The 143,262-nt window shown below is 45.0% G+C and overlaps 2 protein-coding genes, 1 long non-coding RNA gene and 1 pseudogene across 31 annotated transcripts in view; 1 reads left to right on the top strand and 3 right to left on the bottom strand.

Annotated features, from left to right (window-relative positions):
* The window catches only part of LOC149121851 (uncharacterized), a 10,578-nt gene extending 5,034 nt beyond the window's left edge, over positions 1-5,544 (bottom strand). For both annotated transcript variants that reach the window (XR_016223390.1, XR_016223389.1), the window contains exon 1: positions 5,337-5,544. This is a non-coding gene — a long non-coding RNA (uncharacterized LOC149121851). The remainder of the gene's footprint in view (positions 1-5,336) is intronic.
* A 20,858-nt stretch (positions 5,545-26,402) lies between these two features.
* CROT (carnitine O-octanoyltransferase) lies at positions 26,403-68,362 on the top strand. Of its 23 annotated transcripts, none has more exons than XM_089315860.1 (19): positions 26,403-26,431; positions 26,963-27,056; positions 29,610-29,743; positions 32,855-32,979; positions 35,719-35,900; positions 36,058-36,182; positions 42,663-42,771; positions 49,390-49,483; positions 49,597-49,722; positions 51,667-51,768; positions 54,640-54,723; positions 54,802-54,909; positions 55,132-55,262; positions 63,333-63,456; positions 64,248-64,326; positions 64,414-64,507; positions 64,626-64,745; positions 64,962-65,019; positions 67,516-68,362. In XM_089315860.1, exons 3-19 carry the CDS (start codon positions 29,629-29,631, stop codon positions 67,600-67,602), a joined length of 1,863 nt encoding a protein of 620 aa, XP_089171986.1. In that variant the 5' UTR covers positions 26,403-26,431; positions 26,963-27,056; positions 29,610-29,628; the 3' UTR covers positions 67,603-68,362. The 23 variants fall into 23 exon arrangements, 22 of the variants coding, with proteins under 22 accessions (XP_089171986.1, XP_089171989.1, XP_089171990.1 ...); XM_089315863.1 differs by having other exon boundaries at positions 26,403-26,520; XM_089315864.1 differs by having other exon boundaries at positions 26,403-26,520; positions 28,570-29,743.
* Positions 60,639-61,500, bottom strand: LOC127489129 (glucosamine 6-phosphate N-acetyltransferase pseudogene; annotated as a pseudogene).
* A 2,404-nt stretch (positions 68,363-70,766) lies between the features above and the next one.
* ABCB4 (ATP binding cassette subfamily B member 4) lies at positions 70,767-140,622 on the bottom strand. 6 transcript variants are annotated; one of them, XM_089315855.1, is made up of 28 exons: positions 140,501-140,622; positions 139,652-139,737; positions 137,164-137,218; positions 135,183-135,333; positions 128,426-128,483; positions 126,841-127,032; positions 124,977-125,148; positions 123,451-123,575; positions 120,485-120,656; positions 119,448-119,561; positions 118,169-118,279; positions 117,851-117,976; positions 114,900-115,103; positions 114,389-114,559; positions 105,680-105,841; positions 99,931-100,107; positions 95,578-95,724; positions 93,973-94,077; positions 90,840-90,917; positions 89,566-89,649; positions 88,720-88,923; positions 84,309-84,409; positions 81,610-81,750; positions 78,642-78,798; positions 77,410-77,607; positions 75,893-76,099; positions 71,518-71,664; positions 70,767-71,029 (listed from the first exon to the last, which is right to left on the bottom strand). In XM_089315855.1, exons 2-28 carry the CDS (start codon positions 139,729-139,731, stop codon positions 70,826-70,828), a joined length of 3,843 nt encoding a protein of 1,280 aa, XP_089171981.1. In that variant the 5' UTR covers positions 139,732-139,737; positions 140,501-140,622; the 3' UTR covers positions 70,767-70,825. The 6 variants fall into 6 exon arrangements, with proteins under 6 accessions (XP_089171981.1, XP_069915959.1, XP_089171982.1 ...); XM_070059858.2 differs by lacking the exon at positions 140,501-140,622 and adding an exon at positions 139,893-140,049; XM_089315856.1 differs by lacking the exons at positions 99,931-100,107; positions 140,501-140,622 and adding an exon at positions 139,893-140,025.
* Between the last annotated feature and the right edge of the window lie 2,640 nt (positions 140,623-143,262).

Here is a 143,262-nt window from a genome sequence, read left to right as displayed (position 1 = left end):
GCCGGCGGTGTGCCGCTCCCCTGCGGAAGTGGGGAATGTGGCCAGGGGGAACTGCCCTTCCACGGAGATGGAAGGGATAGTAGCCAACCCGGGAAGAACCAGCAGCAAACCTGGGAAGGGCCGAGCAGACGAAAGAACAGCGCAGGGTCCTGTGTCATTCCTCCACGAAGAGGGGGAGCGACATAATGGTGCCGTGACTCGGATATGAAGCCTAGGCAGGGTTTAGTGTTGCTCCTCCACGAAGAGGGGGAGCGACACATATTTTCCTTCAAAATATAGTTTAGTCATAAAAGCTGTTGCTGGATTTGGAAAAAGGGAAAACACCAACATCATTTCCATAAAATGCATGCTCACCAATTCAAAGGGAGCAAGACATAAAAGAAATGTCAATCATTATTAGTTTCTATAAAACCAGTTTATGTATAAGGAGTCAAACAGCATGGTTATACAGTAACTAGTGACAAAAGCTGCCACTGATGACAATGACCTGGTGCTCCCTGGGCTTTCAAATCAACAAAGACATAGCCTGGTTTGTTTGGTTTCCTTTTGCTTTGTTTTCCCACAGCCTTGCTGAATACAGAAAGCATACATTTATCAGCTATTTAAAGTATAATTTGGGACATGCTCAAGCTGACTTGCCCCAAATGGTAGAGTTAGAAACATACCAGGGGATTCCAATTCAATCCCATCAAGGTGGCATGTACCAATGCCATCTCACTAGTCCAAGTGATCAATTTCAGTTCACAATTGATCATAATGAAAGGACTAAGAGTCAAAGGGAGCACATAAACAAGTCTAGTACCTGCTAACACTAACCGATAGAATAAATAAAGGGGAGAGTGATCCAACATGGGAAGTGAGATACTCAGCAGACTCATAGAATGGCAGATGTCCTAAATAGCACTCTGGCCTCAGAATCAGCCCTAAAGGCATTCGGATCTGGCTGAAAAGCCCATGAGAGTATTTCAGGCATGGAAAGCCAAGACACTCTGGCAAAAAGATCTCTGTGAGTGAGATCCCAGTGGAAAGAACAGGTCTTCAAAGAAGGAGGTACCTTTCTCTGAAGGGAGGAGAGAACCTCCACTTTGACTATGACCTTGTCTAAACAAGATAAGAGTTGGAGAACTCAGAGGGCTTCCATAGCCTTGGAAACTCATAACTGGAGCATAGGGAGATTACTGATGCCATAGACAGGAGTGTCAATTGGTAAAGTCAACAACAGGAGTCACTGTGCACTTACTCCTCATGTAGGATCTCTGTCCTTAATGTGCTGTACATTGAGATTTAATGCTATAACGAGTACTCAAACGGTATATTTCACTTTGTGTTTCTATGGGGGTGCAAACTGTTGAAATCTTTACTTAATGCATGCTAAACTGATCTTCTGTAAAAAAAAAAAAAAAAAGAAAGAAAGAAAGAAATTATCAACTCCCAACTTGACTCTCAGTGGGATTAAACATGACAATAGGTCTGATCTGATTTCATCATCATTTAAAAAAATCATCTATTATTTTTCACTTTATGTTTCTGTGTGGGAGCAAACTGTTGAAATCCTTACTTAAGGTATACTAAGCTGATCTTCTGTATATTAAGATAATTGAAAATGAATCTTGATGTGAATGGAAGGGGAGAGGGAGTGGGAAAGGGGAGGGTTGTGGGTGGGAGGGACGGTATGGGGGGAAGCCATTGTAATCCATAAGTCGTACTTTGGAAATTCATATTCATTAAATAAAAGTTAAAAAAAATTGGGCAACACAAAAAAAATAAAGTATAAAATTTTATATGTTTTGATGTGTGTCTATACTGCAACACTGCACTGCAGTTCAGATAACGAACATATTCATCCCCCATGCACTTCGTTTTCCTCGTGTTGCTTTGTCCCCTGCCTCTCAGACCTACTGATCTCTGCCCTTTTCCTCCCAGTTGCTGAATTTCTACAGATTAGCTTGCATTTTCCAGTTTTATTTATATTGAATAATATAGCATTACTGTTTTGTATAAATGTTTATTTTTTATCTACTTAAAATGCAAGTGACAGAATGAGAGAGACCAGAGAGAGATCTTCCATTAATTGGTTCACTCCCTAAATGCCTGCAACAGAGTTGGGCCAGGGCAAAACCAGGAGTCTCAGATTCCATCCGGGTCTCACAAGTGAGTGGAAAAGGTCCAAGCACTTGAGCCATCACCCACTGCCTCCCAGGATGTATTAGTAGGAATTGGAATTGGAAGCAGAGATGTAGGATGAGGGCATTGCAAGCCATGGCTTAACCCACAGCACCCCACACTGATCCCATTCCTCTTGTTTTAGTCTGACTGCTTGCATTTGGCATCATTATTTTAAGATTCACACATGTTATTGTGGATATCAATAACTCATTTCTTTATATTGTCAAATAGTGTTCTATTATGTGAGTATACTTCAAATTTTCTTGGCCTTAAAGTCTTTAAATTTTGCAAGCATCCACTGAGAAATTTCTAAAGATATGTTTTTTTATTCGAAAGGCAGAGTTACCAAGAGAGAAGGAGAGACAGAGATCTTCCATCTACTTGTTCACTCCCCAGATGGTTGCAATGGCTGGGGTTAGGCCAGGCCAAAGCCAGGAGCCAAGAACTTCATCTGGGTATCCCATGTGGATACAGGAACCCAAGCACTTGAGCCATCTTCTGCTGCTGGGAATTGGATCAGAAGCAGAGCAGCTTAGAGTTGAACCAGTGCTCATATGGGATGCTAGCAACACAGGCCGCTGCTTAACCCATTGTGCCCCAGCGCTGGCCCCTCCAGGGAGGAATTTCAATGTGCCTGAAGTAAAACAGCTTACAATACAGTGGAACGCTGTCTGTCCTGTGAAGAAGGACTCACTCAGTCCTCAGAAGAATCCATCAGTCAGCATTGCCGTGCTGGATTTGTAGTACTGATACTTACTCCTTAATAAATTCTTTGGTTCTTTTATTGAGAACATGAATGTGACTACTTTTATTCCATTAATGATGAAACTTAACCAATTTTAAAGACACATTAACTACCTAAAAATCAACAGCTTCAAAGGTACTTGAATCAGGCCGGCGCCGCGGCTCACTAGGCTAATCCTCCGCCTAGCGGCGCCGGCACACCGGGTTCTAGTCCCGGTCGGGGCGCCGGATTCTGTCCCGGTTGCCCCTCTTCCAGGCCAGCCCTCTGCTGTGGCCCGGGAGTGCAGTGGAGGATGGCCCAGGTGCTTGGGCCCTGCACCCCATGGGAGACCAGGAGAAGCACCTGGCTCCTGGCTCCTGCCACCGGATCAGCGCGGTGCGCCGGCCGCAGTGCGCTGGCTGCGGCGGCCATTGGAGGGTGAACCAACGGCAAAGGAAGACCTTTCTCTCTGTCTCTCTCTCTCTCACTGTCCACTCTGCCTGTCCAAAAAAAAAAAAAAAAAAAAGGTACTTGAATCAAGAATTCTAAAAATGCTCAAGTAGGGTAAGGATTCAGTGTAGCAGTTAAGACACTGCTTGAGCTACCCACATCCCACGTTGGAGTGCCTTCCTTCAAGTCCTGGCTCTGCCTCTGATTCCAGCTTCCTGCTACTGTGCATCCTGGGAGGCAGCAGGTGATGGCTCAAGTGCGTTGGGTCGCTGCCACCCATGGGAGACCCGGATTGCATTCCCACCTCCCGCCTTTGGTCTGGCCCAGCCCTGGCTGTTATAGGCACCTGGGAGGTGAACAAACAGATGGAAAGTCTTTCTGTCCCTTCCTCTCTGCCTTTCAAAACAAAACAACAACAACAAAAGAGAAATGTGTGTGTTTTCTTTTCTTTTCTTTTTTTTTTTTTTTTTTGACAGGCAGAGTGGACAGTGAGAGAGAGAGACAGAGAGAAAGGTCTTCCTTTGCCGTTGGTTCACCCTCCAATGGCTGCTGCAGCCGGCGCGCTGCGGCCGGCGCACCGAGCTGATCCAATGGCAGGAGCCAGCTACTTCTCCTGGTCTCCCATGGGGTGAAGGGCCCAAGCACTTGGGCCATCCTCCACTGCACTCCCTGGCCACAGCAGAGAGCTGGCCTGGAAGAGGGGGAACCGGGAAAGAATCCGGTGCCCCGACCGGGACTAGAACCCAGTGTGCCGGTGCCGCAAGGCAGAGGATTAGCCTAGTGAGCTGCGGCGCCAGCAGTGTTTTATTTTCTTAACCTGTGATCAAACTAAGTAAAATTTTCCCTAAAGGATTGACAACAGAAAACCAGTAATATCAACTGTGATAAAAGACTTCTACTGGGGCCAGTGCTGTGGCACAGTAGGTTAAAGCCCTGGCCTGGAGCGCAGGCATCCCATATGAGCGCTGGTTCTAGTCCCAGCTGCTCCTCTTCCTATCCCGCTCTCTGCTATGGCCTGGGAAAGCAGTAGAAGATGGCCCAAGTGCTTGGGCCCCTGCACCTGCATGGGAGACCTGGAAGAAGCTCCTGGCTCCTAGCTTTGGATCCGCACAGCTCCGGCCGTTGCGGCCATCTGGGGAGTGAACCAGCGGATGGAAGACCTCTCTCTGTCTCTCTCTCTCTCTCTCTCTCTTTCTTTAAAAAAAAAAAAAAAAGAGACTTCTGCTAATGGCACTCAGATTGCCTTTCTCTTCTAGCGTATCTCACACTGCAGATGGAAAAGGATAGGCCAGTCAGGGCCAACACCAAGATAAACAGCAGCCTTACAGTCTTCTATTAATGTCATATCATTGCTTTTAGAGCAAGGCAATAACAATTTTCATGTCCCAGGAAAATAAAAATTTATCAATGAGATTTTTATAAGGTAAACTTAGAAGGGTAAAGTGCAATTTTGAAATTTTTCAAAATTCTTTTCATTATAGAACATCTTTTATTTAAAATATTTTATATAAACACATATTCACACCCTATTTCTAAATAAAAGATTTATGTAAACATTTTTTTAAATTTGTTATTTATTTGAAAGAGTTACAGAGAGGCAGAGGCAGGGAGAGAGAGGTCTTCCATTTCCCTTCAGCGGCAGGTAGACAGGAGCTGCTGGCATCCATCCATCATCTTCAATTTTCTATCTCTTTCTTATTATTTTCTCTCAGACTTGCATTTCTTTCCTCCCCCTCTTCTCTGACTGCTTTTTGCCTGCCTCTACCTGTAGGTGACACCAACAAACTTGAAATGTGATTTAGGTCCGCTCACATCTGAGGACCCAGACGCAGATGTCGTCATGCTATCAGAAATCACGCTGGTAAAACAGATTTGCAAAATCAGGCACAGCACCCAGAAGCAGGCAGAAATAGACTATTCAAGTAGCCAGCCATCCACCCCAATATTTACTATGAGCGTCATCTACAGAGATTAGTGCTACCAGTCTCCTCCTTACTTTCTCAGTCCAGTGTCTGACGTTGCATGAGGCTACACTTGCCTCTGGAGCTGTAGAACGGAACTCTCTCTCACATAATTCAGCAGGCCACTGACGATGATTGCTTTGAATGTTGTCCTGTAACTAGACCATGATGACAGTCTAGATTTGTATTTATGTGAATATTTCTCTGTGTTCTTCCAGAATAGAAAATATTTCAAGGTTTCATTGTGAACTGGCTCACTTCAAAATAAAATGTTCTTGTTAATCATTGAGGGAGAATCATTAATTATGACTGCCCTTTGGAACATAAATGGCAATTTAGGTTCAACACTCTGTTTCCATTGAAATAGGATTTCTAGACATTTCCAGAAGTGTGTTTGGGAAAATGGCCTGACTGCCTTTATCTTAAAGTTCCCTTTAGAGATGAAAATTTGTTCCAACAAGATTCTAAGGGTTCAGTAAAACTATTCGTGAATAATTGGGTTTAGAAACATCCTTTTATGTTTTAGAAACTTCTATTAATTGAATGGCTATCTCTGCTCCTAGAATATTAAAAATTGCATTTAAATGTAAAAATCATCTTTTAAAAAGCAACATAGTTGCTTCTTTCCTAATTTTTATGGACCTCCTTCTATTTTATTATCCTAAGGTTTTTCTCTTGTCCACAAAAGGAGAATTTTCTATTAATGCATGCTCCTGTAAAGAAGATTGTTTATAAATAAAAGTTTTAAAATTAACCAGTTTAAATTTTCAATTTTTTATCCTGTATTTTTAAGACTCAAAGACAAGAACAGTGGCAGGTGTTTGGCAGAGCAGTTGAAGATGTGCTTGGGATGCTGACAACCCATATAAGGCTTCCTAGGTCCCAGTCCCCGCCTCATGTCCAATCCAGCTTCCCTCTGATGAACACCTGGAGGCAGCAGGTGATGGCTCAAATACTTGGGTCCCTGCCATCCATGTCGAAAACCTGGATTGAATTCCAAGCCTCTGGCTTTGTCTTGGACCAGCCCCAAGTGTCGTGAGCATTTCAGGAGTGAACTAGCAGATGGAGGGTCTGTCTATCTCTCTACTTTTCAAATAAATAAGGTAAATAAACAAATGCTAATTTTTAAGAAAAACAAGAGAGGCCAGCATTGTGGTTAGTGGGTTAAGCTACCGTCTGTGACACCCGCATCCCATATGGGTGCCAGTTCATGTCCTGGCTGCTCCACTTCCAATCCAGCTCATTGCTTATGGCCTGGAAAGAACAGCTTGGGCCACTGCTACCCACACGGGAGACCCACTGCTCCGCTTCCTGTGCCGGCATCCCATAAGGACTCCAGTTCACGTCCTGGCTGCTCCACTTCCTGCTCCTGGCTTTTGCCTGGCCCAGCCCTGGCTGTTGCAGTCATCTGGGAGCAAACCAGCATATGGAAGATTTCTCTCTCTCTCTCTGTAACTCTGAATGTCAAATAAATAAATCTTTTTTGGGGAAAAAAAAAGAATGTCCTAAGGAAAAGAAATAAATCTTGCAGATGATTACATTTAATATTGATTCTTTTTCATTAACATTTTATGTAGAATTCATATATTACAGAATTTGCCCTCTTAATCACATAATTTATTAGTTTGTAAATTTTTATTTTTAATTTTATTATTTGAAAAACAGAGAGAGACAGGCAGGCAGAGAGAAAGAGAGATCTCCCATTCACTGAATCACTTCCCAAATACCCAAATAGCTGGGGCTGCGCCAGACCAAACCCAGGAGGCAAGAATTCAACCTGGGTCTCCCACATGGGTGCCTGCCTCCAGGGATGTTCATTAGCAGAAGATGGAATCAGGAGTGGAGTCAGGATGCAAACCTAGGATGAGGGCGTCCCAGGCAGCATCTTCACCGCCATGCCAAACACCTGCCCACACTTTAGAGTTCAAGAAGAGAATCACGAGGTTGTGCAACAACCATGACTAATTCCAGAATGTTTTCTTCATTCCAGATAGAAGCCATGTGCCCATTAGCAGTCACTGCTTTACACTCCCTCCTCCTTTTGTCCCTCCGGGTCTGTCTCTTGTAGGCTTTTCACAGAAATGGATTGTTAAAATACATGACTTTTGTGTTTGGCTTTTCTCACTTGGCATACTGTTTTCAAGGTTTGTTATCTTACAGCATGTGTGAAGACTGTGTTCCTTTTAATGACTGACTTGTCCATTGTGTGGATGTAGCATCTGTTGATGGACATTCGAGTCCTACCTTTTGCACACTGTGAGTAGTGCTGTGATAGACATTTGTGCATAGCTTCAGGGCCTTTAGAGCGGCGATTCAGTTCAAATGAGACTTTAAGAGGGGTCCTAATCCATCTAACTGTATCCTTACAGAAAGAAGTGATTAGGACCCAATGGCAGCAGGGATGCACACACAGGGAAGCGACACCCGCGAGCCACAAAGCCAGGCCTTAGGGAAAGCCAGCCTACAGACAACTTCATCTTGGACTCAGCCTCCAGAGCTGTGAATAGGTTTTATTGTCTAAGCCACTTTGCTAAGGTGGCCTAAGAAAACCAACACACTTGAGTAGGATGTGTATCCTAGTCACTCAGACAGCATTACAATAGTGGGAATATCTAATTCTATCTAGGAACTACATCAAATCTGCTCTTTGTATTAATGAAAATTGAGGAGAATTCCATCATCATAATTATAATGCATTTGCTCTGACCCTGAGACCCTAATGTATTAATAAATTCCTTTAAATAAAAACCACTCTTGGGACTATCAAAGTATACATTTATTCTTCTCAGTGCTAATGACCCTTTCTGTCAATTTGCTCCTTTTTTTTTTTTTTTTTTTTTTTTTTTTTTTTTTTGTGGCCAGGGATTTGGAAAGTGACCAAAATTTCTCTTTGACTTCAAAATTTTCCCTTTGGACTTTGGATATTTTTTGAAATTTGGAAGCTTCTGACGTGGATGTGCACCGTATGAGTTGGAACAAACTCCATCCAAGTAAATAACTTCGATTTGCGAAAATAATCCACAGTAAGTAAATAAAACAAATTTGACAAACTGTCTTGAGTTCTGTGAATCCCATGGGAGTGTTCACATGGCCCACTCCTGTCAACCTGACTTCATGGCTGCTCTGAGGAAGGAGACAGGTCTTCTGGTGTGGAGAGAGTAGTCAAAGATACACTTCAGAGGCTGGCGCTGTGGCACAGCAGGTAAAGCTGCCGCCTCCTGTGTTGGCATCCCATATGGGCTCCAGTTCAAGCCCCTTCTGCTCTGCTTCTGATCCAGCTCTCTGCTATGGCCTGGGAAAGCAGTGGAAGATGGCCCAAGTCCTTGGCCCAGATCTTGGCATCCAGTTAACAGAAGGTGGCTGTCCACAGACTCTCATATGTGGGATGCTGCTGTTCTTTTGTCTTCTCTTTATTCTTTCCATTCACTCTGGCTGCATGCCATCAAGCCTGAATTGTCCATGTGGCTTATCATATATCTTGTGTTTTTTTTTTTTTTTTTTTTTTTTTTTTTGAGATTTATTTATTTGAGAGGTTGAGTTACAGACAGAGAGAGACAAAAAGAAAGGTCTTTTATCTGTTGGTTCACTCTCCAGGTGGCTGCAACAGCCAGAGCTGAGCCAATCCAAAGCCAGGAGCCAGGAGCTTCTCCTAGGTTCACCCTTACAGGTGCAGGGTCATTCTCTGATGCTTTCTCAGGTACATTAGTAAGGAGCTGAATTAGAAGAGAAGCAGCAAGGACACGAACCAGCACCCATATGGGATACCAGCACCACAGGCGAAGGCTTAGCCTACTATGCCATAAAGCGCCAGCTCCCTACCATAGATCTTTATTAAAATGTTAATGTATGCAAAAGATTGTGAACTTCATGTGTGTAAAGTGCGTCATAGACTGTGACAAATGGAGACTTAGGAATTGAATTTAACAAGGTTACAGCAATAGTTGCAGGTGTAGGAGGGGAAGGGAGAGGATTTGGAGGAATAATATTCTGTTTCTTGCTCAAGATTGCATCTGCTCTGTTTCATTTGGTCACACAGAGCATTGACATGGGGGAATTATGACATTTGTAAAGCTGATTTGATACCAAAATACTCTACTGCTGCAGCATATTCTCTTCTCAAATATGTCTCAGAGGCTACGTCTCTGTCAATTACAACTCGGTGTAGACCGTCCCTCCCCTATGGGTGTGTAAATCATACTGCTACTATTGTGATTTGACTATGAATTTGGGAGTTGGACAGATCAAGGCTGACTCACTTACTAATGATGTGGCCTTGGGCACATAATTGATCTATTTGTATTGATTTCCTATTGTTGCTATAATGCCACAAGCTTAGAAGCTTAAAACAGCACGGATTTTTTTTTTTCTTTCAGTCTTATAGATCAGAAGTTCAGGCTGGCGCCGCTGCTCACTAGGCTAATCCTCCGCCTAGCGGCGCCGGCACACTGGGTTCTAGTCCCGGTCAGGGCGCCGGATTCTGTCCCGGTTGCCCCTCTTCCAGGCCAGCTCTCTGCTGTGGCCAGGGAGTGCAGTGGAGGATGGCCCAAGTGCTTGGGCCCTGCACCCCATGGGAGACCAGGAAAAGCACCTGGCTCCTGCCACCGGATCAGCGCGGTGCGCCGGCCGCGGTGGCCATTGGAGGGTGAACCAACGGCAAAGGAAGACCTTTCTCTCTGTTTCTCTCTCTCTCACTGTCCACTCTGCCTGTCAAAAAAAATAAAATAAAATAAAAATAAAATAAAGAAGTTCAAAAGTGGGGCTCAGTGGGAGTAAAGCTAAGGTGTCAGCAGGGTGGGCCCTCCAGGGAGCTCCAGGGGGATTTGTTCCATGCCTTTCCAGCTTCTGGAGGCACCTCCATTGCGTGGCTCACTGCCCCCTTCTGTCTTCAGAGTCAGCTCTTGCACCGCTCTGACCTCTGTTTGCACCTCTACATTCTCTCCTCCCACCTGCCCGCTTCTCTCTGATGAGGGCGCTTGTGACTGCACTAGGCCCCCTGGAGACTCCTGGAGAATCTCCCATCTCAAGATCCCTCACTTGATTACAACTGCAAAGTCCCTTCTGCCATGGGGAGTACTGTACTCCCATCCCAAACCTGCACCAGCCTTGGGCGATATTGTTTAAGGTATGCCTGAACTGTATAGGTCTAAGTAGCATCTTACACTTTTTTTTTACTATCCAAAACATGTTGAATGCTGGGAAGAACAGAATGAAGTTACCTATCCAAGATAAATTTCTTTTTTGTGAATTCTTGGCTCAAAATCTTCCAATCATGTGTTGACAAAGCTTGACTGAAAAACAGCACTTTCACAGCCCAGCCTCCTCTGCCCCCAGACACACGCTCGGGTCAGAATAGTCGCTTAAAGCAGCAGTATGGGTTATGAGAGATTCCTCGTGTTGATTTGGGCAAGGTTAAGGAGTCTCCTATCTGAACTTGTTCCTTTCCAAGAAACACTTCCTTTGTTTCTTGGGCCCTTAGCCACATGAAAATTCTTTTTTAAAAAATGATTTATTTGTTTAAAAGGCATAGTTACAAAGAGAGATAGAGCTTCCATCTGCTGATTAACTCCCCCAAGTGGCCGCACCACCCAGGACTAGGCCAGGAGCTTCATCTGGGTCTGCTACGTGGGGGCCAGGAGCCCCTGCTGCTTTCCTGGGCACATGAGCGGGGAGCTGGGTTGGAAATGGAGCAGCCAGGACCCAAACTAGTGCCTATTTGAGATGCAGTGGCTTAAGCGGCTGTGCCACGCTAGCCCCCTGACACACAGAAGTTCTGAGAGTTCTCTCAAAGCATCTGAGCAAGGTCTCCCCTCTATCTGGCAATTCTTTTTTTTTTTTTTTTTTTTTTTTTTTTTTTTTTTTTTTTTTTGACAGGCAGAGTGGACAGTGAGAGAGAGAGACAGAGAGAGAAAGGTCTTCCTTTGCCGTTGGTTCACCCTCCAATGGCTGCCGCTGCAGCCGGCGCACCGTGCTGATCCTGGCAGGAGCCAGGAGCCAGGTGCTTTTTCCTGGTCTCCCATGGGGTGCAGGGCCCAAGCACCTGGGCCATCCTCCACTGCACTCCCTGGCCATAGCAGAGAGCTGGCCTGGAAGAGGGGCAACCGGGACAGAATCCGGCGCCCCAACCGGGACTAGAACCCGGTGTGCCGGCGCCGCAAGGTGGAGGATTAGCCTATTGAGCCACGGCGCCGGCTAATCTGGCAATTCTTGTTCCTGCTTCCTGTCTCAGCATCATGTCCCCGTTGGAGAGTCTTCCTTTACCATGCAGTGTAACTTAAATGAGGAGAATGCAGTATCTTACTTCACTTAATGGAGTTCAACGCACATCTGCATTCATATTTACTTGACGACTGTCTCCCTGCTGAGCTCCATGAGACTGGAAGCCTATTGGTCTCTCTCTCTCTCTCTCTCTCTCTCTCTCTCTCTCTCTCTCTCACACACACACACACACACACACACCCCGCTGACTCCCAGCCGTGTGTCCAGGCTCACGACTGTCCACAACACATGCTGTTGGGAGACTGGGAGGGACAAAAACGGAGGAAGCGGAAATGTGACAAATCACGTCTTTAACGAGGACACAGGCTTTAACTTGCATATGTGAGCCTTTATCAAGGATTATTAACATTCCTAGTGGTTGACTATCATATCCAAAACCTGGGCTTCATCTGCCATCCACACAATCCAGTCCATGGATTTCACATTCTCAGAAAACGCTCCGGCTCCCGTAGGCGTCTCCTTTGATACAAGCTACTCACGTTTCAGTGTTCCCAAGGGCTCTCGTGCGTGCACCTGGTGCACCTGGTGCGTGGTGCCAGAAGCAGGTTTCAGGCTGTAGTCATGGCTGTCCCAATACCCATTCTCACTGTTTACCATGAGCAGAGCCTGTTGCTTGGGCCAAGGCTGCTAACAGATGCGTAGTACAAAGCACAAACAGAATTATTGCCTATCTGGGTTGAGTACTGTATAACTTAAGAAGTACTTAGGGAAGAAGACTGCTTCCAAAGTCAGCCTGCTAGTGGGTGACCTCGCAGCAAATCTCGTAGCTGTTTGTCACTGCACCAATAAAATGAGGAAATGTATACCACAGTAACCTGTTATTTCATAGCAGTATTACCTCAACTGATACTTGATAATTTCCACAGTACCTTTTAATTAGGAAATTGGAAGAGGTAGTCAATAAGGTTTCCTGTATTGCTAGCATTTTATAAATAGCACCTGCAGTTCCTGTGAGCCCCTCACTTTTCTTTAGATGCAAGCTGCTTCCTAGCTTGTTCAAGGGATCCCATTTCACTGTAGATGAGACACAGAACACAGCCACATGTCGCTTTAAATATCAGCGATTGTCCCAAGAATGCCCAGGCTTGCACCTGGCATCTCTGGTTTGGGGCCTCAGGACTTGCGCGTGTGGCTCCTGCAGCCCCGCTGGTGATGGAGCCCTTGAGTCCTGCAAGCCGCCTCTATTTCCCTGTTCCTCCTTCCCAGGCAGACTTGTTAGTACTGCCACGGTGCTTCCACTGTGCCAAGCTTCCGCCTCTCTCTGCCTGACAAGCTGCTCAGAACCCTCCCATCAGGGCTGGGCGCTGCGGGGTCTATCGATTTAGCTTTCGCTGTTCTTACTTAGGAGTCTTTAGTATGAGCTCAGCAGACCCCCAGGTCCTGAGGTTTCCTCTTTGTCTTTGCATTCAGTTTGCTTGGATGGTGGGGAAGGACTGACTTGGTGAAAAGCAGAGTCCTGGGCGCCACTCCTCCCTCCGATACAGGAAGCCTGGGCTGAGGTTGGGAATCTGTAGTTAATGCAAGCATCACGGGTGTTCTGATGAAAGTGGCAGTCGCTGCTTTGAGAAATAGTTACTGTTGTTGTTTTAAGGTTTACTTATTTATTTAGAAAGTCAGAATTACAGGGAGAGAGGGAGAAAGAGAAAGAAATCTTCCATCCACCGGTTCACTCCTTAGAAAGCTTCATCTGGGTCTTCCTCATGGAGGACAGAGGCCCAAACACTTGGGCCGTCTTCTGCTACTTTACCAGGCTACTCGCAGGGAGCTGAGCAGCGGAGACACGAACTGGTGCCATATGGGATGCTGGCATGGCAGGCCGTGGCTTCACTCACTGCATCCACAATGCTTGCCTCTTATTGGGGTTTTTAATAAGTTTCAGGGGCTCATGAAGCTCTAGAAGATGTTTCCAACATTTTGTGTCTCTATGAATCAGCAGATGGAAGACTTTCTCTCTGTCTCTCCCTCTCTCTGGCTGTAACTCTACCTCTCAAATAAATAAATTCTCAAAAAAAGTCACACAGTACCTCATAAACATGTGCAATGAATTTGTGTCAATTAAAAATAATATTATACTTAAGGGAAATAAGAAAAGTCATAGAAAACTATAAAATAGAAGGAAAAAATTACCTCATAGCCCCAAAGTAACCATCATTAATGTTTTCTTGTATATTTTTAAAAAAGATTTATTTATTTATTTGAAAGGCAGAGTTACAGAGAGAGGAGAGGCAGCTAGAGGGGGAGGGAGGGAGGGAGGGAGGGAGGGAGAGAGAGAGAGAGAGAGAGAGATCTTCCATTCACTAGTTCACTTCCCAAATGGCTGCAATGGCCAGGGCTGGGCCAGGCCAAAGCCAGGAACCAAGAGCTTCATCTGGGTCTCCCAAGTGGGTATAGGAGTCCAAGTACTTGGGCCATCTTCTGCTTTCCCTGCACATTAGCAGGGAGCTGAACTGGAAGTAGAGCACCCAGGGCTCAAACCAGTGCCCTTATGGGATGCTGGTATTGCAGGCAGTGGTTTAGCCACTACACCATGACACTGGGCCCAAATGCCTGCTCTTATAGGGTACTTTTTGTTCACACATAAAAATTCAAGCCGAACCTATTTTGATTTGTCACTGTCTTAGAGACATACAGCATGCATCTAATAAAATGTATGTGGCCTATGTTGAGATAGGGATAGCATTTAGAAGAACTGTGTAAGTAATGAAGCCCTTACACAAGCAGAGCGTCAGCTGCATGGAGTGTGGAAGTTGCACACTGAGGGAGTCTGTGCTCATTTTCAATGTGAAGTACAGCTAAGAGTGCCTCAGGACTCCCAGCTTCCCACACACTGTCATATCCACAGAGACAGAACTGGAGAATCCAGAAGTGACTGGTTATGTATTTAACAGGACACTGGGCAGTGAGTAGTGCTCAATACTCACTTATATGACCTTTCCCCCCATTACTAGTTACACAAACACTCCCGTGATGCCAAAAAGAGGAGGAAGCGGACTTTGCACACGCCAAAGCGGAGTCCAAAGACCTTGGCCACCTAACAGGAAAAGATGAAGGAGGCAGGCAGTGTTGATGCATGTAGCACATTGCCCCAGGGCAGTAACTTCCTGTTAGCCAACTTCAGCAGCACATAGATTCCCATAGATTCATGGTGAGAACTGGGCATGGGTCACAACACTTACAAAAAGGACAGACGGGAAGGACGTGTGAAGGAGCAGGTTATGGGTCGCTGGTGAGGAGCTGCGAGGAGAGAAAGACGGGGAGCAATTGGAAGGTTTCGTGGAGGAGTTTGTGTATAGGAAGAGGGAAGACCAGCCCCAAGAGACGGAGGGAACCTACTTAGATCTCTAAGGAACCCTGCAAGGCTCACTTGCCACGGCCTGTTCACTTCCTAAGAGATTTCTATGCAGAGGCAGGCACTGCCAGAGTGAGCCCTGTGTTGGGACCACGTGTAAAGCTCATCGGGATTTTCTCACAGCCATAACGCACGTAGGGACTTTGGAGAAGGCTTTGGACAATCAGCTCAAGAGCACAGGTCAGTTGGTGGCAGAGCTGCATTCCAGGCCCAGGGCATGGCTCTGCTGTGCAATCATGAAGCTCCCCCAGGTAGTTCTGAAATCCGTTAGCCATGGCTCATTGTTCATTCAAAAATGTTTTAGCCTTATTGGTAAAATTCTATCAGGAAAAAAAAAGATGATGGGCCTAAAGTCTAAGTGGTTTTGTGAACCTGGAAAAGGCAAAGGGAACACCGCCAGGGTTCTCAACACCTTTTATGAAATAGATTTGCCTCAGTAAGCAAGAATACAATGTAGAGTAAAAGTTATAGACTGCTGTGTAAATGTCAGGTAGCTAGGTAGGCATTAGCCTATGTGGGTATAGGAGCTGAAGGAAAATAAGAATTATGGGGAAGAAACTAGGAATTTTTAGAGAAAATGGGAATTTTTATGTGATGGAATGAGGCAAAAAACCTGGAAAACAGACCAGCAATTACATATCTAAAATATTGCTGTTGTTTAGTAGCCTTGGTAGGTAGGATCCAGGCTTCTGCTTGGGACAACTTAACAGGACTCTTGCTCAACCTGCACACAGAGGTCTAGGCTGTTAGTTCCAATAAACTGTGCTGATAAAGTCCTGGGAGGAATTTCAGGACTCTCACACCCAGAGAGCCTCTACCCAGCCATTTCCCAGGATAGGGAGAAGGAGAGGAGAAATAGGGTGTGTGTGTGTGTGTGTATGGGAAGAACCCATACTCATATCCATAAAAACTCCAGTCTGGGGACCGGTGTTATGGCATAGCGGTAAAGCCGCTGCCTGCAGTGCCGGCATCCCATATGGGCACCTGTTCGAGTCCCGGCTGCTCCTCTTCTGATCCAGCTCTTTGCTATGGTCTGGGAAATCAGTAGAAGATGGCCCAAGTGTTTGGGCCCCTTCACCCGAGTGGGAGACCCAATAGAAGCTCCTGGCTCCTGGCTTCAGATTGGCCCAGCTCTGGCTGTTGTGGCCATCTGGGGAGTAAATCAGCGGATGGAAGACCTTGATCTCTCTCTCTCTGCCTATGCCTCTTTGTAACTGCCTTTCAAATAATTAAACAAATCCTTAAAAGAAAAAAAAAAAGCCTCCAGTCTGAATACAGACTGTGCGGTCAGTTTTTTCCTGAGATGCCCACTTGGTCTGTCAGGTGTATTGTCTGAATACAGACTTTGCTCTCTTGCTTACCGCTACTCTGTTTCACTTCTGAATTCTTTCTTGTTCAAGGATGAGAATCTCCTCTTAGCTGTTTCCCATAACATAAACACTACTGTGATATTTTTAAGTTTCATAATGCTTCAAGACCACTTTATTTTTACTGACTTAAAAGTTAGTCACTTGAAGTTTTGCTATGAAAACTTCATAAACATGCAATGCTGAAGCCACCACCTGGGATGCCTGCAACCCATATGGGAGTGCCTAATTCAAGTCCCAGCTACTCCACTTCTGAGCCAGCCTCCTGCTAATGCGCCCCCTGGTGCACTAGGTGCGTTAGGCAGCAGCAGATGACTCAAGCCTGTGGGTCCCTGCCACCGAGTGGAAGAGCTAGACCGAGTTCCAGGCTCCTTGCTTCATCAGCCTAGCCCAGTCCTGGCTGTTGTAGCAATTTGGGGAATAAACCAGCAGATAAACAATCTTGTTCAATCTCTCTCTCTGCCTTTTGCATAAAATGAAAATAAATTTGAAAAGTTTCAAACTTCATAAAATTGTCAAGTTTCTATATGTTAGGAGAAAAAGTCTTCCATTTTTGTTTTTATTATTTATTTATTCTTTTAAAGATGTATTTATTTATTTTAAAGGCAGAGTTACAGAAAGACAGGAGGAGAGACAGAGAGAGATACCTGCTGGTTCACTCACCAAATGGCTGCAATGGCCTGGGCTGGGCCAGGCTGAAGCCAAGAGCCACGAGCTTCTTCCCTATATCCCACATGGGTGCAAGGGCCCAAGCACTTTGGCCAACCTTCACTGCTTTCCCAGGCACATTAGCAAGGAGCTGGATTTGAACTGGAGCAGCCAGGACTCCAACCAGTGCCTATATGGGAGGCTGGCACTGCCGACTGGGGCTTTAACTGCTAAACCACAGCACTGGCTCCTTCCTTTGAATTTCTATTAATATGGGAGAAAAAACTCTTAAGGAAGAACCTGTACTTTCTTCCTTTTCTTTTTTTCAGTGTCTGGAATGGAATGCTTCCTCAAACATATTTTGTACCAAGTAATAAACATAGGCAATAAATGCATAATATTTAAACTCATCCATAGCACTCTTTCTCCAAAATATTGGAAAAGGCATCATTCATTATCTTTCATTTTCCTGAAAAGCTGTGAGAAAATCATATTCCATACATTGGAAAGATTGCCACTCAAGAGAATCACCTTTTAAAAATATTGGAGTGATTGCTCCTGAGAAAGCATTTAGTTTACCTTGGTGCAGGTCCATATTTTTAATATTCAGTTTGACTTCTGAATATGAAGCAGTTACGGAGCAATCAGTCTTCCAAGTCAGCTGAGACAGAGCTCAAAGGACAGAGGCATCAGCCCGGTGCAGCATTCACAGCACTTCACACCGTGATCCTGGTCAACAGGACCTTGCTTTTTTTTGCAAGGCACAAGCTGCAAGGACAGTGTTGCAGGGCATGAGGCGCTTCCCAGGCAGCAGGCTCTTTTCAGCCTCTGCAATGAATTTCTTCTTGAAAATGAAGACAGTGTTGATCACCTGTGGTTCTGTCTGCTTCCAGCCTATCCTCCATCCTGCTATGGCTTTCCAGTTTCTAGGAGCAATCTTCAGAAGCACTGTGGTATAGCAGCAAGAGCTGAGAGGCAGGGAATGTGCATTCTAGATCTTACTAGTAATGGCAAAGTCCCTGTGAAGTCCCTGTCTGATTTTTTAAATAAGGGAGGTTGTGTTTCTAACTTTAAATTTTTGTGTTTTTTCTCTCTAGCATCAGTTAGGAATATCTGACTCTCTCTCTCTCTTTCTCTTTCTCCCTCTCTCTCTCTCTCTCTCTCTCTCTCTCTATATATATATATATATATATATATATATATATATATATATATCTATCCAGAGCCTCTCATCTCTGACCAACAATAAGCAGGTCAATAAGAAAAAAAAATAAATTTATTCTGGACATGGTAAAACTCACATCACTGGAGTCACATGAAGTATGAAACTTTCTGGAGAGTCTGATGAGTGAGGCCTAAATGGCTTCCGGAGCTAGAGAGAGGGAAAGACTTGAACAGGGTGGGGCTTGCTGTATCTTGGAGGAAGGCAAAGACAAGCAGTGCGGTGGGAGTGAGAAGTGAAATGCACTGAAAATGGCATCATTCTGTAAGCAGAGTCTCTTAGGTAATCGCTCTGTGCTCAGAAGAATAGCTGAAAACTTGGGATAAGGGGGAGAGGGAGAAGGGTATCCTGGGTAAGAAACCTTTAGTTTAGAGATTAACCTCAGTGGTTAATCTTTTCTAGTTAATGAGACATCACAGTAATCTCTTTTATTCTGGGATGGCCTCGCAGAGATGGGTGGTGGAGTAGAGTAAGTCAGAGATGAACCTTGAGACGGTCCTTTAGTTCAGAGTCCTCAGACTGTGGCATGTGGGGTAGGCCTTCCCGGCCCCAGCAACAACATATTTCAAACTTCATGTGGCTTTTCCTCCAGAGAACCTCCAATAGAAACTGAAGGCAAATATTGATGCAAAACTGGTGAACATAGTACTCGAAAGTCCTCTACAGCTCTTTGTAGAGTATTCAGTAGGTGCTAAATAAATACCTGTTGATGACATCTTTAAGGGCTCTTTCAACATTACTGATGTTGTAGCACCAGTGATGGAAATCTATGTGCTCTTAGAGCACCTGAGAAATCAAAGAGAATGGGGAAATAGAGAAACCCACCCCCCTAAGCTAGTCAATTTTAATTATTGATGAGGTATAGAGTTTATTTTCTCTGGCCTGAAAGTGATCAGAGTTGAGATTCCCACAGGCTGCTGGTAGTCGTCAGCTTTTTATTACTATATGCCAGAGAGAAGCTAATTTTATAAAGAGAAAACTTTCACAGCTTAGGGTTTAGTTTACAGTTTAGTTCACAGTTTAGGGAGGTTCAAGCCCAAGGTTGGGCAGCTCCATTGGTGTGGTTTCTGGTGAGGGTGGTGGACAACGATGCCAAAATACATGCAGAGGAGGAACCATGTGGTGAGCCAGGACGCAGAGCAGCTGGGTTCCTCAGCCTTTTGTAGCCAACACTCTCGAGAGAGAGCAGCCCTGCAAAGGAGCACCCCCAGTGACCTAGCAGCTTCTCACTAGGCCGCCCCACCTGCTAAAGTCCCATTATCTCTCAGGCGAGCCACACTGGGACCAAGCCTGTAACACCCGGGCCTTTGAAGGACATTCAACATCCAAACTAATATCCAAACCATCTGAGCAGGGAACAAACAACACTTTGTTGTCAGGCCAAAAAGGTATTTGTTACACTGAGTTAGAACAGATTTAAAGATTGACCCTGGGCTTTGGCATGGGTACTATGTAAGAGAACCAATCCAAGGCATTTGGGCTAAAAGACCAGGCTGTGTGATTGAACCTCGTTTGTCCTACGTGTCCACTCAGATGAGCATTTCTCAAACTTAGGATATGGACATTTTGGGCCAGGTGATGATTGAGGGTGGCTGTGCAGTGTAGGACATTTAACAGTATCCAGTTATCTACACACTGAATTCCAGGAGCACCACCCCAGACTATCGTGGCAGGTAGAAATCTCTCCTTTTGAGAACTTTTAAAGAATATTCTGAGATGTGTCTGTTAGTAACTGTTAAGCTGATTTATGTTCTGGTTTTTGTTGTCAGGACTTTTGCATTCTCTCTCACCATTTCTATACACTTTGTCTTAAAATTCCTACGTAAATTCTGCTGACATGGATGTTAGTGAGTTCCCTTTTACATATTAAAGCCTCGAAGATTTATGCTGATGGTGCTAAGAGAGTAGAAATACAACACAGTTGTGTTCAGAGGTGGGGCCTTTGGAAAGTGACTCAATTGGTATAGGTTAGTAGAGTGGAGCCTGTGGCTTCTGATTCCAACTTCCTGTTAATGCACGCCCCAGGAGGCAGCAGTGATGGCCGAAGTACTTGAGCCCTGTCACCCACATGAGAGACCCAGGTTGAGTTCCTGGCTCCTAGCTTCAGCCTTGTCCAGCTCTGGCTATTGCAGGCATTTGGGGAGTGAACCAGCAGGTGGAAAATCCGTATTTCTCTGCCTTTCAAATAAATAAAAATAAGTAAACACAAATTTGCAAGAGACACAGAGATGCAAACTCTCTTGCTGAATGAGGTTCTGTGTCACCTCAGGACACTGCCAGCAAGAACAGCATCACCAGAGGCTGAACCAACTGTTCAGCCTGATGTTGGCCTGTGAACCTCTAAAACCATGAGCCAAAGTAAACCTCCTTCTTTCCTAAATAGCTTGTCATAGGCGTTTTGTTGTAGCAACAAAAAGCTAATACAATCCTTTTGAAATTTTCAGTTTTCCCCAGGTGAACTAGAAGCACAAGGGATTTTTCCTTCCTATAGTTTAGATAAGGAACTCAGCATTCCATTGGATAGGGGTGAGTTGCTGTAGGAAACATCTCAACAACAGAATAGGGAGATGCAGAGAGCGAGCTGTGGATGCTGGGGCTCTTCCATGACAAAGCGTTCATTACTCCATATCCCATGGAATTTCATAGGATAACCATATTCTCTTTGTAGCCTATAAACTTTATCTTGAGTTCTGGATTTATATACCCCGCTGTGCACTGAATCCTTTGTGACCATTCAATGTCAAAATAATGCTTTTGTCCTTGGAAGACCTGTGAACTTGCATCTCATGTGAGCTGATGCTCCTAGAGGTAAACAAAATAATAATAATAATAATAATAATAATAGTAATAGTAATACGGTCAGCGCTGCAGCATATTGGGTAAAGCTGCCACCTGCAGTGCTCGCATCCCACGTGGGCACCGATTTGAGTCTCAGCCACTCCACTTCTAATCTAGCTCTCTGCTGTGGCCTGGGAAAGCAGAAGCAGATGGCCTAAGTCCTTGGACCCCTGCACCCACTCTGGGAGAACAGGAAGAAGCTCCTGGCTCCTGGCTTCAGATTGGTGCAGCTCTGGCCGTTGCGGCCATCTGGGGAGTGAACCAGCAGATGGAAAACCTCTCTCTCTCTCTCTCTCTCTCTCTCTCTCTCTGCCTCTCTGTAACTCTACCTTTCAAATAAATAAATAAATCTTAAAATAATAATAGTTTTAGAGTTCTTGTGAATTCAGAGAGAAAACTTAAAGGGACTCTCACAAACATGCTAGTTGAGATGAGACATTTTGAAGATGCTGAATGTATGGAAATGAAGTAAAAGCTAGGCAGAAAGTAGCAGGATAGGGGAAACCCATGGCTGTGAGGAGTTTCAACAGGAACAGGAAGCAGCATGTGGGCTCTAATCAAACAAGAATCGGCTTCTCCAAAAAGTCTAGCAACCTGAAGAGTTAATGTTAGAAATATAACAAGTGGCCGGCGCCGCGGCTCACTAGGCTAATCCTCCACCTAGTGGCGCCGGCACACCTGGTTCTAGTCCCAGTCGGGGTGCCGGATTCTGTCCCGGTTGCCCCTCTTCCAGGCCAGCTCTCTGCTATGGCCCGGGAGTGCAGTGGAGGATGGTCCAAGTGCTTGGGCCCTGCACCCCATGGGAGACCAGGAAAAGCACCTGGCTCCTGGCTCCTGCCATCGGATCGGCGCGGTGCGCCGGCCGCAGCGTGCCGGCCGTGGCGGCCATTGGAGGGTGAACCAACGGCAAAGGAAGACCTTTCTCTCTGTCTCTCTCTAACTGTCCACTCTGCCTGTCAAAAAATAAATGAATAATAATAAAAAAAGAAATATAACAAGTGACCCGAAGGGGAACAAAGCAAAGAATTTGAGTTGGATTTGTGCCACTAAAATTGAAAACTTATTTGTAGCTGGTGTGTATCCTGAAGACATCATATGATGAACAATATGTTTCTAGATGAATTTATGTGGTAGGAGAAGGAAGGCCAGATTCCATGAGTGCGATATTTGTAGCAAAAACGAGAATCCTCCTTGATATGGAGGATGTCAGCATAAACATCAAGCCAGGACATATGCCTCTGCTGTATAATGCAGTGATTGCCAAGAATAAAACTATATTGTGTATCTGTTAAAAAAAAAACTATAATAAATATGACTGCAGAATGTAATTTTGTGTCTCTGGCATAACAGAGGATATGAAGGATCATGCCACATTTCAGATCATTATAAATACAATTATCTTGACTTTTAATAGAAGGAAATTACAATTATTTGTGCTTCCCATTTTTAAAGTTCTGTAACTTTAGTGGTGACTTCATTTTATCTCATAGTTGATATCAGAATCCTGATTCCCAGGGCCTTCAAAAAATACTTGGAAACTTTAAGTTTTAAAATTTAACTCAGGGGCCAGCGCTGTGGCTCAGTGGGTTAAGGCCCTGGCCTGAAGCACCAGCATCCCTTATGGGCACCAGTTCGAGTCCTGGCCACTCCTCTTCTGATCCAGCTCTCTGCTGTGGCCTGGGATAGCAGTAGAAGATGGCCCAAGTCCTTGGGCCCCTGCGCCCACGTGGGAGACCTGAAGGAATCTCCTGGCTCCTGGCTTTGGATTGGTGCAGCTCCAGCTGTTGCAGCCAACTGAGGAGTGAACCCAATGAAAGGAAGACCTCTCTCTCTGTCTCTACCTCTTTCTGTAACTCTTTCAAATAATTTTTTTTAATTGTTTAAAAAATTTAACTCATTTATTTAAATTATTTATTTACATGAGAGGTTGAGCACTCCCATCCATTAGTTCACTCCTCATATACCCTCAATGACATTTCAAGGGCTGGGACCAGGAGCCAGGAACCCAGTCCAGGTCTCCCACATGGGTGGTAGGAATCCACCTTCTTGAGCCATCATTGCTGCTACCCAGGGTCTACATTAGCAGGAAGCCAAACCCAGGAGCTACAGCCAGGAATCAAACCCAGACACTCTGATGTGGGGAGCAACTGGGAGCAACCCGGACTGGACTGAGTTACTGGAATTAAGACTTATTCTATGCATCTGCTCTCCCACAATATGGCGCTGGGAGAGGAGGCAACAGCTTCTACCCAGCTGCCTCTCACCAACTTGACAAGCTGCAGGACCTGCTCCTGATTGGAGGAGAGCAGCGTGCTCGGCGTGTGGGCAGCCGAGTTAGGATTGGCGGAGGAGGACTATAAAGGAGGAGAGAGACGGCATGCACCAGGAACATCTAAGAGGAACATCTAAGAGGAACACCTGTGCAGCCCACGAGAGAGCCGGCCGGCGGTGTGCTGCTCCCCTGCGGAAGTGGGGAATGTGGCCAGGGGGAACTGCCCTTCCACAGAGGTGGAAGGGATAGTAGCCAACCCGGGAAGAACCAGCAGCAAACCCGGGGAGGGCCAAGCAGACGAAAGAACAGCGCAGGGTCCTGTGTCGTTCCTCCAGGAAGAGGGGGAGCGACACTCTGATATGGGACAAGGGCATCTTAATCACTCAACTAAAGGCTTGCTTCTCAAATAGAATTGAGAGTCCAGAAATAAACTCCAACATCCAGGTCCTTTCAGTTTAACAGTAGGTCACATTAGTACAATGGGCAGAGAATATTCATCAAATGGTGATGGGATATGGAATTTTCAGATATAAGAAACTTTATTTTGCTTCACCAAATACACAGAAAGTAATGTAGATTGTAGGTATAGAAATAGCACTGAAAATTGCAAAAACTCTTAGAAGAAAATATGAGAGTAAACCTTTTTGACTAGGCAGCAATTTTAAAATATAGCATGAAAATCACAAGTGATAAAAGAGAAGTTTGATTAGTTGCACATCATCAAAATTAAAAACTTTTGTTCCAGGGCCTGTGCTGTGGCCTAGTAGGCTAAGCTTCTGCCTGCAGCACTGGCATCCCATATGGGCACTGGTTCAAGTCCCAGCTGCTCCTGTTCCGATCTAGCTCTCTGCCATGGCCTGGTAAAGCAGTAGAAAAGGCCCCAAGTGGTTGAGTCCCCACACCCATGTGGGAGACCAGAAGCTCCTGGTTCCTGGCTTCAGATCAGCTCAGTTCCAACCACTGCAACCATTTGGGGAGTGAACCAGAGGATGGAAGACCTTTCTCTCCATTTCTTCCTCTGTCTCTAACTCTACCTCTCAAAGAAATAAAATCTTTTACAACAACAACAACAACAACAAAAACCTCTTGTGCCTCAGGGGATACTATCAAGAAAGTGAAAAGGGTCTGGTGTTATGGCACAGCAGGTTACATTGCCACTGGGTGATACCCACATCCCATATCAGAGTGCTAGTTTGAGTTCCAGCTGCTCTGCTTCTGATCCAGCTTCTGCTGATGAGCCTGGGAAACAGCAAATGGGTGTTGCAGACCCAAATGGGTGCTGTAGATCGAACCAGGGGACAGATGAGCAGTTTTTATTATTACTCTGTTAATTTTTTAAAAAACTTCTACCTTGTAAGCAAATTTTAACACTATCCAGAACAAAGTATTAACATTTATGAGAGAAAAATATTCTTTATCGCACCTTCAGAAATTACTACTTCAAATCAACAGCTCCTTATCTGAAACCTTTTTGGCTAGACACTTTTAGGAATTCAGAACCTGACATCCCATTTGAGCACTGGTTCGAGTCCTGGCTACTCCACTTCTTATCCAGTTTCCTACTAATGTGCCTAAATGCTTGGGCCCCTGCCACCCACAGGGGAGACCTAGATGGAATTTCAGGCTCCTTGTTCGCTCCTGACCCAATCCAGGCCATTGGCAGTCTTTGGGGGAATAAACCAGTAGATGGAAGATTCATGTCTCTCTCTCTCTAATTCTGCCTTTCAAATAAATAAACCTTTAAAATACATACAATCCCCTAACCCTACAGCTGGATCAATCTCCCCACAAGTGCTAAGATTAAAAAAAGAAAAATCAGAACTTTTCTTAGTAAGGTGTATCTGCTGTATAGTATGCAATATCTCCAGCAAGCTGCACTGTGATTAAACACATCAATACTTCTGCAGAAAACTCATGAATATTCACACCAGGTGCGCATTCAGCTTCACCCAGCCTTGGTGCTGTTCAGGTCAGACAAGTACCAAAGGGGTTAGGAAAGACAGAGGGGTTGGGGCCTATAAGGCTAATTTGAAATCAAGTTCTCTAGAGAGTATTTGCTACCTAGTTCAAAGCCAAAGAAAACTTTTGGTTTTCCCCTCCCACAGATTAAAAAAAAAGAAAGAAACAGTGTATTTCATGTTAAGAATGAAACTTAGTATACCTTACCGCAGAAGGCAATCACAAAATGTATCGACCCGGGAAACGAAATTAACCAAGTGACCGTCCTCTGCACTCGTGAAAACCCCGTTTCTCGGCACGACTGTAAGAGACATCACATCACCCGAGAAGCCAGGTTTGATGTCCGGGGCAGAGTGAAACCAGAGGAAAGGCGGAAGGTGGGAGACACGCGAGGCACGCGGACAAGTCAGAAACCCACACCCTGGGCTGTAAAGCCGATCTGTACTTGGAGCAATTAGACCTTGCGAATTTGTTACTTTTTAAAAAAAATTTTAACAAAAATGTAAATTAAACATCCTCTTTTTTTGGTGACTCCCATCAGCGCCAGCCGGCCCCGTGCGCGACGCGGGGTGTTCCGCGGCCCCGGCGGCAGCCGCCCCGCCGGAGAGCGGGAGTCCGGCGGGCAGAGGCCATCTTGGGCCTCGGGGAGGACGGGACGAAGCCCAGCCGGGCTCTGGGGGCCGCTGTGCCAGGACCCGCGGACAAGGCGACTCCTCGAGAAGGCGCGGGCGAGCGCTCCCGCGGGGCGGACGCAAGAGGCGGCGCGGCCGGGGGAGCCAGCGCGCGGCGTCCGGCCGAAGCTGAGGGACGCTGGTTCGGACGAGGCAGCCGGCCGCGCCGCCGCCATCCCAGCGGGCTGGGCACCAGCGCGCCGCGCCCCGCGCCCGCACACACCGCGCCTCGCGAACCGCAGAACCCCGCAGCCGGCGGCTCCGTCCCGACGCAGGGATCGGCCCCCAGCCTCAATCACGGGGTGGGACCCTCGAGGCTCCTGTCCAACCCCGGTCCCCGGCGAGCGCGGGGCGGGACCCTCGCGGTCTCCTGTCCAATCCTATTCCTCAGAGAGCGCGGGGCGGGAATTTCGCGCCTTCTGTCCAATCCGGCTTCTCGGCGAGCTCGGGGCGGGACTCTCGCGGCGTCCGTGCTACTCCGCCCCGCAGCGGCCCGAAGGGAGTCGGCCGCGGCGGCTGTCCGAAGCGGTGAGGACCGACGGGCCCGCGGGGGCAGCGCTCCCGCCGCTGACCGTGCAGCTCGGGGGCCGGGGCGAAGTCAAGTCGCCAAGGGCAGAGTTAAGTCGTGTTGGGCCGCAGGGGTGCCCGGGGCTGGCGGGGCTGCGCTGTCCTGGCGCGGGCATCTCGCCTGCGGGGTCTGAGCTGCCGTGAGGCTGGGCCGCCGGGCCGGGCTGGTTGCGGTGGTCTCGTTGGGGTTTGCTCCCGTGGGGGCCTCTCGAGTGTGCAGCGCCGCCGCTGGGCGGGCGCGGAGGAGCCCTGGTTCTCGGCTGCGCCGCAGGTGCCCGGGCGCCCCGCGGACCAGTCCCGGGGGAGGTGCGGTCGCCTGGAAGCCGGGCGACCCGGTGGTCGTTCACCTCCGTTCTCCCGCAGCCTGGGCCTTGGCCTGTGCCGCCAGCGACTGACAGCAGTCCGAGTGCTGGGGCCTCCGAGCTGCTGGGCTTTCTGCCTTCCACCATCTTTCACCAGCCTTTGTTACTTCTTTTTTCTTCCTCCCCACAGTCGCCAGGCTGATTCAGCTCCCTGTGAGATTCCGCAGAGCAGAGCTGTTCCTGCAGGCTCCTGGCGGTCCTGAACAGCCCATCTCAGTGGGCCGGTATGTGACAGCCTCTCCCCGTGTTTACTGCTCCCGGTTGACTCCCACCTCTTACTGCCGCAGGACCCCACGCTGAGTCCAGCGCCATCACCTTCTGAAGTCTTTTGCAATTGTATTACTTAAACTTTGTGGTTGGGACTTCATGACAACTCGTCCAGAATGATTCTGGAAAATTCGTCATCTTCAGATGTGCCTGCTGGGGGCTTAGGCACTGTAGTGGGTTTGAAATTCCTCCTCTTGTTCCCAGTTTCCTACCGTCTGCTAAGTGGCAGGGAGTTAAATAGAACTTATTATCTGGGCGTGTGTGTGTGTGTGTGTTTTCCTGTCGCTGCATAGAAATCAGCCACGAAGTTAACATCAACAGTATTTATTATCTCCCTGCTTCTGTAGGTCTGCCGGCTGGGTGAGGTGAGCTGAAAGCAAGGTTTCCGTAGTAGGTCTGGGTTCTTTGCTGGAGCCTCTTGTTACGGAGGAAAATTCACTTCTAGGCTTGTAGAATTCAGTTCCAGTGCACTTGCAGGAATGAGGGTCCTGTTCCCTTACTGTAGCAGCCTTGCCTCCCTCAGTTCTTTAAGGCCACACTTGCATGTTCAAAGTCAGCACCAGGAATCTTTATCTTGCTTTAAATCTCTTACATGTCTTCCACTCTAGTTCTCTGCCCTGAAAAGCTCCTACTTCTAGATGTATTCAAAACAAAAGTCGATGTTATTCATGCCATTATATTTTGGGCTTTCCTTGTTATAGAGAAGAGCTTAGTCTTTACCTGCTGGTGTGGGGAGATGGTCCAAAAATGAGGTGTTAACAGTGGTCTTGTAGTTCCATGGCTTCTTCCTATACAATGATGTTCCATTTCTTTTTCTTTTTCTTTTTCTTTTTTTTTTTTTTTCTGACAGGCAGAGTGGACAGTGAGAGAGAGAGACAGAGAGAAAAGTCTTCCTTTGCTGTTGGTTCACCCTCCAATGGCCGCTGCTGCCAGCGCACCGCGCTGGTCCGATGGCAGAAGCCAGGAGCCAGGTGTTTCTCCTGGTCTCCCATGGGGTGCAGGGCCCAAGCACTTGGGCCATCCTCCACTGCACTCCCTGGCCACAGCAGAGAGCTGGCCTGGAAGAGTGGCAACCGGGACAGAATCCGGCGCCCCGACCAGGACTAGAACCCGGTGTGCCGGCGCCGCTAGGCGGAGGATTAGCCTAGTGAGCCGCGGCGCCGGCCTGTTACATTTCAACCACCTGTAAACTTGGACCCAATGGAAATGCAGATCTCAGTCCAAATACAGACATGACCACTTTCAGCTACGTGCCCTAGTCAGCTAACTTTAACTGAATTTCCTTGTCTTTCAGTGGATAATCATATAATGAGTTAGAGTCCTTTGATTTTTTAAAAAGATAGATTTATTTATTTGAAAGAGTTTCAGAGCTAGAGAGAGACACACACACACATACACGGGGGAGGGGGGAGAGAGAGAGAGAGAGAGAGAGAGAGAGAGAGATCTTCCATCTACTGGTTCACTCCACAGATGGCTGCAACTGCTGGGGCTGCACAAGGCTAATGCCAGGAGCTTCATCCCTGTCTCCCATGTGGGTAGCAGAAGCACAAGCATTTGGGCCATCTTCTGCTGCTTTTCCAGGCCATTAGCAGAGAGCTGGACCAGAATTGGAGCACCCGGGACTCAAATCGGTGACTGTATGGGATGCCAGCGTTGCAGGCAGTGGTTTTATTGGTTACGTCACAATGCCAGCCCTAGTTCTCAGATTTTTGTTTTTTCAAGTACCTGTCAAAGGACAATATAAAGAAAATAATCCAGCTTGAAACAAAAATATTATGGTAGGCAGAATTTTTTGAGTGGCCTTATACACACCTTAGAAACATTTCGGGTTATTTGAGTTCTCTAAAATGTATGGAAACAAGGTTGCTATGGGGTACGTGAAATCACTTTGCTTATACCAGCTTTCTGCATAATTAAGTTAACATGTGTCTTTGTCATGTGCCTTACATGTTCTGTAATACTGCATAACTATAGCTAGGCAAGCCTTACACATCTTTTCATACACCCTTGAAGTTGTGTCTTAGCCCATCATCCTTTTATACAAATAGAATCCTACATGTTCTTCAAGATCTGCCGCAGGTTGCCTCACTTCTGTGTTGCTGCCTTGGTTTAGGGGAAAGATATAATCTAACAAATTTGGCTGTGGCCTTAAACAAGTTACTCAGTCTCTTGAGTTTTGCTTTACTAGTATGTAGAATGACAGTGTGACCTTTCAGAGGTAATATGAAGGTCAGAACTAACAATGTATGTAACATATACTATAGTACTTGGTAAATGGTACGTGTTCAATAAAAGATCCCATGCAAGTCTAGCACATTGAGTCTATACCCCCCACCTTTTTTTTCTTTTCTTAAGTTTGTTTTTCTATGTGACAAGTTTGTAAATTCCATGAGAACTGGGACCAAGTCCTGGATACACTGTGGTCCCTAAATATTGGCTTAGTGAACAGGACCTAGCATATATAAAAGTATGTATGAGCTTGAGTTGTGAGGGCTGTCTCTTTTCTTTAGTTTTCTTCTTGTGATTGTCATGGAAAATCAACTGGCTAAATCAACAGAAGAAAGAACATTTCAGTACCAGGATTCTCTTCCATCACTACCCGTTCCTCCACTTGAAGAATCACTAAAAAAATACCTTGAATCAGGTATGATTGCAATCTTTTAGTATACAGTGATCTTGCTAGCAGCTTAGATAACTATAATGCTGTTAGAAGTTGAGAATCTAACTGCTTCTTTGTTCTAGGCTCAGAATAAAATATCCTTAAGATATCCAAAACCTTTCTTTTTATGTTAATTTTTAATTTATGCTAATTTTCCCATAGTTTGAGAAGCCAGAAAGTGTAATAATGAAAAGTACAATGCTCTGCCCATCTCCTGACCCTCTCTGCTTGCAAATCATATTCTCCAGCAAGATTTTAAAATCTTTTACCTGTTTTTTTGTATTGTTTATCTCCATATTTAAATGGACATTCTTTTATTACTGTTTCTTGAGTACTTTAGTTGTAGATCTTATAAATTCATGAAAAGGTGTGGATTTAGCTCTCTTATGTTCTTGGTCCCTTCCTGCCCCATTATATGTACAATTCAACACCCGCTCAGTATCCTCATGCTCTCAAGATAGAGATGACGAAGGCACCAACTGAGACCTCACAGATGTGAATCTATTTACCTGATTTACATCACCTGGCCATCACTGGTTTCGTCATGCAATTATCATTCACAAGTGGACCAGGGCTTTTACTTTGATTACCTTTTCACTGCAATTTCTTGTTTTTACTCCTTTTTTATTTGCTTTGCATTCATAAATTGTTAGACACTTCAGTACACTGACAGTCCCTTAATACATTCAGAAACTTAGCTGTTCAGTCGGTTTCGTTCTTTCTTGGAGACATCCCTCCTGGAGCCCTCTCCACCTGCTCCGATCGCCATTAACTTTTCTTGGGCTTGCTGGACAGCTGATCTTGGGCTTCCCTTTTTTGGGACTGTGATGATTCTCTTCACCTGTCTCTCCTGTTTTGGCATCTGTTTATTAGTTTACTTCCCTATTTTGTGGAATCATCAGTATCTACCTAAGAAAGGATATTTGGGAGAAAAAGTTCTAGGACCTGACATTTACTTGATGTTTGCTTGAGTTTAAACTCTGGGTTAGAAATAAATTTTTTAAGAGTTTTGAAGACATTGTTTGTTTCTCTTGAAAAGTGTAATGTTATCCTAAGTTTTCATCATTTGTATACATATGTATGTATATGACCTATTATTTTTTACTCACTGCATGCATTTTCTCAGATGTGTCCCTTGATAGCCTTTTCATTCATTTCTCTGGGTAGTCATTGGGTTCTTTAAAAAGTTACATTTTTCAGTTCCAGGGAATTTTTAATGTAATTTTTCTGAAAAGAATAGTTTTCTCCTCATTTCTTTCTCCTTTTGGGGTTGAGTTCTTTTGGATGAAGTTTTTTGTTTTGTTTGTGGAGTCAGGGAGTGAGGGAGCTCCTGTCTTGTGGTTCACTTCCCAAATAACTGGAACAGCCGGGGTTAGGCCAGGCCCATGCGTGGAACTAAACCTCGGTCTTCCACAAGGGTGTCAGGGACCCAGCCACTTGAGCCACTGCCTGCCACCTCCCAGGGTGAGCGTTAATAGAAACTCTACCCCAATTTCTCATCACTTTCCACTTCCTAGGCCTTAGAAGGTAGAGCCAGAATTTGAACCCAGGTACTCTGATATGAGGTGTGGGTATTGCAAACATGGTTCTTAAAATATTTTTTTCTGGGGACCGGTCACTGTGGTATAGCAGGCAAAGCCACCATCTGTGGTGCCGGCATCCCATATGGGCTCAGGTTCGAGTCCCAGCTGCTCCACTTCCGATCCAACTCTCTGCTATGGCCTGGGAAAGCAGTGGAAGATGGCTTATGTGGTTGGGCCCCTGCACCCATGTGGGAGACCCAGAAGAAGCTCCTGGCTCCTGGCTTCAGACTGGCCCAGCTCCAGCCATTACGGCCATCTGGGGAGTGAACCAGAAGATGGAAAATCTCCCCCCACCCCCACCTCTACCTCTGCCTCTCTATAACTCTGCCTTTCAAGTAAATAAATAAATCCCTAAAATTTTTTTTCCTCTTTAATTGTTAATGCCTTTCCTTTTTTAAAAGGTCTATTTACTGTTAGATATCACCAGTCCTTTTTGTTTATTTTGCTATTTGACTATCATGTGAGAAGCTTTTCTCAGCTATCTGGCATGAGTGAGACTCTAAAAAGCTTACTGGGAACTCTGTGTGCATGGTAGTAGTGGACCTTATTCTTGGATAGAGATGTAGTGATTCATTAGGACATACCAGAATACCAGCACCCCTTTCTGTTGTGATCAGTTTTCCAAAAGAGGAATCCTTTAATTTTTTTTTTGACAGGCAGAGTTAGACAGTGAGAGAGAGAGACAAAGAGAAAGGTCTTCCTTCCGTTGGTTCACCCCCCAAATTGCTGCTACGGCCGGCGCGCTGTGCTGATCTGAAATCAGGAGCCAGGTCCTTCCTCCTGGTCTCCCATGCGGGTGCAGGGCCCAAGCACTTGGGCCATCCTCCACTGCACTCCTGGGCCACAGCAGAGAGCTGGACTGGAAGAGGAGCAACCGGGACAGAATCCGGTGCCCCAACCGGTACTAGAACCCGGTGTGCCGGTGCCACAGGCAGAGGATTAGCTTAGTGATCCAGGCGCCGGCCACAAATCCTTTAATTTCTGATTTACATCTTAGGTTTCAGAAGTTTTGATTTTCATGGAACATGGACCTGTGTCATTTTTTTGGGGAAGGAAATCATTATTTTCCATGAAGTACCCTAAGCTGCCCTGGATAGGATCCACACTTACGTTTACATACATGCTTCATCTGTGTGCATGATAATCACAGCTCTTATTTGAACACTAATACGAGGATGTTTTATTATTTGTGGTTAGTGGGGTTCACTTTCCTTCTGGTCAATACTCATAGCTAAACAATAGTTCTACCTCATAATCTTAACTACCATCTAGAATGTTTTTAAAATAATTTTTCTGAAAGTTACCAGATTACATAATATTCACTAATTTAGTGTATTATATATTGTTGATTTTCAGCCATTTTCATATTGTAAAGTGTTATAATTTATTATATTGCTGTGATATTTAATAGTGTGTCTTACATACCTGAGTCTTAAGATTTGTATAATAATAATTGAAGTGAGTTGCTGGTACTTGATGTCTAAGCACTTTAATGCATATTTTCCCTTTATAGTAAAGCCTTTTGCAAATGAAGAAGAATATAAGAAAACTGAAGAAATAGTTCAAAAATTTCAAAATGGAATTGGAGCAGAATTGCACCAGAAGTTACTTGAAAGGGCAAAAGGAAAAAGAAATTGGGTATTTATGTTATACTTACCATAGAAAAATTGATATTTAAATGATGAGAAATAAAAATGTAAATAGCTTTCATTTTTAAATTATTGGTGTAAAAGTCCTTGCAGTCTTTATGTTCATCCTACAGAATAAATTAATCACTGAACTCTGGGAAGTTTTGAGTGTTGTGAGTGGGCCCCCTTCTTACGTGTTAAAATGCAGCTTTTCTAGGAGTGGTGATTCTGGATGGGATGTCTGGAATGGGACTCCATGTGGTTCTGACACAGGTGATCTGTAGACCATATTTGAGTATAGCCTGTAAAACTGGCAAACACTAAAATAGGCATGTCACATACGTGGCAGAGAAATATTGAAATAGTATATGGGGAAAAAAAGCCCATTACCAAATTGGAGTGGAGCATAGTTACGAACATTATGTTTCAGTTAGATAAATTGGAGAAGTTGGTTCAGTAATTATTGAGGGTCTTGATAATTTTCACAAGGAGTCTGACTTCTTAAGCTCAATCATTTCTTTACTTCTCTAGTATATGAAATAGAGGCTGAATCTTCATAATTAAAAGGCATTGCCTTACTCTACAGGTAATGATTATAACTAACCTTTAGATTCAGAAATGAAAAGCAAGCTTATCTTGTCATGAGCCATTGAGATTTATAATGGAGTAATAAAATTTATACTTCCACATTTCTTTGTTTTCAATTTTGAGGCTTGAGTGATTTTAACTGAAGTGGGGTAAAGGTAAAGAAGTTGTTCTGCCTTTATTTTTTATGCTTCTGTCATTTTCTGAATTACTAAATATAATTTATAACATCAGTTTCTTCCAAAATAACTAATAACTCCAGGTAATTTGATAAGATCTGCTTACTTACGCATGAAATTCAATGGCATATTGTGAAAGAGGGACACTTAGCATGCAGTGCCTATGAAGAATCTAAATTAGTTTCTTTTGAAGATTTATTTTATTTATTTGAAAGAGTTACAGAGAGAGGTAGAGCCAGAGAGAGAGAGGTCTTCCATCCACTGGTTCACTCCCCCCAGATGACCAAAACGGCCAGAGCTGAGCTGATCCAAAGCCAGGAATCAGGAGCTTCTTCCAGGTCTTCCAACACGGGTGCAGGGGCCCAAGGACTTGGGCCATCTTCTACTGCTTTCCCAGGCCACAGCAGAGAGCTGGATCAGAAGTGGAGCAGCCAGGCACTGCAGGCCATAGCTTTAACCTGCTGTACAACAGCACCAGCCCCCTAAATTAGTTTTAAACCTATACAGCAGTAAAAAAAAAAAAAAAAAAAAAAAAAAGAAATCTGGTCATTTGCAACAAAATGGAGGAATCTGGAAAACATCATGCTGAGTGAAATGAGCCAGTCCCAAAGGGACAAATATCATATGTTCTTCCTGATTGGTGACAACTAACTGAGCACCTAAAAGGAAACCTGTGGAAGTGAAATGGACACTATCAGAAACAATGACTTGATCAGCCCTTGTCCTGACTGTTCAGGAACAACTTACTATTTTATTCCTTTTAGTATTTTTTTTTTTTTTTGTTCTACTTAATACCATTGGTTGAACTCTTCAACACACAATTATTCTTAGGCATTTAAATTTAACTGAAAAGTGATCCCTGTTAAATATAAGAGAGGGAAGAGATGTACAGTTCAGCACATGCTCACTCGGACTTACCCCTAATGGTAGAGCTAGAAACGTGCCCGGGAATTCCAGTTCAGTCCCATCAAGGTGGCAAGTACCAATGACATCTTACTTGTTAAAGTGATCAGTTTAAGTTCATAATTGATCAAAAAGATAGGATTAAGTGTCAAAGGGGTTACATAAATAAGACCAGTGTCTGCAAATAATAATTGATAGAATTAAAAAGGAGAGAATGATCTTACATGGAAAGCAGGATACACAGCAGACTCATAGAATGGCAAATGCCCTAAACAGCACTCTGGCCTCAGAATCAGCCCTTAAGGCATTCTAATCTGGCTAAAAAGCCCATGAGAGTTTCACAGGCATGGAAAGCCAAGACACTTTGGGGGAAAATAAATGACCTAAATGGAAAATCTCTGTGAGAGATCCCAGCTGAAAAAACAGGCCATCAAATAAGGCAGTACCTTTCTCTGAAGGGAGGAGAGAACCTCCACTTTGATTATGGCCTTGTCTAAATAAGGTCGGAGTTGGTGAACTCAAGAGGCTTCCATAGCCTTGGCAGCTCATGACAAGAGCCTTGAGTGATTACTGACATCATAAATAAGAGTGTCAGTTGTTAAATCAACAACGTGAGTCACTGTGCACCTGCTCCCCATGTAGGACCTCTGTCCTTAATGTGTTGTACTATGCGAATTAATGGTAAAACTACTCAAACAGTACTCTATATTTTGTGTGTCTTTGTGGGTGCAGTCTGTTGAAATCTTTACGTAGTATATACTCAGTTGATCTTCTGTATATAAAGATAATTGAAAATGAATCGTGATGAAGAATGGGATGGGAGAGGGAATGGGAGATGGGATGGTTGCAGGTGGGAGGGAGGTTATGGGGGGAAAAGCCACTATAATTCAAAAGTTGTACTTTGTAAATTTATCTTTATTAAATAAAAGTTAAAGGAAGAAAAAAAAGAAAATATGTTTTAAGTTTGAAGATGAGTAAAGAACCAATGTTGCTTGCTCTTTTTTTTTTTTTTTTTTTTTTTTGCCAGCAGTTATGCATTCACATATTGTGAAGGACATTAGGCTGATGTTAATTTCTTTTAGCTGGAGGAGTGGTGGCTGAATGTGGCCTATCTGGATGTTCGTATACCATCACAACTGAATGTCAACTTCGCGGGTCCTTCGCCCCATTTTGAACACTACTGGCCTCCAAAAGAAGGCACTCATTTAGAAAGAGGAAGTATAATTCTTTGGCATAACTTGAACTACTGGCAGCTATTAAGAAAGTAAGAATACTTAAGTGAATTTGTAATAGGTTTACCTGACGTCTCAGGTGGCAAAATGTTGAGAAGCTTCATTTATTTGGGGTTGAGTACTATAGATGTGACTGGTTGGTTTATAAGTCTAATAATGAGTTCTTAATCATAATCCTGTTTTTAATAGGGAAAAAGTGCCTGTTGACAAAGTTGGGAACACTCCTCTAGATATGAATCAATTCCGAATGCTGTTTTCTACCTGCAAGGTTCCAGGAATTACTAGAGATTCAATTATGAATTATTTTAGGACTGGTAAGTGAAAACATGCAAATGTGTTGGGATTTGGGTAGTTTGATGTAATTTTTACTGAGTCGCCATGGAACATAGTTTTGAAGAATGTTTGCTTGTTGGACTTTGACAAAGACTTTGCATGAATCTTCTATGTTGTTCTATTTTGTTGGGATGTAATGTATGGGAACAGGTTTTCCAAACTGTGTCTGACATGGTCCAGCACAAACCCGTGACTTGTGTTGTATCATCTGAGAGTTTAAACAATTTAGCTGAGAGTAGAATTCTGAATCAGAATACTGAAGAAATCCTGGAGCATATGTTCTGGATGCCTTTCTTTCTACTGTCATCTCTATTATCTGAACTATCCATTCAGGTGTTTGATTGTCTGTGTTCATCATACTCATTTCTCTTTGCAAATATGTTTTCCCTATCTGAGCTGAAAGTCTGGAGGCAAATAGGTTTAGATTGACTCATCAAATTTCTGTTTTTACAGTTCAGTGGCAATTTTTGCTTGATGTCCCCTTCAAATGGAAGAATTTGTTGTAATTGCTGATGTTATTACTTTAGGAATGTTTTTGTTTTTTGAAACTAATGACAGTTTACAATCACTGTAGAGTACAATTTTGAGTGGATAAAGTAAAGGTTTTAAGAGCCAGTTAAGCTCATACAGTGAGCTTAGTTTACTGTTACAGAGAATTCAACTTCTCTTAGTAAGCCCCTATAGACGATTGAGGCGTTCAGTGTCTTTGAGCCCATGTGATTTACCTTAATGTTGCAAGTGAAAGAATTAAAAGAAATTTCAGGGAAACTGGGTTATTCATAGCAAAATTTAGTGTCTAAATGTAAGTGGAAGAGAAAAACAGAAAAGTGATGTAAGAATAGCAGTAATGAAGAGAGGAAAATTGAAAACTGATGTTGCTAAGACCTGGTTTTGAATTTGGTCTTGGTTACTTAGGTATGTCCTTTATAAAGTAACTCCTTCAAGTTAGAGTGTGTAAAACAAGGATTCATTAATAACATTTCTTGTTACAGTGGTATAAACTGTCATAATTGTAATATTCTTAGACTTAGAGCTATGTGAAGAAGTATATAGGGATAAAGCTGGAGTAATAAGTAAACAAGAAAAAAATTCAGAATTAGTGGTAAGTACTGTGTAGAAAATTTAAATGAATGATATGTGACTGTTTTAGGTTACACTGTAGAGAAGGCTTCTCTGGGGATGTGAATGATATGATGGACCAGTGTAGGTTTTGGCTTTTTTTAGTTTGGTTTAAGTCAGTTTTGTTTTTGTGCTCTGTGTGTGTGTGTGTGTGTGTTGAGGGAAGGATCTCCCCCAGGGAAGAAATAAACTTGGCATGTTCAAAAAGCAATAGGACAGAGCAGAGTAGGCAAGAGGGAGAGGGGTGGATTGAGGAGGTGACTAGAGACCCTGTAGTACTTTGTAAACCAAGAGAATAGGTTTTTGGCTTTTATTTTAATACTAACGGGTTTTGAGAAAAGTAGTAACGTGCAGATTTATGTTCCAAAAGACCATTCTTTCGCTGTAAGCACAGAAGCGGGGAGATGACTTAGGCAGTTGTTAGGATCATCCAAGTGAGCTGATACAGGCATGTGCTAGGGTGGTGAAAAGGTACCAGATTCTAGATATACTTTGGATATGAGGTTAGCAGAATTTTCAGAGTTAAGTTGTGAGATACAAGACAGAAACAGCAATCAGAGATGACTTTAAGATATTTGACTTCAGCAATTAATGGGATATATTAATGTGTAGGTTCATATGGTAAGAAAAATTGGGAGGAGATGTTTTAGGAAGAAAAATCAAGAGGTACCTTGGACTATGTTGAATTTAAGATGCCTTTTAGTAGAAATCTAAGCAGGCAATTGGAGACAAGGTGTAGAATTCTGGGAAAGTACTGTAGATAGTGACTTTAGGACTCATCACCAGTAGGCAGAAATGATTTTTAGAGCTGTTAGAGTAGGTTAGGGGCCGGCACTATGACGTAGTGGATAAAGCCACTGCCTGAAGTGCTGGCATCTTATATGGGCGCCAGTTCAAGACTCGGCTGCTCCACTTATGATCCAGCCCTCTGCTGTGGCCTGGAAAAGCAGTGGAAGATGGCCCAAGTCCTTGGGCCCCTGCACCTGTGTGGGAGATCTGGAGGAAGCTCTTGGCTCCTGGCTTCAGATCAGCACAGCTCCAGCTGTTGCATCCAATTAGGGAGTGAACTGGTGGATAGAAGACCTCTCTTTGTCTCTCTGCCTCTCCTCTCTCTGTGTAACTCTGACATTCAAATAAATAAATAATTTTTTTTTAAAAAAAGAGTAGGTTAAATTACTTTTGGCACATATGTAAGTCAGGGTGCTGGGCTTGGGGGAGCAGTACTAATTCTTATCATAACCTAATAGAGGAGGAGGAGCCAGCAAAGGAGACCAAGAGAAGTAGGAAGAAAATGAGCCCAGTGGTCCCCTTGAAGTCAAGAGAAGGAAGTGTTTTATTTATGCTGGTGGAAATGTGACCACTGGGTTTGTCAGCAGAATGGGGACAGATGCTGTCCTGGACCAGAGCAGTTTTAATGCAAGCGGAGGAAAGAAGTTCAGTTTAAAGAGATGAAAGCAAATTGATGAAGTGGTGACAACATTTGGAAATAATACTTGGAAAAAATGTTGGTATGCAGTGGAAGATTTAAAAACTTGTGTTTTAAACGATTGATGATATTACATCTTAGTAATAATAGAGGAGAGAAAAAAATTACCTTGCAAGGGAGGAGATAAGGGGCCAAATCATTGAGAAGAAGAGGGGTGGGAGGTAAAGAGCAGGATGGTAGAGGAGAGGATCTCCCACCAAAGAAAGCAGGGACCAGGAGGGAGTGCATCTGGATGCAGACGAGAGCCACTTCTACTGCAGGAAGATGAGGAGCTCCTTTGTGTTGCTTGTGTTTTCCTTTGTCAAGCTGAGTTCCTTAGCCGAATTGGAAGATTTGAGGAGAAAAGAGAAGGTTTAAAATAGTCACTGTGGGATATGGGAAGAGGAATTGTGCTGTAGACATGTGAGGTTGCTGAGTAATGTTTAGTGCCCATTTGAGATGTATGTTCATGAATTTAAAGTTATACTGGATGATGTGTGTTTTCTTAAGCAATATGCAGGGGCAAGTGCAGAGGTAAGGATTTTTGCAAGGGAGAAATTGCAGTGTAGGGCTATAGAACCTGTTCTTGATAAGGAGAAAATATAAGAAACTTTATGTGTTGAAAGGAGGGCAGAATGTAAGGTGCTGGCCTAGTAAGGAGTCTGTAACCAGAACTAGTTTGCTTTTTAGCCTTCCCCTAAGAGAGGATGAGTCATGGTTTCATCCTTGTTGACCTCATTTGGCTCCAGAAGCTCATGCTTTCCATGTCATCTCTTGTTATCTTTGATCCAAGTTCCCTGCTGCTGTGACTTACCCCACCACTTCCCCAAAGCCTCCTGATCAGCACAATCCACTGCATCCTCAACTTTTACTCTGAAGGATTCCACCACTACTTCTCTTGTAAGCATCTCAGTGGGAGGTTTTTTTTAATGTTTATTCTTTAGTTCTGCAGGCTTCATGGGAGGTGTTGGCATCCTGTTTATTTCCCTTTGCCTTTTCCATTTTCTGTTTTTACAGTTTGGACTCTTTGGGCAGAAAAAAAAAGCTGTTAGGTTTTATAACCACTGCTCGTGACATTATAATGACTTTGCTTCTGACCATTCCTTTTCACTCATTGGTTACTTTAGCATCAGTCTCACTGTTTTTCTGTTACTACCCCTGGATGGCTTTGAAGATGGAAGAAGGGGTTCCTGAGCCAAGTCGTATGGGCGGCCCTTCGAAAAGCTGGAAGGGGGAAAGAAACAACCTCGCTAGAGCTCCAGAATGACCACAGCCTGCTGACTCCTCCAGTTTAGCCGCACTAAGACACATTTCAGATTTCTGGCCTTCAGATTGGAAGGCAGTAAGTTGTGTTGTTTTGAGTCACTGAGTAAATGGTAATTTGTTAGTGCAGGCTTTGAGAACATCCGGTGTTTTCCCACTCTCTTGCAGTACATTATCACACATTTGTATACTTTGTCTTCCTTCTTCAATAATAGATGTCATGTTCTGACTCCTAAGGTCAACTCTCCCAAATGTGTTCTGGACCTCATGTTGTCTCATCAAGGATCTTGCATATGCATTATATGCATTGCCGTCTTTTTCTCTTTGCTAGATGTTCCAATCTGGACTGACTCTCTCTCTCTCTCTCTCTCTCTCTCTCTCTCTCTCTTTTTAGATTTATCTATTTGAAAGAGTGACAGAGAATGAGTGAGGGACAGACAGAGTCCTTCCATGTGCTGGTTCACCCCTAAAATGGCTGCAATAGCCAGGTCTGGGCCAGGCTGAAGCCAGGAGCCAGAAATTCCATCTGGATCTCCCACCTGGGTGGCAGGGGCCCAAACACTTGAGTCATCCTCCTCTGCCTTCCCAGGTGAATGAACAGGAACCTGGATCAGAAGCAGAGCAGGTAGGGCTCAAACCAGCCCTCTGATACAGGATCCCACCTTGCAGGCGCAGCTTAACCTACAATACCAGCTCGTCCTATAGTAAAAGAAAAATAACTTGTTTCCTTCAAATGTCACCCCCTAGTCAAAGTCACCATCTTCTCTCACTTAGGTCATTTTTACCTGCCTGCTAACTCACCTTGCTGCGTCTTCTCTTCTGGCCATAATCTGTTTTCCATGTAGCAGCTGGAATAACCTTTCTTAAGTGTTGGATTACATTATCACTGTCACTCTTCAGCTTCCTTCCCAGCATACTTCATATTGAAAGCCTGTTCTGAGGTCAGTATGATGCGGCTGCCGCTCTGTACTTCTCTTTCCTGCTCTGAGTGCACTGACCTCATTTCCCTCGAAGCGAAGCAGCCACAGTTGTCCTGATGTCTTTTCACTTGCCGTTCCTGTGGAACTGCCATGGTGCACTTTCTCACTTGGTGCAGTGTTCTGCCCAGGCCTCTCATCTCAGGTTCATCCCGAGTTAACACCTCTTGCCATCACCCCCACTTCCGACTGTTTATTGATTAATTGGGCAGCTGATGTATTTTCTTTATTTTCCAGCCCTAAAATTTGGGAAGATGTGGTCAGTAGGTGATAGCAATAAAAGGTAGTGGTTGACAATGTGTAAGGATCTGGAGGAGAAGAGAGACAAAAGGAGTAGCCATTAGGAGCCGGGAAAATACATACTCACCTCCCAGTTCTTGAGAAAATAGGTATAAGACTGGTGTTATCAGTAGTCCTTTTTTGTAGGTTCATGAAATAATGTGGGTAAAGAACTCAGCACCACCCAATACATTTCCTTCCAGTGGCAGTGTGTAAGGGTACTTCAGAGAGTTCATGGGAAAATAGAATTAAAAGATCAGTGTATTTTGGTACAAATTCTTTAAAATTTTTATTTTTCTTTTTATTTGAAAGGCAGAGATTAGATCTATCTTTCTTTCTACCTATCTATATCTATATCTATATCTATATCTATATCTATCTATCTATCTATCTATTTTCCATTTGCTGATTCACTCTCCAAATGCCCTCAACAAGTAGGGCTGGGCCTGGCTGAAGCCAGTTCAAACCGGGTCTCCCCCATGGGTGGCAGGGACCCAAGGACTTGAGCTGTCACCTGCTGCCTCTGAGGGTGTACACCAACAGGAAGCTGGATTAGAAACAGAAAAACTGAGATTTGAAACAAGCTTTCTTGATACACAGTGCCAGTGGTCAAGTGGCAGCTTCACTGCTGTGCTAAAAGCCCACCCATCCATTGTATGGATTTTCCATGAACCTTTTGAAGGTCCCTCATGCATGTATGTTTCTCTTCCTCTTTTTAATTTTTGCTGTCATGTAGGAAGACCCTTGGCAAAGGAAGTAGTAACTAAAAACTGGGCTAAGTCAGAGTAGTCTGAAATTTACACCAAATAAACAGTTCTTGGGGAATTAATGTGTGCCAAAGGGATCAGAATTCATAGTGATATTTACTATTAGCAAAGCCTTAATTAGAAACAGACTGGGCCAAACTCTTTCCTCTTGTCAATTACGCAAGTGATGTTCATTTCAACTTAAAACATTTTTTTTCTTTGAGGAATCATAGTTTGATATCTTTGCAGTTAAATTCTCTGAAGAACAGTTAACAAATAATCCCAAAGAGAAGCTCATGAGTTCAAATGATTCTCCTCTCTGGACCCCTTCTACTATTCTCACTTCTTTCCCCAAATAAAACTAGAAGACCTTGTGGCAGTTTGGGATTTGTATGATTCTTAGGGTATATAAATATTTGAAGTTCTCATGGATTTCTAGGTATTGTCTATGGACACATTTAAAGATATGTATTTACTTCATAGTAACTGAAATTCTTTTAACTTGCATGTTGTTCATGTTATATATTTGATGAATATATGATGAAAAAAATCACTTTCCTCCAGTTTAAATTTTGGAGATTTGAGTCTTCTGTCTTCTGTCTCTTTTTCCAGAGAGTGAAGGGCATTCCCCAAGTCACCTTGCAGTGCTGTGTCGCGGCCGAGTTTTTGTCTTTGATGTAATACATGAAGGCAGTCTGATCACCCCGCCAGAGTTTCTCAGGTCTTCAAACTACTTTATCTTGAGTCTCACCGCATGTTAAGTTTTTACTTGAGTTAAAAAAGTAAATGTTCAGAAACACCTTTCTGTGAAATGTCGGTAAAATGAAAAACAAAATTTTATACATGCTTACTTTTAAAGAACTTTTCTTTTTAATTTAATTTTTTGAGACACAGGGAGAAGATGCAGAGATTGGAAAAAGATTAGTTCTTAATTTTATTATATGCACTTGAATATGTTCTACTTGGAGAAAAGGAAACCATAGATATGTTCCTTTCCCTGCTCCAGATTTTTTTTTCAAGATTTTACTTACTTGAGAAATAGAGTTATAGACAGTGAGAGGGAGAGACAGAAAGAAAGGTCTTCCTTCCATTAGTTCACTCCCCAAATGACTGCCGCAGCTGGAGCTGGGCCAATTCGAAGCCAGGAGCCAGGAGTTTCTTCTGGGTCTCCCACATGGGTGCATGTGTCTAAGGACCTGGACTATCTTCTATTGCTCTTCCAGGCCACAGCAGAGAGCTGGATCAGAAGTGGAGCAGCTGGGACTCGAACCAGTATCCATATAGGATACTGGCAATGCAGGCGGTGGCTTTACCCACTGTGCCACAGCGCTGGCCCCAATGCATTTTTTTTAAAAGATGTATTTATTTGTTTGAAACACAGAGTTACAGAGGCAGAGGCAGATAGAGAGAAGTCTTCCATCTGCTGGTTCACTCCCCAGACGGCTGCAGTGACCGGAGCTGGGCCAATCTGAAGTCAGGAGCCAGGAGCTTCTTGTGGGTCTCCCATGTGGGTATAGGGGCCCAAGGACTTGGACCAACTTCTGCTTTCCCAGACCATAGCAGAGAGCTGGATCAGAAGTGGAGCAGCTGGGATTTGAACCAGTGCCTAAATGGGACGCCAGCACTGCAGGTAGAGGCTTAGCCCACTACACCACAGCCCCGGCCCAGGGAAATGAATCTTATGAGAAAACTGCAGGCCGGCGCCACGGCTCACTAGGCTAATCCTCTGCCTTGCGGCGCCAGCACACCGGGCTCTAGTCCCGGTTGGGGCACCAGATTCTGTCCCGGTTGCCCCTCTTCCAGGCCAGCTCTCTGCTGTGGCCAGGGAAGTGCAGTGGAGGATGGCCCAAGTCCTTGGGCCCTGCACCCCATGGGAGACCAGGGTAAGTACCTGGCTCCTGCCATCGGATCAGCACGGTGTGCCGGCCGCAGCGCGCCGGCCGCGGCGGCCATTGGAGGGTGAACCAACGGCAAAGGAAGACCTTTCTCTCTGTCGTCTCTCTCTCTCACTGTCCACTCTGCCTGTCAAAAAAAAAAAAAAAAAAAAAAAAAAAACTGAAAAACTGCATAGATTTCAACATTTTGGTACCCAAATAAATTTATCTTTTGATTCCATTTCCATGAACTTTTTGAAGTATCCTCATAGTTGCATGTGTTCCATCCTTCCAGACCTGTTGTAATGAATGTATATGTGCAATAGTTTTAAATAGAGAACATATATATATATATGAGTATAGTATATATTATATGTATGTGCATGCATACATACATATAGTAGTGTATGTATAATATGTATATATGGCATGTATTGTGTGTATATATTTTTAAAGTATGTTATGGAAATTTTGAAACTATTGAAGGAATCATGTAATGAAGACCTCCATGTATCCATCCACTAGCTACAACAGCTATCAACTCCTAGCTTCAGCAGTTATCAACTCCTGGCTTTACCAGTTATCAACTCATGCTTGGTGTTGGTTGACTCTTGTGCCCTCCTTTTCCCTCTCCATTGGATTGTTTTGAAGAAAATCTCAGAATATCCTTCCACCAAAAATATTTTAGAATATATCATATTAGTATATATAAGAGGTCTTCCAAAAGTTCATGGAAAATGCATATTATGAAACAACAATGCATGGATTTCAAAATTTATTTGCACCAAAATAAACTTACTTTTGAATTCCTCTTTTCATGAACCTTTGGAAGCATCCTTGTATCTTCATAAGCTGTAAGGATTCTTAAAAAACATATAGTACCATTATCACACCTAAGGACTGGCCTCTAGTGACAGTAATTCTTTATTATCATTAATACATAATCAACTATTCAAGTTTCCTAGATTATTTTATGAATATTGTGTTGTCTATAATTTAAATGTATTTATTAAATACATATATGTACAAAAGCACACACAGAAATAGTCAGCTAAATATTCATATAAGCACCACCCAAGTCAACGCCAAGGTTTCTGGTCCTCCAGATCTGCCCTCATCCCTCTTCCCAGGCACTGTGCTTCCCCTCCCTCTTAGGGAAACCCCTGCCTCTCAGATAAACTTTTTTTTAATAAAGGTTTTATTTACCTATTTGAAAGGCAGAGTTACTGAGAGGCAGAAGCAGAGATTGATAGAGAAAAAGAGCGCGCACGAGAGATAGTTTCCATCCGCTGACTGGCTCACTCTCCAAAGGGCTGCAACAGCCAGAGTTGAGCTGATCTGAAGCCAGGAGCCAGGACCCTCTTCCAGGTCTCCCACCTGGGTACAGGGGCCCAGGGACTTGGGCCATCTTCTACTGCTTTCCTAGGCCATAGCAGAGAGCTGGATCAGAAGTGGAGCAGCCAGGACTCAAACCGGCACTCATATGGGATGCTGGCACTGCAGGCAGCAGCTTTACCCACTACACCACAGTGCTGGCCCCTCTCAGACAAACTTTTAAAAAATCTGGTGAACTTGCAAGTGAACAGTTATTTTCATTTCATTAAATTTGCATTTCCTTCATTACTAGTGAGGGTCAGCATTTTCATATGTATTTATAGACCATTTCTGTTTTCTGTGAATTGTTTTTGCTTATTTTTCTACTGAGTGTTTTATTAATAGTTATTTTTTGATCTGGACACTACTTTATTAAAGGAATAAATTTTTTAAGAAATTGTACATTATTAATTTTGATGTAGGCAAATTTATCTTTTAGGTCTTTTGCTTTTGTGATTTGGCTAATATTTGCTTATGTGCCAGTTACAGTATTTAATCTTGCCCAAATTTGGCATGTAATTATTAGGTCAGGCTTAGTAATTGGATTACTCAAAGCCAGTCTTCCAGAAATTGAATACACGTGATCCATCAATTCAGCCTGTGACCTAATTTTTTTGTTTTTTGAGAACAGAAAATTTGAATCATTGTTTAATAATGAAGAGAGTTCACATAAAAATCTGGATTTCTGATTTCTCTTTAAAATATTACAAGTTCTGACAACACTAGCCTACATTCTGGCCTGGCATCGTGGCCTGGACCTGGGTAGTTTGAAAGGTGCCCATTTCAGACTGTGCTTTGTTTCAGCTTGCTACTGCCCTGGGCACTCCCTACACTAAGGCCAAATGTTCCCTCCATTTTCCTTTCACTGAACACTGGGCTGGTTTGTTCTTTTTGTTTAATAGTAGAGAAATAGTTTTCTATTCTCATACCTCTATCAAAAAAGGATAACTAGAACTTTATATGTGAATATAGTGATGGTAGGCCTAACTTGCCATATATATCTTATTTCTTAGATGCCTATCTGCCTCAGTGGAACCATCACCTACCCATCACCCAAATCTGAACTGATGAAGTGACCCTCGCCATCTCCCTTGTGTCTCATATTAATCAGAAGCAAAGCCCTCCTCATTTCCCTCTTACTGATTTCTTAAATTCTTTGTATCTTCCCTCTCTGCTTTGCTTTTGTTCAGGTTTTTATGATGTCACTGCTAGATTATTAGCTCAAACTCCATGATGATTTTCTTGCCTCCACATATTCTCCATGTCATCTGAGTAATGTGGCTGTAAAAGTCAAATGTGATTTGATCTTACCTTTGCTTAAAATTATTTTTTTAATATATTTGAAAGGCAGAGTTACAGACAGAGAAGGAGAGACACAGAGAGAGATCTTTCATCTGCTGGTTCACTCCCCAAACGGCTGCAACAGCCACGGCTGGGCCAGACTGAAGCCAGGAGCCAGGAGCTTCATTCAGGTCTCCTAAGTGGGTGCAGGAGTCGGAGCACTTGGACCATCTTCCGCTGCTTCTTCAGCCACATTAGCAGGGAGCTGGATCATCAGTGAACAGCCAGTGCTGCAGGCAACAGCTTAACCTGCTAAGTCACAACGCTGGCCCTCTGCTTAAAATTCATAAATGTTCCTTAAATTACTCCGCAAGAGTCTGGATTTCACTCTGGCCAACCTCTGTAGCCCATGTGCTGCCCTTCTTCCTGTGTGTCTTACATTCCTGTCTTGTATTGCTATCCCGTGCTTTGCTTGCAGTCCTTGTAGCATGTTGGATTATCTGTGGTTTTCACACATACATTTTCTGTTTGGAATGCTCATTCCAGCTTGCTCTAGCTGGCAAATTCTTAAGTTTATGTTTCTGTTCAGGTGTCACCAGGAGGTCAGGTATTTCCTAACTTCTTTTTCCATTTCCTCTCCCCAAACCCCAAAGAGTTAACTCCTTTAGGCTCTCTGTGTACTGGTCCTTAGCTCTGTTATACTGATTTCAGTGTTGAATTGAAATTATTTGTTTCTGTGTTTTCACAGACAGAGCTCTAATAGATTAGTTAGGAGGTCTCCTTTGTTTCCTGTTGCTTAGTACACAGTAGGATTTCATTTTGTGTGTGTGTGTATGTGTGCGTATATATTGAAATATACAAGTGTGATTGTATGAATTGAGAGATCAGGCAAGATCTGTGCATAAGGAAATTTTAACTAAAAACATAGGATACAATTAGAAACATAAAATAGATTGCTCAGATTCTGAAAAAATATATTTGGTACCATGTGAAGAAAAAGAGAGGTAGAATTTTTCTATTTTAGCTTTCAGAATTTATGCTAATTCCTGTGCCAGGAACCACAAGCCACAGAAGCTTAATCCTCATCTGGGGCAACATTAGGACTCGGTACAGAGAGGTAGGCAGGCAGAGAGGCAAGGCAAGCTGCCCCTCTCCACCGGAGATTGCCCTTTGTCGTGTGAACCTCACCTGCTCCACAGCACACCATTAATGTGCAAATAAGAGTGAGGAATTTTGCAGGGAGGAATTTTTTAACAGTGTCACAAACGAATTTAATAGAGGAAATTAGGAAAATCAGTAAGTTTCTTCCAGTTTTGAATGATGAAGCCACAAAGAAGAAATGGCTATGCATGGTACATTTTTATAGTGACTTACACTCTGTTGACTAACTTTCTGAAGAATTCTAGGAAGCTTTTAAATTGAGGTAATTTCTTAGCATGTGCCGTGGGAAAGTAGGGCTTTAACTGATGAAAATGTATCTCTTGGGGCTGGCGCTGTGGCATAGTGGGCAAAGCCACGGCCTGCAGTGTTGGCATCCCATATGGGTGCTGGTTCAAGTCTTGGCTGCTCTGCTTCCCCCATGGCTCTCTGCTAGTGTGCCTGGGAAAGCAGTGGAAGATGTCCCAAGTGATTGGGCCAGTGTACCCACATGGGAGGCTCAGAGGAACCTCCAGGCTCCTGCCTTGGGATCGGCCCAGCCCCCTCACTTAGGGCTATATAGGGAGTGAACCAGGGATGGACGAACTCTCTCTCTCTCTTTCTCTCTCTCTGCCTCTTTGTAACTTTGCCTTTTAAATAAATAAATACGTCTTTAAAAAAAAAACTTATCTCTTTATAGAAAAACTTTTTTACCTGCTGACTATTTAAAGACACCTGAAATTCATCAGACTGGTAGCACAGAATGCTAAGGGGAAAATGACTTATCCTCTGCTAGTAGAGGCTTTAAACCATAATGGTCAGAAGTAAGAAAGTGGCACATGTGAAAACATTGATAAGTGACTTCTTGGTACCTCTATTTTTTAGGTAAAACACAAATATTAGTTGTGTATGCAGTAACTCCTATGGTTTTACTTGTATCTATATGTAGATAGATACACATAATTTTTAGCTACATAGGAAGTATGCGATTTTTTTTAAAGATTTATTTATTTATTTGAAAGAGTTATACAGAGAGAGGAGGAGAGAGAGACAGAGAGAAGGAAGGAAAGAGAGAAAGAGAGAGAGCTCTTCCATCTGCTGGTTCACTCCCCATTTGGCCACAACAGCCAGAGCTGAGCCAATTTGAAGCGAGGAGCCAGGAACCTCTTCTGGGTCTCCCATGCGGGTGCAGGGGCCCAAGGGCTTGGGCAATCTTTTACTGCTTTCCCAGGCCATAGCAGAGTAGATCGGAAGTGGAGCAGCCAGGACTCGAACCGGTGCCCATATGGGATGCTGGCACTGCAGGCGGCATACCCACTATGCCACAGTGTAGCCCACATATGTGATGTTTCTAAGAGTGATTACCAAAATATTTTTCAAGTTCCCATTGTAAAGGAGATTTTCTTGAACGTTGGAAGTACACCACATTTTCAAAGTATAAATCAGATCAGCCAAATTGAATCCTTTTTGTAGAAATGAAGTTACTTTCAAATATACTTTGGTATTAATGGAACATATCATCACTTTTTAAAAAGATGTGCAGGAAATGTATTGCTGTGGAGGTCATGTGTCTGTTTCTTTGGGTCGTGTCCTGAAACATTTAAATTCTGGTCAACACGATGGCTGTCAGCGGCCGAAGCATCTCTGAATGCTCTTGCCTCCCTCTCCCTCAGACAGCTGACGCACATCCAGGAGAAGTGCCGCAGGGAGCCCGAGGGGCCTGGGATAGCCGCGCTCACCAGTGAGGAGCGGACCCGGTGGGCTAAGGTAGTGAGTGCTGCGTTGCTTAAGGGGCCTTTTCTCTCACAAGCTGCTTCCACATTTCTCTGGATGTATTGTATGTACATTTAACAGGAAATCATTCTCTCCTGTCTCTTTAGGCACGAGAATATTTGATTAGTCTCGATCCAGAGAACTTGACTTTGTTAGAAAAAATTCAGAGCAGCTTATTTGTGTATTCCATGGAAGATGGCAGGCCACATGTAACACCGGAAGATTATTCCCAGGTAACTTTCTTCTCCTGCTTTCTGCTTCTTCTGTTGTTAGAGTCAGATTTTCCAGTTGCGGATTCGCTCTCCCGGATGGCTGTAACGTCTGGCGCTGGGCCAGGCTGAAGCCAGGAGCTTGGAACTCCAGCTAGCAGAGGCTCAAGCCCGTGAGCCATCTTTTGCTGCTTTCCCGGGCACATGCGCAGGGAGCTGGATAGGAAGTCGAGTAGCCTGCACTTGAACCATCGGGCCTGTAAGATGTTGGCATCACGGGTGGGGCTTTACCCACCACGCCTCAACGTTGGCCCCGTTCTTCTCACAGATTTTTTTGGAGGACTCATGTATAATGAACATGAGGACATGAGGTTTTCTTTCCTTTTTTTTTTTTTTTTTTAATTCAGGCTCTTAAAACTTCTGTTAAGATATAAAGTATACATGTGCCAAATTGAACCTTATATATGAATAAATAGTGCTTTGTAAATCCTTGCTACATTGTTTAGGTCTATTTAGATGTGTTTGGTACTTTGTTTAAAGACCTAGGAGTGCTTTTGGTATATTTTGGGCCAGTGTTTCCCAGCCTTTTTGTTGATCATACAAACAGAATATTACACTGGGGCAAATAAACTTTTCTTGACAAAGGTGACATGAGCACTTGCCTGTAACTCATACCAGTGTGCCTTAACACCTTAGCTGGGAGGGTCTGCCTATGAGCTACATCACCCCTGTAAGTAATCCTGTCTTTGGTTTTGTTGAACACTCTGACTTGAGTGATTTTAAGGGTGAATGTGGCCTTGATTTTTTCCTCTCCCCTCTCCCCTTAAGCAGTATTCTTCCTGGGAAATAAAAGATAGTAATCATATTAGTGGAAACGTCAGAACCTTTTGAAAACACTTAAAATATTTCATAATGCATTCATCAATATTACATGATAGGAAAAAATAATCCAGGATGAAAAAACCTTGTAGCTAGAAAAGGACTTTTCTTTAGCTGCCTTTTTTGTTGTTTGATTTTAAGAAATTCATGAAACTCCTTAAGAATATGTCTTAGGGAGTAGGCATTGGGTGCAGCCATTAAGTTGCTGCTTGGGTCACATACATTGCAAATTGGAGTACCTGGTTCAAGTCTGCTCAGGCTCCTCCATTTTGAATTCAGCTTTTTGCCAAAAGTACACTAGTAGACATGGATGATGGCTCAAGGACCTTAAGTCCCTGCTACCTATGTAGGAGACCTAGATTAGTTGCCAGCTCCTGGATGTTGTGGGCATTTGGAGTGTGAACCAGGAGATAAAAGATCTCTTACTGTCTCTCAAAAAAATGTAAATAAATAAAAAAAATTTTTTAAATGTTTTAATGCAGTATTTTTCAGACTTTTTGGACTACAGTCTGTACTTACAAATGGATTTAGCCCACTATATTATACACATGTGCATGAATCTGCACAAATGGATCTATAATAGAAGTTTCACAAAACTTTCAAAATTACTTTTACTGTCTGTGATGTACTCTGATATTTCTATTCTATTTTATTGTATTTGTAAGACTATTCATTGTGATAAGCTAAATTGATTTTATGACTAAAAGGTTCAGAAAGCTATAGTTTAAAACATAGATTTAGTGGGATATGAGTTCTTAAAATATTTCTTAGAGTATTTTCCTCCTAACTGAGCTTTAATAACTCAATTTATGAAGGCCAGATACTATTCAAATTACAAAAGCTTTCTATGTTCCAGTGAATGTTCTATAAAAATCCATGATTCTTGTACCACCATCCTATTCTCATAGAATTTTTTAAACTGAGATTTTGAGAAATAGTTAAAATTGGGCTATAATTATCTCTTAGGTTTAACCACATTATTAAATTTAGTTGGACTTAGAACAAGTAAGATGATATATAGGTGTTCAAGATGAAAATACTTACCATTGTTAAAACTATTTTAATTTGGAAAAATTACATTTATTTTAGATAATTTCGATACTGTTTAGTGGAGATCCTACGGTACGCTGGGGTGACAAATCCTATAATTTGATTTCCTTTTCTAATGGAGTATTTGGCTGTAATTGTGATGTAAGTAAACTCTTGAAGTTTCTCCCTCCCTTTTAATATTTAGGTAAATTTAATGGCAGTGAGCAACAGATACTTGCTCTGTGCTGCAGTGTAGTAGAAGTAAACACTTATTTCATTTTAAGACATTATAATAACAGCCTTAGTTATGAATTCCCAGTAACAGTGGAATATATGATAAATTGTTTTCTACTATAGAAAAGCCAACATTTTGGGATGTAGCTGCAAAATGAAGATGCATGTAATATTTATATAGTGGCAGCTAACAAAGCTGTTACCTGCTTGTTGAGATTTATAACCTATTTTACGAGATACAATACGATATTATGTATATGTGTGTTCTATGTATAAGAAACTGAATATATTTCTAAGTTCCAAGATTTACTTAGTAATTAGATAAGTATTTTCCTTAAATGACACATAATCTTCTTGACTCTGTTTTGACTATGAATATTAAAATGTCTTGCAATTACTACCATTTTTGACCTTCAGAAAAATCCAGGTTGCTTTTATTGTTTCTCTTCGCTTTTTGAAATCTTATTTGCTAGCGATATTTTACAACTCTCTGATAGTCATTCAAAAGTTCTAAAATCAAGAAAATTTTAGAAAACACATAGCACTTTCATGATTGTATTAGTATTTACTGAGTTTTAGGTGATAGAAACCTAAATCAGAGTGGCATTAGTGTAAGAAATTTATTGATATCAGAGCACACCTAAGTGTGGATAATGCTAACCGTGTTCATATACTTTGATGAGAAATCTCTTCCTCTTTCTTGGCTCTGCTTTCCTTTGTTTGGCTTCATTTTTAGGTAGGCTGCAGTGTAATGGTCACACCTGTGGCCTCACGTCCTCATAGCCCTCAGCCTGGGGACCTCAGTGTAAATAGCTAACTTCTTTTTTCCCAACAGCCTCAGCAAAGTATTAGCAATAATTCTCACTGGTTGGGATCTGCCTGTGAATCAGGTCCACATCCCTGGTACTCACAGGCGCTCTGATTAGCCTGGCCTGGTTCACAAGCCCAGCCTTGGAACCTGGTGGGCAGAATCAGTTTCATTGCAACCACTATGGGGGTGTGGTGGTTGCCTAAATACAGTAAGGCAGCTGTTATTTAAGAAGTAGATGAACTGCAGATTAGCAGGTACAAAACTAGATATGTGTTATAATAGCTTATTAGAGTGACAGTGAAAGGCTGTCATGGGTCATTTTGGTTTAATTTTACTCTTCCTTTGTGTCTACTGTAGACTAATTATTTCTTGTTAATTGCCTCAGATTTATTCTTTTCAGCTCCTTATTTGATTCCCCTTGACCTTCCTCAGTCTGATTTACATCTTTACTACTCCCTCAAACTAAATTTTTAAGGTAGTTAATTGCCTTCGAAGTTCTTCCCTCAGTTTCTCTTTGCCTTTTCTGCTACAAAGAGTCTAACATCCTTCTGTTCTGCTCTTTCTTTATGTTTCCAGTGAAATAGTTTAAAATAGAGAGTACTGTCTTAAATAACTTGGGAAGGCATTTGGCCTAGCATTTTGGATGCTACATGAGATATACACGTCCCATACTGGAGTGCTTGGGTTCGAGTCCCAGCTCTGCTCCCAATTCCAGCCTCCGGCCAGTGCACACCCTAGAATGCAGCAGGTGATGGTGCAGATAACTGCCACCCACAGACTGAGGTCCCAGTTTCTGGTTTCAGCCTGGCTGAAAGTCAAAACAGCTGCTACATATGCAACGCTAAGATGTTCTAGAATTGTAGGAACAGTGTCGAAAAGTAGATGAGGCTGGCAGACTACCTGAAGGCATTTGGGATGAGCATGAACTCCTGTAGGCCACTATGTATGAGAAAGCATAACCATTCTGCACACATATTTACAAGAATGTCCAGATGGGGCAGATATAATTCCTAATGGTTAAGCAAAGTGGTAAAGAGGGGCTTTGTTACAGAGGTGTAGCAGGTTTGACAGCTATATTTAGAGAAAGGAAATGCAGCTGGTGAATTTTCTGGGGGTCAAACTTTTTGTCCTATTTTCTCTATGTTCCTTTGATGACAGTCCCATCAGATAGTTTCTTCTCTGTTACTGTTACCACTTACATTAAGTAGCTATCATTCATGAACTGGATGTGACTAGCCTTGGAGTGAAAGAAGGGGAGGCTTAAGATATGGACCTTAAAGAGGAGGTAAGTCATTATCTTCTATGTCACTGTAACATTACAACTCTGCAGCCCTGTATCAAGGCTAGAAGCACAGTTGACTGTCACCAACTAGGGGACAGCCAGAACATTAGGACAGGCTCTTGAGGGAGTCAGTGCAAGATGGAGGAGCACTTTGTCACAACAAGCACACCTAACAAGACTGACAGGTCACTCGCAAGCCCATTTTTTAGCTACATCACATAGCTGCATAGTGCTTTATAGCTTTAAAACAATCCTCATAGATGTTATCACATATTATTTAAATTATTTAATTACTTGAAAGGCAGAGAGACAGAGCCAGACAGAGAGATCTCCCATCTCTGGTCCACTCTCCAAGTACCTACAGCAACCAGCGTTGCATATGAAACAGCTGTTTTGACTTTCAGCCCAAATGCCATTTCTCTAGATTGTTCATGTTTCCTTCGTACTCACACACACACATGATCCCAAGAGTCTTAATTAAGTGCTTCCAACTTTAAACATCTGTTCATTTCAAAAAATAAAATACAGCAGTTACTGTACTATAGGACAGCTAGCTAGCTAGCTATATGTTTATCATTAGGAGGTGAGGCGTTTAAGGATTCTTATTCCTTTTTATGTTAAAAATTGAGTTAAAGTAAAGAGAAAATATTGGATCAGGTTTTAAGCTGGCAGAAAATACTCAGCAGCTTTGGTATTTTCATTTCAGCATGCTCCGTATGATGCAATGGTGATGGTGCACATTGCCCATTACGTTGATGAGAAAATTTTAGAGAATGAAGGAAGATGGAAGGTATGTAAGAGCATATCCGTCATTCTTTCCCCCAGTGTTTATACAGAGAAAATATTTTTAAGTCTTCCTTGTTTTCAGGGCTCAGAGAAAGTACGGGATTTACCTTTTCCAGAGGAGCTTGTCTTCACAGTGGATGAGAAAATACTGAATGACATCAGCCAAGCTAAAGCCCAGTATCTTAAGGAGGTAGATGTTCACCTTTCTCTGAAGAGAGTAATGTTCTCTTTTCTATACTATTCATATATAAATGTGGCTGTCCTCTGAGCACGTCATCACAACATAAAACATTAAAGCCTTTATACCCTTAATTTTGTAAATCTGATGATTAATTCAGTTGATAACCGGGTTCTATTTGGGGTATCCTCGTGAGGTGATTTTTTACTGTTCTTCTTTAATTCTTTTTGTTAGGCATCTAATCTGCAGTTTGCAGCATATGCCTTCACATCTTTTGGCAAAAAACTAACCAAGAAGAAGAAGCTTCACCCCGACACATTTATTCAGCTTGCACTTCAGCTGGCCTATTACAGACTTCATGGACGGTGAGGCCCACTAATCTTCCATTTTCAGGATCTTTTCCCCCCATCAAAGATATATTTGTTTATTTGAAAGGCACAGTTAGAAGGAGAGAGAGGGAGAAATCTTGCATTTGCTGGTTCATTCTCCAGATGGCTGCAATGGCTAGGACTGGGCCAGACCAAAGCCAGGGGCTTAGAACTTCATCCAGTCTCCCACATGGTGGCAGGGGCCCAAGCACTTGGGCCATCCTCCACTACTTTCCCAGGTTAGCAGCAAGTTGGATCAGAAGTAGAGCCACTGGGATATGAATTGGTGCCCACATGGGATTCCAGTGGTTTCAGGTGGCAGCTTAGCCCACAGTGCCACAGTACTGGCCCCCATTTTCAGAATCTTAAAGTCCCAGCATATGTCATTTCCCCACACTCGATTTTCTCACTTTTTTTCCAGTTGTCACTGTGCCCTACTTTGTACTTCATCAACTGGGATTAGAGTGCCAATCTGTGACTGTCTCTAAGTTTTTCTTTGATACTTCATCACATTTTTCACTCATAGTTTTGATGTGTCTGCTGCCTTATAAGAGAAACTTTTCTGTTCTTTGGCATTTTAACTTCAGTTTTCTGATGGTTGATGAAAACAAGATTTTTGTAGATTATCCAGCATTTATAGGAGAAATAGTATGTTGTAACTTTTCTATATCTGAAGCAGAAATAGCAGCCCCTTGATTTTGTTGTCTTATCCTGTCTTTAATGTGATGTTTAGATAATTTGCATTTAAGTTCAATTTTCCGTGAAGCTGAGTTTATGTCTACCTCCTTGCTGTTCGTTTCCCTTTATCCTGTCTGTTCATTGTTCTCTCTTTTTTTTTTAATTTTGCTTTACATTTACAGATACACATACATACATGCAAAGTACTTTGAAAAGTTGATGGAACATGGAATTGAAAAATTTTTTTTAGTATAGCCAAGAGCATGTCAATTTTGTTGATTTTTTTCAAAACACCAACTTTTTGTTTTGTTGATTTTGTCTATTTTTTCTGTCCTCAATTTTATCTCCCTTCTGATCTTCATTGTTTTCTTTCATCTGCTAGTTTGGACTTAGTTTTTTCTTTTCTCTGTTCTTTAAGATAGTTATTTTATTGATCTCAGATCTTTGTTCTTTTAATGTAGCATTTACAACTAGATTGTTCCCTTTCAATACTTCTTTCACTGCATTTCATAAGTTTGGGTATGTTTTCTCATTTTCATTCATCACAAATAAACTTCTAATTTTCCTTGTGAGTTTTTTCTTGGCCAGTTGGTTGTTTCAGAGTATGTTAATTTTTACATATTTGTGAATCTTTCAGTTTCCTTCTGTTACTGATTTCTAGCTTCATACCATTGTCATTAAAGAAGATGTTTTGAATGATTTCAGTCTTTTTTAATGTTTTGACCTGTTTTGTGGCCTAATGCATGAGCTATCCTGGAGAGTGCTTCATATGCACTTGAGAAGAATTTGTCTTCTCTGTTGTGTGGTATGTTCTATGTATGTGTATTAGGTCTAGTTATAGTGTTCTTCAAGTCTTCTATCCCTTACTGATCTTCTCTTTAGACATTCTACACATCATTGATAGTGATCTTCCATTTAGAGGTTCTATCAGTATTTAAAGTTGTATTTTTAAATTTCTAACTATTGGCTGGTGCCGCGGCTCAATAGGCTAATCCTCCGCCTGCGGCGCCGGCACACCGGGTTCTAGTCCCGGTCGGGGCACCGGATTCTGTCCCGGTTACTCCTCTTCCAGGCCAGCTCTCTGCTATGGCCAGGGAGTGCAGTGGAGGATGGCCCAAGTGCTTGGGCCCTGCACCCACATGGGAGACCAGGAGAAGCATCTGGCTCCTGGCTTCGGATCAGCGCGGTGCGCCGGCCGTAGTGGCCACTTGGGGGGTGAACCAACGGAAAAAGGAAGACCTTTCTCTCTGTCTCTCTCTCTCACTGTCTAACTCTGCCTGTCAAAAAAAAAATTTCTAACTATTGTCATAAATGTGTCTATTTCTCCCTTCAGTCTGTCGATGTATAATTCAGTACCTGCTTTTTATTTTGAGGCTCTTTTCCTTAGTGCACATTTTTAAAATTGTTATATATTATTGATAGATTAAATGTATCATCAGTATGTATTGTTCTATTTTCTTGTAACCTTTTTTGACTTAAAACCTATTTTGTCCAATAATACACTTCTTCAGTTACTATTTTCACAGAATGTCTTTCCTCCATTCTTTTACTTTTAACTTTGCCATGTCTTTGTATCTGTTTTTTGTAGATAGCATACAGATGAACCACATTTTATTTTATTTATTTATTTTATTTGACAGATAGAGTTAGACAGAGAGAGAGACAGAGAGAAAGGTCTTCCTTTTTCTGCTGGTTCACTCCCCAAATGGTTGCTATGGCTGGAACTACGCCCATCTGAAGCCAGGAGCCAGGTGCTTTCTCCTGGTCTCCCATGCAGGTGCAGGGGCCCAAGCACTTGGGCCATCCTCCACTGCCCTCCCGGGCCACAGCAGAGAGCTGGACTGGAAGAGGAGTAGCCAGGACTAGAACCCGGCGCGCATATGGGATGCTGGCACCGCAGGCAGAGGATTAACCAAGTGAGCCACAGCGCTGGCCCCATGAACCACATTTTAAAAATCCATTCTGCAAATCCTTGCCTTTGGAGAGTTTAATCTGCATTGTATGCTCATTATGATAAATTTATAATGACTTTTTTTTTTACACATTTAACTTTTAAAAAGGAATTACAAGCCAAAAGTAGAATACTGGCTATTATTTTACCTTTACCAGAGTTCTCTATTTCTTTTGTCTTCAGCTTGTCTAATGTTCTTTCATTTGAATTATTTGTCAAGCAGTTCATAGGTCTCCTTTTATGATTTATTTATTTATTTGCAAGGCAGAGTAGGAGAAAGATTTTGCATCTGCTGGTTCACTCCGCAGATGGTCACAATGCCAGGGCTGGCCCAGGCTGAAGGCAGAAGCCCAGAACTGCATCTGGGTCTCCCACGAGGGGCAAAGGCTCATATACTTGGGCCAGCTTCTAGTGCTTTCCCTGGCACATTAGCAATTTCTGGATCAGAAAGGAAGCAGTCAGGACTGCAACTAGTGCTCATATGGGATGCCATGTCACACACAGTGGCTTAACCCACTGCAGCACAACACAGCCAAGGGATCTCCATTTTTATTTTTTTCCTCAGGGTTAGTTATTTGAACTTTATTATTTTCCCTTGGTGGTACCATGTTTACCTAATTTTTCATGATCCTTATAACCTTGTGTTCTGTGTATTTAAAGAACAGCCATTTCTGGTCTTTACAGACTGGATTTGGTGGGTAGACTTCCTGCCTGTTCTCTCTGTGGACACGACTGCTTTCGGGACCACAGTTGAGTGGGGGAATGGAGCCAAAGCGTGGGATTGCTCCTGTGTCCCCAGTCAGGTCTGAGGTTGCAGGCTTATTTCAGAAGTCTGGCAGGTATGGCTCCTGCCTGGTCCCTGGGTGGAGGAGCCTGCTCGTGCCAGGGCTTAGAGCTCAGTCACAGGGCTGCTTCAGTGTCCACAGTCAGGTCTGCAATGGTGAGTCTGTTGGCTAGGGTACAGGCAGGCCTGGTACCTTTCAAGGGCCTGAGCAGACAGGACTTCCTCCAGGACCATGGACAAGCAGGCTAGAGCCAGGTTCGAAGGGCACAGGGCTATTTCCAGGCCTGAAGTCAAGTCCACACTGGCAGGCCTGCCAGTTTTCTCAAAGTGGCTTTCTTGGTCTGGCTGACCCAGAGTATTACAGCCTGGATCCCAGAGCTCCCCAGGGGCACTGCTCTCCATGCAGGCTTCTGGTGGAGGGCGAGGATGCTCTGTTCAGTGTCTTGCTGATGTTCATTTCTAGGGTCTTCTTTCCACCCCCGTTGGCCTGTCTCCAAAATGCTGTTCTCTTTGATTGAATGCTGAACACTACTGTGGAACAGTGCTGGCTAATTAGAAGAGAATCCAAGCCATATGTAGTATTTTAAACTTCTGTTAGCTATTCTTTAAAAAGAAGTAAAATTTATCTTAATAGTATACTTAAAATGTCAAAATATTTTAACATGTAAACAATATAAAAGTCATTAGTGAAATATTTTTTGCACTAAGCCTTTAAAATCTGAGGTCTTATTTGATACTGTGAGCTTCAATTTGAGCTAGCAACTTAAAGCTGTGTACTCTACTACTTCCTCACTTACTATTGGAAGCCTTGCTCTAACAGGCCTAAGCCCTCTTTTTTTTTTTTTTTTTTTGACCATCGTATGAACCGATTTAATGTGACATGGAATGCAAAAGATAAGAACCTTTAATAAAGTATCAAATTCTTCAAGAAATAATTAAAATAAATAAAACAGGATAGTGAGAATAACAGTACCATTATAATCACATTAAATGGAAAAGGATCAACCAGTATTTTAAGGGTGTGACAAATGCAGTGCTATACATTTTTCAGTATTCCACTCAATTTTGTGATATTTTTCATAAAAGTGGCACTTGGAAGAGAGGCTTCAGATTACTCATGACAAGATAATCAGGTTAGAAATACTCCAAGATTTGCTAAGTCACTGTACCTTAGATATCCCACTATATTCTGAATTATCTTTAATAATTATATTTCACAGAGAAGAGATGCTACTTTGTCTATACAGAATCTTTACATTTAAATTTTTTTATTTTAAAAGGCTGACCAGGTTGTTTGTATTAGGATCAACAAATGTTAGATGACTATAGTTGTAATTAATTTATCCAACTTCAGGTAGTTAATATGTGGGAAATGATATAACTAAGATGTTTCTTTGAAACAAAAAAATTATATGACTCTAATAAGAAACATCCTTATTCAATGTATGCTTTATATACATATAAATTTGTTTTTCATTCCAGTCTGAACTTTTTAAATATTTGACAGGCAAAGAGAGGGAGAGAGATCTTCTGTTCACTGCCTCACTCCCCAAATGGCCTCAACAGCAGGTGCTGGGCCAGGCCAAAGTCAGAAGTCAGGCTCTCCATCCTGCTCTCCCACATGGGTGGCAGGGGCCCAGGTACTTAAGACATCTTTCTAGGCACATCAGCGGGAAACTGGATTGGAAGTAGAGCATCCAGGACATTCAGATTAGTGCTCCAAATGGGATGCTGGCATCATGAGCAGTGGCTCAACCCAGTCAACAAGGCCGGCCAAAAAAAGAGCAGTATAGATAGCAGACATTTAACACCTTACTACCATATTGACTACCAAGAAATAAAGACAAACTAGAGAAATACAATGCAAGAAAAGATTCAAGTTAAAAATATATTCCTTTGGTTAAAAATCATCCCCTTTATAATATTCATTTGCAAGCTAAACTCAGTATGCCCCACCAGCCCAAAGTAATCTTCTAAATGTCATTACACTTGTATTGGGATTTTTTTTCAGTCCAGTATTTATGGAGGTCACTGGGTTGCAGCAACAATATTTTCTCTCTGAAGAGTACAGCCTTGTAGTAGTTTTTTCTTAAGAGACTTTTTTACTTCAGAAATCTCCGACACATGTAGTTTTCTTCAGATACTGTATATCCAAACTTTTTACAGAAACCAACATTTTGTGGTAGACATTCAAGGGTAATCTTATAACAGTTTAGTTTCTTGCTTAGCAAAGTAAGGGTTGAAATAACAATTTGCCAAGCGGCTTTCCTCTGCATTCATCACTAATGACCACATCTTCTACTCTTCCTCTCTCAGCACAGGAATGGATGGATTCATGTTCTATTATCAGAGTTGCTGTAGCAACAGTCTGCCCTACAGTCACATCTACAACTGTAACAGAATAATCCCCAGATTTCTTCATATGCTCGGAAGATTTCATACATTGTTCAGGGTTGATGACTCCAGTCTCTGTCAGCTGACCAGGACCTTAAAAAAGCCTCTGTTTAAGTCAGCAGTACAAAAAGGCCTCAAAACCAAACCTTCTCCAGGATGTGTTACAGAAGTGGCTGGAGAAAATATAGCTGTTTTCCGACTCCAGTCCTCTTCTTTGAGAAGACTAGGGTCAAACACTGGTGTTTCACCGGGTTTCATCTTTCCAGTTAGATCCATGGAGGTCCCGCAGTTTGCAATCCCCTCCAGGCGCAGCGGAGTCTCACCCACCGGAGGACACTGTACCGGATCCGGATCCGGCTTCAGAGTCAGCCCACCTCCTCGCCCTGCACAGCCGGTGCTGTGGCCAGCACCCGTGGCCTGACCGTGGCAGCGTCCACGCCTCCACCCGCCCCTGCCTCCTCCCGCAGCGTGAGGCCGAGGCGCCGCCCACTAAGCCCTCTTAATGGCACTTATTGCCACCTTGCTAACAATTGTCTGCAGTACTCATAATTATTTTTCTGTTTTACTCTGAGGATAACGCCAGTTCTCAGCTGATTAAAATTAATGAAATGACTCACTCCTAATTAACTCAAGCAAAGGCATTGCAGTTGCTAGTATTTGTACCAATTTCCTCATCTCCAACAATATGACTGCAATAGCCATGCCCCAGATAGCCACATCACTTTGCCTACAAGACTGTCGACCCTCACCATAACCATTTTAGGATTCACCACAGCAACAGAACTTAGCCGGCTAATATGTAATTTAAAATCCAAATTTTCCTCTCACACATTCAAATTCTTTTTTTTTTTTTTTTTTGACAGGCAGAGTGGACAGTGAGAGAGACAGACAGAGAGAAAGGTCTTCCTTTGCCGTTGGTTCACCCTCCAATGGCCGCCACGGCCGGCGCGCTGCGGCCGGCGCACCGCGCTGATCCGATGGCAGGAGCCAGGAGCCAGGTGCTTTTCCTGGTCTCCCATGGGGTGCAGGGCCCAAGCACCTGGGCCATCCTCCACTGCACTCCCTGGCCACAGCAGAGAGCTGGCCTGGAAGAGGGGCAACCGGGACAGAATCCAGCGCCCCGACCGGGACTAGAACCCGGTGTGCCGGCGCCGCTAGGCGGAGGATTAGCCTAGTGAGCCGCGGCGCTGTCCGACATTCAAATTCTCTTAACTTCCCAGGATTTCCCCCAGCAATTAGATAATGGCCTATCACCAAATGTAAATTTCTTAACAAGCCAAAAAACAAAACCCAATATCATTTCTCTTAGATATAACCTGCCTGGGAAGGTAACCCCAAAACTGTCTCCCACTTCCAAATAACAGCATCAATAATTTCAAGCCAGAAAGGCTTATTCAAACTGTGTTTCTTCTCTTTCCTAGTTTATTTTTTTAGCCATGTTACTAGTCAATTTTCCTGGGGGATTTCAGTATTAATAAAGATACTAACAAATGACCAACCGGCCACAACCATTAATCAACTTCTTTTACTACCTAATGTAGCTGCACATATAGAATCTTAATGAAGACCATCCCCTGTCCCCCTCATCCTCAAAACTCAGTCCTCCACATTCGTGAGACCGGTAACAGTCTCCTCCTCATAACCCTCCTGTTGGTAACCTAATTTCACCTGTGACATCCATTACTTTTGCTGTCTTCCATCTTATAAATCACTAAGTCCAGCTTGCACCTGAAATGAGTGTTTAAACGAGTGGAGATAGCAAGAGGCAGGGTGCTGGGAACCATCCAATAAATGCCACACATAAACCCCACAAGCAGCTACACCTGTGAAACTGTCCATGTTCTTAGAGCAGATTTTTTGCTATTTGGTATTAAAATGAATCTCGGGGCTGGTGCCATGGCTCACTTGGTTAATCCTCTGCCTGGGAGGGCAGTGGAGGATGGCTCAAGTGCTTGGGCTCCTGCACCCACATGGGAGACCAGGAGGAAGCACCTGGCTCCTGGCTTCAGATCGGCACAGCTCTGGCTGCAGCGGCCATTTGGGGGTGAACCAATGGAAGGAAGACCTTTCTGTCTCTCTCTAACTCTGTCAAATACATAAATAAATAAAAATGAATCTCTGTTACTGAAAATCTCAGCTCTTACCTATAGTGTAGGGCTTAGTCATGGACTAAGGATAGCTTTATTAGACAACTGTATTGTAATGACACTAGGAGTTTTTTTTTTTCTTATAATACGATTTTGATGTTTTTTTCCTGTAGCCCTGGTTGCTGTTACGAAACAGCAATGACAAGATACTTTTATCACGGCCGTACAGAGACTTTGCGTCCGTGTACAACAGAAGCAGTCAGATGGTGCCAGTTCATGCAGGATCCTTCTGCCAGTGTGAGTATTAGAGAAAAAAAAAGGTCACAGAATTTAGTGTTGTAAGGAACACGGGCCACTGCATGGGCTTCAACTCCCCTGGATCATTAAAAGATGTTGAGATAACTTGTTCAGAAGTTTCCAAAAGCATTTGCTTACCTGCCAGTAGTGTGTATCTGCTAAGACTAAGACACAGGGAAGACCTGAAAGCAGCCCATTTGTGGCATAAAATCTCTTTATTATTCGGGCTATTTTACTTCTGCTGACTCACTGTTAGAACACAGTGATGCAGATCTCTGCCCAAGTGCCTCTGAAAGCGGGCTTTTCTTGATATGGTTAAATGTGTTTAAAATCAGACGCTCGTTCCTGTTTAAAGTCACCAGAACCAGAACATGGCCAACTTCTTACTACTGTTGAGGCATTCAGACAGCAGTCCTTCCTTCCCATTGCTTTAGTTAATGTTTTGTTCCTTTAGATTCCGTGTGATTATGTCTGTTACTTTCCTAGAGCTGCGTCACTGTCGTTGAGGTGGTGCCTGCGTTCTGAAGTCCTGGTTTCTCTCGCAAATGCCCCTCCCGTGCTGCTCCCCATCTCCCGTTTTCCTGCCCGAGGAAAGCGACAGCCACGCTGCAGGGCACACAGAAAGGAAAGGCGGTGGAACTCAGGAGAAGGCGCGGAAGCGTGTCCACACACCTCCCTAGAAATCTCCCTCTCCCCGGTTACCCACGTGCTACTTAGAATGAGCGGAGCTGTTTTGTTTAGTTAGGTTTTGTGCAGTTTGTTATGGAAGTCTCTCTTGATTTTTCACACAGCTCCTGGAGCGGCAGCAAAAGATGTTGGAAGCGTTTGCAAAGCATAACAAGATGATGAAGGAGTGCTCTTCTGGAAGAGGTACGAGCTGGGAACTAGCCTGACCTTTTACAGAAGTCTCTCACGCCGGAAACTTGTTCTCACTTCAGATGTGGGTTTCCCTCACAGGCTTCGACCGTCACCTTCTAGGTCTCTTACTCACAGCGAGAGAGGAAGGTCTCCCTACTCCAGAGCTCTACACGGACCCACTTTTTTCTCGAAGGTAATATGGTGCTGTGTTTTGTCATGTCCTCAATTACTTTTTCTGAACCTAAGCGGCTCTCAGGAATGATACACACATCTGCGTGCTACTTACAATACCCTTTCTTTGTGCCACACAGTGGAGGTGGTGGAAATTTTGTCCTTTCAACCAGTCTGGTTGGTTATTTACGAATCCAGGGAGTGGTGGTGCCCATGGTTCACAATGGCTATGGATTCTTCTACCACATCCGAGACGACAGGTGAGGCAGCTTGCCCTGATCCTGCCTGTGCTGCCACAGCTGTGGCTTTTCTTATTTGAATGTCTTTCCTACCTGATTCTGTTGTCATCTGTCACCTGCTACATTAGTAACTGTTCTGACCACCTAGACACATATATATAAAATATATATGTTCCTGCTTCTCTGAGCTGCTTTTGAGACACTTGTGTCAGGCATGTAGGTGTTTCTCTGCTTCAGGTTGACTCTGTGGTTACGTCATCCGGAGGAGTACACTAACCGGCTTGGTCTGGACAAGGTATTTATGGAAAGTTCAGGTACAGTGTGTGAATGTAGTTGGCCCTGCATGGCCAGGCTCCACATCCCCCGTTTCAAGAGGGCAGGCATGGAGGCACTGCAGGTGGAATCTGAAAACCTGGGCCATGTGTTGGGCATGCCCCGTGTCAGTGTCTAATGTGCACGTTTTCTGTAAACAGACACAGTGTTATGTTTCAAACTGGTGGTGTTTGCATCCATGCCGAGTGTGATGTGTGCCTCTCATGTCCTCAGGAGATACTGGGAACTGCCAGTGTGCCAAGCATTCTTTCAGGTGCTCAGGACAAGACGGAGAAGAGCCCTCCTCTTTACAGATTTTTTCTACCTGGGGAACTGAGACAGAAGCAAACAAAATGACTGTAAATGGCAGTGACTGCTAAGCGAGGAATAAGCAAGTTGAGTGGTACGGAGATTAACTGGTAGGGGCTGAGTGTTGCTCTGCACAGTGTGGTCAGGGACAGGCTCTGAGGAGTGACAGCAAAGCCAAGCTGTGAAAGATGAGGAGTGTATGGCGTGAATAGAAAGCAGAACGGCTCCCCAGATTGGACCACTGCTTACTGGCTCCAGGGCAAGCCCCATCTGTTCCCTCTAAGCTGTTCTTACACACGACAGGTGGTCTTGTTACCGCCTATTCTTCCCTGCAGACCACTCTTCTACACAGAAGGCCTGCTGGTGCTTCTGAAAATCTAACTCCGGTCCTGTCAATGCTATTCAGATTTCTCGTTCCACTCAGAAAACCTGGCCCCCCCACCCCCCACCCCCAACCCCACCCTGGGGCCTTGCATGATCTGGCTCTCAGGCACCTCTCTGACGTGATCATCTACAACTCACCTCTTGCTGTAGCCACGCCGGGCATCTTGTTCCTTAACTGTGCAGACTTCCTTCTCAAGGAATATACGGTTAGGATTCTGTCTGCTCCTCTCTTCCTGGCATTATATGCAGGGTTCATTCCCTTACTGCATGCAGACATGTGCTCAAACGTCACCTTCTCTGAGGCCTCCCCTGACCCCTTCTCAGAAAACTGGCCTCCTCCCCACACCTCCTGCCTTTCTTTGTCGTATCACTCATCTGATGTGGGTGTGTATTTGTATAGTATCTGTCTCCCCCTTCCTGAACACAGACTCCACAGAGCAGACATCTTATTGGTTACAGCCACAGCTATCTATCACTGTCTCTAAATACATTGCACCCAGTAACTGTTTTCAAATGATTTTGTTATTGAGTGTTCAGGGTATAGGTCCTGGGATAGGAAAGAGATGGACACTTAGAAGCAGCAGAGGCAATCTGATAAACAAGCAATTTATTTCATGGAAAATAGACTTAAAATTTCACTGAACATTTTTAATACACGGAAAATGAGTATTAAGAGAGGGTGGTGGAAGAGGTGAAAAGGGTTAGGAGCTGGGTCCTGCAGGACAGTACTGGCAGCCCTGAGTGCACAAAACAATCGCTTGGAGACTCTTAAAACATCCTGGAGACCGATGGGGTTGCTGTGGGACCTTGAGCATGGTAAGCAGTTTGGACTTACTCCCAAGAGCAGTGGGAAGCATTTTCGGAGTTCTAAGCCTAGAAGTTGTGTTTTGCTTATCTCTTACAAGGACCATTGGCTGCTGGGTGGAGTATAAATTGGATGGACAGTTATAGGGACAAAAATGAGATGAGGAAATGAAAGTATCTGATTCTACTCCTGTAACGGTGCCTGGGGTGGGGTAGCTGACAGAGAGGCTTATTCTGGCTCAGGTTCTGGAGCCTGGGAAGTGCAAGGTTGGGCACCCACCTGGGTGAGGTCCTCGAGCCTCTTCAGGTGGGAAGCAGTGGGCCAGCGTGGAAGGGACAGACGTGAGGGGCAGCCTCCCTGCTCCTTGGTGAATAATCAAGTCCTTTTGGAGTGCCATAGACTTGTAGCTTTATCCGTGTACCTCACGGAAAACTTGGAGCTAGCAAAAGCCTGATTAGGAGCCCAGTTTCTGCTGAGCTTGTCAGGGCAGGCTGTCGTCGTTCTCACTGGCCAGGCCTTGACCCGTCTCAGAAGGTCTAAAAGGCATGACTGGGTCCCAGGAGAACGTCTCTGGTTCTTCCAGAGGCAGCTTTTCTTTTTAATCTTTTTTTTGGACTCAAATCTTCAAGTATTTACTCTTGAAAAACGGTTCAAATTTCATTGTAAATAGTAGCGTGACTTCATATTCCAGCTCATTCCAGTAGTACTTCAGGAGGGTTTTTGTTCTGAACTTAAGACCTTGTTCTAGCTTATTTTTGTTCCCTTTTGTCCGTAGGCTCTGCCATGTAGGGTACTGGGTTCTCCAGCATTATGTATGATTGCAGCTCTGCCTTCTGTCCTGCCAGGTGACATCTAGCTGATGTCAAGAATTCACATCTCACGTACAAACAGCCAAATGGAATCAAGCTCCTGGCTCTGCCCCCCAGTGTGAGTGGCAGCCTTTTGCGTAATCATTTATTATTTATTATTGGTGCTTCACAGGTTTGTCGTGGCCTGTTCAGCCTGGAAATCATGTCCCGAGACAGATGCAGAAAAACTAGTCCAGCTGATTTTTCATGCCTTCCATGATATGATGCAGCTGATGAACACTGCTCATCTTTAGAGACTAGTGCTTGTTAAGCACTCGCCAAAATACATTAAACTGGGTGCTGGGAGTGGGTTGGTGATGAGATGGGAAGGAGTGTTGTGATTTGAGAAAGGAAATGTTAACAGTAGAAATTGATAAAAATCATGCTAAGTGTATTCTGCCATAGAAGTAATGTGTTTAAGCTTCCTCTGATGCAGCAGCAATGCAAATGATGATCTAGTGAATTGAGAACTATGCAATGTTCCAGAAAAGCCACAACAATGCAGATCTACAGATTTTAGCAATGGAAGTCTTAATCTACTTTTAAAATATTTTTGTTGGTACTTGTATAGGTTATAAATCCTCTCTGAATGTCCATATTTCAAGCACTTTAACATTTTCTAATTGCCAAAGTGTATGAAATACATGATGGGATGAGAATTCCTCTGAAATCATTGGCTTCCATATTCACCACTGGCTGGCTGGGAGAGACCACTCTGATTTAATTATGATCGAAGAGAGATTATTCAACATAAAGGGTTATTTGCATTTTCTAACAGGAAAAAAAATTTAAAAACCCTAACAAAATCAAATGTGATATACTGCTATAATTAATTTTGTCAGTATAGCAAATTTTATTATTAAAGTTAGTGACTTTTAAAGAGTTCAGTGTTGAATCAGATTCTCAGGATTTTAAGCCTGTTTTTTCTTGTTCAGTTTTGTAGTTTCTATTCTCAAAAATAAAACCTTCAAAATCATAAAGTGTTTCGTTTGAATAAATGATTCATTCTTGTTGGCTTCCTTATGATTTCTGGTCTCAGATACGTGCTGCTGGGTGATAAGCATCTTAGAGTTTATGATGAGAGTGCTTCATAGCACTTGGAAAATAGTTAAAAGGTAAGTTTACTTTGGTGCCTGTTTTTAAAATATTCATTTCTGTGAACTTTTGAGGACCACTTTCTCATATGTATTCAGAAATTTTTTGCACCAAAATAAACTTTAAATTGCATTTTCCATGAACTTCTTGAAGTGCCCTCACTGTCATGCCTGAGACTGCAGAGCCCAGGCTGCCTCGGCCACCGTCTCTGCCCAGGATTCTGCCCGCAGACGGTCTCTGGTCACTCAGGAGTCAAAGCCAGGTTCCCATACGTGGCTGAGGAATGTTCTACGACGTGAACGTGGAGATGGCAAGGTCTCTGGGGCCTAGGCCATGGCATCACACAATGTCACTTCTGTGCCTTCTGTTGGTTGTCACAAGTCAATGGAAAGATTCAAAGAGTGGGGAGAAAAGTCACTTTTAAAATAATGGGCACAGTGGGCATGATTTATTGGGGGCCGTTTTTTGCCTTAGCAACTTACAGTATACTTAGTTACTGGTTGTATATATCCCTCCCTTTTAACATTTACATCTATTCTGAAATCGGTGAGACTGCTCTGTCACCATTGCTCATCATTACGGCTATCAGCATTTAAATCCTTGGCAGGGTGCCAGGCCCTAGCCTGAGAAGTACCATTACTCTGTAAAAGCATCCAGAGTGGGTTTCTAGGGCACTGCTGCGTCCTTCCTCGGTGCTGCAGAAGACAAACTCTGAACGGAGGAGATTTTTCCTCACCAGTAGAGTTTGACGGATCCAATCAGGCACTCAGAGACGTTAGGTGGTTCAGACAACGTCAGACGACGGGGACTACTGGAAGTTGCATCGCTTCCTGCAGGAAACTGCTCACTCATGCCTTAACAGTTTCTGTAACTTGCCTCAAGTTTAAAGAAACAAACCCCTGAAGTGCTTTCAGCCACAACCTCCAAGGCCTACTGACTGAGGATCCAGGAGCGGCTGTCTCATGGTCTTTCTCCGACAAGTCTGGGAGTACTCGTACAGAAATAGTTGAGTGTTGCTCACTCGCGGTCTCTGCAGTGATGGGCTCTCCCCTACAGCTTGTCCTCCTCTCAGATTCAGTCCTTAGATGCAGGCTCTCAACTGTAAAGTTCTTTGGTAACATCTGATTCATGACTTGGTTTCAACAGTTTACTGACTAAACACCCTCAGAGAACAGTAAGAACTGATATTGCTGCATAAAACTACGGAGGCACAAGTGGAAAAAACATTTCAGGACAGTGCTTCCGATGGCTGGCCGCAACATTTCTTTTTGCTTTCCATTTTAATAAACCTTTCCTTGTAGGAAAAGTAGGATATTTGTAGAAGAGGCAATGCAGTTATTACAGAAACTCAGTATTTTATCAGTGACATTTCCAGTGTTTCAAATTATACGAGAATGTGCACATTTTAAATCAGTGAGTTCTAGACATTTAAGAACACACTCTGATAGAGCTCTTTCTTGATTTATGGAGTAAGTGTATACTTGCAAAGTTAGCTAGTCTAAGGGCAATTTAGTTTTCTTGGATGACAAATCTGGATATACGTTCATTTAAAAAACTTCAGTTCCAAAACAGAACACTTTAGAAACTTAACAAAGGAAGCGATTAGGCTGCTGTTAGGCTGCTGAGCAGTTTATTTCTGCTTTGTGTTGGGAAACTTCTCAAACCATCCTGTCATCTACCCACCTGTTCAGGACTGTAAGAGTTTTCCCTGCATCTGTCTGTTCTACACCTGTATATACCTGCACTTTTCTTTCTTTGGCTATTTCTTTTTTATTTTTGACAGGCAGAGTGGACAGTGAGAGAGAGAGACAGAGAGAAAGGTCTTCCTTTGCCATTGGTTTACCCTCCAATGGCTGCCGCAGCCGGCGCGCTGCGGCCAGCGCACTGCGCTGATCCAAAGCCAGGAGCCAGGTGCTTCTCCTGGTCTCCCATGGGCCATGCACTTGGGCCATCCTCCACTGCACTCCCTGGCCACAGCAGAGAGCTGGCCTGGAAGAGGGGCAACCGGGACAGAATCCGGCGCCCCGACCGGGACTAGAACCTGGTGTGCCAGCGCCACAAGGCAGAGGATTAGCCTAGTGAGCCGCGGCGCCGGCCATCTTTGGCTATTTCTAATAACCCAGAGAGATCTAGGCTACTGTTTTTTTTTTTTTTTAATAATTCATCAAAACAGGTATCACTTCTAACACTCAAATTTCAAATGGTAGAATATCAGAACACCAAATGGGATGTTCTAAATTGATGTGGAATAAAGCACTGCTATATTTTATGACTTAAGCCAGAAACTTCTTTAAGCCAGAGAGTAGAATTATGAGTTTATTTGTAGATACATTGTAACCAACAGTCCATCAGTTCTGTGTCCCAGTCTGAATACTGACCATGGAGAAGTAGATGCCTTTCTGTGCCAGCAGCTGGTGGTGAGTGCCGCACTCCTTGACTCTGCCGTTGTGCAACACCACGATCATGTCTGCGTTCTGGATGGTGGACAGGCGGTGCGCGATCACGACGCAGGTGCGGCCCTCCCGGGCCTTGTCCAGGGCTTCTTGGACCACCTGTTGACAAGGCAAACAAAAGCTGATCCTAAAAATTGCGTAAAAGGGTTTTAACACTAATGAATTAAAAATTCTGTCCCTCTTAGTAAATCAACTTATAATTTCTCATCTTTTTTAATTTTTGGCCTTATAAGTTGTATTTTACATAACTGATATTATAATCCACATACGGTTATTCTAAGTCATCTTCATGAGTATTTAAACTTTCCAAGTAATCACTTTATCATTTACTTAACTAGTCCCCTGGAGTATTTTGTAACTTGCATTATTATAGCTAATGTACTACAAATAGGACTTAATGTAGTTTCCTTTTAATACTTGTTTTCTTTTAGAAAATTTGTAAGGAAGAAAGAAAACATTCTAGTCATAAAAGTACCACTATCTAAATGTTCGTGCTTTTTTCCATCCGTGTTCATGTACGTTTTCATGGTTGACAGGGGAAAAACGTGGGCTGTAAATATACCAGCACACTGGGTGGGCAGCCACACCTTTTCACTTTCAGTATCCAGAGCTGATGTAGCTTCATCCAGGAGCAGGATCTGAGGTTGTCTGATGAGGGCTCGGGCAATGGCAATCCTCTGTTTCTGACCTCCCGATAGCTGAGTCCCCCTGTCTCCCACTCTGGTTTCGTATTTCTGCAATCAGCCATTGATAAGGTTAATAAAGCTCTATTCTGAAAACATTACTAGTGTCACAATGAATGGAAGTTTACTTAACATCTGACAATTCTGTTCACAAGAAAAACATTTAGAATTTTATAATTTAAAATAAGATTGCTGTTGACAATATTTTTTTCAATTTAATAGAGCATTCATTTTCAAAATTAAATTAGAAAATGCCTACCTTAAGTATTCAATGATATTCTACAAACAGAAATTTGAGCAACTATTTTTTAATTCCTACCATTATCATAATACTATTTGATGTTACTGGAGTCCTAAAAAGTTTAAATAATACTTTGAAGATGTTTTTTAAACTTGAAATACTCAGTGTCCCACATACAGAATAGTTTTTCTCTTTTAAACTCATTAATTAAAATATTTACTGACATTTGCTATGCCTGGAACTGTGGGAAATTAAAATAAATGAATTCAGTTTTGTTTCTGCCCTGAAGGAATTTATAATCCATAGTGGGGGCTGGCACTGTAGCGTAGTGGGTAAAGCCGTCACCTGCAGTGCCGGAATCCCATATGGGTACCAGTTCAAGTCCCAGCTGCTCCACTTCCGATCCAGCTCTCTGCTACGGCCTAGGAAAGCAGAAGATGGCCCAAGGCCTTGTGCCCCTGCACCCCTGTGGGAGACCCAGAAGCAGCTCCTGGCTCCTGGCTTTGGATTGGTCCAGCTCCAGCCATTGCGGCCATTTGGGGAGTGAACCAGTGGAAGGAAGACCTCTCTCCCTCCCTCTCTCTACCTCTCTCTGCCTCTCTGTAACTCTGCCTTCCAAGTAAATAAATAAATCTTTAAAAAAAAATCCATAGAGGGGGAAAAATGCAAATACAGTACTCAATAAGGTCAAGTAAAGTACCACTAGAACATACTACTTTCTAAGAAAAATGAGAAGTAGACAGAAATTGTGGGTACAAGGTAGAAAGGAGACAAATGAAGGCAAAAAATCTTCATAGAGAAGTTTGGGATGCTTAGTGTTGAGGGAACATTCCAGGTTAAAAACAATGCAATGCAAATTTTTATGAAGTAAAATGTCATTTGTATTAAAAGTTAAAGCCTTCAAAGTTTTTGGCATTTACAGTAAAATCCAATATTGGATTCAAATTGTGCCTGTGTGTGAAAGGTTGGAAAAGCTAATCAAGGAAGATTTTAAAATTTGTCAGTGAGTTCTAATTATAGCATAATATAAAAGCAAAAATAATTAAGCTATATTTCAGGTAATCTGAAGTACAGCAGTAAGTGCCTGCATTAAAAAAAAAAATAGGAAGTTATCAAATAAACAGCCTAACTATACATCTCAAGCACCTAGGAAAACAAAACAAACCCAAAGTCATTAGAAGGAAAGAAAGAATAAATATTGGAAATTTTAAAAAAATGAAATGAATTATTCATTGCATTTTCACTCTCACCACTCTTATTCAATTAGTATGAATTTTAGCAGAGTGATTCAACAAGAAAAACCAATAAAACGCATACAAGCAGAAGAGAAAGGCTAACTACGCTTGTTTGCTGCTGACAGGTTTTATGCATGCAGAAACCAGAGGCAGCTCCCAGAGACCACTAGAACTAAAGAATCTGAGACGCTGCAGGACACGAAACCAACAGCCTGAGATACCACAGCTCAGTACCATCTGTATGCACCAATGACGTTCACTGAGAACGAGATTTCAAGAGTAATCAAATTTATAGTAGTCACAAAAAATGCCTTGGAATAAATTTAACCAAAGATATGAAAGACCTCTACAATGAAAATTACAAAACACAATTGAAAGAAATAAGACAAAAATGGAAAGACCTCCATGCTCATGAATTGAAAGATTACTATTAAAATGTGCCTATTTTATAGATTTAATGCAAAGAAATTTACATATTTAATGCAACCTCCATCAAAATACCAATGTCATTCTTCACAGAACTAAAAAAAATTATAAAATTAATATGGAGGCAAAAAGACCCTGAGTCAAACAAAATCTTAAGATCTGGAGGTATCATAATGCCGTACTTTTTTAAGATTTATTTTTATTTGAAAGGCAGAGTTACAGAGAGAATGGGAGAGGGAGAGGAAGAACAAGAATGTTTCCATCCACTGTTCACTCCCCAAATGGCCACAATAGCTGGAGTTGGGCCATACTCTCTCTCTCTCTGTGTAACTCTTTCAAATAAAGAAATGAATCTTTAAAATAAAGAGTCAACAAATACAAGAAGAAATGCTCAATATGCACAGGGAATTGCAATCAAACCACAGTCAGATATCGTCTCAATTCAGCTTCCGCAGGCATTACCAGAAAGACAAAACGTAACAAATGCTGGGGGCGGTGCTGTGGCGTAGTGGGTTAAACCGCTGTTTGTAGTTCGAGCGTCTCACAGGGGCTCCAGTTTGTGTCCCTGCTGCTCCACTTCTGATCCAGCTCCCTGCTAATGTGCCTGGGAAAGCAGAAGATGGCCCAAGTGTTTGGGCCTCTGCACCCATGTGGGAGACCCAGAAGAAGCTCTGGGCTCCTGGCTTCAGCCCAGCCCAGCCCAGCCCAGCCCTGGCTGTTGTGGCCATTTAGGGAGTGAACCAGCAGATAGAGGCGCTCACTCTCACTCTCGCTCTCACTCTTTCTCCTTCTCTATAAATCTATCCAATAAATAAATCTTTATTAAAAAAAAAAAAAAAACAGAACAAATGCTATGAGGATGTCGAGATAGGATAACTCTTATACACTGTTGGTGGGAATGCAAATTAGTATAACCATTACTGAGAAATCAAAAACTGAAATCTCAGTGATGTACTGTAACACTCTACCAGAATGACAAAATTAAAAATAGTGCCAACAGTAAATGCAGGCAAAGACTCAGACCGCATCACGTTCACACTGCTAGTAGGAGTGGAAAATGGCACAGCCACTCTAGCAAGCAGTTTACCAGTTGTTTATGAAAGCAAGCATGTGGGGCTGGAGCTGTGGCCCAGCCGGTAGAGCCACCACCTGTAACACCAGCATCCTATATGGCGCTGGTTCCAGTCCTAGCTGTTCCACTTCCAATCCAGCTCCCTGCTTATGTGCCTAGGAGAGCAGTGGAAGATGGCCCATTCACTTGGGCCCCTGCACCCACTTGAGAGCCTTGGATGAAGCTCCTGGCTTTAGTCTGGCCCAGCCCTGGCAGTTGTGTCCATTTGATGAGTGAATCAGTGGATGGAAGATCTCTGTGTCTGCCTCTCCCTCTCTCTCTGCAACTCTACCTTTCAAATCAATGAAATCATTAAAAAAAAAAAAGCATGCATGTAATTATCACATAGCCCAGGATGTGCAACTCCTGGTGTCTACACCAGTGAAATTAAAATTTAAGTTCATACAAGAACCTGTATACTAGTATGTACAGCGGTCTTACAATAGACCAACCCTGCAAACAGCCCAGATCTCCTTCAGCTAGCAAATAAGCCGTCCTACGTGCCTGCCACGGGACACTGTAGCAGTGAAAAGGAATGGCCTATAAATACGCAGAACTCCAGGGATGCGTGCAAACCCCGAAAGCTTACACACCACGCATGTTTATATAAAGTCTCAAAATTGAGACCTGCACGGACAGATTTTGTGGGTATCAGCAGGTGCTGGGGGTGAGGCGGGAGGAAGGTGGGAGGAAGGGAGTACGGCTAGGACAGGGTCACATGCGGGATCTTTACGGTGATGGAAACGTTTTGTATCCTAACGGCTCTTGTGAATACATGAACCTACACCTGCAGTGTTAACTGCACAGAACTAAATCTGTTTACAAATGAGTACAGGCACAACCAGGGAAGCCTGAATCCCATCACTTTCAACATCAATATCCTGGTTGTGACAGGGTATCAAGTACAAGCTGTGCAACATGTTACCACTGGGACCGTGAGAGTCCCACGTTCCTTACAACTGCGTGTACATCTACAGTTATCTCAAAACAAAGAATCTGATTGTTAAGAAGTTCCAGAAAGGCTGAACCAAGCATGACATAGCCTAAATGCGGCCCACAACCCTGTCTGCAGCCAGACATACGGTGCTGGGGGCTCAGGGTCACCTCACCGGCTTCCCACTCTGCGTGCAGCAGACATGATGCACTTCCGTTTCCAAGCTGAAGTTGTTGCAAGACTTTGCTTGTACAACTTCGGAAACCATTTTGGGGATAGAAACTGTCTTCAGTCTATTTTGAATCTAGCTAAGAAGCAAGCAGATAACATACATGGGGTAGCGTCTCGATGAAAGGGTGTATGTTGGCGGCCTTGGCTGCACGCACAACTTCTTCCTGGGACACTGCCCGGCTGTTGTCCCCGTAGGCAATGTTCTCAGCAATACTGCAGTCAAACAAGACGGGCTCCTGGGACACAATTCCAAGTTGAGCTCTGAGCCACTGGACATTGAGTTTCTTTGCTTCTTGACCATCTAGGAGCTGAAAACCAAAGTCCACAAAGTATAAGGCGGCTTTAAAAGAAAAGAAGAAAAGCTGAGCAGTAGTTACCAGGCTGTCCGTGTGAGGGCCTGTTGATGTGCGTGGTGAGGCCATCCCTGTCTGCCGATGTGTATCCATACATATGCCGGCATACATACATAAAGGTCATATACAGAGGTCTAAGTGGCAGAACCGCGGCACATTCAATCCCGTCTTTCCACAGGCCTCTTGCTTCTTTTCTGCCCTCCTCCAGGCACCGTGCTGCCCTCTGCCACCCTCCTCAGATCTGCTGCCCCGGGACCCCAGGCCTTCAACTTGACTTTATCCCCTCTCCTCAAGCACACAGGTTCTGAAGGCTGGCTGACTTTGGTCCTGCGCCTCCCTGTCTTTCCCCTAAGAACTGCCAGCCTTGAACTTGCCCCACTTGTGTGTTCTGACAGCACTAGGGACAAGAGTTCAAGGAAAAGGAAAAGCCGCACGGAGCAGTGTCTTCGCCAGCACTGTTTGGATTGGCTGTGGTCTCCGTGGCTTGCAGGGAGCTCCTGGGGGAGCCTTGTGAGCTGGTGACTGAGAATATAGCTTTCTGCAAGGCCGAGGGCACAGTGGAGGAACGGACACAAGCCCAGCCAGTACTGACCTCTCGATACAGAAAAAAATTACCACTGTGCTGGCTTGTCTCCGTTTATATTCTGCAGAGAAGTCGCAATAGTGGAACACGAGATTTCCCAGAAGCAACTAAATGAGATTTGACATTTTGGTGCCTTGAGTGGGAGGCTCCCAGGGCTAGGTTGTGGAAGCCAGCACAAGATAATGGCAAAAAAACAGGCATTATCAGTTACAGCCAGGAGGCTAGACGCCAGAGGAAAATCAGTAATGAAACCCAAACAGGATAGGGCTGGAGGCTCAAGATCAAAGTCAGAAAGCCTACAGTTCAAGGTTTGAGAGATAAGGCGGAGCAGAGGCTGAGGGTGGGGCCCACAGCAGGCCCCAGCTCACCCTGGGAGGAGTTTGTATTTCACCTGCATTTATAACCCACCGAGCGAGTGCTCGGGGAACCAGCTGGCTCCCAGGGTCTGCCCGAGCAGAGGCTGACTTGATATTTGCCATCTTCTGAGCCAGACTACCTTCCAGAGTCCCGCCCTGTTGCCTCCATACATTCACACTTGTTTGGTAGGGGCGCCAGGCTGGGCCTCACAGAACGCAGCCACTGTGTCAGACAGGATTACAGGTCCGCACTTGTCTGTCCTCCATCTGTCATCAATGCTTTCGCCTAATGGCCTCAAATCCGGTTCCTGGCAGAGGGTGCTCACCACTGTTCCGCTCATGGGGTCGTAGAACCGCTCGAGCAGCTGCACCACGGTGCTCTTCCCGCAGCCGCTGCTGCCCACCAGCGCGAGCGTCTGGCCCTTCTTCACCTCCACGCTCAGCCCCTGCAGCACCGGCACGTTGGGCCGTGTCGGGTAGTTGAACACGACGTCATTGAATGCCACGTTGCCTTCGAACTTACCCTAAAAAATGTTTCAAGTGTTGCTATTGGTCTGATCATTATTGGAAGGAGTAGTAGTATTTCAGCGAAACTTTGCCAAACACCCAACAAGAGAAAGATGAAGTTCATGTTCAGTATAGTGCTGGTATCATTTACTACAGACTGCAAGTTGGCACATAAAATGCAGACGGAACATCAAGATACAGACTAATTAGGTTAGTGAGAGAGCTGTTATCGCAAATTAATTTCTGCTTCATTAGGGCAAACATTGATCTTTCCCAACTGCTGATTCAGAGGCTGCAGACAAGCCAGCAGCCAAAGGCTCCAAGGCCTGGGAATTCAGCATCCGCCTACAGTTTACCTGGACAGCACTCGCCGCACCCCTGGCAGCTGCTTTATCTCACTCACTGGGCACAGAAGCTTTCTCAGAACCTGAATCCCAACAAAGTCCCAGCACGACTCCGAACTCCTCATCTCTGCACTCGCACATCTTCCTGTACATTACAATGTGCAGCTTGTGTGATCCAGACAACACTCAGGTCTGAGTGCGCATAACTTCCCAGATCACTGTGAACTCTCATTGTGAACTGGTGGCCTTCTAAAATAACTTGGCCATTATAAAATGTGAATAAAGCAAACTGCTAACTACATTACCATGACAGAATTACTAGGTAACTTCTTCACATAGAAATGACTACATTTCTGTGTATTCAATTCCAGTACATCTGGTTTTATTTAAATTTTTCTGGATGTGAATTTCAAAATCCCTGGAATCTCCTAGAAAAGTTTTAAAATGTCAGGAAAATAGGCCAAACATTAGTCACATAAATCATCAACCAAGCTAAACATGAGGGTACCTCAAAAAGCTTGTGGGAAAATGGAATGGAAAGATGTGTGCTGTGGTGTAAAACAATCTTGGAATCCACGCACAGCTGTTCAGCACTACCCATCTTCACGACCCTCTCAGAGGCCCCCCACATGGGTCAGTGTAACCCTGCAACAGCAAAGCTTTGGGAAAGCAACCATCAGGCATCACGCAGGCAGCAGGGAACTCACAGGCCTCAGCCCCTCCTCGCTGTAGCTGTCGATCAAAGGCTGCCTCTCAAACAGCATGAACAAGTGGGCTGCAGAGAGCTTGGCTTTGGCGTAGTCCGGAGCAAAGGAGCTGGCGTGTCCGAGAGCCACCGCGCCAAACACGATTGCTGAGAACACCCTGGACGCAAGTGGAGGCGTTCGGACGTTAGCTTACGTGGTCAGCTTCGTGATGTCGCTACCTAGCCGTGTTTACCGTCTCACTTCCTTCATCACCCCCTCAGCCACGGCCGTGGAACCCCAGTCAAAAAGCATCTAGCAGAGAGCCAGAGTTTGCTTCTCCCCCGACTCGCCCTCCAGTTTCCTAGAGGAGCCCCGACTTCCTCAGGCCAGCGTGGCCTTCCACAGGGAAGTGGCTTCTAACTCCGTCTGACTGGTGAGCTCATCTCAGCCGGCAACTACAGCCTTTGTCAGAGCTGGGAGAACTCGAGCACCGTGGGTCACGGGAGCCTCCGTTCCAGACAAGGACCGGCACTTCCTGGTCAGCGGTGGCTCTCACTTCCCGCTGTGGCTTCTTCTACCCTACCACAAAATGCTATCAATCACTACAGGCATTTTTGCTAGGAAAAATTAGCCCTAACTAGGAAGATGTCACCGGCTCAATCCTGGGCAACTCTGAAGTTTTCACGGTCACTCATTTCCAAAGATCCTAAAACCACCTGATTTTCTGCAAAGTTGTCTTGCAATCACCAGTCCCCTGGACAGGTCCAGACCCCACGGTGCACAGATGGATCAGAAGAATATCCAGGGGTCACCCTTTGCCTCACTTCAACGCTCAGATCTCTGCCCCAGGAGGAGCGTGAGCCTCGTTACACAACACACAACCCGCGCCGGTGTGCTGCTAAGCTGTGGCTGCAGGACGTGTACCCATGCCTATGCGCAACCACACGGACTCCCCCTTCTACTCAGTTCCCCTATGCAGAGGGCCACAGTTTAAAATAACAAAGGCACTAGTCTAGGAGGAAAAAAGTTCTCTCAAACTTAAGGTCCTTTTTCTAATTACTTGTTATCAAAATCTTTCCTTTAGGGCCGGCGCCGCTGCTCACTAGGCTAATCCTCTGCCTAAGGCGCTGGCACCCCAGGTTCTAGTCCCGTTCGGGGTGCCAGATTCTGTCCCAGTTGCTTCTCTTCCAGTCCAGCTCTCTGCTGTGGCCCGGGAGGGCAGTGGAGGATGGCCCAAGTGCTTGGGCCCTGCACCCCATGGGAGACCAGGAGGAAGCACCTGGCTCCTGGCTTCGGATAGGCGCAGCGCCGGCCGTGGCGGCCATTTGTGGGGTCAACCAACGGAAAGAAGGCCTTTCTGTCTCTAACTCTGCCTGTCCAAAAAAAAAAAAAAAAAAAAAAAAAAAAAAAAAATCTTTCCTTTACAGAACTCTTAGGAAGGGCAAAGATCCTGGGATCTGCGTCTCCACGAAGCAGCCTGCTGGGACAGCAGCGCCCCCGGAGAAGGCACACAGGAAAGCTCTAGTACTAATACACGTTTTTTAAAGTTCTTTCTCCCTCAAACTTCTGAATCTACAATATTAAATGTGGTTTTACTACAAAGGGGTGGCAGTGCTGAGTACAGTGAGGCCCCCTTTAAATAGCTGGGGAGAGGGTTCGTTACCAGCAAGTACGCAGTACATTAGCAAAACCACCTACGTGTGTGGCTGCCTAGCTTCCCTGGCTGTAGCACAGGAGATGAACGTGCTGTCTTCTGGTTATCCAAAAGTTAACATTTCACTGATTTTTAAAAAGCAGGGACGATTTTCTTAATGATATTTCTCAAGATTTAAAAATAATAAGATGGCAATTCCCAGCTGCTATTTCCACTGGTCCCTCCCAAGCCACTCATAAGCTCCCTTGGCCTCCGCGGTGAGCATCCTACTCCATGCCGGGAGGGGCGCGCCCTCACTAACTTCCTCAGACGATCTCGTCGTCCTCTGGCCTCGGGCGGGGCCTGGCCGACACTGGCACCGGTAGAGAGGCGCCGGCTGCCGCGAGCAGGGCTGGGCTGGCTTCTTCACATCCTGCCTTGTTGGGTTGCTCGTGTGGCTTCTGTTCTCCACCAAAGACCACAGAGGGCCTGGGCCCGGGGTCTGCCCATCTTTCCCTCCTGCCCTTTCAGTGTGCGGGGATAGCAGCCGCCATCTAAGTCTGGGGGCGGCAGGGCCTGCTCTCCACTTCCCATGCCTTTGTCAATGGCCCTTAAGCAGACACTTTTTGCTTTGGCTTCCCGCTAGGCCGCTGACACATTTTTTCATCATTTTAATTTGCCATCAAAACTAAAGAACAGCTCTGAAACCTTTTTCACTTTTCCTGATTCCATTGCAAACAAGGCCATTTACCACCACTTGGAAAGGGCAGAAGTGTGCCAAACCATCTTACAAAGAGCGTCTTCCCTCTTCCAGGCCAAGTCTGTAACCTAACTGACCGTCCTCTCTAAGATCTGAAAGAATGCACTGATCACCAAGGCCTTGGGAGGCCCTAGAAGCCAAGGAGAGAGGGGCTGCGAGGTACATGGTGCCAGGGCCCCCTCCGGCCAGGTGAGCAGGCAAAGAGGCCTTGCCAGATCTCAGTCGAGCCTCCCATCCTGTTGTGCAGGCCCATGTCTCGGCCACAGGTCCACAGACATGTAACCCTCTATTGTAAGTCCGTAGTCGTAACTTTCTTCTTGTGGCTTATTCCTGCCCACATTCTACAATGAGAGCATTTGCTGTCTCCTGACTGGGGCGTGTATACAACTTCAATTATGCTTGATGACCATTTCTTTGGGCTTCATCTGAGTCCGCACAGATGGCTAAACCACACTTGGAACACTGAACTGTCATATCTCTGTGCTGCCAGGATGAAGACTACGGTAACAATTCGTCTTTTTCTTCTACCCCAAACTTTTGATGAATGTATTAAAACCCCATCTTGGAATCAACCTAGTATTTTTATGGCTACTTACAGAATAACATCCCTGAAGCGCATGTGTCCATTCACAATGAGGTAGGCACCAAATCGAAAACAACCAGCATAGGAGAAATACATAAACGCTTGTGAGATACTAAAGGTAATCCCGTAGATGTGCGCCTTCCGCACCGAGTTCCTGAAAAGCAGATTCGTACGTCTGTCAGTGTACTCACAGCACCTCTTCAGGATCCCTTAGAGCTATGTGGTAGAGAGTCCTCAGCTTATAAGTTTGGTCAACCTGGGTCTACCTTCTGCCCCCAACTACATTGGTTTGGGTAAGGGATTTGACCTCTTTCAGCATCAGTTTTTTCATCTGTATAATGGAGATGATCACTATAATGCAGAATTGAGAACTAAATTCACTATGATGCAGTTTTGAGAAGTAAATACAGTAAAACAATACAAATACTTAACATCCGGCCAAATGTCTAGCTCACAGCTTTCAAATGAGAGCTGTCATTAATATTACTATTCCATGTTAATACTACAAATTAACATTACACATTCGTATCTGACAATTCAGAGCTCAATCCCTGTGATGCAGCCACGGTTGTGTCAGAAATACCCAGGGGGCTGGTGCCTGGAATGCCCACATCCCTATTCATAGTGTCTAGCTCAAGTCCCAGCTACTCCACTTCCAGTACAGCTTCCTGCTAATTCACACCCTAGGAGGCATCAGGAGAGATCAAGTAACTAAACCCCTGCCACCCATGAGGCCTGGGTGGAGCTCCAGGCTCCTGCCTTCAGCCTGGCCCAGCCCTGACTGATATGGGTATTTGGGGAATGAATCACAGGATGGAGTAGCTCTATCATTTTCAAATAAGATGAAAAGAAATTTAAAGAAATCAAAAATCTGTATTTGTTGGACTACATTGAAAAATACCTAGGATGTCAACATTCTAAAGTCTGCATGATTGGAAAATGATTTAATATTATTATTTTGTCTCTTATAACCAGTGACCTCTTACAGAAAAAGTCCAATTTCAGAGTGACAAAGGCTTGGCCATTCAATTTTACAGACACACTTAAGTCCTTCCCTGAATTAGATCCTTCCAGCATCATATACAATTTATTTTGCACTATTTCTAATTATACCTCACGCTAAACTTTGTTAGGCCACTACTCCCTCCCAAAGAACCATAATTTATGTGCTCTCAAATTAAGACAAAAAGGATTTGACAAGAAAGGAAATTTGAAGTATTGTTGATTATGATGTTTTAACTTAATGTGCTGTGAATACAGTGTTAAAACACTTAACTTCCTGGAACATTTTACAGTATTACAGAACTGTAAATTAGGACCAAATCAGTAACTAGCTTTCTGTTCTTAACTCTGACATTTAAAACACACCGTAAGGGGGCAGGTGTTAAGATGCCCACATCCCACACTAGGGACCTGAATGTGATTCTTCTGTCTGGTCAATTACAGTTTCTGATTAATGTGGACCCAGGAGGCAACAGGTGACAGCTCGAGTGATCGAATCCTTCCACCCATGGGAAACTGAGATTGAGTTCCTGGCTCCTGGGGTAGCCCCAGCCTGGCCACTGCAGGCATTTGGAGAAGTGAACCAGAGAATGTGAACTATGTCTGTCAAATAAGTAAAAATTTTTTTTAAATATCATAAGGTCATGGGTATTACTGATATATATATATATGACATATATGTCAAACGAACAAAAAAAAGTAGCCACATAGTTTTATTATCAAATGAAGTATATGTAACTGAGGAGATAGAATAAATTGAGAATTTCAAGGATCTTGCTCAAATTTCCAAGCTTTCAAAACTATTATTCAGGTCTACAAGTCTCTAAGTTGTGTTCACTTCTGCCAGCATGAAAAGATATTCATTAATAAAATTAGGCTAATCCTCCGCCTTGCAGCGCCGGCACACCAGGTTCTAGTCCCAGTCAGGGAGCCAGATTCTGTCCCGGTTGCCCCTCTTCCAGGCCAGCTCTCTGCTGTGGCCAGGGAGTGCAGTGGAGGATGGCCCAGGTGCTTGGGCCCTGCACCCCATGGGAGACCAGGAGAAGCACCTGGCTCCTGCCATTGGATCAGCGCGGTGCGCCGGCAGCAGCGCGCTGGCCGCGGCGGCCATTGGAGGGTGAACCAAGGGCAAAGGAAGACCTTTCTGTCTTTCTCTCTCACTGTCCACTCTGCCTGTCAAAAAAATTTTTTTTAAAATAAAATGAGGCCTTGGTGGATACTAGCAAACACTATGCCCCTGGAGTTTCAGGAACCGTTCAAATATGAACCATGAAATCAGCTACGTGTCCTCATCCTCACAGCGGGCTGTATCTGGTCCTTCGTCAGAGGACAGACAGGCCGTTCTTCTCCGGGATATGCCGTGTAGTAAGTCTCCTCTTGTGTTCAGTCTGCACTCCCCAGAGGAAATAAAGGTCTGAACAGTTCCTAAAACAATGGTTTTCCTGAACCACCAGATGGTTTATGTGGCCTACATGATGACCAAATATTTCTGCAACCTCCATCCCTTCTAGTTCTTAGAGACCAAATCTTACTGTTTGCACAAAGACTGAGATTTGCAGTTTGGTCACATCAAGGAGTTCAGTGAGTTACTGAAAAAGGTCACCCCTATAGTCACGTCGCTGTTCTCAGCAGCAGTATTTTTATTTTCTTTTGGGGGCAATAATGCCGCCTAAGGAACCAGGTTCTCTGTATCAATCACTTGTTCATTACCTGTAAGGCCCACGCAGTTTTTCAACGTACATGGATTCAAATTTTCTTTCCTGGGTCAAGGACACAAGCGTCCTAATATTTTCTATCGCCTCTGTTGCAATCTGTAATGTAGAACAGACTTTCATTACAAGTGGGTGCTTCGATTTCTGAAACAGTAAGGATACATCTTAGCACTCCTGTCTTACAGGGACTGGCTTTCAATTCAGTTAAAAGCAAAGGCAGAACATGTTCTTCAGGACCAGCTCTATGACAGAACAGACACGTCTGGCTGTGGCAAGCACAGCTGATAAGTCTTCAAGTCTCCACATGCCTGGGGAGCTGGGGGCAGCAGGAACAGTGCCCTGAGCTCCAGGGGCCTGGCTCCACTCCCAGCCCTGCTCCCACGCAGCTCCGTGACTGGCATTAGTCACCAATGGCTGCTGTCTTCCTAGGGTGAGGTTCCAGAAGGAGGGATGAGAGAGTGATGATCTTTTCCCCACGCACACTCTCCTTAGAGAACCTGTCCACCCACAGTGCGATGAGAGACCAGCTACAAACAGGACGAGCCTGCTTTCCGTATTGGATTAAACCAGTGACACACACCCAGTGGATCTGTGTCCGTCACATTCAGCCTGCAGGACCACGAGGCAGGCACCAACCTGAGCGGCCCCGGGGGTTCAGCAGCCAATGTCGCCCCCTGAGGAGCCACCCAGGCTTGTGCAGGTGGTCAGGATGCACAGGACGAGGAGCAGGACAGGTGGGCCGAGAGCCTCGGCACAACACAGCTGCGGCTTCTGAGAGACTGCGGACAGAAACCTGTGCTTCCCTGTGGCCTTGTGTCAAGTCTCTCTTACCCAAATTAGCCAGAGCCGTTTTCTGGTTCTTACAGCCAAACCACCATTGATGACTGTTAATTGTTGAGGGCTTTAACTATTCTGTCTACATCGGAATTCTGCAGTTGAGTCATCTAACCCATCAGCACTTTGAGCACAGAATCTTACTTCGAGATTGTTTGTTTTATCAGCTTTAAGACACAGGTCAGTCTCTGTGACCAGAAGAAAGCAAGACGTGGGATAACTGAAGCCAAGCAACTCTGTCCTTAATAAGGAATTAGAGAACAGTGATAGCTAGAATATGAATCACCTTGAATGAATGATCTATCCAGTCTCATACCATCCTCCAAGCCAATTATTTCTGTTTCCACTTATGAAGTGACTTGTCTATAGTGCTGTCCTCAGGAAACAGCTGACCAAGGATTCACACCCGGCTATCCGAGGCCAAGGCCACGCTGCAGACCCACGCGCTATTCCTCCCCCACTGCATTGACAACTTCACACTCAGTCCTTGGTTTTCTGGCTGTGGCCACTTTGTGGGTTAGCTTGGTGCTGCAAGCTCCTAATCTCAGCGAGTGGGCAGGGCCTGAGTCTTGATGCTTGTGAGAAACTTAGGCTATTTTTGCTAAGTTGACCAGCCTGTTGATCAGCCAGTCATTAGCAGGCTATGCACAGCTGTATTAACTCCGATGGTAGAATTTTAGATCATCAGTTACAGTCACAAACACGATCCTGTTCAAACTTCTCAGCATGGCACGCCTCTCCCCTTCACTGCCCAGTAACCAACACCTTCATTATCAAGCCCTTTTCTTGAAAATCCGAATGGGAATGTCCTTAATTCCAATGTACCTTAGTCATAATCTGCACCCAGGTAAATTACAGCATTTCTTTTCAGTTATTTGGGAGTTTTTCTAGAATCTTCTAAGTTGGCTGAGCAAACAAAATTGAACTATGTTTGAATTGCTGATAAGTACCAGAGTTCCCAATCTCATACTATATACCCATACTGCAAAAAGTTCACGGGAAATGGAATTAAAAGTTAAGGTTATTTTGGTATCAAACTTTTGAAATCCTATGCATTTTTTCATGTTATTTTAAAACACTATTATGTTAAAGTAGCTACTGCAAAAAAATTAGGTGCAGATGTGGCATAGGGAGCTAAGCCTCTGTCTGTTCACTGGCATCCCCAAAGGGCACCAGTTCATGTCCCAGGTGCTCCTCTTCAGATCCAGCTCTTTGCTTATGGCCTGGGGAAGCAGCGGAAGATGGCCCAAGTGCTTGGGCCCCTGCATCCACATGGGAGACCAGGAAGAAGTTCCAGGCTTCGGATCAGCCAGCTCCGGCCATTTGCGGAGCGGACCAGTGGATGGAAGACCTTTCTCTGCTTCTCAAATAAATAGAATTAAAAAAAAAAAATTAGGGGGCTGGTGCTGTGGTACAGCAGGTAAGTCTGCAGCCTGAGATGCCAGCATCCATGTGGGCAATGGTTTATATCCCAGCTGCTCCTGTCTGCCCAATCCAGGTCCCTGCTAATGCTCTTGAGAAAGAAGCCGAAGACGGCCCAAGTGCTTGTGCCCCTGCCACCCATGAGGGAGACCCAGAACAAACTGCTGGCTTCTGGCTTCAGCCATTTGGGGAATGAACCAATTATTTGGGAGTTTTTCTAGAACCTTCTAAATTGATGAAAAGATCAAAGATCTCTCTTGTCTCTCTGTAACTTTGCCTTTCAAATAAATAAACTTTTTTTTTTAAATTAGATCTGTTGTTCATGATCTGATTCTTAAAAATAAAGACATGCCTGGTGCAACTTCTCATTTCACACAGGTGGAAAACAAGGGCCAAGAAAGTTGGGGACCTTTGTCAACATCACGCTCCCCAAGTGGCAAGGTCACCGACAACTTGTAATATTGCTCAATTCCATCTGCCTGCTCCTGCCAAAATTCTGACAACTGCCCGTGTTAGCCACTTTTAAAAGAGCTAAAGCCGGCCGGCGCCACGGCTCAGTAGGCTAATCCTCTGCCATGCGGCGCCGGCACACCGGGTTCTAGTCCCGGTCGGGGCGCCGGATTCTGTCCCAGTTGCCCCTCTTCCAGGCCAGCTCTCTGCTGTGGCCAGGGAGTGCAGTGGAGGATGGCCCAAGTGCTTGGGTCCTGCACCCCATGGGAGACCGGGATAAGCACTTGGCTCCTGCCTTTGGATAGGCGCGGTACGCCAGCCACAGCGGCCATTGGAGGGTGAACCAACGGCAAAAGGAAGACCTTTCTGTCTCTCTCTCACTGTCCACTCTGCTTGTCAAAAAAAAAAAAAAAAAAAAAAAAAAAAAAGGAGCTAAAGCCATTATCTCAGCTAGGTTCAAGATGTTTTCTTCCAGGTAACTTGTCCAAGAAACATTTATTTTCCAGTCTGGCAATTTTCCCTTCCAATATGCGGAGATCGGGGGCGGGGCGGGGGGGGGGGGCAGAACTACAGGTAGTTCTCCAGCAGCTGGCTGTGACACCCAGAAACCAAGGAAATGATGGCCCAAAGCAGCCACAGCAAGGCGAGCTGCGGGCACGCAGGGACGCACAAGCCGGGGAACTGGAGTCCCGGGAGCTGCAACCCAGGGAGGATGCAGGGCAGAGGTGAGACGGAAGCCTTCTGACAAAACCCGGGGTGATGCTGGTGAGGAGACTGGGAGAGGAGCTGGCCGCAGAGAACTGGGCCGTGCAGCTGCGTGAGGAGCGCCCGCCTCACCCTGACGCCACACAGCTGGAGAGCGCTGCTGCGCCTGGAGGCGCTCTTCCTTGGAGAGACCCTGTCTGCCCCACTGTGCCAGCGGAGGGAAGCCCAGCTGCGTGACGCTTGCTCCAGTTTACGAAACGTGGTGCTAGACAAAGTGCATGGACGATTTCACCTCCCCTGTGTCAGTGAAGGAATACCGCTTCACAGGACTGAGAGAAAACGGGTTCACCGCTGCACCTTAAACACTGAAGGGCGTGGGAAGAAAACACCTTGAACCTAGCTGAGGTTTACGTAGATTTATACACATTTAAACACAGAAAAGCTTTGAAAGCAGACCTGGACTTGAATCCCCGTCACACCTTCAACTTCTGTTTGCCTCTGGGGCTGGATGTTTGCAAACCCGAGGTAACAGCAGCGCCTGCGTCTCAGGAGTACCGAGAGGGAGCAAGGAGTGGGAGCACACACACTGCCCGGTGCAAGGCCCAAGTCAGCCGCGGCCCGAGAGGCAGAGCCACAACGGGGCATCACTGCCCCCTGGTGGCCGCCGTGCCCAGGCATGGAACTCCTGGCCGAGCCGCTCAGGGGAGGTGCTCTCTGGTACTGGCTTGCTCTTCCACAGGCCGCCTCTGCCCTGGGGTCCCCTCATGTGTGACTCAAGGTGACAGCTGTCGCAACAACGGCACGGCGCACATGAGGGGACAGATGGCGTATCCTCTCAAAACCCAGAGGTCCTGTAAGGTGCTCGGTTAAGTACTTCACGCATCATCCCCTTTCCAAGCTCTAGGCAAGAACACATGGGCGTTGAGAACTGGGACTGGAAGTGACAGGACCTGTGTCCCAGAAGCCACCGACCCGGACCGAAGCCCTGCCCGACCCACCTTTCCAGCCGCTTCCAGCTCTTTTTTATCTCTCTTGGCGTTTCCGGCCAGCATCTTCATTTCAACAATTCCTGACACAGCAATAATCGGAACAACCGACAGCAGCAAAAGGGTCAACTGCCAACCGTAGATAAACGAGATGATAATGCCGGTGCCAAGGTTGGCCGTGTTCTGGGCGATCAAGGCCAGCCTGGTGCCCGTGGCCTGGAAGAGAAGAGCGGGGCGCCGGGCTCGAGTTCCCTGGCCCTTCCTGGCCACACCTCCGAACACTTGCGCCTCTCCTGCCGGGGAGCCACCCTCCCAGAACCGCGGGGTCAAGCAGCCCCACTGCACCCCGGCCACTCTGAGGACGCTGTGAGAGATCTGACACACAACATCCACTTCTCCAGAGGGCTGGCATCCCCAGCGACCGTCCGCCTCGGGGCACCCAGCAGCAGGAATCCGCCTTTGTACCTCTCAGGACAGAGGACACTGTAGCGGGCTGGAGCCGTCCCCTACTCCCCGCCCCCACCAGCGTCGGGCTGGGGACTGAGCCCCTCAGCGTCAGCCTTCCTTCCCCTGGAGGCAGCGCTTGGCTCAGGGTTGCCCATGTGCCCCAAATTAGCCCTCAGGGAACGGCTTCTGAGTGGTGCTGCAGGCACATGTGTGGGCCTGTACCCGATCTAACATCTGCGGGCGGCCATCCTGTGGCCAGGGTAGCTGGGGCTGGAGCTCAGAGCCTCACCGTGGAAGGCACCTGAACCTAACCTCCCTGCGTCGGCGCAGCCACCTGGGCCGGGCACTCTGCTCCTTGGCAGCTGCAGCTGTGTGTGTTGCAGAGAACACCAGAAGAGGCAGTCTACCTACTCCTTGGACTTGGGCGGCATCCGTGGCAAGTCTTGTAGAAAGTGCACCAGTACTGTTTTTATGATCATCAAACCAGCTCATGTCCTGCGGTGCAAAATACATCCTGCGATTAGTTTGCAAGTAGAACAAAACGTGCCAAGTCAGACAAAACCTCCTGTAGCAGCTGTGCTGAAGAAATGTCCACACTTGACAGGGGTACTGAGGTTTGGGGGAGACCTCACATGTACTGGCAAGTCCTGTGCCCTGAACACCCCCACCCCCAGACCACTCTGCAGTGATGGGGAACATCTCAGTTGGGGGCGGGGCAGGGCCCAGGTGGCAGCCGTGCCCCCTGCCAGCTACACCGGAGGTTGGGGCCCATGAGGACATCCCATCCACCCCATGTTTACAGACACACCCTCTGCCCTCTTTGGTGGTGTCCCCCACAGATGGTGGTGGAGCCATGCAGGACACATTCTGGAAAATTCTAGGCAGGAGAAAAGGAGAAAAGCAGCCCTGACTTCTTACCACGTTCTTGTTTGTTTCTAAAGTAAGGGTTAAAAGCTTATGTCTGAGTATATTTGAGTTTTAGGTACAAGCTATTCATCCATAGCATTGTTTACTTTCCTAAAAAATAATTTTCCTAGCAAGCGTTTAAGAGATACTGAAAAAAGGTGGCAAACTCAGACTTGCTCAAAATGTTCCACCTGCTGTGTGCCCTTTTTTGAACAGGAATTGAATGGATTTCCTGCCCACTGGAAGGGTAAGATTCTAGTCCTCGCTCAGGCCTTGCCTAGGAAAACAGACTTGGTGTTTGCACACCTAGACATGTCCTGCACCAGACCAAGAACTTGTCAAGAGTCAGCAATGTCTGAATGCATTACCCAGTGAATTAGTATGAACACACAGCTCAAGTAAGACAGGAACAACATTCAGTCACAAATACTCAGGAAAGCCTATACGTGGTATGACTGTGGTACATGAACTTGAATGCTGCCATGCACTTCTTTAAGGGCATCCTGGGGCCGCAAGGACTCCCAGGGCCAGTACAGGATCCAGAGAACAGATACAGGTCCTTGGAAATGAATGTCCACATGTCTGGAGACAGTTATAGAACAAGCCAAAGGCTACCAAAACGACACCCACCCCCATGAAAACCCTGAGCAGTCTTTGCAAACTGCAGGAGGAGAACAACTGGCAGGAGCCTGACTGAGCCCTGCATGAAACACACACGTAAAACCAGGAAGACGAGAGGGGTCCAGAAACCGGAAGGCATCACCAGTGCGTGCACTTACCTGCCTCAGCATGGCTCTGAAAGCCATCGACCGCAGCCTCGTGGTGAGGATCTCGCCAGCTTTCCCAAACGTGAAGCCCTGGTGGGGAACAAAGGCCGTTGTCCCCTTTGATCATCACTAGTATTCCAACAGGTGCATGTGAACCAGCCATTCAAATCACCAAAATCTGAGACCGAATACTAACTCAAAGTTTCAACTTAAGATACCTGCACTGTCTAATCATGAGTGTGTATCTGAGTCATAAGCCTGAAAGTGTCTACTTCGGGCTTCTAAGCCATTCTAGGTGGGTTTAGATTTCAAATCTTTCAAGGACAACAGCTCAGTGACAAAGATACTGTATTCTATTCCAATTTGCAGAATGTTCTTAACACATTGTCAATAAACCAGCTTTAGTAACAAAATCAAGAATACCTTTCAGCTTATGCAATGCCAGGGAGCACGCACTTAATTTATTTTTTAAAGATTTGTTAGAGCTTGTCTTGTGGTGCAGAGGGTCACACTACAGCCTGTCACACCGGCATCCCCTGGGAGTGCTGTTTCCAGTTCTGGCTGCTCCACTTCCAATCCAGCTCCCTGCTAACACTCCTGGGAAGGCAGCGGAAGACAGCCCGAGTATTTGAGCCCCTACCACCTATGTGGGAGACCTGGATAGTGTTCTGGGATTCTGGCTTCAGCCAAGCCCAGCCCTGGCCATTGGAAAATGAACCAGTGAATGGAAGATCGATTTCTTTCTCTTGCTGCACCTTTCAACTTAATTATTGAAAGCCCAGAGCAACAGAGAGTGAGAGTGATTTTTTTTTTTTTTTGACAGGCAGAGTGGACAGTGAGAGAGAGAGACAGAGAGAAAGGTCTTCCTTTGCCGTTGGTTCACCCTCCAATGGCCGCCATGGCTGGCACGCTGCGGCCGGCGCACCGCGCTGATCCGAAGCTAGGAGCCAGGTGCTTCTCCTGGTCTCCCATGGGGTGCAGGGCCCAAGCACTTGGGCCATCCTCCACTGCACTCCCTGGCCACAGCAGAGAGCTGGCCTGGAAGAGGGGCAACCGGGACAGAATCCGGAGCCCTGACCGGGACTAGAACCCGGTGTGCCAGCGCTGCTAGGTGGAGAATTAGCCTATTGAGCCGCGGCGCCAGTCAATCTTTTTTTTTTTTTTTTTTTTAAAGTTTATTTATTTATTTGAAAGTTACAGAGAGAGGCAGAGACAGAGAGGTCTTCCATCCGCTAGTTTACTCCCCAAATGGCCACAACAGCCAGAGCTGCACCGATCTGAAGCTTGGAGCCAGGAGCCTCTTCCAGGTCTCCCATGTGGGTGCAGGGGCCCAAGCACGTGTGCCATCTTCCACTGCTTTTTCAGGCCATAGCAGAGAGCTGGATGGGAAGAGGAGCAGCCGGGACTAGAACCGGTGCCCATATGGGATGCAGGTGCTTCAGGCCAAGGCATTAACGCTGCAGCACAGTGCCAGTCCGAGTGATCTTTCATCCATTGGTTCACTCCCCAAATCTAGTAATGGCCAGGGCTGGGACAGGATGAAGCCAGGAGCCTAGAACTCCATCCAGGTCTCCTACATAGGTGGCGGGGCCCAAGTACTTGAGCCATGTTCCACTGCCTTCCCAGGTGCACTAGCAGGAACCTGGATCAGAAGCTGAGCAGCTGGGATGCCCACTGGCACTTATGGAGTAAATACATCTCACGAGGGGCCTGCTTTAGTGTCACACCCTGGAAGAGTTGCCAGTTCCGTTACACAGTCCCTCTGCTCTCAGGCTGGGGGAACAATTAGGCTATTCTTCCTCCCAAGCTCCTTGCCAGACAATTCCCCGCTTCCTAATTACCACGTGCAAACTGGAGAGCAGCCCAGACTTCCAGAGGCGGCTGGCTGATGCTGACCTCTAGCCACACGGGGTGCAGGGGAAGCCACTCCACTGAGCTAACAGGTCGGGCAACCGTGCAGGGGTGAGTCCGCTCCACTCCAGGTGTGCCTCGTCCAGGACCGGTGTGTCCTCACCTCCCCCTCTGCAGCAGACTGCTCTGGGCAGCCACGGGCACCCCAGTTCATATGTGAACGCCAGCATCCCTGCAGCCCCTACACTTATCACCCACTCCCTCACACGCTGGGCCTGGAGCTGGGTCAGAGCACTCAGGTGCAACTGGCAAAGTCATGATCTGGAAACACAAAGCTGGTCTTCCTGTTACCATGGGTCCAACAACACTAAGAGAAGCAACCCTGGCACGCCTGGGTGACACGATTTGCCAACTTCATGACTGTATTTTTTTTTTTCCACAGGCAGAATGGACAGTGAGAGAGAGAGACAGAGAGAAAGGTCTTCCTTTTTGCCGTTGGTTCACCCTCCAATGGCCACCGTGGCCAGCGCACTGCGCTGATCCGATGGCAGGAGCCAGGTGCTTCTCCTGGTCTCCCATGGGGTGCAGGGCCCAAGCACTTGGGCCATCCTCCACTGCCCTCCCTGGCCACAGCAGAGAGCTGGCCTGCAAGAGGGGCAACCGGGACAGAATCTGGTGCCCCGACCGGGACTAGAACCTGGTGTGCCGGCGCCGCAGGCGGGGGATTAGCCTAGTGAGTCGCAGCGCCGGCCCACATGACTGTATTTTTTTAAGGTCTGTGATGCTCACCAGGTTAAGGAGATCAATGAAATTTGGTAGAAGCCTAACTATGTAGAAAAGTACAATTAGGCCAAGTTTGGGTAGTTCATCTTGGTCAGGTCTGCAGTACTGGACTGCAAAGCGTATGTTCTTTCCAGGAGTTTATCAGTTAAGCAGCAATAGGTCAGAGAAGTTACTTGGACCACATAGAGAACAACAAGGAAGAAATGCTGCTGTGCTGTTTTGCCTGTTTGCAATCTGGCGAGTTGAAGAGGTTCTCACACTCTGTGAACTCGAGTGTCTTTCCCCTAGCAGTGCGTGTTTGCTGAAGACAATCTGAGAACTCAAGGTCACTCAGCACACACCCAGCTGGCCCCCAGCACACCCTGTCCTCTTGGCGAGTCTGACCTCCGAAACAGCCTCTTGCCAGCTGTCTGCCACTCGCTGCAGACGTGGGCTCTGGACGCTCCCTTAGGCTGTGGTTGCTCCCGCTGAGCCACAGCCTAGATCAGGAAGGGGCAGCGTGGGTACCCACCTGGAGGAAGAAAGTGAAGAAGGAGAGGATCCCCAGCCCCAGGAACAGCAACGAGAACATGTTGCACTTCCGCTGCTTCACCGCGTCGTCCCCGGGGCCAAAAACCTGCAGAGGAACAAGGGAGACAGCCGCTCGGGGTGCGCCACCAGTCCTCACTGATTCCTCCAGGAGTCCCGGCCTGGACATCCCAGTTTTAAAACTACAGTTTGTGATAAAACATACAGAACATACAATTTAGCCTTTTGGCATTTTGAGTGTGTGATGCAGTGGCACCAAATCCATCCCTGCTGTGGTGCAGGTCTCACCACCCTCCGCCTCTAGGATTCCCTCGTCTCCCCAGACTGAAGCTGCACACACTCGACAGGGGCTCCCCCTCGCCCATCCTCTCAGCCCCCGGGGCCCTCTGTTCTCCATTCTAGCTCTAGGAGTTTGAGGACAGCCCAGGTATTAGCGTGGGTGGAAGCACTGCGTGCAGACTTGAAGTGGTTGCACATTACAGTGTTTACCCCCTTCCTATCTCCTTCCTGACCCTGGCCCCAGCCTTCACTCTCTCCTCGGGGCCTCAGCTAGCCTCCCCCGCCCCCACCTGCCCCGATCATTGCACCTCAAGGAGCACTGTATACCGTCTACTCCCCTACCGCCCTATCCTGCTTTCAAGACTCTCATTATCCCTCGACACCCTACACACTTGGTTCTGCTGGGGTGCTGTGTCTGCCGCAGTAGGTAGTATGTTGTTTTTCCTGTGTACCGTGAATCTCCAGGGCCAGGGATAGTACTTGGCACAAGGGAGAGGCCCAAAATAAACTGCAGGCCACAGCTCTTGAATTGCAAGAGAGCTGGGGACTGCCTTATTTTGAAATTTTAAAAGCCTTGGAGTCCTGATTGTTTATGTTCTTAACTATAGAACTATAGTTCAATGTCATAGGTATAAAAAAGTTAACCTGACGGAGATAATCCATGCTTAATCAAGAGGTCTCTCCATAATGTTGGAGGTGGGCTAAGGGGGCTACACAACGTATGTTCTGGGTTTCTGGAGGTAACTGCCAATGAAGATCCCCAGTGAACTGAACTGAATGGGTCAGCGGGAGCTTTCTTCCCCCCTCTCAGATTCCCCAAGTCTTGGAAGGACGACAGAAACAGTGACGGAGTGGCTGTCACTTCCGAGTACCTACCACGAGGCAGACACCCTCAAGTGCTTTCCACACGGTTGCCTCTTAATCCTCAGCCATCCTATGAGCAGCTTATTTTACAGGGGCAGAGACTGAGATAGAGAGAGGAAGGCATTTTGCCCAGTCTGGCCAGGCAGGGGTACACGGAGCCTGGACTCCCATGAGACCTAGGATTTCCTCCACCCACTCCCCAGCACACTGGGAGATGTGGGCTGGCTCCTCTCCACTAACCAGGGGCCATCACTGCCTGAGCCCAGTTTCCCCAAGGTGTAGAGAACACAATGCCATTCTTCATGGATTTTACATTTTATAATTTCATTAATATCATCTCAGAATGGCTCAAAGGCTGCTTTTCTGTTCTTTGTTCCTCATAGAGGAGTTGCGGACGTTGGCCTGGTTTAATTTCAGTCTGCGTCCGCCCTGATCTCACACCCACCGCGATCATCTCGGAGAATATGACTGAAAAGGCCGGCTGCAGAGCCCCGTTGGCGACGGCACACACTGTTCCCACCACGAAGTAGGGCCACTCGGTCTTGTTCAGTTTCAAGATCTTCAGGAAGGACACCGGTGGCACAGTGGCATCCTAGAAGAAAGATCAGGACATAGGGGTCACGACCCAGCAGTGCCCAGAGCGCCGAGCAGCAGAGGGGACCGGCCAGTTCCTGGAGATCACACAGGTACACACAAAACACCACCAGCAGCCGCAGATGCTGCAGCAAGCTAAGTACGACCGTCCACTCAAGAGGCAGTCTCTGTGGTGTGCCCAGCCAGCCTGCATCTTAGCCTCAGCAGGGCGAGAAGTAGCAGGACGGGGGCACAAAACACCCGAGAGTCCAAGTCTCCGCTCGGCACTCACCCAGCTGCGCCAGTGTGCTCGGCACGACGGGGCTCTGAGCGCTGACTGGCTTCCCTAACAGGAATGGTGTCAGATCGGATGACACAGTCCGTGCAGTGGGTGAGAAATGCCTGCAGATCCAGGATGCCACTACTGGCCACAGATCGCGGGCTTGCGCTCCCTGCCCCAGACCCCCGCCCAGTGCTGCCTTTCCCGTGACATGTCCCCAGCTCCAAAAGCAACCACTCAGGCTCCTTTCCACACTGTTTCCTGAGCAAACATCCCCTATTTCAGAGCTTAGCTTGTTTTGTGCCTCTTGTGTCTGGTTTATATGCCTCCTTTTCCAGTGTCAATTACGCTTAGAGGTGCAGACTATGTCTTAAAATTCTTAGGACTCAGTGCCCCATGCTATGGCACAGCAGGTAAAACCGCTGCCTACATCACTGGCGTCCAACGTGGGTGCCAGTTCGAGTCCTGGCTGCTCCACTTCCGATCCAGCTCTCCGCTAATGCACCTAGGAAAGCAGCAGAAGGTGGCCCAAGTGCTTGGGCCCCTGCATGGATGTGGGAGACCTGAAGAAGCTCCTGGCTTCAGATGCGCCCAGCCCCAGCTGTTGCAGCCATTTGGGGAGGGAACCAACGCATGGAAGATCTTTCTGTGACTCTTGCTCTAATTCTGCCTTTTAAATAAATACATAAATCTTAAAAAAAAATTAACCCAATTCTTGGCACATACCAGAGTCTCAGCAAGTGTTGAACAAAATGCTCAACCATAAATGTTTCAGGTATCATAAAGGAGGACATTCTGGGGTGGGTGCTGCCTTTCAGGGTCAGGGTTAGGGTCCTGGCTCTGCTTCCTGACTCCAGCTTCCTGCTAATACAGATATTGAGAGGCAGCAGGTATGGGCTCAGGTGGTTGGGTTCCTGCTACTCAAGAAGGAGATCTAGACTTTCTGGTTCTTGTTTAGGCCTGGGCCAAAACCACCTGTTGCATGCATTTGGGGACTGAACCCGTCAATGGAAAATCTCTCTGCATGTGTATGTGTGTGTCTCAAAAACAAAAAGAAGATCCTGACACTAGAAGCTGGTCAACATTAAACTATAAACAGAGGTAGATACGGCATCTTACAGCCTTCAGGTTATGTCAACAGGTTCTATCTGCAACTATGAAACAGAGAGCAGAGAAGTAGGGTCTACTCAGCCCTGCTTTCAAACTGCCCGTCTCTTCTGTGTTCAATGCATTACATCCTAGCCAGCTGGCACTTTCTCCTAGTCCCTGTCTCCAGTATCAAAAATGAGCCTCAGGGCCAGTTGGGTATCCGGTAAAGCCGCCACCTGCATGCTGGCATCCCACATGGGTAGCCAGTTCAAGTCCTGGCTGTTCCACTTCCGATCCAGCTCTCTGCTATGGCCTGGGGAAGCAGAAGATGGCCCAAATACTTGGGCCTCTGCACCCATGTGGGAGACCCAGAGAGACTCCTGGCTCCTGTCTTTGGATCGGCGCAACTCCAGCCACTGTGTCCAGTTGGGGAATGAACCAGTGGATGGAAGACCTCTCTTGTTCTCATGCACGCGCTAGCGCGCTCTTGCTCTCGCTCACTCTCTCTCTCTCTCTCTCCCCTTCTCTGTGTAACTCGGACTTTCAAATAAATAATCTTAAAAAAAAAATGCGCCTCTCCTCAGGTTGCTGCTCTTCAACACACACACACAACAGGTCTTCCCAGGCCCCTCTAGGCAAACATCATTTCTTTTTGTACAGTTCTTTAAATCCTTTTGTGATGGCACTTAGGACGATCTTGTTGGGGATGGCATTTTTGCCTCCCACTTCTCTGTCTTCAAGAGCAATGCTCCTCTAGCTAGACTCTAGAGCCAGGAGTCTGGCCTAATGGTTAAGTCGCCGTGTCCCACATCAGAGGGCATGGGTTTGATTCCCAGCTCCTGCTCTTGACTCCAGCTTCCTACTCATGCAGACTGTGGGAAGCAGCTGTGATGGCGCAGGTAATTGGGTCCCTGTCACCCACTTGAGCACCTGGACTGTGTCCCTAGTTGCTGGCTCCAGGCCCGGCCCAGCCTTAGCTGTTGCAGGTATTTGGGGAGAAGCAGTTGTTGGGAGCTTCCTCTCTCTCCTGTATCTCTCTGAGCGAATGAATGAATGAATTTTTAACAAATAAAAATATCAGTCTCTAAAGATTTACTAAATGAACTCTCAAAATAAATGAAAGAAAAAAATGAAAAGTAGGTAATTCCACAGCTAAAAAGGGAAAAATTATTTATCTTACTTAGGATAATGAACCTCCACAACAGCACAACTGCCATTCTTCCCGTAGCTATACTTCCTTTAGAGAGAAAAAGAAGATTTATTTATTTGAAAGGCAGAGTTACAGAGAAAGAAAAATAAAGAGATGTCTTCCATCTGCTGGTTCATTTGCCAAATGCCTTCAACAGCTAGGGCTGCACCAGCCTTAAACCAGGAGCCAGGAACTCCCTCTGGGTCTCCCATGTGGACACAGGGGCCCAAACACGTGGGCCACTTTCCACTGCCTTCCCAGCCCATTGGCAGGGAGTTGGATTGGAAGCCGAGCATCCAGGACTCGAACCAGCACTCATACAGGACATTGGCATTGCAGGTAGCAGCTTAACCTGCTGCACCCAACACTGCCCTCCCTCTCCCCCACAATATACTAAGACCCTAAAAGAGCCTTTGTAACCTCTGCAATACATAATAATGCTATCAATTATTGGCTGGATTAGATTCCTCAGGCCAACACAAGAGTAAAAGGAAACTTGGCTTGTATCAACAAATAATACCCAACTGTATCAAAACCATATCTCGAAATAAAATGCCTTTTGTTAGAATGGATTCCCTCTCTATTTTAAAATTACCTAATTTGAATTAACATCCTAAGTGTTCAGGTGAAGAAAGTTAAATAAAATTTTGCTATTTCTGGCCATTCCTTCCTTTTTCCTAGAGAATTCCAGTCTTATTCAGAGCACCAATATATACAGCAATAAGATTCAGTTTCCCACACTGCTTTGCAGCTAAGTATAGCCATGTGATCCAGTTATGGCCAACGATGTGTAAGTACTGCACAGGACTGTTGGAAACCTTTCGTCCTACTGCCTGGAACTCAGGTGTGACGGCTTAACCTTCAGGGGTCATCTTAGGTTCACCTGAGGCAGACTCCACACCCAGGATAATGAAGGCAAGGATCAGAGGAGCCTGAATCCACAGGGACTCTGGAGCCCTTGGTTTTTTATCTACAATTTTTTTTTCTTACGTGAGAGAGAAATAAAAACTCTTAAATTTTCTAAGATTGATGTTATTCTAGGTTTTCTTTACAGTTAGTCAAACAAGATTCTATGTAACAGCAAATGCAAATATCAAGCCTTTGAATTTTGCATTACCCCTATTACCTCTGGACCTCAAAGATGAATGGAATCTTTAATATCAATATTAAGCAGCCCAATGCTTAGATTACCTTTTTGGATCCATGCTTTTCCCACTGTAAGTCCATTTTAAATTAGAAGTGATTTCAATTCACTATCACATGCATTTCAAATTTCCTTTTTTAAAAACAGTGTGTTTCATAGTGGGAATAATCTGTGTCTGAAAACATTTGCAAGACTAAGAATTTCAAAAGCAAAACAATAAATAATTGTTAAAAATTTTATTTATTTGAAAGGTAGGCAGAGAGAGAGATACCTCTCAACACTGGTTCACTTCCTGATGGCCAGGGCTAGGCTGAGGCCACAGCCAGGAGCCAGGAACTCAATCCAGGTCTGCTGTGTAGGTGGCAGGGACCCAAATACTTGAGTCATTACTGCTGCCTCTGAGGGTCTGCATTAGCAGAAGCTAGAGTCCGAACCAGGAATTGAACCCAGATACTCCGAGGTGGAATGCGAGCACCTTAGGCCAAATGCCCTCAAGACTTAATTCAAGTGGAAAACAACTTACAAGTTCACTGTCTTCTGTATCATGGCCATTCTGATGCATTCGTGAATTTCTAATGCTTTTATGGGTGGAATTCCTAACTATTCGAGATTTCCAGCCATTTGGGGCCATAGCAGTGGCAGCCTCTTCACCATTTAGTTCAACTTCATATTCTTCTGACTGAATCTGGCTCCCTGATGTCTGAAATAAAAGAACAGGAAAACACGTGTGTGTGTTGTAGGGCAGGGTCCAGACAGATGTAACCTCCCAAGTTCAGAACCATAGCGCAATTGTGAATTCTGCGTGGGTCAAGATGTCTATAACCCCTCGCAGCTTTTCAACCAAAATCAGTGGGAAAACGATAAAAACGTTCATCAATACACAGAAGAAAAAAGGTTAAAAATGACAAGATGGTTAAATTTAATTTGGTCAACAAGAAAATTGAAGTATAAAGAGTACTTTCTAAAAGTTTAAAGACAAGCTCTGCCTAATCCAGCAGTAATGTAGACGTTTCTCTGAGATGGAAAAATCCAGAAAACAAGTTGTGACCACCATGAGAGGGAAAGGAGGGAAGAAGAAAGAACAAAACACTGCCAAGGGCTCAATTAAAGCCACAGACAAGGGAAAAGGAACGAGGGCCTGCTCACTGCCAGACGAAACTGCTCTCCTCCCGGCTCAGCACACTCATCCTCCTTCCTGGCAGTCCTGCGCTGACTCGGGCCTCACCAGAGGGGACCCGAAACCCAGGCCCAGCCTCACTGCCTGCTGTGAGGCCCATTTCCTCATAAACAGGGTAGGAGTGGCATTTCCAACACTTCTGGCTCAAAGCTGAAGAGGGAACAGCAAGCCACGCTGACCTGGGCATTAGGTCTGTCCCTGTTGGCTGCCTGCGTGTTCTCGTCCACACATTTAGGTAAACCTCAAGGGCTGATCCAGGACCTCAGTCGCGGCAGCACTCTCTTGTTCCTGGTCTCCCTGTCAGGTCCTGCCCCAGATCCAGTGTTGTGGCTCGTGTCTCACTGCACACACAGACTCTGAAGTGATGTCTGTTTACTGCCTGATCTTAGCTCTCTGGTTGTGCTTTCAACGCTTGGCAGAACACAAGCGCCATCCGCGAGTCTACATGTTGCCTTGGACCTTGCTGCTAGGACATGTTCTGCCTAGCAGACTTCTTTACTTGCAGATTCTGAAACCACTTGATAACATTCATAACCAAAACCCAACCTAGGCGAAAGACAGTGTAACTGCTGACCTCCATTCTAACTTCCATCTATGCTCACACCGCTAACAGATCCCGAGAGCAGCTCAAAGACCACCCAGCTGCTGAAGCCTGGAGCCCTCAAAATCTGACTTAGAGAAGTCAAACTGGGCCACCTCTCATGAGGCCTCCTCTTACTTTTCCTCCTTTTGTCATCTCCATGCTATCAGGAGATTCATCTCAATGGACAGTTCTTCCAACAAGCAATTCAGATTTTATCTCCCTTCTATTGCCAAAGGAACGTGACCTGTTTCTCTCATATTTTTCTGTACCTGACTCAAGGCACTCATTTAGCTGGTAAAAGAGGCTTTAGCTGAACAGCTCGTAAGCTCAAAAGCCAGGAATGAAAAGGATATAGTTGAAGCCAATAGCCCTTATTTCTATGCCTACATATATTTCAGCTGGATCAAGTTTAATTGCAAAAAGTAAAACAACCGGGGCCGACGCCGTGGCGCAGTAGATTAGTCCTCTGCTTGTGGTACCAGCATCCCATATGGGCATCAGTTCTAGTCTTGGCTGCCCCTCTTCCGATTCAGCTCTCTGCTATGGACTGTGAAAGCAGTAGAAGATGGCCCAACTCCTTGGGCCCCTGCATCCACATGGGAGACCTAGAAGAAGCTCCTGGCTCCTGGCTTCAGATTGACACAGCTCTGGCCATTGCAGCCATATGGGGAGTGAACCAGCAGAAGGAAGAATGGTCTCTCCCTCTGTAACTCTACCTCTCAAATAAATAAATAAAATCTTAAAAAACAAAACAAAACTAAGACAACCAGGGCCAGTGATGCAGTGTAGCAGGTAAAGCCACCACCTGCAATGCCGGCATCCCATACGGGCACTGGTTCATGCCCCAGCTATTCCACTTCCAACCCAGCTCTCTGCAATGGCCTGGGAAAGCAGTAGAGGATGGCCCAAGTCCTTGGGGCCCTGCACCTGCGTGGGAGACCTGGAAGAGGCTCCTGGCTCCGGATCAGCACGGCTCCAGCAGTTACGGCCAATTGGGAGTGAACCAGCAGATGGAAAACCTCACTCGCTGGCTCTCTGCCTCTCCTTCTCTCTATGTGTAACTCTGACTTTAAAAGAAAGATTCATATTGTTAAATGTAATTATCTTATTTTTTAACAAACAGAAAAATTAAAATACATTAAAGAAACAATTAAAAGCCAAGAGCTCATGTAATTGAGAAACACTGGTAAGTATTTTTAAGAAACCAAACTAAGATAGAATTAAAACTAGATTAGAGGGGTAGGCTTTTGGTATAGTGCGTAAGATGACACTTGAGACATCAGCAACATGTATCGATGTGTGAATTCAAGTCATGGCTTCATTTCCAATTCTAGCTTCCTGAAGAGGTGCACCCTGGGAGGAGCAGGTGATGGCACACATACTTGGATCCCTGCCACTCTCATGGGAGACCTGGATTAAGTTCTGGGCTCCTGGCTTCAGCCTAGCCTAGCCCCAGCTAACTGGGGGGTAACTACCAGATGGGAAATCAATCAATCTCTGTCTGTCTGTCTCTCTCTCACACACACACACATGTATATGTGTATATATATATATATGAAAACATATAAATATATGTATTTTTAGGGGCCAGCGCTGTGGCATAGCAGGTAAAGCTGTTGCCTGCATAGCCGGCATCCCATGTGGGTGCTGGTTTGAGTCCTGGGTACTTCTGATCCAGCTCTCCGCTATGGCCTAGGAAACCAGTAGAAGATGGCCCAAGTCCTTGGGCCCCTGCACCTGCATGGGAAGCTTGGAATAAGCTCCTGGTTCCTGGCTTCAGATCGGCAGAGCTCCAGCCATTGTGGCCATCTGGGGAGTGAACCAGGGGGTAGACGACCTCTCTCTCTCTCTCTCTCTAACTCTGCCTTTCAAATAAACAAATAAATCTTTAAAAATAAATAAATATTTTTAAAACTAACCCGAAGCCCAAGCTTCATGAATGCCACAGCTGGCAGAAATATAAGAGATCACGTGAAGAAGTGAGGACAACAAACCCCAATCTGCTTAGAAACCTTCCCACAGTTACTGCCTGGTTGGTGGCAGGCCTTTTCTATCACATCAGGCCACTATTCCAGCTTCAAACATTAAATTTTTCCTAGGAAATAAGGCTCAGGGAATGAGTCTGAAAGGTCACTGCCCACATCTGCTTGCTCACATGGGACACAGCAACAGGACCGCCAAGGGAGAAAGAAGGTGCCTCACGTGAGGATCCAACATGGCAACACAGGCAAAATCACAGAGCCTTGGCAACCTCTCATGAAGGGAAACTGAAAGGGATTTAAAGTAACTCTCTAGATACTTGAGCTGATGAGAGGATAAAGACCCCCAAGAGTGACTAGGCCAGGGGAAACAGCTGGCACAGACAGCATGATGACCCCTCCTGCTGGAGAATGCTCTGGCAGAGACAAGCCCGAGTCACACAGCTTCCTATCATCAGGCATTCTGACTTCGGGGAGTTTGCACACACTAGTAACTACTGTCTCTCATGCATTTATTTTGTATCAAGTCCTTTCTAAAAACATAACCACTTTACTGATACATGTCAGTATATATGATGGATTCTAAATAGTGCCAGGATTCTAATTATGTATTCCAAATATTGCCATTGTGGCACTGGACTGATATAATAAGCAACAACATGGACTGTTTCACATATTTCAGCAACTTTTTTTCGTGCATCCCAGTGTCTGCTCCTAACTCTCCTGGTGGGTTTAATAATGCAAATGTGGACACTGAGGCTCACAGGAGCTAGCCTCCTTGTCAGAAAACAAGATCATTTTTGACTTAAACTCTTGACCCCATGAGCCACAGTGGCATTGTTTAGAAGAAATACTGGAAACAAACTAAGTAGCCAACTTCAGAGAAATGACTGATGTCACACACTAGTAAAACAGACTGCAAAGCTGTGAATATTTTAATGATGTGTATCTGAAATGTTAAGAACAAAAATAAGTATGCACATAATTTATAATTAATTATATCAAAGCAAATATGCTTTTACAAATCTTTAAGAATCCTGTTCAGAAAATATTTTTAGGTTATTTATTCCATAAGAAACAATAAAATATCTTATGTACTAATAAGATAAATTATTATCCATGTAGCATGGTTTAGGAACTAAACTAGAATGAATGATTTTTAAGACAACCCAGCTACTCACTTCCTAGGGCCACAAATCTTGCCATTGTTCTTACTGAAGTAACACCTGGACAGCAGGGACTCCATTTTGGAGCACTTGAGACTCCATCTTGAGAAAGCACCCCCACCCCGTGGGTCTCTGGTCTGAAACTAGGACCTACAATGCTCGGACAATAGCAGTCCACTGCAATACACTTGGCAAAGCATAGAAAGCCCCTAGCATGATTGCTCAAGCTGAAAGACAGAAAGGCTGCACCTAGGTTAATGATAAAACTGTAATTTGTCTATGTCTCACATATGATTTAGGCCAATACCTGGAATAATGTCAAGATTATAACTGGTATTGTTAAGATTATAATTAATAATAGTTTCGTATAGGCTTTAGGTCAGCTTGCCCTAGTAACCATGTACTCCCCCTGGTCCTAACAACCATGTATTCTTCCTCTTGTTTTTTTTTGTGGTTTTTGCCTTTATAAGTCCTGTTGCTTTGGGTTTTGGGGTCGAGAGTTCTTTAGGTCATGAGCCCGATCTCCACCACCAGCAATAAAGGACCATCGAGTTGTTCAGTAAGTGGTGCTCCTTTGTTTGCACTTGCTCAGGTACAACATTATCAGGATCATTACGAGAGAAATTTTAAGGCACTTGGGCCCTCTCCTACCACTAGCCATCCTAGCATCATCCCTAACCTCAGGCTGGAAGGGCCTGTTACTCTGAACATATTCCACAGGCAATTAAGAAGCTCTGTCCTTCTGTCAAACAAAAAAAAGAAAAAGGAGCCCTGTCCTAAGGAATGCATTCATGCCACCTTTCTTTTTTTTATTTTTTTATTTTTTTTATTTTATTTTTTGACAGGCAGAGTGGACAGTGAGAGAGAGAGACAGAGAGAAAGGTCTTCCTTTGCCGTTGGTTCACCCTCCAATGGCCGCCACGGTCGGCGCGCTGCGGCCGGCGCACCGTGCTGATCCGATGGCAGGAGCCAGGAGCCAGGTGCTTTTCCTGGTCTCCCATGGGGTGCAGGGCCCAAGCACCTGGGCCATCCTCCACTGCATTGCCTGGCCACAGCAGAGAGCTGGCCTGGAAGAGGGGCAACCGGGACAGAATCCGGCGCTCCAACCGGGACTAGAACCCGGTGTGCCGGCGCCGCTAGGCGGAGGATTAGCCTAGTGAGCCGCGGCGCCGGCCTCATGCCACCTTTGGCACCTGATTTTCCGCCCCCTTCCCTCTTCCATGGGTTCTGAATTAGTCTCCAATTTCGACTCTCGGGCATCTTCCTGAAGTGTCCGTTTCTCAGCCTGGCCCTGGCGGCCTTTATTTTCATCATTTACAGAATGCTGTATCAGGAGGAGACAGAAGACAGGGCCAGGAAGCAGATACCTGCATGGTGACGAGTTTGAAGTACACGCCTTCCTTCTTCATCAGCTCGCTGTGGCTTCCTTGTTCCACGACAACGCCATCCTCCAACCCGGCAATGACATCGGCGTTTCGGACGGTAGACAGCCGGTGTGCTATCACAATGGTGGTGCGGCCTTCCCTGGCCTAGAGCGGGGAGGGACACAACCAGGGGGTATCAGGGTTGCGGAACTGACACACTACCACTTCACACACACAGGGCGCACTTGCGTGCAGGTGGTGCGTGGCTGTTTACACTCCAGCTATCTCTGGGTCTGGAGCAAAGACATCACTCTCTGTGAGGGATGAAAGGCAAACTTGAGTTCTGGACCAGACAGGCAACCAAGGCCTCTCAGTGTGAGGACAGAATATTCTGGCAGTATATGGTCAATGTTAAGAAAACCAAGGTTTAATTCTTATTATGTCATCAGCAGGGGCCACTCTTTCTGATATTCACTTGTCCTATGAGGCCAAAAGCTCACATGACAGCAATGTCAGCGTTTATTTATTCCAGAAAAACAAGCAAAGGTTTAACCTTTGTAGAGTGTTCACACACGTGTCTGAGGAGCTCGAGCCACAGGGTACGTTACAGACTGGCAGAAACATCTCAGGAAGCCACTGCCACCTGACAGCCTCCTCCAGAGCCTAAGTGGGCTTCCTCTGGAAGTGCCTCACCCTGGCTGCCATTGTGATGGACTGCATGCAGGCAGGCAGGGTGAACGCACACCTCCAGATCAGCAGCTTTCAAATTACGGCTCCAAAACCCCCTGAACCAGCATCTCTGGAGTGCAGTGGGGCTGGAAACTTTGCTCTTGAAGAAGCACCTCTAGGGGCCGGCATCCCATGTGGGTGCCAGTTTGTGTCCTGGCTGCTCCACTTTTGATCCAGCTCTCTGCTGTGGCCTGGGAAAGCAGTGGAAGATGGCCCAAGTCCTTGCGCCTCTGCACCCCTGTGGGAGACCCAGAGGAAGCTCCTGGCTCCTGGCCTCAGATGGGCACAGCTCTGGCCGTTGTGGCCAATTGGGGAGTGAACTGGCAGATGGAAGACCTCCATCTCTGCCTATCCTTCTCTTTCTGTGTAACTCTTTGAAATAAATACTCTTAAAAAAAAAAAAAAAAAAAGCAGCAGCAGTGCATCTGGTGATTTTCATGAATTCCAAAGCTGCAAATCTCCCCTCTGAGGAATTTGGTGGTCTCACGGTGGATGGATGGATTTATGAATGGGCATTTAAACTCTGAATAATGCCCATCAAATTTTGAGTACTATGTCATTAACAGAAGGTACTATTTCTGATACTCATTAACCCTATTAGGCCAACAGCATCTTAAGAACAATTCTACTCTAAGACAATAAAATCAAGTCATGGGATGGTTATTCACTTTAGTAGTTAACACCTAATTAAAAATGAAAGGCTAGATTCATAATAGGTCAAAGAGGAAACAATCCAAATGTGCATCAATTGATGAGTAGAAAAACCAAAATGTGGCATAACCATACAATGGAACTCTGTTGGGCCATAAAAATCAATGGGTGTGAAGCATCTTACCACATGCATGATCCTGAAAACATGGTCACAAAGGGCCACACATTCCATGCTCCCATTTACAGGAAATGTCTACAATAAGCAAATCTATAGAGACAGAAGCAAATCGGAGGTTTCCAAGGATTGGAGTGAGGGTGGAATGAGGAGTGACTGCTTTCTTATAGGGTGGTGAAAGTATTCTGAAATTAGATAGGGATGGTAGAACAATCTTGTGACTACACTAAAAATTATTAAATTGTGCATTTTAAAGGATGAATCTTATAGTATGTGATTTATATCTCAATTATCTGAGAAAGAAATTGATGATAGGGCAATATCTCAGCGAGCAAAACATAAAACCTGCAACAATTAAGAGAGGGGAAGGTAGTATACGAAGGGGCAATTTGCTCAATGAGAAAAAGAGAACCTACAGACAATAAAACATTTCAGAATTTAGTCCACGATACAGTATTGTTGATCAATAAGGAAAAGACAGATTATATAATAAATTATACTAAGACAATGTGAAACCACTAAAAAAAAAGTGTTCTTTCCACTTCACCCCTTACACTAAAATAAATCCAGATAAATAAATAATATTTAAGTAAATCAATAAGTAAAATCCTAACAAAAGAAAGAGTAGAACATATTTTTCTTGGAAAACACTTAAGATTATTATTTGCTTTTAAAATCTAATATATTGGCCAGCGTCATGGCTCACTAGGCTAATCCTCCACCTGCAGCACCGGCACCCCGGGTTCTAGTCCCGATTGGGATCCAGATTCTGTCCTGGTTGCTCCTCTTCCAGTCCAGCTCTCTGCTGTGGCCCAGGAAGGCAGTGGAGGATGGACCAAGTACTTGGGCCCTGTACCCGCATTGGACACCAGGAGAAGCACCTGGCTCCTGGCTTTGGATCAGTGCGGTATGCCAGCCGCAGGGGCCACTGTGGGGTGAACCAATGGAAAAGGAAGACCTTTCTCTCTCTTACTGTCCACTCTGTCAAAAAATAAAATAAAATAAAAAATAAAATCTAATATATTAGCCCAAAATAAATATTCAGAAGTATTTATTAATATGGAAAATGCACGGCTTAGTCCACATATGATAAGGCCTATAAGAAATAATGTGGTCAATTATATTCATGACACTAATTAGTTGCTAACAGTGACTGCTACCATTCTAATATAGGTTGATGCTATGACAACAGATCAAAGCAGAAGGACTAAAACCAGACTTGTTGGGGCCAGCACTGTGGCACAGTAGGTAAAGCTGCCACCTGCAATGTCACCTCCCTATGGGCACAGGTTTGTGTCCTGGCTGCTCCATTTCCAATCCAGCTCCCTCCTAATGGTCTGGGAAAAGTAGCAGCAGATGGCCCAAGTGCTCGGGTGCCTGCCACCCACATAGGAGACCTGAATGAAGCTCCTGGCTTCTCTTGCCTTAACTACGGCCATTGCAGCCACTTGGGCAGTGAAGCAGTCAGTGGTAGACGACCTCTCACTCTATTTCTCGCTGTCTGTGACTTTCAAATAAATAAATCTTAAAAAAAAAAAAAAAAAAAAAAAAACAGAAATCAGACTTGTGAGTGAATGACTGGTATTCAGAGAAATAAAATATGCTTTTGAATTTAAAAATTAGCAACTGTCATCCATGGCCAAGTAAAGTTAGCCAAAACAGAGCCTGGATACAAAGCACTATTTTTTTTTTTTTCAGAGCTCTTGGATACCCCAGTGATGACAAGATATTGGCCAACAAATATCCTAGACTCAAGGACAACAACTGTTAAGAACTTTCTGTGTGGTTTCCATACCCAAGGATGAAAGGCAGACTTACACAAAGGGAGTATGAACCCATTAGCCTTTCTAGAACTCTGGTGAGACAGCAGAAAAATGAAACCCTCTGTGTCTTTGTGTAAATAACCATGGAAGCCATCTTGTAGTTCCTTTTTAAGACTTTTTTTTTTTTTTTTTGACAGTGAAAGATGCCTGTGACAGCCTGGTCTGGACCAAGCAGTGGTCAGGAGTGAGAACTCCAGCTAGCTCTCCTACTTGAGTGGCAGAATCCCAACTACTTAAGAAATTATCCACTGCCTTCTCAAATGCATTAGCAGGGAGCTGGATCAGAAGCGGAGTAGCGAGTCCTGGCACCCATATGGATGCAGGTATCCCAAGAGGCTTAACCCATTGAGAAACTATACCTACCCCTTGGTTCTTTTCTTATCCCTGTAGAATGGTAACACTGTGAACATATGTGTATGTTGGTATCAATCTTTGAAATTAATGGCTTTCTCTAAAAAGATCAAAATACCAGGGCCGGCGCTGTGGCGCAGGTTAATCCTCCGCCTGTGGCGCCAGCATCCCATATGGGTGCCAATTCTAGTCCCGGCTGATCCTCTTCCCATCCAGCTCTCTGCTATGGCCTAGGAAACCAGTAGAAGATGGCCCAAGTCCTTGGGCCCCTGCACCCACGTGGGAGACCTGGAAGAACCTCCTGGCTCCGGATCGGCGCAGCTCTAGTCATTGCAGACATTTGGGGAGTGAACCAGCGGATGGAAGACCTTTCTCTCTGTCTCTCCCTCTCACTGTATGTAACTTTACCTCTCAAATAAATTTTTAAAAAATCTTTAAAAAAAAAAGATCAAAATACCAAATCTACTACTGATTCTTCTGTAAGATCTTACATGGAACAACTTACTACTCATTTTGAGACAAGCAGCTGCTATCTATTCATCAAAAGCTAATGCAGTAATTAACATTTTTTAAAAGATTAATTTATTTATTTGAAAGGGAGAGTTACAGAGAGGCAGAAAGAGAGAGAGATCTTCCATCATTTGGTTCACTCCCCAAATGGCTGCAACGGCTGAAGCTGTGCTGATCTGAAGCTAGCAGTTTCCTCTGGGTCTCCCACATGGGTACAGGGGCCCAAGGAATTGGGCCGTCTTCCACTGCTTTCCCAGGCACATTAGCAGGAAGCTGGATCAGAAGTAGAGAAGCCTGGACTTGAAATGGCGCCCATATGGGATGTCAGCACTGCAGGTGGTAGCTTTACCCACTATGCCACAGCATCAGTCCCTTAAATTTTTAAAACATACATGCACTCCTATTTTCTCAATGAGTAAGACATCATATTCAATTCAGTGAGTATTTATTTAGCCTTTACTATGTGCAAGGCACTAAGTGTTACAGAGATACAAGTATGAACCATTATGAATTTTGCCTCTTAGTGGGTTTACTCTTTCTAGAAAAGAGAAGGCAGCCATAAGCAACTCCAGCCACGGTAGGAAGCCACCTTGAACTTTCCAGACAGGCTGCTCATAAGCTGAAGAGAAGCCAAGCAAAACCAATAGGTGGACTACCCTGACAACCCACAGGTTTATGAGAAATACACACTGTGTTCTGAATCACTTTCATCTTAGAACAACAATGCAAATCAGTCATCAGACTGCGCTGCCACTTTAACAAAAACCTAAAATGTGTGACACTGCTGTAGGCAATGGCTGTCGGCTACTGCTGGAAAGGAGGTGAGGACATTCTGAGTGGAAACTGGAAGGACAGTCAGGAACTTTCTGTGAGAGGCTGCTAGCACAGATGAGCTGTACTGTGTAACTTTGGGGAAATGGGTGTGTTATCTGAAGAATGTGTGCGATTGGAGAGGCGATCCCCGACATCTGCGCCCAGAAGTGTTTTAATGCCTTATTAGCCCAGCAAGGACACAATCACCTTAAATACGTCAGAAAGTTAAATATAAGCTGCATAATGATGATACCATACATATAGACTTCCAGGGTTATTGAATTTCAAACTCATACTATTTTGTTTTTCCCCTTTAATACCTGATATGCTACAAAACCTGAAATTGTGGGGAAGGCATTTGGCTTAGCAACCCTGACATTCTTGGGATAGCTGTATCCCACAGTAGACTGCCTGAGTGTGAGTCCTGGCTCCCACTCCAATTCTAGCTTCCTGCTAATGTGCACCCTGGGAGGCAGAGGATGACAGATGGCTCGAGTACTTGTGTTCCTGTCACCCACATGGGAGACCTGAGTAGTTTCTAGCTCCTGGCTTCCCTTGGCCCAGCCCCTGAGGGCATCTGGGGAGTCAAGCAGCAGACAGAAGATTCTCTCTGCCTCTGAAATAAAATGGAAAGAAATTTTTAAAAATATAAAAGCCCAAACCTGAGACTTACAAGCCACACTGCCACATCCAGGTGTGACAGGCTGGACCCAGCCAAAGATGCAGAATAGTTTAAACCTTTTTTGAAGTTTTAATTTTTGTTTGTTTGTTTTACTTGAGTTTAGGTGTGGTCCCCCATGCTTCTGACAAACCCCTGAGAAACCAGAATTTTACATGTCAAGAATAAAAGGGTATGTTTGCCAAGAAAAAAAATGCAAGAGTGAAACTGGAAAAATAAAAGGAATAAGATACAATGATCAAAGAAAATGTACAAACGCACAACTCTCAAAACCCAGCTGCCTCCAGCACACTCTCTGAACCTTCTCAAACAAACACTGGCCCCTGACAGAAATAGCTTTAGAGCTCTGTGCCCAGATTATGGGTCACAGGTTGTAGAAACCACTTACAAGCCACAGGGAGGTTGTAGAAGCAGTTTACAGTTGCAAGGATCCAGACACTGAGTCACAAGAAAATGCTATAGGCCACGTACAGGTCACAGGAATGTTCTAGAAGCCACGTACAGATCACAGGAAGATTCTAGAAACATACAGTCCACACACATCCACTTGCTGCCAAGTCCCTCAGAACCACGTCTATGCCACAGTCCTCACGGCCCAGACCATGGTCCTCTTCCCCATCCAGCTTGCATAAAACCTCTTAAGTCCCTGCTTGGAGCCCTGGGAAAGCTGCAGCAAAGGCAAGCACAGTGGTGACCTGGGCCTCAGAGGGCTGAGAGACCTGCAGCCACCGCTCCAGAGACAGGCAGGCCTGGGGAACAGCAGAGGGCAAGGCCCCGATGGCATCTTGGTGGGAAGCAGCCAGCTTTGAACAGTGCTGGGTCGGTTCTGAGGGGAAAGACTATGTCCAGAACATAAAGCGCCTCTTCCAAGGATGACTGTGCTGCTACAGGGCCTGGACACGGGGCCAGGAGACACCTCCCAAAAGACATTCAAGATTAAGACCATGGAAGCCACCACCTGCTTGTAGGGGTGCAGCCCCGCACCTAGGACCCCCACATACACGAACAACGAAGGCCTCCCTCCCCCAAGTGACGCAGCAAAGACAGACTCTGGGCCCAGGAATCCTCCTGACCTTCTTGCAACTCCTGGCCTCCAAGGACAACAAGATGGCCACATGGGGAGGTGGTGCTGAGGTGGCCATACCTCCCTCAGCCCATACCAGCTGCCAGGTTCCTCCCGCCAGACCCCCGGGGTCCAATTAGAGAGCCCAGGTTCATCCTGGGAACAACTGGGTGAATAACCCCAACCATTCCCCACAGAGAGATGAAAATCCAGGGCTAGCAAAGCCTTCAACAGCCCCTGTCCCACATCTGGCTCTTCTCAGGGATGGTGGCAAAGAGCACAGGAAAGGTCCCCAAACCTCACCTGGGGGTTCACTTAGGAGTGCCTGGCCCCGCTGCTGCTGGGGAAATGAATCGCAGCTCACTGGCAGGGATGCCAATGAGGATGCCCACCTTCCCCTGACATGGGGGCAGAAGGTCTTATAGAGCTGTGGGTGTGGCCACAGAACTGGGGGACCTCAGCTGGACTAAGATTTTTAGCTAAAATCCCTGAGAGGTTCCTGGCAGAGCCTCGTAGGCAGTCCCAGCTACAGCACTGGCTAGAGAGAGAAGGTAGCTTCAACTGGAGTTGAAGTAGAGAGGCCTGGCCTGAAGAACACTAAGGGTGTAGCTCTTAGGCCCCAGAAACAAACTCAGTCTTCAAGGAGTCGCTCAGCTTGCGCTAACGACATGGAAAAAATTCAAAATGAGAAGGGCCCTGTATTTCTACAGGCACAACGCCTGCTGAGTTACTCAGCGGCAACACGGCCAAGTCTTCCAGAAAAGGAAAGACCTCTGAAGAAAGGTAAAAGCCAAAAGAGGGAAGACCTTGACCAAAGAGAACCATGAGACTTTTCATCAACTTACTTGTTTGGTAACTCTCTCTCTCTTGTCCTACCTGATTTTACTCTAAAAGGTCTAAAATGAGGGGCATGTGTTTGGCCAGTTGGGATGCCATATCCCTCATTGGAGTGCTGGGTTTGTGTCCTAGCTCCACATCCAAGTCCAGCTTCTCGCTAATTGGCACCCTGGGAGGTGGCACACGGTAGCTCGTAGCTGCACCAGGGTTAGGGTTAGTATTAGGCCTAAAAGTATACTAAGGTAGGTTCGTCTTATGAAGCTTCTGCTTAGCAGAGATGCTAGTGAGAAATTTAGAAATATCTGGGGCAGGCACATGAGCTCAGTGTCCTTAAAGTGTGTTGTTGAATGAGCTTTTAGTCTAGAAGTTAGTGTGCCCATGTCCAACACTTGGAGGGCCTGGGTTTGCTTCCTAACTCTGACTCCTGACTCCTGTTTCCTGCTAATGCAGACCCTGAAAGGCAGAGACAATGGCTCAAGCAGCTAGGCCCCTGCCATCCGTTGGAAGACCTGCCTTGCTTCCAGCTCCCGGCTCTGGCCCCTGCCCTACCGTTCCAAGCATCTGGAGAGTGAACAAGCGGATGGCAGAGCTAGCTCGCTCACTCGCTTGCAGTCTCCCCATCTCTATTTCTCAAATGAGAAAAGAAAAATGAGTTGTTTGCATGCTTAAACACACACACAAGTCGAACCCTATTCCCAAAAAAGAATTCACTTTCATGAAAAAAAAAAAAAAAGTTTCCCAAACTGCTTTTTAGTTGAACCAGTATCTAGATATCCAGAGTTTTCTTTGTATATTTCAACAACCACTTTTGACCAAAGCAACTGTTCACATGCAAGAAAAAAAAACCTAAATGGCTGCTGCACAGGCCTGGATCCAGGCTCACTGCACCATGGACAGAGCAAGCCATTTACCCATCTCTGCAGACAACCCAGCCTGAGAGGAAGAAGAAACTGGAAGAGCTGGACGAGAGAGCTTCACGTGCCCTTGTGTTTCTGATTCTCAATCCCAACTCCCGAAGCACTGGCCAGCATTTCCAACCAAGTTTCCAGTTGCCAGCCCTTCAGGTGCAGAGAGCACACACCTTGTCCAGAGCCGCCTGCACCTCTGCTTCACTTTCTGTGTCCAAGGCTGAGGTGGCCTCGTCCAACAGAAGGATCTTGGGGTTGCGAACCAGGGCACGGGCAATGGCGATCCTCTGTTTCTGCCCACCGCTCAGCTGGGCCCCTCTCTCTCCAACCAGAGTGTCGAATTTCTACAACACAAAACACGAAAGAGCACGTGAGGTAGTTTATGAAAACAGGACTAGGGAGCATGTATAAATGAGCGAAGACAAGACATCTTCATTTTGACTCTTGATTAGAAATTGTAAAGAAACGAACACTAAGTTATAAAGAACTACTGACACGTACTCTGTGTAAAGTTATATATTATTCAGATAGCAGGCTACTACTCCCTACACCCCTAGCTGAATGCTTACAGGGACTTACTTGGCAACCTTGGATGACCTCGTACTTCAGAACTCTGAAGAATTAATTCAGTCCCAGGAGGGTGAATTCTATTTTTGAAGACAAGCATATTAACAGAGCCTTTACCTGCGGCAATTTCATGATGAATTCATAGGCGTTGGCTTCTTTGACAGCTTGCTTGATCTCATCCATGGTGACATTCCCACGGCCATAACGAATATTTTCAGCAATCGTGGTAGAAAATAGCACTGGCTCCTGACTCACCACTCCAATAATTTCCCTCAGATACCTCACGTTTAAGGTCCTAATATCCTGCCCATCGATGTTAATCTGAAAGAAATATTTCCCATTAAACACTTAAACCACCTGATATCTAATTTGTCATTAAAAAAAAGGGGGGGGGGCCTTAGCTAGTATTTCAGCAGTTAGGAATAACAATCAGAAATAAACAGCAACATGCAAGAATAAAAAAAAAGTTTATGTTCTCTTCTCAAATGTTTATTTTCCTAGGCAAAATTTTTTCATAGATAGTTTTTTCTCTATAAGCTATTTTGAGTGATACAAGGATACTTCAAAAAGTGCATGGAAAATGGAATTAAGATAAATTTATTTTAGTGCAAAAAATTTTGAAATCCATGCAGCTTTCTCATAATGTGAATTTTCCATGAACTTTTTGAACACCTTGCAACTTTTTGAAGATCCCTCAAATACCTGGGTTTTAAACATTTTTGCACCAAAATAAATATTATTTAACTCCATTTTCCATGAAATTTTTGAAGTACCTCATATGTTTTTAACAGGCCATTATTTTTAATTACCAGTATTAAATTTGAATAAAAGGATATACTTGTCTACCTAGTCTATCATTTTGATGGCATTATAGTGTTTTGTTATTTAATATACAATTAGGCACTTCCCATGTCTTAGATATTTGGCTTGAATCATAAGTCATTATAAAAGTAGAGAATTACCAAACTGAAGTACGTAATTTATTTTATCTCCTTTGATACCAATTGCTTAACTGTAAAATGACTGGTGTTTGCTAGCCATTTATTGCTTGTTGAATAAAGATTGAATACACAACTCTTTAAAAATATTTTAGTAATTTGGGGCTGGTGTCGTGGTGCAGTGGGTTAAGCTGCTACCTATGATGCCGGCATCCCATATGAGCTGGTTCAAGTCCCAGCTGCTCCATTTCCAGTCCAGTTCCCAGCTAATAAACCTGTAAAAGCAATGAAGTAGGCCCAAGTGCTTGGGCCACTGACACCCACGTGGGAGACTTGGATCAAGTTCCATGCCCCTGGCTTTGGCCTGGCACAACCTCCTACTGTTGTGGTCATTTTGGGAATCAACCAATGGATCGAAGTTCTCTCCCTCTCTCTCCGTGGCTCTGACTTCGAACAAATAAATAAATCTTTAAAAAAATTTTTTTTAGCAATTTAAAATGCTGTTAGGTATATGTAAGTTATCTGGTTCATTGCCACTTTCTTTTTTTAAATTTTTTATTTATTTATTTTTATTTTTATTTATTTATTTTTTTGACAGGCAGAGTGGACAGTGATAGAGAGAGACAGAGAGAAAGGTCTTCCTTTGCCATTGGTTCACCCTCCAATGGCCGCCGCGGCCAGCGCGCTGCGCTGATCCGATGGCAGGAGCCAGGAGCCAGGTGCTTTTCCTGGTCTCCCATGGGGTGCAGGGCCCAAGCACCTGGGCCATCCTCCACTGCACTCCCTGGCCACAGCAGAGAGCTGGCCTGGAAGAGGGGCAACCGGGACAGAATCTGGCGCCCCGACCAGGACTAGAACCCGGTGTGCCGGCGCCGCAAGGTGGAGGATTAGCCTAGTGAGCCGCGGCGCCGGCCACATTGCCACTTTCTAGTACCGGATTTAATCATTTTAATTGTTTTAATTATATTATCCATCTGTAGTAAGTGTGAAGTGACAGTTTCTATCTGCTTTCATTTGCATATGTTAATAAGTGAAGCCCTATTTTCTTGAAACCTTCTACAAAGCTGCAGCTTCTCCAGTTTTTGGTCTGTGCTATTGATGTTCAGCTTAGGTTTTGTAACTGACTTCATGATAGTGAACAGACAAAGGACCCAACTTTGGAGTCCCCTAAAAGGAGGGTAACAAAAATAACATCAGATTTTCCCAAGATTTCTTATTAATTTTATCAAACTAAACAAAGCATTTAATATATCCTAGAAAACTTTGTATTCTTTCACACTTTTGGAACAATTTGTTTTATCCCAATGCCTTTTTTTTTTTTATGTTTTTGGCTTTCTTTTCTTTATAATCTCTTTTCCCAATTGTTGGGTTACAAACCATTTTTACATCAGGATAACTCAGTATGCTGAAGTCAGGACAACTGAAGAAATTCTGAATACAGACTGCTGGACTAGTGCTGCATTAATGTCAAATGTACTGATTTTGATCACTGTTTTGTGGTGCAGTAAGGAAGTGGCGTTCTCAGAAAATAATGCTGGGGTCAAGGTGTGTAGGTCATTAAGAAACAGGGTAATAATGCAAGGGGTCAAAATGTAAACCAACAGCAAATTCAAGTGAAGGTAAATGTGTGTTCCCTGCCTGCAATTTTCTGAAAGTCCAAATTTACAAGGAAATTTTTAAAAAGCCAAAACACAAAATATACCTGAAGCTATTAGGACTGTCCCCCAGGTCTCCCGAAGTTTCTTGAGACTATCTCACTTTGTCTTTGATGTATATAATTGCTGTTCTAAGATATCTGATGACCCTGATTATCAGGATGTCAGCCATTGCTACACATGATGTTTGACCGAACCCAGTAACTCATGGGAAGCAGTCTCCTTGGTGGTCTGGATGGCTGTTTTCCAAGAATTCAGTGAGTGATGAAAACCTTGCTTGTAACAGAACACTGGCTACCTCCTGGGGTTTTGACTGCCCACATTTGTGAAACCAGCCCAGGGGAACAGGCATCATCCAGAGACGTGGCAATTCTGTAGCCCTTTTGGCCAAAACTGGATTCATATGAGAAACCTATTTCAAAACACCAATCTGTACCCACTTCTCACTGTGGAGCCCTGCGTTCTCCCCACTTACCGTACCCTCTGTGGGGTCATAGAGTCTCTGCATCAGCTGGACGGTCGTGCTCTTCCCACAGCCGCTGCTCCCCACCAGGGCCACCGTCTGCCCGCTCCGCACCTTCAGGTTGAGGCCCTTCAAGATCTGCAAGGAAGGAGAAAAGCACTCTTATAAAAAGGGAGAGCAAATCTACTCAAGTTGAAATTTGTAAAATCAAGTAAGAGAACATAATCCACAGCGGAAAAAGCACATACATATCAAAATAATAGCAACTTCATTCTTTAAGGTGATTAATCAATCAACCAGCATTAGGAATTTCTCTAAATATCACAGTACCTTGACATTAGCTCGAGAAGGATAAGAAAAATGAACATCATTGAACTCCAAATTCCCTTTGATGCTGTCTGGTTTGTGTCCTCTCTCTGAAAAACTGTCAATTTTAGGATTCTAAATAAAACAAAATGCAATGACTATTTCATCATAGAATAAAACAACTGCATTTTTAAGGAATATGATTCATCAAATTCCAAAAACAAGATTTGGAACAGCCCAATCTCCCTCACAGAAGACTGAACCCAAGACTGAACGTGCATGTGTGTATTAAGGAAACATTACTTTTCAGAAAACAGTCTTTTCCTGGAAAGTACATAGGGAATATTCATTTCATTTCATACAGTATTTCATTGTAAGCCTTTGGTGTAACCTCATAAGCTTTCCAAATAGTCAAGTACACATATTTATACAACTACGATAATTATAGAAATATGCTGTAATTGATACAGCCAAGTATTTCAGCATTTACTGAATATCCTAAACAATAGATATAAGAGATTGGCTGGAGAAGACTGACTAAATGACTGGTTACAGCAAATTATTTAGAAACAATGTAAACTTTCAACATACTGGGAAGCTGAGCAATTTTTTCATGACTTGGTCAATGAAACACGAAAATTAAATTGAAAATTATTCAGGTATCTTTCATTTCATCAGCATAGTCACTGTAAAATGCTTTAGTATGTCTAAACTATTTTTTTTCCCCTATAGCCAGTTCAATTTATCACATCAAACATACAGGGATAACTTGGGGAGGGGACAAACCACAGCAAACACACTGCCAATTGGGTCCCACCAATAGTGTAATGGACCTCCCACCCATGCTATATAGTGTAATGGATCTCCCACCCATGCTATATAGTGTAATGGACCTCCCACACATGCTATATAGGAAGCATAATATTCTCAGCTTGGCTGCAACATGAGAGAGAAAACCTAGGAAAAGAAACATCTTTGCTCTAGATAATAATAATAGTAAAAATAAAATACCAGAGTAATAAAAAATACAGTAGACCAGTTGTCTTTCTACAAAATGCTATCAATGTTATTATATTATCTAAAGATAAACTTTCAGAAAATTAAGATGTGTTTTGTTTCACTCATTACCAAGAGGTCATTTATTTCACATAATTAAATTTCATAGTATTCAATGTATTTTACTGAATATATAATATTATATATATTATTGAATATAGTTGACTCAAAACTATGTCACCTAAAGCCAGGTTTAATTATCCAAGTCAAAAAGACCTTCCCAGCATGAAAATCAGAAGTTACTTACGCTGTCAATAATACTGAAGATCGCATATGCTGCTCCTCTCGCATTGGCAAAAGCATCGATACACGGGGCAGCCTGACCAACACTAAAAGCTCCAATTAGGATTGAAAAAAAGACCTGAGCAAAACAACATGAGAACAAGTTGTAGGTTACTTTCTGGCATTCATTATTATCTAAAACATGATTCGTGTGAAACACACTATACAAAGGCTTATCCTTTTAAAAAATTTAGTAAAAAGGCAAATTTTACAAAAGTTAATGTAACATTTCATTGCCTGAATGAGTTTTTCCAAACTCAAAAATAAGGTTTTTGTCTCATTTGCCAACTACCTGCTGTTCTTCTCCTGAACATATAAAGTCGGAAAACTTTGGAGATTATTTGGCTGACTCTGAAGCTGATGTCACCAGATAGAAACACCTGCCATCAGTGTTATTCATTCCCATGTGACTTACTCTATCCACGCATGGAATTGTACAGAATGCTCACCGTGAATTATACACAGCATTCAACAGGCTCTACAGAACAGTCCTTAGAATAGCTGTACTTTCCATGTTCATACACACAACATTTTACAGCTCACAAGTGTAACGTAAGTGAAAAATACACAAGAAGACAAACACTTTTGTGTAGCAAATTTTTAGATAGTTACACTTTTGTACTTAGAATCCATATATTAAATATCTACCCATTATTCATAACAGAGATAATAATCTCCACCGAAGTAGAAGTTATGAAGTCAACACAACCGAGTCCCCAGTCTCCATGCACAGGGCTCTGCATGGGCTCCCTTCTCTGTGGACACCACTCTGGGCCTACGTAACCCACAGCATTATTGTCCACCTTCTATCCATGAGGAACCAAGAGGGCAAACTCATCCCAAAAGGCTAACGGCTACGCCAGTACTCAACCTCCCTTCCTCACACAACAAAAACCTGTAACCAAGGCTTGAGCTTTGAAAAGGAGGGATATAAAAAACCCAGAAGGTAGATGAAGACATCATATTTTCAGATTCTTCATAAACAGTAGGAAAGATACTCACTGTCATTGCATTTCCAATGGTGTATTCTTTGGATATAACTAGAGTAGATCCATACCAGAAGGCTAGTGCGTATGAGGCATAGATCAACAGGAAGGCAATGCCCATGGAAATGTTTGCTGAAATGGCTTTCTTAATTCCAATCTTTTTGGCATTTTCCAAATGTTTCTGATACCTACCAGAAAAAGAGGGGGGTTATGTCATAGTGAGTGACAATCCCCGATCTGAGCCACAGTCGCCCCCATACAGCTGGAGGTTGAAGGAACAGAGTCATCAAGATGACATCCTGGAGAGACCCAGCTTCCCAGGAACTGACCCAGTTCAGGATCAACCAGGACAAGAACAGATCTGAGCCTCGCTTCCTGGCCTGGACTCATTTCCCCTCATCCCCACCAAGCCCACCAATGTCCCTGTGGCTGTTCCAGAACTGTCTCACCTCTGGGACATGAACGAACTTTTTTGTCACCTTCCTAGCCAGCATCACAAGTCAGGGTTAAGGTGGAAGAGAGAACCTAAACCAACCAAGATGTGAACACTACTCCAGACTCTTAAGCAGGTTCTCAATGAGATCCATTTCTCTTCTCTAAAGCAAAGAGAATCCTCCCTCTATTGCCCCACTGGGCAAGGGAAAGAAATGTTTCTTGCTCTTGTAATAAATCTGGGCTTCTCTCTTTGAAACATATATATATATATGTATATATATCTTCTGAGATATTTACATATATAATATATACAGTATATATTTTATCTTTAATATACATTTTATAATATTAAATATTTTCATAACATACATTAATTAGGCTGATCTTCAACTGTCAAGCTAGGTACAAAGTGATAAAGTGGTCAGTGTATGGAATATGGGTTCTTACTCAAGTTTTCTAGATTCTGTTTTCATGATCTCCAAAATGAAGTTAACAGCACTCATTCTGCAAGATAGCTATGAGGCTGATAGGTTACTTCCAGGGTGGAAAACATGAAAATCCCAATTCCGATTATTACTATTTATAATTGTGTTCAGATTTCATCTCTTCCTGAATTTTGCTCATTTTATGGCTATCATATTTTTAATAGTAATTCAAATTCATACCACTGGCATCTAAGATTTGATATAAAGGTACAAATGTCTAGAATGGCTCTGTAAAATTATAGTGTTTTACATCAAATTAAAGTAACCTGCTTCTCCATTCTAGTTCCACAGAGTGTGGAAAGTTTCATTTTGGCTTCCTGAAACCAGGGAAAAAATACTCCATTGGATATATAATGAAGCTCTGGAGAAAAATACCACAAATGAGGGTGCTTCTCTTTTTAACAACAAAACCCCACTGTTTTGGTTCAGCAAAATGAGATGTGAGAATTTACTAGTTTTTAGAAAAATGTATACTGTGACCAGAAAGTCTTTCCAATTACTTAAAGCACCCAACTCTTCTATTTTTTTATTTTTTTGACAGGCAGAGTGGACAGTGAGAGTGAGAGAGTGAGAGTGTGAGAGTGTGAGAGAGTGAGAAAGAGAGAGAGAAAGGTCTTCCTTTTGCTGTTGGTTCACCCTCCAATGGCTGCCGCGGCCAGTGCGCTGTGGCTGTGGCACCGCGCTGATCCGAAGCCAGGAGCCAGGTACTTATCCTGGTCTCCTATGGGGTGCAGGGCCCAAGCACTTGGGCCATCCTCCACTGCACTCCCTGGCCACAGCAGAGAGCTGGCCTGGAAGAGGGGCAACTGGGACAGAATCTGGTGCCCCGACCGGGACTAGAACCCGGTGTGCCGGCGCCGCAAGGTGGAGGATTAGCCTAGTGAGCCGCGGCACCGGCCAAAGCACCCAACTCTTAAGAGAACTTCCCTGCTCCTGGGTGCAATGTTCCGTCAGCAGGGCTGTGACCCTGGGGAGACAGCCAGCACACCACGCCCAGCACGGGTGCCTCCTTGAGCATGTGAGATTTCTGTCTGCCCCGCGGTGACCCATGGCTCCGGTGACAGCAGTGGACATGCCGTAATTACCTTCTCCCGGGCGGCTCGCTCACCACAGCTAACGGGGCACTGGTAGCACTGACATCCTGGGGTCCAAGTGAGGGTTAGTGGGCCCTGTGGGGATTACTGTACATAGGAAGCAGTGCGAGAGAGGAAAAAAGGAAGAGGTTAGAAAACCAGACACACGGTTTTGAAAAAGGATTAAGGAAGTGAAGAGGAGAAAAGGAAACAGAGGGGATTCAGGAACACTGGAGATTCTGGGAGAATTTTTATTTCAAGGAGTTGTGGGTATCAGAGGTCCCACAGAATGGTATAAGAAAATAGTTCACCTGGAATCATACTTCAGCTATCTTGGGGAAATAAACTAAAGAAAATATTAAATCATTATTTACATTCAAGTTAGGGGTACACATATCATATCCCCAAACTCTCTGTGATGGTCACACTGAGACCACTTTTGTATGTCAGTCATACTCAGGAATGTGTTTGCTTGTCTTTAAGGCAACTGTTCAGGCTCTCAAGCCCAAGGCCACACAGCAGAGCCAGCAAGTGTGGTAGCCTGGACTTGACCGTGAGAGCTGAAAGCCAGGGCAGGAAGCCCTGTCCTATGGAGAATTCTGGCCTGTGACTGGGAGGCCCAATCTGCTCAGGTTTGTCTTCTACATCCCTCTTCAGGGTCATTACGGGAGATAAAATGGCAGTAAAATAAAAATATTTTGAGAATCATACTTCTACATCATTGGTTTACCTGATAACCCTGCAGGTTTTGTCTTATGCATTTAAAAACAGTCCTCCAAGAAGGGAGCTCCTAGCCTCATCAGCCTTCCAAGGAGGTCCCAGAACAGTTAAGTGGAGGAAAGCCGGCCGTCACACTCTAGTCATCAGTCCCGGGAGGTGCTAAGAGTCTGTGGAGGAGGAGTTAGTACGAGGGGAGGGGAGGGACTAAGCAGACACTCCAAAGAATGAGCCACGAGACGCAGAAGCTGTACACACGGAACCTTCCTGACCTTTCCAGCTCTTTGTTCTGGCCCCCGAAAGCTATCACGGTCCTGATGGCGCCCAGAGCCTCCTCTGCCACGGCACCTGCTTTTGCATAGGCAGCTAGTTCTTTGTCACTGAAGGCTGACAGTATCTGCAAAGGAGACAAACAGCTGTGACGTCGGTGTGGGGAGAAGGTCAAACAGCACTCCGGTCTGTTCTTTAACCTGCATTTTTCTTCCCAAAGCCCACCCTTTATCAAAACGTCAACATCATGCAGCAAATGACACCCGGAACCGGATCCAAGGGCTGCTTCCACCTGCTACAAGGGTCGGACCTGGTCCACCTAGTAACAGGCTCCCCAGAGCAGAAAGAAAGAGGAAATCCATGCATAGTTCTCTGACTGGGGTTTTGGGGAATAGTGTCAAGTTTCATACCTACGTTCTTCTCTGTTAATTGTAAGGTAAAATACAACAAAACCTTACTGCTGTGAAAGACTTCACCATCTTGCCCTTTACTATGTCATGATTTATAAACACCAAGAAAATAACACTCTCAGACCTATTCATGGGCATCCAACTGAGTAACAGGAAGGCTAAACAAGATGTTTCAGGAGAACAGTAAAAGAAGAATCCAAACAAAAGAGATGCAAGCAGTTCAGGAAGTAAATCATCAACCCCAGAATGAGAAAAAAGCGATGCCAGTAAAATTTCTCAACTCTGAAACGTTGACTAAAGTAGAGCAGATTACGCGTATTTCATTGCAAGGCATAACTGGCAGAATGCCCCTTACCTGTCATAACTGACAATTAATAATAAATAAAACAATCCAAACTACATTTGAAAGTTTTATATGCATGTAATAGCTTGGAGCAATGTTCTATTTTAAAAGTGTTTCCTTAAACAAGGACATAATCGTGTCAGTATAGGACACTTAAACTACTATGTCAGAAGATTTACTCAAAGAAATGATGTAACAGTGCAAAAAAATTGTAACTGAAGTCAGAACTGTGAAATTGAGTCACATTAAAAATTAATCTTATTAAAACTCCATAGTAGGCTGGCGCCGCAGCTCACTAGGCTAATCCTCTGCCTTGCGGCGCCGGCACACCAGGTTCTAGTCCTGGTCAGGGCGCCGGATTCTGTCCCGGTTGCCCCTCTTCCAGGCCAGCCCTCTGCTGTGGCCAGGGAGTGCAGTGGAGGATGGCCCAAGTGCTTGGGCCCTGCACCCCATGGGAGACCAGGAGAAGCACCTGGCTCCTGCCATCGGATCAGCACGGTGCACTGGCCGCAGTGCGCTGGCCGCGGCGGCCATTGGAGGGTGAACCAACGGCAAAAAAGGAAGACCTTTCTCTCTGTCTCTCTCTCTCACTGTGCACTCTGCCTGTCAAAAAAAAAAAAAAAAAAAAAAAAAAACTCCATAGTAACAACCTTTTTCTGGATGTGGTTTCAACTGACATTTAACACAGATTTGCACAAGTACCAGAACCCCAGATATAAAAATTAACCCTGTCAGTGTGGGTTAACACATATGACAATGCCCACCACTCACACACCTTTGCCCAAACAGCTGCAGAGAGCCCCAGGATGGGGCTGATGGCCATTATCACAAGGGTGAGCTTCCAGCCTCTGATGAAGCCCACTATGAATCCTGCAAAAAACGTGGCTACTGCTTGAAAGAACATTCCAACCTTGTCACCAATTCCTTCACTGATTCTGGAGATGTCACTAAAAAAGATCACACCTAGGTGGTTACAGGCAGGAGGTCTTCAGTTAGGAAGGGGACGCAGACATTTCACAAACACATAGGTCAAACATTTCCACACTACTGCAAGCCTCTTTCAGAGTCTTAGCCTCTTCAATGACATTTGCCCCATCTGAATACTGTACAGAGGGAGAAATTCAGGATTAGTTCAGGCTTCTGAGAAGTTAGTGGCGTTAAAGCTGACACTATACAGTGAGTCAATTCTATTAGAGAAGTCGTCACTTTTTTTTTTTTTTTTTTTTGTGACAGGCAGAGTGGACAGTGAGAGAGAGAGAGACAGAGAGAAAGGTCTTCCTTTTTTGCCGTTGGTTCACCCTCCAATGACCGCCGCGGCTGGCGCGCTGCGGCCGGCGCACCGTGCTGATCCGATGGCAGGAGCCAGGAGCCAGGTGCTTTTCCTGGTCTCCCATGGGGTGCAGGGCCCAAGCACCTGGGCCATCCTCCACTGCACTCCCGGGCCACAGCAGAGGGCTGGCCTGGAAGAGGGGCAACCGGGACTAGAACCCGGTGTGCCGGCGCCGCTAGGCGGAGGATTAGCCTAGTGAGCCGCAGCGCCGGCAAAGTCGTCACATTTTGAACACAGGTGTCTATCTGTTCAAAAGCAGGAGTTAGGAAGGCTGTTCAATAGTGTGAGGGAACAGTTACAGGAAAGTATTATTTCCCGTTAAAGCTTAAGCATCCCTTATCTGAAAATCCAATCTCAAGTGCTCCGAAGTCAGAACGTTTTGAGTGTGGATAGGATGCTCAAAAGCATCAGATTTTAAGGCATCTTGGAATTTAGATTTTCAGACTAAGGATGCTCAACCATTAAAATCCATGAAAATATTCCAAAAAAAAAAAAAAAAAAAAAAAAAAAAACACAAACCCACACACACTCCAAAATCTGAAACCCTTCTGGTCCCAACATTTCCAACAAGGGATACTCAAACCACATAAGGTGCTTGCTTCCACCCTTGCTCCTATTCTCAACCCAGAGCAGGTGGTTCTTTGAAAATCGAAGTCTGGCCATGCTGCGCCTCAGTTCAAACCCTTCCAACGGTTGCTGCTTCACCAAGGGTGACACTCTTAGCTAAGAATGCCTTGATCTTCCCTCCTCTCCTGACCTCATCTGCTCACTGAGCTCTTGCCAGTGCTGCCATCATGAAAGACTGACCTCCTAACCCCCTCCTGGGACATCAGCACCAAAGGGACAAAGACCTTTGCTTTGTTCATGGACACATCACAAATACCTAGAATGGTGCTTGGCAACCCATAGGTCCTCAAATATTTGTTGAATGAGAGGAGACTCAACACTTAGTAAAGCAAGTCTCTCTGTGAATTAACTAATTCATCATTTATTCACTCACTCAACTGCCTTTACTGAGGGCCTAGCCCTTGCCAGGCTTACAGAAAGCTCCAGGAGAAGTAAGCAAGAACGAGACGTGTGCTCTGTCCTCAGATGCACCGCCTACACCATGGGGGAGGAGGTGCTAAAAGTTATGCAAAGTATGCGTCACAGGCTATATATACAGCAGGATACAGCCATCACAAGGGCCGGTCCCAGCACAGGGCAAATGCTCACCTAGACATATTTTATCATTAACAAACCTTCCTGACAAACTTTCACAGTCAGTGGAAAATCCTTTTTGAAAGTGCAACATCACCAACACACTTACTCTGTTAGCCGTGTGTTGAGTTCAGTGGTGTCATTGATGTCAAACCAGCCTATTTCCTGTCGTAGAATAGCATGAAAAAATTTTTGCCGAATTTTTTTTATCTGTCGGCCAGCTGCCAAAGTCCAAAACGAAACTTGTATATAGGCAGCGAGGAGAACTCCGGCACCTAATCCTGAGTAGTAGTACGCATATCTGGAAAATAATCAGAAAGACTCTTTTAAATATTTTATTCAATTCTTTTAAGAAAGACTATAAAGGATATTATAACAAACACACATTAAAGTTTTGCCTCTTTTCTTAAATTATGAGATGATTATGAACTCCATGATGCCAAGTCTACCTGCTTGAAATATCAGCCAAAGAAAACAGCTAAGTGTTTACACTTAACTGTAAAAACAATCTTGTTAATGATCCATTTTTCACTGATACTGACAATTTATAGACACAATTTAACTTGTCTTTCCTCGCAGTGTTATATGCATGCATATTCTGTTGTAGTGGAAAAGCTCACTTCTACATACATATTGCAAATACAGGAATAAACAGATTGAGTATGTGACATGGCTCTTAGAGTTTCTCCACATTGTTTATAAAAGAACCAAAAACATCTATTTGACAGAAGTTGAAAATATTTTAAGTGATAAAATGTCATGAATTCTAATTTGGAGGGAAAACTTAGCTAAATCAGTAAGAATATATTTTAAAATAACAAAGGCAGTTTCAACACTTCCAAATGGATTTTTTATCTAATTTCACAAGCTCTGTCTAGACAGAAACCTCCAGCATACAGACGGCAATCACTTCAGTCAGCAACAGTAACCGATATGCACCATACAGTCATTATGTTACAGGGTTTGGAGATTTCTGTTGAGAAGACTGAAGGGAGAGAATGCATAAATAACACAATTGGATCAACTAACACAATTAAATTCAGATGGTAGATCAGGTAAACGTCTTATCAATATTAAATATATAGAATTTTTTTTTTTAATTTTTTTGACAGGCAGAGTGGACAGTGAGAGAGAGAGAGAGAAAGGTCTTCCTTTGCCATTGGTTCACCCTCCAATGGCCGCTGCGGCCGGCGCGCTGCGGCGAGCGCACCGTGCTGATCTGATGGCAGGAGCCAGGAGCCAGGAGCCAGGTGCTTTTCCTGGTCTCCCATGGGGTGACCTGGGCCATCCTCCACTGCACTCCCTGGCCACAGCAGAGAGCTGGCCTGGAAGAGGGGCAACCGGGACAGAATCCGGCGCCCCGACCGGGACTAGAACCCAGTGTGCCGGCGCTGCTAGGCGGAGGATTAGCCTAGTGAGCCGCGGCGCCGGCCAATATTAAATATATAGAAATTGGTAACTGCAATATAGATACGTAAGAAAATACTCTTATCCTTAGGAACTATGCTGAAAAAAAGGGCCATGTTTTATGCAACCGACTTCAAACTGGAGGGAGGGGCAGACACGATACCAATAGGTGAGCACCTGGGAGAGGAGCCCAGGAGTCTCCCTGTGCATTTTTACAACTCTGCAGTCTGAAAGCATTTTCAAATGAAACATTAAAAAAGTACACCACAAATGCGTACATAAATTACCTAGTCATTTCTTCTTCCAGAATTCTGCCTGGATTTAGCAGCGACAATGAAAAATTCACTAAATAAAAATAAAACAAAAAGTATTTTTAAAGGGTGTACTATTAATAGGCATTGCCAGATGCTTAAAATCTAACAAGAATGGAAGCACGTGAAATATACAGAAAGGCAGATGTCTAGCCTAGTGGTTAAGATGCCCCACATCAGAGTGCTGGTTCCAGTACTACCTGCTCCGCTTCAGATTCGGCTCCCAGTTGTGCCTGGCAGAGCAGTGACTGATGGCCCAAGTACTTGGGCACCTGTCTCCCACATGGGAGACCTGGATGGAGTTTCAGCCTCCTGGTTTCAGCTTGGCAGGCATTTGGGGAGTCAATCAGTGGACAAGAGATGCCTCTCCCCCGCTCTTCTCTTTCCCTATAACTCTGCCTTTCAATACACACACACGTACACACAAAAATCTTTTCATAAAAAATGCACCTCCTACCAGAGCGTCTGGGTTGTTTTCCAGGCTCTGGCTCCTGACTGCAACTTCCCATTCACGCAGACCTTGGAAGGTAGTTGTGATGGCTCACGTAACTGGGCACTTGCCACCCACAAAGGAGACTTGGATTACATTTCCCAGTTCCTGGTTTCAGCATTTGGGGACTAAACTGATGGATAGAAGCTCTGTGTCTGTCCATCTATATCTCTGCCTCTCAAATCAAAGAAATGTAAAAATAAATGCCTATCAAAGGTGCTGTAGCTAAGAAAATCACTCTTCATACTCTGATGGACCCTCTACTTGACTCAGGTAAAGAGCTCAGGGGCTTGGGTATGGGACCCCACAGCCCCAGACGGTACAGCTGAGCCCTCCCAGGCTCTTCCCCACCTGGCAGTCTCAGGACCTTCAGTGGGGCAGGTTCCGAGGACACACAGATGTACAGAGCCCGGCCAGGGGCACAAAGCACACAGGAGGCAGAAGAGACAAAAACAATGATTCACATGGGCTACACAGGGCTTCGGGGGCACTCTGTTTCTGGGTGGCTCAAAGAACTTTACAGCCACCTGATTCTGTAAACTTTGTTTTTGCATCTGTGTTTTTGTCTAACCTGTGTCCTAAGGATGTAATAAGGACAAAAGCTGAATTACATCTGCCGCGAAGGAGGAAAACCAGAGAGAGGGAAGACGGGTCGGTGGGCACCGGCAATTACTGCACATGCTGCTGATGGGGATTCTCAAAGCACTGTCCTTGGAGGGAAATACGCTGCCCTTGAACGTGCCACACGCCAGGCACTGCTCTGAGCACTCTGTGTGTATTAATTCACTTGCTTTTCCTAACATGATGAGGTAGGTCTATTATTTTTTAAAGGTTTACATTTTTTTATTTGAAAGGCAGACAGAGAATGGAGCAGGAACCTCATCCAAGTCTCCCACATGGGTGGCAGGGACCCAAGGAGCTGAGCCATCACCTACCTGCTGCTGCCCAGGATACACATCAGCAGGAAGCTGGACTGGCAATGGAGCAGCCAGGACCCGAGCCAGGCACACTGACACGGGATGTGGACGTTGTATTGGTGACTTCAGCCACTGCACCAGACACCTGCCCTTGGACTGGTTTGTATACACCCCCATTATACAGAAGAGGAAAATGAGGCACAAGGTCACACAGCCAGCAAGTGGCAGAGTGAAAAGTGAACCCAGGTGTTCTGGCCATGCTCTATAGAATGACTGGTGGGGAAATGATTTGATTTCACTTTATTTAAAAAAAAAAGTGACAAAATAAAAAGGAAACAACCTGCATCTACTGCATTCACAAAATAACAGCAGCACAGCAGTTGCTACACTCAGCCAGGACACAAGCCCATCTCTTTGTTCCTTTATCATGTGTAAACAGCACAGGGGTCATGTTCTCTGGGCCTGTGTATCCTCCTTATCTTTTTCCAAAGGGAGATAAGGTTCCCATTTCTTCCAAACTTGAACTACCATCAGCGGTAATGACCCAGACTGTGACTTAATTTGGCCGTCCGGATCGTAACTCCCAGGGATGCTCACGGTGGCGGTTTTCTGGTTCTGAATCCAGCTCTTCCTCAGCTCTGGGGCCCTGGAGCAATCACTCCCTGTGCTGCTTCTCTTCTCGTCAGTTCAGTCCTGTATGCTCACTTCCTTCTTTCTAAGAAAGCAGAAACTCTGCTGAACACACAAAGAAGCTCAGGTTCCACACGCCACTGCCTCCACAATTGCAGGGAGTCCCAGGTCCAGGAAACTGGAACTGTGTTGGAACCAGAGGCAGACAAGCAGTTCTAAACCTGTGCTCTCTGGAGAAACCACTGTGGACTCTTTCTCCCCTGAACTTGGAAATCAGGTGAAATCTCACCTAAGTCTTCCTCTTCTTGAGCATTTCCCTCAAACTTCTTACTTCTCTTGCTAAGAATCCATAACTCAAACTCTCTCCCTCCTAGGAAACAGCACCCCAGATTTGACCTGCTTCCTTCTCAGGGTCCCAGGCCAAGAACACAAGAACAGCCATCTAATTCTGGGTTGGTAATCAAAAGTCCCCCAGCAGATCCAGAGTTCCTGCAATGTGGAGACAACGGGAGGTCAATGTGGCTGGTGCACCCCCAGAAGAGACCTGGGGATCTGGTCTTGTCCAGTATTGGCAATTCTCAACACCTACACTCTGTTATAATCACGTGGGGACCTTGAGAAAACACCTCAGTCGCTCCTAACATACCAAGCTGGAAACTCCCACTCCAGTCCCCAGAACGCCTCCCACAACAAGGAAACAGGTAACTCTCGAAGCTGCCTATTTCAGAAACCTCCCATATAGCCCATCCATCCTATGGATGGAGAAAAAGAATCATGGAGGGGTGGTTTAACTTCCAAGTTCTCAGTTTTCCCCAGTATTTGCTGATCACTGACTATGATCCAGACACTTTACTTAAATTCTCTCTTAATTCTATCAGTGAATCTATGATTATCTTCTATCAAAGATGAGAAGCCAAGGAGTGCAGAGACTAAGTGACTTGCCAGTGGTCAATGAAGGATCTGAGTAATAATGTTTACATGGAGGACGATGGGGAAATGTCACTTCTGTGTCACAACTCAATGTCCGCCTTTCTTGATTCTTCCGGGTACTTCTTTCACCATACAGAACTATTCAGTGCAGAACAAAGAGTTGGGGTTTTCCCACACAGCTCAGGCAAAAAGGGCAGTCAACTGCGCTTACTCAGGACTCAAAAATGCCTTTTCCCCTCAACCCCAAGGAAATGCAAGTGTTTGCATTTCCTAGATTATTGTAATCACATAGGGCAGGCATCAAAGATATTAAGTTCTTAATATGCTACAGAAAAACTGTCCTTAAGGTTTTGAATGTGAAATTTCAGTGCATAGTTTCTGTACAACGGAATCATTGTCAGGGAATCACCCTGTCAAGAAGTAGCTTCATTGTGTTGACAGGATGGGGCTCTGTTCACAGTCAGTCATTGTCAGATCCTCTTGTAATTGAGACCTTTTATCCTTCTAATGTTCTCTTCTCATTTGGCTCCCATGAAATCTAGCTGTCCAAAAACCCAACAATTCTAAAGAATAGACTCTAAACAAGCAACATCTCTATGAGACGACCCAGGACCTCAGCTAAGTGCCTATCTGCTCCCAACTCCCATGATTCTGCTAGACTCTACAACTCTAAACATATCCCTGACACCCAGTATCCTTTAAAGAGTTCCTTTTCTCCAAAGTTATGAAAATATTATTTTTACAAACTTTCAAGGGCAGGCAATGGAGAGTCCTAACATCTGAGGAACTTCCCCTTCCAAATCCTCCAAACAGCTAATAGCACTAATAACAAACGTGGCTACAGAGGGCCAAGGGTCATAAAGAGGAGTGCTTATAATTTGGAGACTACTGAGGCAGGGTTGGCAGCTCCCCTGAGTTTAACACTCCAGCAATCACAGATCTGTAAGTCAATCGCTTGTGCCGTTCCCCAGACCCTGAATTGGACCCTGGGCACAGGACACAGCAACTGTCAGGTATGTCCAGTTTCAAAGCCATTCAGTTGCACAATTAGTAACAAGTGAAAAAACAAGCAAAGCGCCTCAGGTAGGAACAGTGTAGAATTATTCTGGTGTCAGTAAAAACAAAAACAAGGCTAAAAAATTTGGTTCAGGGGCCGGCACTGTGGCGTACCAGGTGAAGCTGCCACCTGCAGTGCTGGCATCCCATATGGCTGCCGATTCTGGTCCCGGCTGCTCCACTTCCTATCTAGCTCTCTGTTATGGCCTGGGAAAGCAGTGGAAGATGGCCCAAGTCCTTGGGCCCCTGCACCCACGTGGGAGACCCAGAGGAAGCTCCTGGTTTCTGGCTTCAGATGGGCACAACTCCAGCTGTTGCGGCCAGGTGGGGGGTGAACCAGCGGATGGAAGACCTCTCTCTCTCTGCCTTTTCTTCTCTGTGTAACTCTTTCAGATACATATTTTTAAAAAATTTGGTCAAATGTTAGTGAGCTGCACTATTTTGCTAGAGTTTAAAAAAATCACGAAAAATACAAATGAAGCCATGTGAACTATTTCTAAGCGTTCAGTAGTATTAAGTGTATTTGCATTGGTGTACAATGATCTCTTGACACTTTCATCTTGTATAACTGAAATCCGATGTCCCCATTTCCCTCTCCCCAGCCTTGTAACCACCATTCTATTTTCTACTTCTAGGAATTTGTCCACTCCAGAAATCTCATGTAAGGGGACATATACAATATTTGTCTTTTTGATTGGCTTATTTCATTTAGAATTATGTTTTCACAGTTCACCAATACTTTAGAATGAATCAGAAGTTCCTCTCTTTTGAGGGCTGAATAATATTCCATTATATATATAAACCACATTTTGATTATTCATTCGTCTGTTATTCTAATTTTAAAAATTTACTTGCAAGTCAGAGAAAGCAACACAGAGAAAGAGCTTCCACCCACTGCTTAGCTCTCCAAATGCCTGCAATAGAGGGGGCAGGTGAGAGAGGGTATTAAGCTGGGAGTCAGGAATTCCATCCAAATGGCTCATGTGAATGGCAGGCACTCAACTACTTGAGCCACTACCTGCTGCCTCCCAGGGTTACAGGAAGCTGTAATCAGGAATTGGACCAGGTATTAATCTGCAAGCAATCCAATAGGGAATGTGGATATCCTAACAGGTGCTAGGCCAAACACTCACCCCGATCTAATGTTTAAAAATTCTGAATAGGAATCTATTTTTGATTGATGCATTCCAAGAAGGGAAACAAATAAAAAATTCCTACCTCCCCAACTTCCTTAAAGACTTTTTAAATTATCCTGTCCTACTCTAACTGGTGTTTACGTTAAGTTTTTTGCCACTGGCCAGACATATGCAATCCAAACATGTTTTTTCCCCTATGGTTTGGAGAAATATACATATATGGTCATGATTACAGTTTTGATGGCAGAAAGACCTGGGTTTGAATTCTGTCCTCACACTCATCAGCAGTAAAACTATGGACAAGTTACTTACTCTCTCCAAGACACTGATTCTTCATCTGTCATGGAGAATAATGTTAACCTTACTCTGTAGGATTGTTTTGTGTGAGGCAGCATAAGTGAAGTGATAAATACAATGAATGATCCCTACTATTACTGTTGGGTTCATTTTACACAGAGGTTTTTTCAGAGACAATAGCACTTGAGAACAAGTAAACTGTTTTTGTAGGAGCTTGCTTTGATCATTCAAAGAACACTTTCAGTAGATTACTAAATGGCATTAACATTTATCAACATCCCTGTAAGCATCTTATTGTGTTCATTAAGCAATTATATTCTCTTGGGTAATCACACTCAAGTCCCCACTAAATACGCAGTTCTTGATCCATGAACACAGAAAACTCTTGCTGAATGCTACTGATATGACATACTTCACTTTTTTCTGCTATCTTTGCTATGAAAGCTGCCTTTACATTCTCAGTTTTTATTATTATGCCATCTGTGTACCAGTAAAGCTTCACCCACCCCTCTCCAGTTGGGTGCCCCCAAGGCCCTTGCAGGACTAGAGTCTTTGGGCTTGGTCACAAGCATGGAAATCTCCCTTTCCACGTGGAATTCAGATACTAAGAAAAGGACTATGTCCATGGAAGTCCACCCCAGTGCTCCTGCAGGGCCCCTCCTCTGGAAGACACTAACTCATGGGATTCCTTGGGCGTGGCAATAATTACAAGGCTTCAAGTGAGTTCCGAGGCACATCATGCTCATACTGAATCCATTCACACTTTCGTGAAGTCCTCTACCTGGTTCTGGTTGACTTCCCCCTACCAGCACCACCAAAATTAGACTCACAAACTGGGTATAATTTTTTAAAAAGGGGAATCGGAGAGAAACATAAAACCCTGAAGCAGAGCCACAAGCTGAGCATAACCACAAGAACTCCCACGCTGTCTGCTACATTCAGAACCCCACCAGTAATCCCAGTAGGGTGACACTACACAGACAGACTCTACGGCTACACAGTAGTCAAGCAGAGGTATGTCTCGTCTCTATTTAGATGCAAAGCTTAGTGTTTCCTTAGCCTGAATTATAAGTCATTCACCATACTTGCATATCTTGACATTAAAATGAATATCTGAGGAATTTTCTAAGAACTTCACAGCTCCTTCTATGATATCTGGAGAGACACAATGCCCCAATTATTAGACAACATGATGACCAGCAGCACACATTTCTACATTTTTACCCAGCTAAAGGAACACTACAGATTGGGGGAAAAAAAAGTTGAGGAATGCTTACCTGGAAAGGAGAAGTTTTCTGCAGTGTTAACAAATTTATCAGTCATTTCGCCAAACACGATCATCATGAGGGGAAGACCTGATCCATGAGCTATGGCCATGATGGTGCCCAGCAACATAAACAATTTATCCTGCCAATCAGAGTATCGAAACTGGGGAGAAAAGGGAAATATAGTAGTACTTAGCTTGTTTCTAACAGTTATGTGTTGTGTGGATTTCTGCTAAGAGTCAAATAAGTGCAGGAAGAAAAGGGATAATTCCAGGCCAAATCACCAACATGACTGATTTGTGATTCTATTTGTTTTGCATTCCTAAAGGAAATTAATCTAATTCTATTTCCTCGGTGTCTGATTTGGGTGAATGAGTACAACACAATCAGAAGGGACAAAGGTTTGGTTCCATTAAGAAACGTTGTTGGCTCCTCCAGGATCCCTGAGGTAGTGAGTTAAGGACAGCAAGGCAGACATGAAGCGCACACACATGTCATACCCTCCCACACAGCATCCAGAACAGTCAGAGGGAGACTCAAAAACACAGAGAAACAGATCCTCCGAGTTTTGAGGATAAGAGCCCACTATTCAAGTAAGCTTTTAAAATATTTCTAGTTTTAATTTTGCACATTTCAGTGGGAGGATATTATCATGGTTCAGTATAGAAGCACAGTGTGCAAGAAGCCAAGTGAAAATAGCTAGCATTTAAAAGGCAGCCCTGTTGGGAAGTGTAACAAATAACATCGAGTGCCTATGTGTGTACTTGAGGGAAGTCTTGTTCATGGAGATGGCACTCATGCAGAATCCTGCAGATCAGGGCAGTTTCCTGGAGAGCAAGCAGGGAATACAGAGGAAGTCGGGGATGCTGAGGTTCAGTTAGCAAAGCCACCAGGAGCTGCAGAAGCGCTAAGAACCCTTTGAGGGTCACATTACTAAGCGTGGGACAGGATGCTAGAGGGAGGCACAGAATGCCCAGTGGGCTGCACCAAGGACCTTAGCACCACCTACGAAGAGGAGGGGCACCACCAGGAGTCGCAGCCCCTAGGGACTAACTTGCAGATAAGCCTGCAAACTTCAGCCAGCTTTGTGGCTCTGCTTGCTCATTTCCTCCCTGTTTCCAACTGACCCTTCCTTGGCTCACTCTTTATTCCTTCCTCTTCTGCCTTCCAGACAACTTCTTCCTCCTCTCACACTTCCATCTCGACAGCGTCTCCTCTCTTTAAACTTTGCCCTCTGTCCACTTCCCCCCACACCACCCTCTTCTGGGGACAGGAAACAGTTATGGGGGATTGGCTGATGAGTCAGGCGTGGCCTTTGAAGGCCAAGGCTGAGTCAGAGTGGGTCAGATCAAGTGAAGAGTGGGTCAGTACCCATGTGAGTCTGAGGTTGGAGCACATGGTGGGGATGGGTGTGTGTGTGTGTGTGCGCACGTGTAAGTGCACACAAACCATTCTCAACGAGTTCTAGAAGTTCAGCTGGGGTCCCGTGGGACTAGACTTCTTCCAAGACACTGAGCTTACCTTGTACCAATAGAAAAGCACTAAAAACTTGCTTATGCATAATCAGAATTCCTACCAGCTGCCTCATATTTAACCAATATTCCTAGAAGCTAAAGGTGAACAGACTTCTTAATTGCTTTAATGTTTTCAGTTAAATAACCTTCTTCACATGCAAGCTTTTTAAAGCTAACTTGGGGGACATTTTTCATAAAACAAATGCAGAGATGCATTTTCCTGAAATTGGTAGGTTTGCAAGTGACTCTAACACATCTCCTGTTTTCAGTTTCTCTGTACACCAGTTTGCTCTGCCACAGTCACAGCTAGCCTATGCCTACCTCTTTTATGTTGACAGCGTGGGCCCTGGACTCTGAAAAGCCAACCCTAAGATAGCAGAGGAGGAGCAACGTCACAAAATCTTAGTCTATGACTCAATTCAAGGTCCCAAACTTGAATGAAGCATAAGATTAATGTCATTTAGTGTTTCATGACTTACCAACGTTAATGGTCCGATCAAATTCACTTTCTTCATTTTCTTCCTGTCTTGGTTGCTGTAAATAATATAATTGCTTGCATTTAAAATGATTATTAAATGTTTCACAGTCACTGAACATAAATGTTAGTAGATGGGATATTCAACTACTACAATATTTTCAAATATTAAGGAGTGATGTCCACCAACTGTCAGATTTTCGGGCTTACCAAGGCAAGGTAGCCACCAAGAACAGAGGTAACTGTCCAAGGTCCTGCAAGGACATTTGGGTAAGCAAGAATGGCCACCTGCACTGCAGAACTCACGCATGGAGGCAAGATGAATATGTTAACAAAATGTCTGCCATGTCAAATTCTTTTGCTGGGAAACAATGCATGTTGAGCTAAAATTAGTACAGACCACTCTGATGAGTGTGCAGAGCGGTGTCAAAAAATCGTTTTACATTCAGAATACCTCTGGAATTCAACTCCAAGTCTCAGGGTTTTTGCCAGTCCTTACAGATCAGCCTTCTGCCTAGCCTCTCCCCCTCCCTCTCCCCCTCCCCCTCTCCCTCCCCCCACTCCAGTCCATCCTCAGCCAGCACCAGAGCAATCGTTTGTAAAGCAAATCATGTCCTGTTACGTCTCTGCTCACACACCTACCGTGGCTCCCATTTTTCCACAGAATAAAAGCCAAAGTCCTTAGGTTGGCCCCAAAGTCCCATGTGATCCGTATCATTAGCTCCTTGCCCCTGCTTCCTCTTCTCTGGCCACCCCAGCCTCCCTGCTGCTTTGTGAACACACAGACTTGTTCTCCTTCGGGGCTTCAGCATGGTCAGCCACCCCTGCTTAGATACTCACAGACAGCTCTCCTCTCCTTGCTTCCAGGTCTTTTCCAAACATTGCTTCCGGAATAAAAGCTACCCTCACCACTCCGCTTACAATGGCCAAGTTCTTCCCCCTTGCACCATTTCCCTTAACTTTGACAAATGCTTTCTGAAACGATAGCTCAGCTGACTTAGGATGTAAACTACTTATGTCTGTCTCCCACACAGTAGCAAACTCCACGGGGATGGAGATTTCTCTTTCTTACCTAAGATGCAGTTATCCATGTAGGTGATAAAGTTGTCCTCATAGCACTTGACCCTTATGGATTTAGGAAAATCATGGGGAAAACATCTACCACTACCTCTACTCAAAACAATGTGCCACTGGCAACAGCAGCAAGACCAGGGCAAGCACACAGCTAACTCAGTAAGCCCCAACAACTGGCGTGGGTGTGGCCTCCTTGGCAGCAGCATCTTGGGGTTGCAATTACAAAAATCAGCCTTATTATATTAACGTCATAATCATACAGTCTCAACTCTGTGAGCCTCAGGGCAGAGGACTTCCCGGGTGTCACTATACCTTTTGCAGGGACAGCCCCCTTTGGCCACTCATCAGATGTCCAGCCAGTGCAATGCACAAACAGCCTTCTTCAGGAAAACACCAGCTATTAATAGGCTGCCCAGCCAATGCCAGCCTAACTCACCAGCTGAAGAAAATCCCAATTTACTTCCAGAAATGAAACCATCAGTTTTCCAATTCTACCGGGCAAAATTACAGTTTCTATGAATTAATGCCAAGGTTCTTAGAAGCAGTGAGGCAGTGTCTCTGTGCACGCTCGTTAACAGACTCCAAGATGCTACCGTTTATGCATCTGATAGGCACGTTTTCAGTTAGCTAATCAGGCCCCTTGCAGCTGGAGGGCCAGCTTCAGCGCCTGATAAACGTGTCCCCCTGGGCGATCTTTGGATGACACAGGGCCATTGGTTCTCAGTGGCCTGGAGTGAACTCCCAGACCATAATAGCCTCATAAACTATTTGAGGCTAAGGGCGAAAATGATTCACTACTCCCACAGTCAGAGAGGAGCAGAAATACACACCGACTGGAGAAATCTGCCCCCACCCCTGTCAAGGGTGCCTCCCGGGGCCAGGGGGACCCAGATCCAGGCCAGGCCCAGGCCTGGGAGAGGGGTCCCAAGCCAAGGAAGCGCCGGGACTGCCCCCTTGCTCTTGAACAAGAGGTGGTCTGCAAGCACGACTTGGGAAGACAGGCTCCCCAAGGCTCCAGTGCCCAAACCCCAGAGAAATGGGGAACCCAGGCTGGCCGTGGGAGGCGGGGAAGGGCGAGAAGAGGAGGAGGAGGGGACGTGAGCGGGACAGTGGGCTCCACCGCCTTGGCCCAGGGCGCACCACTCTAGAGGCGAAGGCCCCCCCTTAAGTTGAAAACGGGGGACGGCAGAGAGGAAGGCTGCTGGTGGCCGCGTGGAGTTAAGTCCCGGGGGGCGCGCCCCTCAGCACCCGGGGGTCTCTCCCGCTGCCGGGACGGCCCCGCCCGCCGCCCGCCGGCACTCCAAGGTTCGCGCCTCACACAAGACCCTCCGCAGAAGGCCAAATGCCTCGACCGCTTTTCCGGGCAGACCTTGTCCTGGCCAACCCGCCAGTAAGGCCAAGGCAGCCGGCGACGTTACCTGCTGCCGCCCACTCCGAAGTCGCCCTCGGCTGTCCAGGGGCGCCGCGCGCTGCCGTTCCGCACAGCCTGCAGCTCCATCTCGGCCTGGGGAGAGACCACGCCTCAGCCCCAGGACCGCCCCCGACCCCCGCCAGGCCCCGCGGGGCAAGCAGCCCCCCTGCACCCCGCACCGGGCTCCCGCCGCCCCCTGCCCGCGCCCGCGCCCGCGTCCCCGGGGACCCGCGCGCCGACTCCCTCACCTCGGACCTCGAGCGTCTCTGCGAGCCGCCGGGCGCGCGGCTGCAGCGGCCGCGGGGTCTGGACTTTGCCCGCCGCGGCTCCGTCCCCGCCCCCCTCCCCGCACGCGTCCGGCCCCAGCGACACCTCCCGCCGCCGCGGGGGCGAGGGCCCGGGCCCCAGGAGCAGCTCCCGCCGCCCGCGCCGCGCTAGGGCCCCGGCGCCCGCGCTCGCTGCCGCCCACCCGGGCGAGCCGCCAGCCCCGGCCGGGCCGCGCCAGCTGCTGCCGATAAGCCCGCAGCGGCGCGGGGCCGCGGGGCCCGGGCCTCGCGCGCAGCGGCCCCTGGGCGCTCAGTTGCTTTTTTTGTAACCCCACGCCGGGGCCAGTTTCCGGACGCCCAGCACCCGCACTCCGCTGGCCTCCCTCTTGTGCGTGGCATCGGAAGGCCTCGTCCAGGGCCGGCGCCACCGCATCAGGCTCCTTGGCGGTGCCCTGTGGTAGTCAGAGGAGCAGATTGCTACGGTTGCCAGAGACTTTGGTGACAGCGTTAACAACCCAGGTGGTTTGAGAGGTGCGTCCTGCCCAGCGGGGCGCCCTGCTCCCACCCCGCACTTGTCCACGCCCTGGCACCTCCAGGTTCCTCACAGGAGCGGCCAGGCCTCAACCTCAGGCCGTCGCCGCTCGCCCACTGTGTGACTTTGGGTTCTAGGCCTCACTTTCCTCGCAGGTGAAACATGGCAAGCAAGCATTTCGCTTCCCAGGTGATAGCGAGGCGTAAATGAACTGGATCCTTGCATTCAGACAACCGCCCACACATGGAAAGTATTTTTTCTTAAAGGAGACCTCTGCACCGAATCTGTGCAGACTTTATTTTTCCCCCCTTGTCATTATTCCCTAAACAATACAGCTCAACAACGAAGTACAATGTATTAAATAGCATAAGTCATCTAGGGGTGAATCAAGTATTCAGCAGACTGCATGCAAATACGGCACCAGTGTTATATAAGGGATTTGCGCATCCACAGATTGTTGCTATCTTTTGGGGAGTCCTGGAAGTAAAGGTGCCAGTTAATCCCCCTGGAATATCAAGGGAGCACTCCCCTAGGTCAAAGTACCTAGTCCCAAGCGTCAAATACAGCACACAGTCAACAAGCACAGCTAATCAGGTAGGGGATCACCTGCCGCCCCCGCTGCTTCTGTGTCTTACTAACGCAATGGCTGTCCGGAGTTTTCTCGGGTTCCTAGAGAATCTTAAGGCCGAAGTGTCTATGGCGGACTCCATTTCCTTTGGGTATATTTGGTGTCTTCAAAAAGATGATGTAAAATGTGTATTATGAAAGTGCCATCTTTTTTGCAGTGAAACAAACTTTTGAAAATTCCAGGGGCTGGCGCTGTGGCGTAGTGCGTAAAGCCGCGAGTTCGAGTCCTGGCTGCGCCAATTCCGATCCACCTCTCTGCTATTGCCTGGGAAAGCAGTAGAAGATGACCCAAGTCCTTGGGCCCCTGCACCTGCGTGGGAGACCAGGAAGAAGCTCCTGGCTTTGGATCACTGCAGCTCCGGCCAATGTGGCCAATTGGGGAGTGAACCAATGATGGAAGACTCTCTCTCTCTCTCTCTCTCTCTCTCTCTCTGCCTCTCCTTCTCTCTCTGTGTAACTCTGACTTTCAAAAATAAATAAATCTTAAAAAAAAAAGAAAATTCCATTTGCTATGAACTTTTTGAAGTCTATTCGTATCCCTAGTGCGGGGGGGAGGGCGGGGGGGGGGCTGGATTATATGATGGTTCTATTTTTAACTTTCTGAAGAACCTGGGAACTGATTTCCACCATGGCTGTATAAATTATACTCCCACCGACAGTGTGCACGAGTTTCTTTTGCTGCACACCCTCACCAGTGCCTGTTATCTTTTGTCTTTTTGATAGTTGTCAATCTAATCTGAATAATATCTCATTGTGGTTTTTGATTTGAATGTCTCTGATGACTGGTAATATTGAGCATTTTTTCACGTGCTTTTTGGCAATTTTTATGTTTTCCTTCAAAAAAAAGTCTGCATCTATTGGCTTTTAAAAATTGGAATGTTTTTATGCTATTAATGCTATTATTTTGCTAATGCTAATAATGCTATTATTATCATGATGTTATTTTGGCCATTAACACCTTGTCAGACAGCTAGTTTGCAAGTATTTTCCCCCATTCTGTAGGTTGTCTCTTCTTTCTATTAATGTTTCTCAGTTGTTCAGAAGCTTTTGAGCTTGATGTGATCCCATTTGTCTATTTTTGTTCCTGTTTCCTGTGCTTTTTTGGGAGCTTTACCCAAAAAATCCTTGCCCATTCCAATGTCCTGTTGTGTTTCCCCTATGTTTTCCTCTAATAGTCTCATAATTTCAGGTCTTACACTGAAGTCTCTAATCTATTGTATATGGTGAGAGGAGTATGGTTTTCTTCTGCAACTTATGCATTTCAGAACTCTTAAGCTGTATTTATCAACCTCTGACTTATACACTGTTGTCATCATGTACTCTAACTTTCTCTATAGATTTATAACTCTTATGGGAATGTTATAACTTTTAGTTAGTACTCACTTATCTATATACTTATCATTCTCTTGTCTTCTCTTTTTCCTACACCTTTTTCCTTCCCCCTAAAGAATATTCTTTTGTATTCCTTTAGTTGGTGATGAATTTTCTTCGCTGTTTTTTCCTGAAAATTACACTTTTATTTTGAAAAAGTATAGGTTATTTGTGGATTTGTCTTGATGGACATCAATACTTCTTATGAAACTATAGGAATTAAGATAATGTGTTTCAACAGGCATGAACATGGAATCCAGACTTTGTAACTGATGGAGCTGGCGTTCTAATCCAGGCAGGATTATTAGCTACAACATGAACTAGAGCAGGCATGTAGGGATGGAGAAGATGGATCAAAATCAAGTGTATCAGATGTTCAACACATTCATTTTCCTTTTTTAAGAAGGGGGGGGGAGAGAGAGAGAGAGAGAGAGAGAGAGAGAGAGAGAGAAATATGGATAGAGCTTCTATTTGTTGGTTTAGTCCCCAAATGGGCTGGAGCTGGAGCCAAGAGGCAGGAAGTCAATCCAGGTCTCCCATGTGAGTGGCCAGAACCCAGTCACTTGAGCCATCACCACTACCTCCCAGGGTCTGCATTAGCAGGAAAAGGGGCTTGGGAGCCAGGGCCAGGAATTGAACTAGGTCCTTGATGTGGGACATGGGCATCTTAACTGGTCCTTTACTTCCAGGCCAAATGCCTGTTCCCATATTCATTCTTCAATGCATCCCTCAAATCTCTGACTTGTCATCATTTTACTGTTCCTCACCCCTGTCATCCCCTTCATGCCCTCTATTCCTTCATAACTCAGCCTGGAAACCCCC

The sequence above is a fragment of the Oryctolagus cuniculus genome, chromosome 16, assembly GCF_051225735.1.
Source record: "Oryctolagus cuniculus isolate XC-2025 breed Fujian yellow rabbit chromosome 16, ASM5122573v1, whole genome shotgun sequence".
Taxonomy (NCBI): Eukaryota; Metazoa; Chordata; class Mammalia; order Lagomorpha; family Leporidae; genus Oryctolagus; species Oryctolagus cuniculus.
The sequence above is the reverse complement of the archived record's forward strand: the minus strand, read 5'-3'. Positions and strand labels throughout refer to the sequence as shown.

Bases quoted from the DNA above. Each gene is read 5' to 3' on its own strand.
- CROT (XM_089315860.1), top strand. From the start codon at position 29,629: ATGGAAAATCAACTGGCTAAATCAACAGAAGAAAGAACATTTCAGTAC. The intron at 42,772-49,389 runs GTCTTCAAACTA...CCTCTCCCTCAG, and splicing joins ACCCCGCCAGAGTTTCTCAG to ACAGCTGACGCACATCCAGG. The intron at 49,484-49,596 runs GTAGTGAGTGCT...CTGTCTCTTTAG, and splicing joins AGCGGACCCGGTGGGCTAAG to GCACGAGAATATTTGATTAG.
- ABCB4 (XM_089315855.1), bottom strand. From the start codon at position 139,731: ATGGAGCTGCAGGCTGTGCGGAACGGCAGCGCGCGGCGCCCCTGGACA. The intron at 88,924-89,565 runs GTAGGTAGACTG...CTTCTCTTCCAG, and splicing joins ATGCCGCCCAAGTCCAAGGA to GCCACGGGCACCAGGCTGGC. The intron at 77,608-78,641 runs GTGAGTTCCCTG...AACATTTTTTAG, and splicing joins GCGAGGAGGGGCTGAGGCCT to GGTAAGTTCGAAGGCAACGT.